The 121,007-nt window shown below is 34.1% G+C and overlaps 9 protein-coding genes, 1 non-coding gene and 3 pseudogenes across 17 annotated transcripts; 6 read left to right on the top strand and 7 right to left on the bottom strand.

Moving 5' to 3' along the window:
• Nucleotides 1-3,085: 3,085 nt before the first annotated feature.
• Nucleotides 3,086-6,131, top strand: LOC146937986 (uncharacterized). Its single transcript, XM_085752044.1, has one exon. It carries the CDS (start codon nucleotides 3,199-3,201, stop codon nucleotides 5,980-5,982), a length of 2,784 nt encoding a protein of 927 aa, XP_085608170.1. The 5' UTR covers nucleotides 3,086-3,198; the 3' UTR covers nucleotides 5,983-6,131.
• A 3,676-nt stretch (nucleotides 6,132-9,807) lies between these two features.
• On the top strand, nucleotides 9,808-12,944 carry LOC146937987 (receptor-like protein EIX2). Of its 2 annotated transcripts, XM_085752046.1 has the most exons (3): nucleotides 9,808-10,392; nucleotides 11,575-12,588; nucleotides 12,698-12,944. In XM_085752046.1, the coding sequence occupies exons 1-2, from the start codon at nucleotides 10,140-10,142 to the stop codon at nucleotides 12,570-12,572; spliced, it is 1,251 nt and encodes a 416-aa protein (XP_085608172.1). In that variant the 5' UTR covers nucleotides 9,808-10,139; the 3' UTR covers nucleotides 12,573-12,588; nucleotides 12,698-12,944. The 2 variants fall into 2 exon arrangements, with proteins under 2 accessions (XP_085608172.1, XP_085608171.1); XM_085752045.1 differs by having other exon boundaries at nucleotides 10,110-12,588.
• Nucleotides 12,945-19,627: 6,683 nt separating this feature from the next.
• LOC146937988 (uncharacterized) lies at nucleotides 19,628-23,672 on the top strand. Its single transcript, XM_085752049.1, has one exon. It carries the CDS (start codon nucleotides 21,957-21,959, stop codon nucleotides 23,370-23,372), a length of 1,416 nt encoding a protein of 471 aa, XP_085608175.1. The 5' UTR covers nucleotides 19,628-21,956; the 3' UTR covers nucleotides 23,373-23,672.
• A 56-nt stretch (nucleotides 23,673-23,728) lies between these two features.
• On the top strand, nucleotides 23,729-31,081 carry LOC146937989 (uncharacterized). Its single transcript, XM_085749561.1, has 4 exons — nucleotides 23,729-27,321; nucleotides 27,616-28,432; nucleotides 28,508-30,233; nucleotides 30,636-31,081. Exons 1-4 carry the CDS (start codon nucleotides 23,873-23,875, stop codon nucleotides 31,079-31,081), a joined length of 6,438 nt encoding a protein of 2,145 aa, XP_085605687.1. The 5' UTR covers nucleotides 23,729-23,872.
• Nucleotides 31,082-40,059: 8,978 nt separating this feature from the next.
• LOC146937990 (citrate synthase, glyoxysomal-like) lies at nucleotides 40,060-46,568 on the top strand. Of its 2 annotated transcripts, none has more exons than XM_085752047.1 (14): nucleotides 40,060-40,402; nucleotides 41,296-41,476; nucleotides 42,109-42,194; nucleotides 42,803-42,907; nucleotides 43,535-43,597; nucleotides 43,747-43,856; nucleotides 44,247-44,366; nucleotides 44,523-44,598; nucleotides 44,706-44,779; nucleotides 44,917-45,037; nucleotides 45,289-45,386; nucleotides 45,490-45,613; nucleotides 45,864-46,060; nucleotides 46,141-46,568. In XM_085752047.1, the coding sequence occupies exons 1-13, from the start codon at nucleotides 40,145-40,147 to the stop codon at nucleotides 45,999-46,001; spliced, it is 1,554 nt and encodes a 517-aa protein (XP_085608173.1). In that variant the 5' UTR covers nucleotides 40,060-40,144; the 3' UTR covers nucleotides 46,002-46,060; nucleotides 46,141-46,568. The 2 variants fall into 2 exon arrangements, with proteins under 2 accessions (XP_085608173.1, XP_085608174.1); XM_085752048.1 differs by having other exon boundaries at nucleotides 45,864-46,053.
• Nucleotides 46,569-48,561: 1,993 nt separating this feature from the next.
• Nucleotides 48,562-48,633, bottom strand: TRNAM-CAU (transfer RNA methionine (anticodon CAU)). The gene has a single exon. It is a non-coding gene; the product is annotated as a tRNA-Met (tRNA).
• A 1,236-nt stretch (nucleotides 48,634-49,869) lies between these two features.
• On the bottom strand, nucleotides 49,870-52,792 carry LOC146937992 (uncharacterized). 3 transcript variants are annotated; one of them, XM_085752052.1, is made up of 9 exons: nucleotides 52,589-52,792; nucleotides 51,982-52,122; nucleotides 51,473-51,662; nucleotides 51,252-51,389; nucleotides 50,995-51,073; nucleotides 50,729-50,797; nucleotides 50,546-50,621; nucleotides 50,316-50,372; nucleotides 49,870-50,208 (listed from the first exon to the last, which is right to left on the bottom strand). In XM_085752052.1, exons 3-9 carry the CDS (start codon nucleotides 51,653-51,655, stop codon nucleotides 50,112-50,114), a joined length of 699 nt encoding a protein of 232 aa, XP_085608178.1. In that variant the 5' UTR covers nucleotides 51,656-51,662; nucleotides 51,982-52,122; nucleotides 52,589-52,792; the 3' UTR covers nucleotides 49,870-50,111. The 3 variants fall into 3 exon arrangements, with proteins under 3 accessions (XP_085608178.1, XP_085608177.1, XP_085608179.1); XM_085752051.1 differs by lacking the exon at nucleotides 51,982-52,122; XM_085752053.1 differs by lacking the exons at nucleotides 51,982-52,122; nucleotides 52,589-52,792 and adding an exon at nucleotides 51,802-51,900.
• Nucleotides 52,793-54,258: 1,466 nt separating this feature from the next.
• On the bottom strand, nucleotides 54,259-68,111 carry LOC146937993 (glutamyl-tRNA(Gln) amidotransferase subunit A, chloroplastic/mitochondrial-like). Of its 2 annotated transcripts, XM_085752056.1 has the most exons (11): nucleotides 67,560-68,111; nucleotides 59,751-60,062; nucleotides 59,350-59,529; nucleotides 59,131-59,225; nucleotides 58,916-58,991; nucleotides 58,691-58,768; nucleotides 58,296-58,389; nucleotides 58,162-58,211; nucleotides 57,254-57,367; nucleotides 54,714-54,808; nucleotides 54,259-54,639 (listed from the first exon to the last, which is right to left on the bottom strand). In XM_085752056.1, exons 1-10 carry the CDS (start codon nucleotides 68,082-68,084, stop codon nucleotides 54,719-54,721), a joined length of 1,614 nt encoding a protein of 537 aa, XP_085608182.1. In that variant the 5' UTR covers nucleotides 68,085-68,111; the 3' UTR covers nucleotides 54,259-54,639; nucleotides 54,714-54,718. The 2 variants fall into 2 exon arrangements, with proteins under 2 accessions (XP_085608182.1, XP_085608180.1); XM_085752054.1 differs by having other exon boundaries at nucleotides 54,259-54,808.
• A 6,489-nt stretch (nucleotides 68,112-74,600) lies between these two features.
• On the bottom strand, nucleotides 74,601-84,804 carry LOC146937994 (actin-related protein 2/3 complex subunit 1B-like). The gene is made up of 15 exons (XM_085752057.1): nucleotides 84,590-84,804; nucleotides 81,724-81,809; nucleotides 80,634-80,710; nucleotides 80,413-80,507; nucleotides 79,795-79,864; nucleotides 78,910-78,979; nucleotides 77,922-77,995; nucleotides 77,790-77,829; nucleotides 77,410-77,491; nucleotides 76,950-77,038; nucleotides 76,755-76,840; nucleotides 76,532-76,595; nucleotides 75,262-75,368; nucleotides 75,056-75,111; nucleotides 74,601-74,946 (listed from the first exon to the last, which is right to left on the bottom strand). The coding sequence occupies exons 1-15, from the start codon at nucleotides 84,657-84,659 to the stop codon at nucleotides 74,885-74,887; spliced, it is 1,128 nt and encodes a 375-aa protein (XP_085608183.1). The 5' UTR covers nucleotides 84,660-84,804; the 3' UTR covers nucleotides 74,601-74,884.
• Nucleotides 84,805-88,634: 3,830 nt separating this feature from the next.
• On the bottom strand, nucleotides 88,635-88,753 carry LOC146937995 (5S ribosomal RNA; annotated as a pseudogene).
• A 159-nt stretch (nucleotides 88,754-88,912) lies between these two features.
• Nucleotides 88,913-90,631, top strand: LOC146937996 (hydroxycinnamoyl-CoA:piscidic acid hydroxycinnamoyltransferase pseudogene; annotated as a pseudogene).
• A 673-nt stretch (nucleotides 90,632-91,304) lies between these two features.
• LOC146937997 (hydroxycinnamoyl-CoA:piscidic acid hydroxycinnamoyltransferase pseudogene) lies at nucleotides 91,305-92,917 on the bottom strand (annotated as a pseudogene). The gene has a single exon (XR_015031092.1). The product of XR_015031092.1 is annotated as a hydroxycinnamoyl-CoA:piscidic acid hydroxycinnamoyltransferase pseudogene (transcript).
• Nucleotides 92,918-95,910: 2,993 nt separating this feature from the next.
• Nucleotides 95,911-114,569, bottom strand: LOC146937998 (uncharacterized). 2 transcript variants are annotated; one of them, XM_085752059.1, is made up of 8 exons: nucleotides 114,434-114,569; nucleotides 113,996-114,254; nucleotides 113,672-113,919; nucleotides 113,027-113,267; nucleotides 112,706-112,956; nucleotides 96,526-96,766; nucleotides 96,203-96,450; nucleotides 95,911-96,125 (listed from the first exon to the last, which is right to left on the bottom strand). In XM_085752059.1, exons 2-8 carry the CDS (start codon nucleotides 114,249-114,251, stop codon nucleotides 96,075-96,077), a joined length of 1,536 nt encoding a protein of 511 aa, XP_085608185.1. In that variant the 5' UTR covers nucleotides 114,252-114,254; nucleotides 114,434-114,569; the 3' UTR covers nucleotides 95,911-96,074. The 2 variants fall into 2 exon arrangements, with proteins under 2 accessions (XP_085608185.1, XP_085608186.1); XM_085752060.1 differs by having other exon boundaries at nucleotides 113,996-114,270; nucleotides 114,434-114,508.
• Between the last annotated feature and the right edge of the window lie 6,438 nt (nucleotides 114,570-121,007).

Genomic DNA, 121,007 nt, shown 5'->3' on the forward strand with positions numbered 1-121,007 from the left:
TGATAAGAATTCCATCCATTCAACACAACATCACACATTCATCTATCCTTTTCCACCTTGACTTATCCAACAACTACGGTCCTAATCTGCACACGGGTAATCTTAGTTGGCTTTCTTCACTTTCTTCCATGAAATATATCAACCTTAGTGAAATTGATCTTCACTTTCTTCCTTGAAATATCCAACCTTACTAAAAATGGTACAAGAATCTTAAGTTAGCAGTGTTAATAGGATACCTGACAGAGCAATAAAATTAAGCAAAACAACGATCCCAAAACTCTATGAGAAATTGCCGTCTGAAGTAACCGTGATCTTGCTCTTGTCACAAGTAACATCAACGGAATCACCAAGAGCACCAGCTTTACCACCAACCTAATCCTTTCCTGAAGGAACTTCTCAAGAGAAGCAATGTCTTGGGAATGTTACTCATTTGCTGTTCTTTCTTACAAATGTAGACACAACGAATAGTAAAAGTATGTGAAATGCGATAAAAAGTTATCTTAATTCATGAGAACAAGATTGAATAGTTTCTTTTTGCTATATTTTGTGAATTAGTGGCGCCACTTGTGTCCTGCTTATTCAGTCTCAAAAGATTTTGGAGAGCAATTTTCAAATGTGGATTCCAGAGAAATACTACAATATTTGAATGTTTTTTTTTATTTGTTTACCTGGTGTTGTTGATAGTTTTTAGCATTGTGATTCAAGATGATTGTTTATATTTATATTTCATATTTTTCATTTCAAACTTTCATTGTTTCATTTGCATCATAAGTTCTTCACTAGGTAAAGATATGTATGTCTGCTTCAAGTTTGTAATACGACTTTCGTCAACTTCTTATGCAGTTCGACAATAGTATCACATTGATAGATTATGTAACCATGTTTGTGAAGTACAGTTCATGTTTTCCTACTAAGCAGAGGTCTGTTGCTTCTTCTCGCAATTCAGACATCTTATGGAGGAAAAAAATACCTCTCTCAGAAATCGACCAGCTCAAGTCCAAGTATCATAATCTTGCACAAAATATAAACTTTTAGTTTATTAATAATAGATTGAATTTTGATTGCCATGCTTTGATGTTATAGGTTTCCTATAGCTGAACATACAGAGAAACCAACACAATTAAGTCAATCTCTTCCTCAATGGACTGGCAGTTCATAGTATGTATCTCAAGACTTGGTTTTTGGAAAGCTATTATGAGAAGTTGGACCTTTTCATTTTATTTACTGTCTATTTTGTTGAAATTCATTTTAACTCAACCTTACTCTTCAAACATATCTGCAACCAATTTTTCCTTATCCAACACAACATCAAAAAGTCTACTAAATGGATGACGAAAACTGTTTCAGGGCCTCTGCTTCCTTCATGTTCAAGCTACATGTTAAAATGTTTCTTTTTTTTGAAAATCAAAGTAATTTTGTTTCAAATGTATTTTCTAAAACTGGCCGTCAAAGTTTACATTTCAAATACTAAGTTTTAAACAAGACATGTCATAGGATGGGATCCCAATTCTCAATCAAATACAACATAAGCTAAACACTGCAGAGTGGTACAATTTCTCTGTTTAGGGTAAACATATATTCACGAAAATAATAACAAGTAATGACTCTCATTAATGATTTTGTTTTTTGTTTTCATGAAGACAGTTTATAAAATCAAATTTTTGTTTGATGAGATGATTAGACTTGATGTGTACACTTAAAAAAAACCACATATGAAATTTGATTTTCTCTGGTGAAAAATAACTTTGATATGCATCACTCTTCTCATTTGAGTCAGTACTCTTCTTTTAATGCGAGAGGTTTCAACATTTATTTCCTCACAACCGATGATTTGAACATAATATTAAAGGGGATTTCCCGTCTTTTCTCCAAAGATATTCCCTCTTTTAAATCTCCTATTGAATGATTTATTTTGGCTTATTCTTAGGCATGTTGCTTCACACGCAATGTACTATTTTATTAGCACTATGGACAAAATAAACGATACATTATCTTGACAGTACCTTGCCATGAACTTCATATTTGATAGTTCTGTACTAGAATAGAAAATGACGATTAAAGAGCACGGTTTATATTGGCATCAATTTTCGATCAGCCTGTCAAGCAAACTTACCATATACCAAAGAATTCTAAAAGCATAGCTTATGCAATTCACAATTTTTAAATGAGAAATCAAAACTTACGCATAATCTCAATTGCTAAATATTAAGAATTTCAGTAACAAGGATTTCAAACTGCAACAGCAAGACAAGAGATAACGACACTACACAGCAACATTAAGCAGACTAAAGTTGCATATAATTATCTCAAGGGGAGTATTTAGGTAACCGTCACTACCAAACGGTGGTTAACAGTCGTTGGGATATTTAGGGAATTTTCACCTCGATTGTTAATCCCTCCATGGCCCACACCAAAATTAAGATTTTAAAAAAAATATGCATCTCTCTCACCATTGGTTTTACCATCCCAAAATACACTACGACTTCAACCTTCTCACTAGTGCCATGGTGGAAAATAAATAGCAATATTGTATAAAAAAATGATATTTATACAACCATTCTATGATTTAATGGTCGAACGACCATTGGATCATACCGAAGGCTTATATATGCTCTGAACATGGTATTCGATGCGTCACATCTTTTCATCAATGCATGAAGTCTGCAGCTGCATATGATACACTCCAGTAGTCAATTAATCAAGGATACATTATCTCCAGTCATCAATAATAATTGTAACACTCTTTAAAAATAAATAAATAAATATATAAATGTAATAATTTTTTTTATCTTTATTTACATGTAGGTTAGGTTAGATAGTAAGTCTTACATAGGCACAACCCCAAATAAAATTTATTTGGACACACATACATGATTGATAAAATTTAAAAGATAAATGATATCAAGTGATTGTGACTAATTTTTTTTTAAAATAATTTATGATTCATGTGTGTACCTAAATACTTTTGATTTGAAGTTGTGCCCAACTAAATATTTCTCGTAGGTTACATGCATAAAAAGAAATTAATTAATTTATTTTGGCAAAAAGAAATAAAATTATTCCCCACGAAACCTAAAAATAAATAAAACCTCATATAATGTTTGTTAGGTTAGGTTTGTTATTCCCGTTGATCAAGGTCTCTTCAAAAACGGAACTTACCACACCGCAGCTTCCATCAAACCTCTCCTTGCCTCCGCCATGAATAGTTTCTTCTCAAGGTCCTCTGTTCCACGCCTTCTCTACTCCACAGTACGCTCTTCCTCCATTCTCTCCACCCCTCCCCCCATCCGTCACTTCTCCAACAAATCACAGGAGCATCTGCGCAACGTCTGGCTTTCTGGACTCAGAGACCCTTACCTTACAATGGTTGGAGACTGGAAACCAGTAAGACTAAGCCACCATGACTACGATCCATACTACGTCGACCCACGTGTTGTATACGTGTGTAACAACAGTGATCCCGACGTCCCTTCCTATAAAAACATAACCGTATTTGAACATACCCTGGTCACTTCCTATAAAAACATAACCATATTTGATGTTGATTCCATTGTTGATGCTGAAATAACTTTGCATATTTTCGACAGTGCACTTCTTGTTCTTTCTTGTCTTTATGGTGTTAACATTGAATCCATTGCCATTTTTCAACAAACGACGAGATTTCAATTTCCATTGTTTATATTTATCGACGATATTGAGCTGGAAGGAGCAGATCCATGGAACTTTTTTGATCAAGTCAAATCTAAGCTTAATCATCGCTGTGCTGCAATTCAAGTTCCAATCCGAAGCATTGACGATTGTTATATCGGATTTGTTGATCTTGTCAAGTTAAAGGCCTCCTATTTTCGCTCTAAAAAGTCTTCCAGATCTGGATATTTTGATCGTGTTGCCAACAAGTTAAAAGGCTGCTTCTTTCGCTCTCAAACACCTGATTACGACGATGTAAAAGTAGAAGAAGTGCCCAAATATATGCAAGCCTTTGTGTTGAAAAAAAGACACGAACTCATTGAAATTGTATCAGAGGTTGATGATAAACTTTCTGAAGATTTTCATGGTGGCAGCCAAATTTCAGAGTCTGTTCTCGATGATGCAATTCGTAGGGCAACCATAGCACGGAAATTTGTACCAATTTTCATGGGTACTTTCAGTGACAAGAGATACGAGGGGTTAGAACTACTTAGGGAGGGTGTAATTAGGTATTTGCCAAGTCCAATCGATGTTAGTAATTATGCTCTTGATCAAAATAAGAATGGTGAGAAAATTGAATTGTCTGGAAGTATTGATGCACCATTTGTTGCAAAGGCTTTCACAAATGTGCATTACAATAGACAAAAAAACTTATTAACTTATCTAAGAATCTATCAGGGTGTTATTAAGAAGGGTGATTTTATTACAAATGTTAACACTGGTGAGAAGATTCAGATTCCTAGATTGTATAAGAGACATGATGATGGGATTGAGGAAGTTGATGAAGCTCATGCTGGAGAAATTGTTATGTTGTTCGATGTTCTTCTTAAATCTGGAGATACTTTGACTGATGGGTCTGTTAGATATACAATGACTTCTGCAGATGTTCCTACTGATGGGTCCTCTATACCACGCCTTCCCTACTCCACCGTACGCTCCTCAGCCTCCTCTCCTTCTCCGCCTTCCTTCAATCTCCCTCTCCACCTCCGTCACTTCTCCAACAAGTCAGTGGAGCATCTGCGCCACGTCTGGATTTCTGGATACAACTACGAGACGATGCAGACAGACGGAAATAGTATTACAAATTTAATGCTATCCGGACGAAAACGACACACGTTTGTGCTGGGTTTAGGACGAGATATTAACAGACATACCCAAACATATGTCACTTCCTATAAAAACATAACCCTATTTGACATATCTTGTGGTGATACTTTTTTTGAGAAGATATCTTCTGATCATGTTGATTTCAATGTTGATGTTCAATTAGCTTCACGTATTTTTGACAGTGCAATTCTTGTTCTTTCTTGTCAAGATGGTGTTAAAACCGAATCCATTACTATTGATCAACAAATGACAAGATTTCAACTTCCAAGGCTTATATTTATCGACGGTCTTCATCAGGAAGGAGCAGATCCATGGAACGTTGTAGATCAAGTAAAATCTAAGCTTAATCATCGTTGTGCTGCAATTCAAGTTCCAATACGAAGCATTGATGATTGTTATATTGGATTTGTTGATCTTGTCAAGTTAGAGGCATACTTTTTTAGCTCTCAACCGTTTGATGGACTTTTTGATCTTGTCAGCAAGTTAAAGGGCTACTTTTTTGGCTCTGAAACGTCTGATTATGACGATCTACATGAAGATATGAAAGCCTTCGTATTGAAAAAAAGACGCGAACTCATTGAAATTGTATCAGAGGTTGATGATAAACTTTCTGAAGCTCTTCATGGTGGCAGCCAAATTCCAGAGTCTTATCTCGATGATGCAATTCGTAGGGCAACTATAGCAAGGAAATTTGTGCCAATTATCATCAGTGGTGAGAGATATGAAGGGTTAGAACTATTTAAGGAGGGTGTAATTAGGTATTTGCCATGTCCAACCGATGTTAGTAATTATGCTCTTGATCAAAATAGGAAGGGCGAGAAAGTTGAATTGTCTGGAAGTATTGATGCACCATTTGTTGCAAAGGCTTTTGCAAATTGGCATAGGACGTATTTAAAATTAACTTATCTAAGAATCTATCAGGGTGTTATTAAGAAGGGTGATATAATTACAAATGTTAACACTGGTGAGAAGATTCTGATTCCTCGTTTGGGTAAGAGACATGACGATCTGATTGAGGATCTTGATGAAGCTCATGCTGGAGAAATTGTTTTTGTGTTTGATGCTCATCTTGAATCTGGAGATACTTTTACCGATGGGTCTGTTAGATATACAATGACTTCTGCCGATGTTCCTGCTTATTCGGTCTCAAAAGATTCTGGAGAGAAATTTTCAAATGGTGTGAATTGATTCATTCTAGAGAAATAATATAATCCTACTTACCCAGTTTGTTTGGCTTGTTAGCTTTGCTATGTTTTGTTGCTTATTTATAACTTATTTTTTATGGTGAATTAATTTGTTGCTTAATTATTGATCTCTGATTAGTTAGTAGTTACTCATTTTTTTTTAGTGTTCTGCATTTAACACTTGATCCTATCTCTGCTGTCAAGATTTTAACATTTAGTGCAAATGTCATATTAAGACTTGAACCTCCACACTGATAAAAAAAAGCAAAACAGAATTTTAAGATAACTCACAAAGGCAAAATAACATAATTTGTTGTTAATAGTTCTGATTATTGCTTATATTTTTCTCAACTTGATTTGTAACCATTCATTGTTTTCAGAATTGGGTCATTTTTGTTTTAATCTGAAATAGAACCATGAGCTGCACTTTTATCATAATATCTGCAATGACTTAATTAGGCAGTGTCCGCATCATGCTTTGGATTGTTCGAGTTTATTATGTTTTGTATTGTTCTCTTAACGGCTTAACGTTGAAGATTTTGCTGGGTTTTGGAATTTGTCATTGGTTGGATCCTTAGTAAACCCTGGCTCGTGTCCATACTCCCTTAAAGTTTGTAATATTTGGATCATTCTCTGAGGCATCTATTGAACTTCTAGTTGGAATCATAACATAAACCTAACTTTGCACTTCAAATAACTTTATTAGCTTTATATAGGTTATTTTACTCATGCTTTGAGTATTTTTGGAAAACCATCAGCTTTGTTTCATGTGATATCAATGCTTAATGGTGGGAAGGTTGCTTTTGACGAAAACTGATGAACACTGTCTATGTGAAAAAGGATGTCGGTTATAGTCTTAACCATTTTTCTCTTGAATTGTTTAATATAACAAATTCGAAGAACAACCATCAATTAGATCAATTACTAGTCTCACTTCCTTCTCTTTGCTTGTCATGTTGCGTAAAGTATAACAATACTTGTGATACAATATAATATTATTTTGCATCCCACTTGATTAGATTAGATTTTAGATGTGAAGAAGAGATTGGTCATGGATGAAAGTGAAAATATTGAAAAAGATCAACATGCAAGAATGCTGCTGATTCATATTGTTATAATTTTGTGAATTGATTATAGAAAAGAGAGGCACCAACTTGTGAGAAGCCAGAACCTGTTAGGATCCATCTTCGTAACATGATTTCATGTCCCAAAAAATGGTTTTTAGACATACCATTAACCAATTACCAACGACTCTGAGATAAAATGGGCCACTTCTTAAGGATTATACTATTTCAATGTGTGTCACAATTGCAGAATTAATTCCCAATTTTGGGAGGCAAGTAAATCACAGAATACCAATCCATGAATAGGGAGACAATTTACTGAAGCTATATACAGAAGCTGTTCTAGATAAAAAAAAAGGTCTAAAACCAATGTTAGATGCAACACTGACCATATTAAAATGAAGGATTTAATTAAAATAACATCCATTATAAACTTGCAAAAATCATATGTTCTTCCTGGAAAGTCTCTGACTAAATGTTCTGAGCATACTAAATTCTCCACATGAGGCTTTGATGATCAATTTCTCTCACTTTATGGATACTTCAAACCTTCTTCACTCTGGTTGAATGGACTTAGAAAATGATAAGCAATAATTCAGAAACTGAAGTAAATACTTAATGGTCAACAATCTTTAACAGGACTGTGATGAGCAAAGCCTTTTAAATTATTAATTAAGCAGTATTATGAGAAGTTTATGTAGTTTAAAACATGTTATGACAAATAATGATAGCCTGCAACTAACATAATATGGTTATTTTAAAAGAATAGTTTTCAGTAACAGAATCGTCAACCAATTAGCATAGAGTTTCTACCATTTTATCCTTCCAACAACAATACCAATCATTTGAAAAGAAAACTCATTTATTCACCTACTGAGAAAAACATATATCAAATCAAAAGACTACTAAACTCAAGCTATACTCAACAAAATTGGTACCTTTGAGTACTAAGACAAATCCATAGTACACACGACAACAAAATAAAGCTTTAAAGTCACATTCTTTCATCAAAATTATATAGCTCTAGAAGATAAAAGAAAGAGAGCTTAAGTTGGTTGAAAGAGTTCTTTTCTCGATGTGCTGATGTTGCTCCAATAGAGTTACATACTCGAGCTCGAGCTTCTCTTCTTTATCATGTAGGTAGCACCATATTTTCCACCAATAAGGGAATAAGGACCATGTTAGATGCAGACAATATGCCTTCTAATAATTCAAAGAAATGAGACATAATAATTTCAAATGTAATAGATTGGTCCCTTAGGTTATAAAACCTATACACAGTTGTCTTTTTATTACTTTTCTGACCATCTCATTAAAAATACTTAGCCGTTTTGATGCTGATTTGACAAGTCCATGTAGGATTATAGCAAAAGATGCGATGAAAATATGCAAATAATCAGCTTTGCTAGAGCACTCTACTAAAGCTATATTTTCATCTTTCAGAACTACAACAAATGGATAATAATCATTTAAACATGTTCAAACACAATAAGCCTATTGTGGATTCCACATTTGGAGCATCCATAATTGATATAGAGATCTAAATTTGATTTTAACAATTTTGGTTCCTCTCAAATAGAATTGATTTTGATTCCAGAAAGTAACATGCTCTAGAGTCCCATACCACCAACCAACGCAACTGAGTAATACATTATTATCCATCTTATATGCCAAACATACTCTGGTTGAATGGACTTAGAAAATGATAAGCAATAATTCTGAAATTGAAGTAAATACTTAAATGATCAATTAAGCAATATGATGAACAGTTTATGTAGTTTAAAACATGCTACGACAATCGATGATCGCCTGCAACTAACAATTACAACTGCCATTTTAGGAACAGAATAGTTTTCAGGAACAGAATGGTAGACCAATTAGCATAGAGTTTCTACCATTTTATCCTTCCATCAACAATACCAATTATTTGAGAAGGAAACTCATTTATTCATCTACTGAGAAAAACATATATCAAATCAAAAGAGTACTAAACTCAAGCTATACTCGACAAAATTGGTACCTTTGAGTACAAAGACAAATCCATAGTATACACGACAACAAAATCAAGCTTTAAAGTCATGTTCTTTCATCAAAATTATATAGTAGCAAAAATAATTATGTTTTCACAACTACTTAAACGCTAAGAGCCATAATTTTGTAAAAAATAGATTAATTAGTTCAAAACAAATCACTCTTCCCCTAAACATCTGCAAAACTATCTTGACAGAAGAGAGACGGGAAAGCCTTGCCTTTTCAAATTTCTACGTTGTTCATCATAACCTTACCATACAATTGGACAAATTGTAATATAATGATGTGATGCAGCTTTTACATTTGTTCAAAAAAAATAATGATGTGATGCGAAACAGCATCTTGAAGACCTTATTCTTATCAAATGTTATCAGTACATTGTGTGCATCATGGCTATGAAAAATTGTAACATATCTAATGAATATTTGGTCGCACTAAAGAGGAACTTAAGATAGTTCAGATGCCACAAATGCATAGCCTTTACTTTTGACTAAGTCAAGTGAATTAATTGCTTTACATACAACTTGACGACAACATTCAAAGTCTTCCCCTGCTTTATCCAAGTCATCTTGTTTTCAACTATTTTCTTTTCTAAATTACTAATTTGGTCACCTATCTTATTCTATTGTTTTACTTTGGCCCCACTAGTCTCACCATAGTTAATTGTAAGAAAATGTGATTCACTTTTCAAAATAAGAAAAAGAGATAAATCGCAATGTTAGACAGTACTATTCATCATCTTTCTTATCACAGACTTCACCTTTATTTTTACTCCCAGTAAATAAATTTTTTTTTTAGAAATGTTGCTACTGATTATCTTATATGATACCAAAGAATAGCAATGTGCATCTCTGTGAATTACCAATTTCGTTTCTTTTACAATGATGCAAATGTTTTTGAATATGAATAGAAAAATAATAGTATCAATTTCACAACCAAAAAAATATTCAATTTGTATTACGTTGTTAATTTTAAATGCCAAAGTTGAAATTTATTTTGCCAAATCTGTGTGGTATCCATTGCAATTTCCTTTGTCATATAAATGATGACAAGGTGATCCACACAAATGTCACTTCTTTTGCTTATACTTTTATCAATAACCACATTCCACAAAAGCATGTGCAGCAATCACACAGTTGTTCAATGCAATGAGAAAGATCGAGAAACACTGTTAACCTTCAAACAGGGCATCAATGATAGACATGGTCGGATATCAACGTGGTCAACTGAAAAAGATTGTTGTGCTTGGAGAGGTGTCCACTGCGACAACATTACCGGAAGAGTTACAAAACTTGATCTCAGCTACAATGAATTGGACGGTGAGATGAATCTTTGTATTCTTGAACTTGAGTTTCTTAATTACTTGGATTTGAGTTATAATTATTTTGATATGATAAGAATTCCATCCATTCAACACAACATCACACATTCCTCTAAACTTGTCTACCTTGACTTATCCTTTGACTTGGATGATCTTGATTATATTCGTCACATGGATAATCTTGATTGGCTTTCTCCACTTTCTTCCTTAAAATATCTCAACCTTAGTGTAATTGATCTTCATAAGGAAACCAACTGGCTTCAAATAGTGAATACACTTCCTTCACTATTAGAATTACAGTTGAGTTCTTGTAACCTGACCAACTTCCCATCTGTTGAGTATTTGAATTTGTCTTCACTTGTAACTCTTGATCTTTATCGAAATAACTTCACCTCTCATATACCTGATGGGTTTTTTAATCTCACCAAAGATCTCACCTATCTTGACCTTTCTCTGAACAAAATATATGGTGAGATACCTTCAAGCATGCTAAACCTTCAAAATTTGAGACGCCTTTATCTCTCTCATAACCAAATACAGGGATCATTTCCAGTAGAAATAGGCCAGCTTGCCCATATTCAACACCTTGATCTCTCTAGAAACCAACTACAAGGATCAATTCCAGAAGAAATAGGCCAACTTGCCCTTATTCAACACCTTGATCTCTCTAGAAACCAACTACAAGGATCTATTCCTTCAACTCTAGGAAACCTCTCTTCCTTAAATTACTTATCTATTCACTCTAATAATTTCTCTGGTGAAATTTCAAATTTACATTTTTCCAAACTCTCTAGTTTAGATCATCTAGACTTGAGTAATTCAAACTTTGTATTCCAATTTGATTTGGATTGGGTTCCTCCTTTTCAACTCTCTTACCTCTTTTTGAGTAATACAAATCAAGGCCCAAAATTTCCATCTTGGATATATACACAGATAAAACTACAATCTCTCCGCTTAAGGAGCTCGGGAATTGCATTGGTAGATAGAAATAAGTTCTTGAACCTTATAAAAAGAATACCCCATGGACTTACTTTGTCAAACAATTCGATTGTTGAAGACATATCTAACCTAACACTAAACTGCTCCTGGTTAAGGTTGGATCACAATAATTTTACAGGAGGACTCCCAAACATATCACCAATGGCTTATTATGTTGATTTGTCTTACAACTCCTTCGCAGGATCAATTCCACAAAGTTGGAAGAACATGAAAGAAGTGTCACTCCTAAACTTGTGGAGTAATAGGCTGTCTGGTGAAGTTCCATTGTACTTCTCTGATTGGAAACAATTGATAGTCATGAATTTGGGAGAAAATGAATTTTCTGGAACCATACCAATCAGCTTACCACAAGAATTAGAAGTTGTCGTATTGAGAGCTAACCAATTTGAAGGGACTATCCCAACACAATTATTCAGTCTTCCTTATTTGTTTCATTTGGACCTTGCTCAAAACAAACTTTCAGGATCTATGCCAAAGTGTGTCTATAACTTGACTCAAATGGTTACATTTAATGGGGAGGTAATGATAGATGGTACCATGATTGAGTGGTTTACAAAAGGTCATGATTATGTTATTGAAGTCGGATGGGAAAGGCGAACTATCGACCTTTCAGCCAATAGCTTGTCTGGAGAAGTGCCATTGGAATTGTTTCGGCTTGTTCAAGTTCAAACGTTAAACTTATCTCACAATAGTTTCATTGGAACAATTCCGAAGATGATTGGAGGCATGATAAATATGGAATCTCTCGATCTCTCTAATAACAAGTTTTGTGGTGAAATTCCTCAAAGCATGTCTCTGTTACACTTTTTGGGTTTTTTGAATTTATCTTACAACAGTTTTGATGGAAAAATCCCAATAGGAACTCAACTTCAAAGTTTTAATGCATCAAGTTACATTGGGAATCCTAAACTATGCGGAGCTCCTCTTAATAATTGTACCATAACAGAAGAAAATCCTAAAACTGCACTGCCATCTACAGAGAATGAGGATGATGAATCTGTAAAAGAATCATTGTGTCTTGGCATGGGAGTTGGATTTGCAGCAGGTTTCTGGGGGATTTGTGGTTCTTTGTTTCTTATTAGGAAATGGAGACACGCATACTTTCGGTTTATATATGGAGTAGGTGACAAGCTCTATGTTGCTTTGATGGTAAAGTTAAATAGCTTTCGCAGAAATTGAGCTCTTGCCAATTAAGGTTAGTGAAACCTACTTCAAGTTTTATTAGTCAAACTATAGTGTATTTGTTTCATTATGTAATTCTAATCAAAACTTACATCCATTTCATTTGTTTCATATTTTATCAGGTGATTATGCATGTCACAGTTTGTGCATTGTTATCCAAATCGTGGATAGAGTTTTCCAAATTGAGCCAATATTTGATATCAACAATTAATAATTGTATGAGATGAGATCATATGTGATTGTAACACTGTTGCTTCTGAATTCATGTTTCACTTGTTGTAAGTTGTTCTTTGGGATTATCCACACCTCATGTATCTCTCTACATATTAGTTTATGCAGATGGTTTAAGAATAAGAATTTGTGTTGAAACTTTTCTGCTTCCAATATGCTTTGGACATTTTCTCTAATCATATGTAGCGTTTGTATAAAAACTTTACTCCTTTTCTTCAGCTCTAAAAACTCAAACATTCAGAAGAACCATACAGGAAATCGCTATCACGATAGTTTTACAAGTTTAGGCATCTGTTGATCTTTCTGCTAATAACTTGTATGTTGAAGTTCCACTTGAATTATTTTATCTTATTCAAGTTCAAATTTTGAGCATATCTCATATTAAGTTGACTGGAACAATACAGAACACAATTGAAGGCCTAATAAATCAGAATCTATATCTTGAAACAAAAGCTTTTCTTTTGCCTACTGTCCTCAATAAGTCTCACGATTACTTTATAATATAAAAAAGGGTTAATTATGTTTCTAGTCCCTATAAAATAGCGACCTTGTAAGTTTAGTCCCTACTTAATTTTAATAGCATTTTTAGTCCCTATAAAAAAAATTTACTTATAATTTTAGTCCCTGCTAAAATAAAGTTTGATTAATTATCCTTAAACTCTTAAATTTTTGAACGATTTTTTTGAGACAAGATTAGAACACTATGAAAGGTTCGTTTACTAAAATTTAGAATTTTCTGACATGAAATGAATTAAATATGAATTTTTTAAAACGACAAAAGTTAAAGATAAAAAGTAATAAAATCTGGATGTAGAAATCAAATTCTGCTATAATTTTTTGCGGACGAACTTTTAGTAATGTTCTAAACTTGTCTGCAAAAAATTGTTCAAAAATTTAAGAGTTTAAGTATAAATTAAACAAATTTGAATTGAGTAGGGACTAATACTCAGTGCAGAAAAACAAAATTAGGGACTAAAAATGCTATTAAAATTAAGTAGGGACTAAACTTACAAGGTCGCTATTTTATAGGGACTAGAAACATAATTAACCCTATAAAAAAATGTGATTCACTTTTCAAAAAAGAAAATGAGACTGGAACAAATTGGTAGATTTAAGACAGCATTGAAATGTAAAAAATATGGCATGGCATAAGTAGCAAAGCATCACTTACATGTAATTTTAATCTTGAGACAAACCATGAAGATATATTTACATAGATGACTTCGAATTGATAGTTTGAGTTGAGTTATGGTTTAAACTATAAAGTGAAATCTTACATCGAAGTTTATATTTGTGACGTTATGAAACATAATATTGCTATGTAGAACTGAAACTTAAGAGATTGAAGATGTGCCAATGTCTAATATCGACATTAATCACTTCTATTTTCTAAAATTATTGACATGTGTCTGTGTCATGTCTAGTGTCTATGTATGTGTCAGTGATTGATAGTTATTTCGCTTCCAGTGAAGTGAAGCACTACTCCGATGAAATTTATGTGTCTGGATAAATTAAAGAATAATAATTGGTTCAAGTCATTCTGCTTGCTGCATTTTATATATCTTATAATTACAAAATAAGCATATATGTTCCATCAAAAGTACAAATATAATGAACTCAAGCAGGAGAACTGTTGAGTATCAGTTCCATCAATATTTTCCCAATCGGATTAAACCAATAAATAAGAACAAGATTACGTCTCCTTGCGCTGAAACAAAATTTTCGAATACATCAGCAATATATCTGGTTATTGAGTACAAACTTGTTTAGGTCCCTATATAAACATTTCACATATTTGACACACACATCTTTCTCACTCGAATTTACATGCAATTTTCATAGAACTACAAATTTCATGTTAGCAAAAATGTTACCATGATAAAGTTAACAGTTAACATTTGCTGCAACTTTGTTTTCTTTCTTGAGAACGTGCGCGAGGATTGGACATTAGGAATGAAATTACAAAAGCAAGATCAAATGAAACTCACTTGAAAGTCAGATTTATTAGACGACTAACGAATGATATATACTTCTTAATTATAGTACAAAATGACATATTCTGCAATCCACTAAAATTTTAAAGTTGTAGTATAACTATGAGTTTTTTTTCACCATAGCAACTGTAGTCTTTTGAGTGTCATTTTTCTCGTCCAATATAAAATAAAATTCATTCAAACCTTTCACATTGCATAAACAGGCATAGCAGAGTGCTCTAACTAGGAGAATCATGTTACACAGTTTGTTCACTGTTAAATGACATATGCTTCAAGTCTCAATGTGTGTGCATATATTATCAAAGCTGGAAACAAGTGAACAAAACCTGTTGAAGTATTTCAAGCCCCCTGTCTTTTTACTCTTGTGTGGTTAAAGACATGGTACACATGACAGCACAATGCATAATAATTGGTTTTGAGATGAATCACCTAATAGCAAATGTCTTTTGTTCATATCAAGGCCAACACAACTCAGAGACCAAAAGTTATTTTACACTAGATTAGATCTGAAAATGGTATATAATATGTGAATGAATATAGCAATTGTTTGATATATTTAGTATAGAAGAAAAATAAATATGATGGTAACCCTATATGAAATTACAAATTAGGAGGAATAGCTGTTTCTATTTGATAAGCTGAGATGTGGTTCTAACTTGGCAGGCATACATAAATTTTTAGAAAGTATGGCTAAATTGAATAATATTGTAAACATAAACTAGTCGAGATACCCGTGCTACAGCACGGGTAGCGCGCGCGTGTCGCGTCTCGGCTGCGCTTAGCATAATGATTTTTTTTTTGGTCCATGGTGAAAATATGTAAAGTATTTAAAGCATAATAATGTATATATTGATCAGTAGTAATGAAAAATTGTAAAATAATTAAATTTTAATATGAACAAATATATATTAAATTTTAGTATTGACGATATTAAAAAAGCTAATAAATAAAAATAATCATAGTTTTTATTTACTAATATGTTTTAGTGTGAAAAATACTAATAAGCATCTCGTGAAAAATCATAATTAATGTATTATATAATATTTTTATCGTAAAATATATTTCATAAATAAGCATATGCTAACGTATTCCCGTAAAAAAAAATGCAGTGAGATATATTTTTGTTAATATATAGTCCATACACTCATATATATTTTATCAATATATATAGTTCTCATTAGATTTCATAAATAAGAATATACTAATATATTCCCGTAAAACAAACATATACTCATATATATTTTTATTAATATATAGTTCATATACTCACATATACTTTATTAATATATTAATAAAACTTAGGCAGACGCGGTGTTTAAATAGAGATATTAAAAAAATACTATTTTTTTTTTTGAAAGATTAAAAATACTAATTAAAACGGATAACTCGTTATAGTTACTAAAATGGGTTCCGTGTTACAATTGTACAATCCAGCGGGTTTTTTATTGATACATTTAAAAACAACGGAAAAAATTGAAGTATGATAATCATAGTATATTATAATTTTTTTTTGTTTTAGTATTGACGATATTAAAAAAAATGAAAATACATTTCACAAATAAACATATACTAACATATTCCCGTATAAAAACATATAGTGAGATATATTTTTATTAATATATAGTCCATACACTCATATATATTTATCAATATATAATTCCCATTAGATTTCAGAAATAAGAATATACTAATATATTCCCGTAAAACAAACATATACTCACATATATAATTTTATTAATATATAGTTCGTACACCCACATATATTTTTTGAATATATTAATAAAACTTAGGTAGTCGCGGTGTTTAAATAGAGATATTAAAAAAAATACTAATTAAAACTGATCACTGGTTGTAGTTACTAAAATGGGTCCCGTGTTACAATTGTACACTTCAATGATTTTTTTAGTGATACATTTTCAAAAAAAAAAAACTTTAGTGATACATTTTCAAAAAAAAAAAAACAACGGAAAAAATTGAAGTATGATTAATCATAGTATATTATAATATTGTACTTGTTTTAGTATTGACGATATTAAAAAAGCTAATAAATGAAAATACATTTCATAAATAAATATATACTATCATATTCCCGTAGAAAAATATAGTGAGATATATTTTTGTTAATATATACTCATTTGTATTAAATAAATATATACTAACATATTTCCGTAAAAAAAAAACATATAGTGAGATATATTTTTGTTAATATATACTCATTTGTATTTTATCAATATATAGTTCCCATTAAATTTCAGAAATAAGAATATATTAATATATTCCCATAAAACAAACATATACTCATATATATTTTTATTAATATATGGTCCATACACCCACATATATTTTATTAATATATTAATAAAACTTAGACAATCGCGGTGTTTAATTAGAGATGTTAAAAAAAATACTAATTAAAACTGATCACTCGTTGTAGTCACTAAAATGGGTCTCGTGTTACAATTGTACACTCCAACGGGTTTTTTAGTGATAGATTTTTAAAAAAAAAACAACAGAAAAAATTGAAGTATGATTAATCATAGTATATTATAATATTTTTCTTGGTTTAGTATTGATGATAAGAAAAAAGCTAATAAATAAAAATAATCATAGATTTTATTTACTAATATGTTTGAGTGTGAAAAATATCAATATGCATCCCGTAAAAAAACATAATTAACGTATTATATAATAGTATTATCGTAAAATAAATAAATCATATTCTGCTATAACAACAACACTTGTTAGTTTCCTCTAAAAAAAACTTGTTAGTAGAACCGAATTGAAAATTAGTAGAGAAAATAAAGTTGTAAATAAAGAGAGAAAATGAAAAAATGAAGAAAGTTGGTAAGAAAAAGATAAGATAGGAGAGTGAGATTGAGAGAGAAAAGTTTATTATTAAAAAATAAAGGTGAGAGAAAAGTTTGTTATTAAATAAATAAAGATGGGAGAGAAAAAATTATTATTAAATAAAGAAAGGTGAGAAAGTGGAATGAGAGAGAAAAATTTATTATTAAATAAAGAAATGTGAGAAAGTGAGTTTTAGTAAAGTGACAAAAATAACCCTAAAGGAAAAGTTTGAGGTATGGGTAGTTAAGTCATTTTGGTGGTATTTGTCAAAAATAACCCTAAGAAAACAAAATTAGGTATAGGTAGTTAAGTAATTTTGGTAGTATTGTGTTTTTATATAATGAGAGTGGACAATGAATTTTTCTAATCACACCTCATGTATTTTTGGTTGCACCAAAATTTACTTAAAATTTTACATTAATATCAAAATAACCCTTTGTCATACCCCAATTTTGGACCAGTCATTTCTTTTTAGTCGTATTTTTAAAACGTCAAACTCTTTTCTCGTTCTAACTATTTAAAGTCATTTAGTCGTCTTTTAAACTTGTTTTTGAAGCTTTATTTTACAGTTCCAAGTGAATTTCTCTTTGTCCAAGTTTCGTGTAATTATTTCTTTTGCGCGTCAGCTTTTTTTAAAATATTTTACGCGCTCTTTTTAAGTGTTTAGCGTCCTATTTTTATTTTAATTTCCTTCAAGAAGCTTTTAATTCAAAATTTCCGCCTCGCTCATTCTTAAACCGCTTTAAAAGAATTTTGTTCGCGCGTTAAAACGCCGCGTTATTTCAGACATTTCAGTCAAAATTTCGGCAGAGAGGTATTTTAAAATACCTCATTTAAGATAAAGTTTTTGGTCGTAATTTTTTTTTTATTATATTTTATTATTTATCTTTATTATTATTTATTATTATTTAATTTTTTTTTTTTTCTTTAGAAGGTCACGTGAGCAAAAAAGCTCACACTTGCTTCATTTTCTTTTTTTATTATTATTATTATTTTTTATCTTCTTTTTTAGTTTTTGTTTAAATCTTTGAGTCCTTTTTTGTCCAGTGTCAGTCTGTCATTGGTCAATGTGAAACTTGGGCACCAATCCTTTAGTGTTGTGCTGTCCATTTTCTTGCATCAGAGACATAAGGGTATTTTGGTCTTTTTTCGCTCAGGCTCTGAAACCCTAAAATGACAGTCTATAAATAGACTGTCATTTATGGCAGCAGAGGTCCAATCATTAGTCTTCACTGTAGCCGCAGCTTTTCAGCAACAAACCCTAATTTCTCATTTCTTTTTACAAATTCGAATCAAACACTCAAAAAAATCAAAAAAAAAAACACATGAACATGAAGAACAATATGAAGAACAGTTGAACATGAATCAAATTCCAGCAACTTAAACCACTCAAAATCCACTCAAACACATCACAAACTCGAAATCAGCACTGATTCCTATTCAAACTGCGAATCTCATACATAAAACAGCAATTATCTTCTCGGATTCTCTTAACAACAGCAAGATCTCTGGTTTCTTTCAAGCAAGCGGTTTCAAGTTCATAATTATAAAGCAAATCGGATCTGTTAGAGGGAAGGAAGCAGCAGCTTGTTTTCTTAATTTCAAGTCAGAATCGGCCTACCAGAGGTAACCGACTCACTTTCTCTCCTTTAGCCAACCGTCGGTTCATGTATGTATGTGAAATAATTGTTACAAAACGTTTTGAAAGCTCTTTGTGAGTTTGAATCCGAGTTTTAAAGTTTAGATCTAGGAAAATCTACTTTGATTTTGGAAAAAGTAACCTCGGATTCGAACTCAGGAGCAAAAAAGATGTCTGGATCCACTTTCGAAATTTTAAAAACGTAAAAAAAAAAAAAAAAGGGAAGAGTCCGACGCGGCGGCGCCGCCCGTTTGGGTTGAGCACCACCGCGTCGGAGGAGAGGAGCTCGCTGGAGAAGAAGACTCTCATTTGAGAGCTTCTCTCACTAAAAAATGTTTTAGAGAGAGGAAGGAGATGGAAGAATGAAGAAAACCGGTTCTCCAACCCTTTTATAACACTAGCGAACCGGTTTGGTTCACTTGAACCAGACCGGTTCACTTTGATTCCTTCTCCTTCTTCCTCAACCATCGGATTGGCTTTCCTGTTAAATCTAGCGGTTCCTGTTCTTTTGGTTACCATATGCTTTTCCCTTTATCATGTGTGTTACTGTTTAGGAGCCGTTGGATCTATAACTTTGATGGATCTAATGGTTATTAAAGCATTCTGTTTAATTCAGTGATGTCTTCATTTCCTCATTGCTGTGTGCATATCAATCTCAGCCTTATGATCAAATAATCCAACGGCCAGGATCAGATCCTAAGCCAATGGATCAAGTGAAGGCCCAATTTCATTTTTCTCTACTTTTTTACTACTGAAACCCCTCTGTTGTGTTACTTACACCCCTGTTTCATTCAAAACTTCTCCAAAAAAACTCCCAAAAATATATGTGTTTATTTTATCGTTTTATTTACTGTTTTTTACTGTTGATATTTTCACTACATTTCATAATTTCATATTCTAAATTTCTTTCATGCATTTTATTTAATATTGTCTCATCTATTTTAAAACTTTGGTTTCCATATTTTATTCTTTTGTGTTCTTGGCTTTAAAACTTTAGGTCATGCATTCTTTTTAATGTCCTATGCATTTTCTCACATATGCATCTTGCTTTATTTTATGCCTTATCATTGCTTTACATTTTAATATTTGATGCTTTAAATTTTCTCTATATTTCATTTAATTATGTTTGCTTTAATTTTTGGTATCTATTCATTTATTTCCTATTGCAAAGCCCCATGATTTTTTAGTGTGTATAATTAGGGGAATGATGTAATTTGTTGTGGGCTTTGCATTTAGGAATGGTATGTAATAGCTTAGTAATTGCACACACCGACACAAGCACCGACACTACACCATTTTATCCATGCTTGCTTTACTTTTCGCATCGTTACACCTATTTACCGTTAGTTTAGTAAAACCTTTTTCATTCCAAAAATTAAATAAGCAAAAGTCAAATTATTTTCATAATAAACCTTGGATCCAAATCCAAGTGATTTTTCCCTTTATTTTCTTAATCAAATTCCTAATTGAACTTTAATTAAACTTAGACTCAATTTCTTAAATAAAATGAAACAACCTCACTTCTATTTTTATTTCTAGTGCCTTGAGGCCCCGCAATCTCCTTCTTGAAAACCATTTTTTCAAAAATCAAAATCAACCTAACCCACAAAAATATTTTTATAAGAGTGAACTACGGTGGTTTTGATCCCTTTTAAAGGGTACGTAGGCAGAGGCTTTATTCCTTTCAAATCGATCAAATAAAAATAACCAAAACTCCAACTTCTTCTCCCTCCATTCTTTCACTTCAACTTTAAACAATAAATTTTCAAATAAAAATAAAGTTAGAAAGAGGTTCTCACGGAGTACCGTGAACGACGCGGGTGCCTAACACCTTCCCGAATCGTAACCGACCCCCGGATCCAAAAAGGGTTTTTCAATCTCTTTTTCCCTTCCCAAGAATAAAATCGAGCAAGTCCGGTAGATTGAAGGTTCAAGTCCAATTAATGGCTTGACACCCGAAAATCTTGGTCTACAAAAATGGCGACTTCACTGGGGATCCTTCGCGGGTTAAGCCCACCTTTCTTTCTTTATTTCTTATGCTTTATCATTTGTATATACTTTGTAAATATTTATACGAGAGTGGTGAGATAAGCTCTGTACCCGGGCTTGAGTGAACTTAAGATAGGATCGGGTATAATCATAGTATCCATGCCAAGAGTACTCTTCGGCATTGGTACATGTGATAACCCACTCAATGGAGGGACCTTGGAGGTATACCGTTGTTGTCGCGAGTACTCGCGTATGGCATGACACTTTCAAGGGACCATCGAAGTTGAGAACCTTTAGTCACCTTTAACCCATCTTGGCCTTTTAGGACGTAGTGCGGTGGCTAGTCGAGAGTACTCTCGTATTGGTCGTCACGCGATACTACACCCAAACGAGACTAACCGATGAATATTGTTGGAACGAGAGTACTCTCGTCGCCTAACAAATATTCGGACGTGGTTGAAAACTTTGGGAACCTTGGTAGAACCCTTGTTACAAGTGCAAATGGAAACCTTTAGTCCTTACCAAATGGCGTTGTTATCCCTAAGCTCCAACATTGTATATCCTAAACCTCATCATGTTTCCTTGCATAATCATACATCCATGCATTCATTCATAAAACTTTTTTCGCATTCATCAAAATATTGAAAGACTTATATTAGTTTTATTGTAAACATCGTAGATATGACTTTTAAAACAAGGAAGCTTAAGCAGTACACCTTCAGGAAGCTGGATCTTGTAAGGTTAAGGGATTTAACAAATAAGGTGAAATGCTCGGACCGCTTCCGTGGAGACCATGGGAATCTACTCGGTATGGTAAGGATGAAGGTTGATGAGGGACTCCTTGGTACTTTTGTTCAGTTCTACGACCCAGAGTATCATTCCTTTGGTTTCCCAGAGTTTCAATTGGTTCCCACTTTGGAGGAATATGCTTTTTGGATTGGTCGACCAGCGCTCAACCAAATACCTTTTAGTGGTCTCGAAGATCCTCCTAGATTCTCGACCATTGCCGAAGCTCTCCATTTACCGACTACCGAAGTGAAAAACCATATTACCACTAATAGCAAACTCTTAGGTCTCCCTACCAAGTTCCTTTTTGAGAAAGCCGATTATTTCTACAGAATGTCTAGTGTCGACGCCTTTGATGCCATCCTCGCCCTACTCATTTATGGTCTAGTGCTCTTCCCCAACCTTGACAACTTTGTCGACATCCATGCCATTAAAATTTTCCTCTCAAAAAACCCTACTCCTACTTTGTTAGCCGATACCTATCACTCCATCCATGAGCGTACCTTAGCGGGTCGTGGACTTATCAAATGTTGTGCACCGTTGTTCTATAGATGGATTACCTCTCATTTACCCCGAACTCCTCGTTTCACCACCAACCCAGATGGCCTCCGATGGTCAGACAGACTCATGGCCCTTACCCCAAATGAGGTAGTATGGTATGAACCAGCTTATGACAAAGGTACCATCATTGATAGTTGCGGGTTGTTCAACAATGTACCACTCATGGGTATGTATGGAGGAATCGGTTACAATCCGGTTCTCGCTAGACGTCAGTTCAAGCTCCCCATGGTAGGAAAGCCTCTCAGCATTCACCTGGATAACATATATTACAACAATGAGATTGACCCTACGGGAATGAGGCGCCAAATTGCACGAGCTTGGCACGCCATCCGGTGGAAAGATAGAGGCCAGTTAGGAAGGCGGACGGGGGCCATCCATGCTGACTATACGCAGTGGGTTATTGATCGAGCTATTGATTTCGGGATGCCTTACAAGCTCACAAGGTCCGTGTCCGCAGTAACTCCAGCACCACCTATGCCCATGACCTTGGAGACTGAAAGGGAGTATCAGGAAAAGATAGCCGAGTTGATGAAAGAAAATGCAAGGGTGACGGAAGAGTATAAAGAAGCAGTACGCGAGAATGCATGTGTGATGGGCCTACTGGAACAGAGGGCTTGGGATATTGGTGAGCTGAAGAAGGAAATTGTCAAATTGAATGAAGAGAAGGAGGCTATCATTGGCCAGATTCCGGGACATAAGAAGAAGCGGAGCGCTTTCTTTGCCAGCACATGTTCTTACCCGTCTCCCTAGGGTGCCTGAAGTTTCTTCCGAGAGTTGTTTACTGCTTTATGTTTTATTTTTGTATTGTTTTAGGTTTGCAAGTGTTTTGTATTTGGAGCCTACCCTTTGGCTCAGTCTGTTAGAAAGGGATTTACCTTCTAGTCTTTTTATATTTGGAGTCCACCCTTTGGCTCAGTCTATTAGAAAGGGATTTATCTTGTAGTATTTTATATTTGTAAGCTTATCCCTTGGCTTGGTTGTTAGAAAGGGAATTACCTTGTAGTACTCTTTTATCATTAATGTAATGTTTAAGTTGTTATGTTTACAAAATTACTTCTATAAGTCCTTCGATAAAAATTAAAAAATGCATACTTGCGCATCTTGCATATCATGCATCATTTGCATTCATCAAGTGTCAAAATCAAGTCTCACACTTCACTCCTTTTCTGCCGCAGTAATTGAAAGTGGCCCGACGAATTCAATACAAGCCTACTCGCATTCATCACACAAGGGCTTACATTAAGAAGAAGATGGCAAATGCGGAACAGGAAAACGTTCAGCTCAGAGCAGATGTTAGTAATCTCAAGGCAGAATTAGAGAAGATGGCACTTATGATGGAAGTCCTGATGACTGAGAGAGAACATGCAGCGGTTTCCGAGCCAGCTCCTACTGTGGTCGCTTCTGCTGCACTTAATGGTACTTCACAGCCGATACCTGCTGTTGTTACATCTGCTGGGCCTACACAGCCTCTCATGGTGGGTTTCTCATCTGATGATATGAACAACCAGAATTTCCGTCCTCCTGGTCCTCATGGTGTTGCTTCCCAATACTACATGCCGCCCGGTTATCCATGGGGCATGCCACAAATGATCAATGAAGGTGTTCGTCCTGGTGCTACGGAAATGCCATTTCCTTATGGTCAACAATCACCACCATTTGTTCAGCCTGGCCAGCCAATTCCTCAGGCTACTATGACTCAGGCAGGGCCTATTGTCCATGCGACCCAGCAAGAGGAAGAACAGGTTTATCACTCTGGTAGTGTAATGGGGGATGATCGAGTGGGTAACTTGGAAGAGAAGTTTGATGCAGTACAAAAAGAGTTGAGGAGTATCAAGGGTAAGGAGGTATTCGGTCAAAGTGTGCATGATCTCTGCTTGGTTCCAAATGTGGTAATACCGCCTAAGTTTAAGACGCCGGTGTTTGAGAAGTATACAGGAGAAACTTGCCCGCAAATGCATTTAACCACGTATGTGAGAAAAATGACAGCTCATAGAGATAATGAACCTTTGCTTATTTACTGTTTCGAGGACAGTTTGGCTGGCCCTGCGCATACGTGGTATATGAATTTGAAGAGTATTACCACTTTTGGGGAACTGGCCGACGCTTTCCTTCAGCAATATAAGTACAACTCCTATCTGGCACCTAATCGAAAAGAGCTGCAATCTATGACACAAGGAGAAAAGGAGTCATTCAAGGAATATGCTCAGCGGTTCATCCAGAAGTCTGCTCAGATCCGCCCAGCTCTGAATGAAAGAGAGTTATCTGACTTATTCTATGAAACTTTGAGCCCTTTTTACTCAGAGAAGATGGTGGCATGTGCTTCGCAAAAGTTCACTGACATGGTGGATACAGGGGTGCGTATCGAAGAGTGGGCCCGGAAAGGTCACGTGTCTAAGGATAATGGTTCATCGAATGGTTCTTCGGGTGGCTCATCAAGTGGATCGTCTAATGGTAAAAAGTTTGGAAATGGGTATCCAAGGAAGAACACTCAAGAGGTCGGCATGGTGGCCCATGGCGGATCTCAGCCTGTATACTCAAACTACCCATATGTCGCCAATATCGCACCACAAACGCCAGCCCCACAAAACCCACCTCAACAACAACAACGTCCTCAAGCTCCTCCACCATACTATCCACCATTATACCAACAACCTTACCAACCATACAATCCTCAACCATTCTACCCATACCCATATTATCCTCCACCACCCTCACCACCTCAACAACAACAACGTCCTCAAGCTCAACAGCAGCCTCGCCCTCCTAGAAATCAATTCCCTCCCATACCTATGCCATACAAGGATTTGTTGCCTTCTCTCCTTGCCAGAAATTTGGTGCAAACTAGGCCTCAGCCTCGCATGCAGAACCCTTTACCAGCCTGGTACCGTGCCGATCGCACCTGTGAATTCCATCAAGGGGCACCGGGGCATGATATTGAACATTGTCGCGCCCTTAAAGAAGAGGTCCAGAAGTTAATCAATGACAAGGAACTAACCTTCGCGAACCCTGACCCTGTTGTTCCAAACAACCCTCTGCCGCCACATGGGCCTGCTGTCAATATGATTCAAGGAGACAACTATGTTCTCTATGCAAGTGATATCAAGACTCCTCTGGTCCCTATCCATGTAAAAATGTGTGAGGCCACCCTCTTCAGTCATAATCATGAGGCTTGTGTTGTATGTTCAGTGGATTCTCGCGGGTGTAAGCAAGTCCAGGACGATGTGCAGGGGTTACTGGACAGGAAAGAACTTGTTGTCACTAGAAAGGAGAAAGATAAGAATGTTTGTGTTGTTACTCCAGTTTTCAAGACTCGGGAGCCACTTGTGATAATGGTCAATCGTGCCAAACCAGCCAGTACTTCCCTGGTGATCTGCCCGCCAGAACAGTTGCCTTATTCATCTCAAAAAGATGTGCCGTATAATTACGAATACTCCATTCTGGAAGATGAAAAAAAGGTACCCCTTGATTCGTCAGTCCATGTAGACAACATTGCGGAAAATAGCAAGATCTTGAGGAGTGGACGGGTGTTCCCGGTTGTTAATCAGAAGGAAGTCAGTGCTCCAGCCGAAGAACCAGTGAAAGGGCGAAATCTTGATAAGGGTAAAGCTATCAGACAGCCCAATGAGATTGTCTATGAAGATAGTGATGAGATCTTGAAACTAATCAAGAGGAGCGAGTATAAGGTAGTGGATCAGTTGCTACAAACTCCTGCCAAAATCTCTATAATGTCTCTCCTATCCAGCTCTGATGCCCACAGAGATGCCTTGATGAAGGTGCTAGATCAAGCCTATGTGGAATATGATGTGACTCTGGGACAATTTGAAAGTATTGTGGGGAATGTGACTGCCTGCAACAATTTGAGCTTCAGTGACGAAGACCTCCCAGCGGAAGGAAAGAATCACAATCTGGCATTGCTTATCTCCGTCCTCTGCAAATCAGATTCTCTCTCTAACGTCTTGATAGATACTGGGTCCGCTTTAAATGTGATGCCTAAGTCCACTTTGGACCAGCTTTCATATCCAAAAGCTCTCTTGCAGCCCAGCACGGTGACGGTGAGAGCATTTGACGGAACTAGAAGGTCAGTATTTGGGGAAATAAAGTTGCCTATCTCAGTGGGCCCGCATGAATTTGAAGTTAAATTCCAAGTTATGGAGATTCAGGCCTCTTTCAGTTGCCTCCTTGGCCGGCCTTGGATCCATGATGCTGGGGCAGTGACATCCACTCTCCACCAGAAGCTGAAGTTTATAAGTCATGGAAAGTTAATAACCGTAAGTGGTGAGACGGCCTTGTTGGTCAGTAATCTGTCGGCTTTCTCTTACATTGGGGGTAGTAGCTCAGAGGGGTCGTCATTCCAGGGTCTCTCCGTTGAAGGGAGTGCAAAGAAAGCTGAGACTAGTATGGCTTCTTTGAAGGACGCTCAGAGGGTTATTCAAGAAGGCAAGACTGAAGCGTGGGGTCAGTTGGTGGAGCTGCACGAGAACAAACGCAAAGAGGGAATTGGTTTCCCGAATAGCAAGTCTGGGGCATTCAACCCTACTAGTTGTACTTTTTACAGTGCTGGTTTTATCAATGATCCACCGGAGACTAATGCGATCGTTGAGGATCAATCTGAAGAGGTGGCACCTATCTTCGTAACACCTGGGGGAGTCTGCTGCAATTGGATCGCTGTGGATGTTCCTTCTGTGATACCTCGCTTTAAGTAATATGTTTGTCTTTGTTTTTGTTTTTTTTCTTTAAGAAAACTCCTTTCGTCCTGCCCCAGACGAAAGTGAAACTTTGTAGGGCCTTATGTTTTGTTTCAAGTACTTTTGGTTATTAATGAAATCGTCGTTTCTATCACGGCCTTTATTTTACTTCACTTTATTTTATTTTAGTGCTTTTTCTGGAAAAAATGGTAATACATAAAACCAAAGTTGTTTCTCTTTTGCTTTTAAAAATCAAACTCAAAGGTCTTGCATTTACTCATTTAAAATCAATCATAAATCATATGCAGGCTGAACATAAATGAGCCCGTTGAACACAGTAACCCTATGCTTCCTCCCAACTTTGAGGTTCCCGTATATGAGGCTATGGTAGAAGGTGATGAAGAGATTCCTGATGAGATTAGATGGATGTTGGAGCGAGAAGGAAAGGCTATTCAACCTCATCAGGAAGAGATAGAAATTGTTAATCTGGGTACAGAGGAAGACAAGAAAGAAATCAAGATAGGGGCATCGTTGGATGCCACGGTTAAGGAAAGAGTTATTGAGCTTCTCAGAGAGTATGCTGACATTTTCGCATGGTCATACAAGGATATGCCAGGGATAGATGCCGAAGTTATGGAACATCGTCTGCCTTTGAAGCCCGAGTGCCCGCCTGTTAAGCAGAAGTTGAGGAGATCTCACCCCGATATGGCCCTCAAAATCAAGGAAGAAGTGCGAAAGCAGATTGACGCCGGTTTCCTAATCACATCTGAATACCCTCAATGGTTAGCCAATATAGTACCTGTTCCAAAGAAAGATGGTAAAGTCAGAATGTGTGTGGACTACCGAGATTTGAACAAAGCTAGCCCAAAAGATGATTTCCCTTTACCTCACATCGATGTATTGGTTGATAATACTGCTAAATGCAAAGTGTTCTCCTTCATGGATGGTTTCTCCGGGTATAATCAGATCAAGATGGCTCCTGAAGATAGAGAGAAGACATCTTTCATCACGCCATGGGGCGCTTTCTGCTATAAGGTGATGCCGTTCGGATTGATAAATGCTGGTGCCACTTACCAAAGGGGCATGACTAAGATTTTCCATGATATGATGCACAAAGAGGTCGAGGTTTATGTGGATGATATGATTGTCAAGTCAAGTACTGAAGAAGAGCATGTTGAGTATTTATTGAAGATGTTTCAGCGGTTGAGAAAGTATAAGCTCCGTCTAAATCCCAATAAATGTACTTTCGGCGTCAGATCCGGGAAACTTCTTGGTTTTATCATTAGTCAGAAGGGTATTGAAGTAGATCCCGACAAAGTCAAAGCTATCAGAGAGATGCCTGTTCCAAAAACCGAGAAACAAGTCAGAGGTTTCCTTGGTAGGCTGAACTACATATCCCGATTCATTTCTCAGATGACCGCTACATGTGGGCCGATATTCAAGTTGCTTCGCAAGGATCAAGGGATTGTGTGGACAGATGAATGCCAAAAAGCCTTCGATAGTATCAAGGAGTATTTGTTAGAACCTCCAATCCTTGTCCCTCCAGTAGACGGAAGGCCTTTGATCATGTATTTGACTGTATTAGAAGATTCTATGGGTTGTGTACTTGGTCAGCAAGATGAAACTGGTAAGAAAGAGCATGCAATTTACTACTTAAGCAAGAAGTTCACTGATTGTGAGACTCGATACTCCGCGCTGGAGAAAACTTGTTGTGCTTTAGTCTGGGCTGCCCGGCGTCTCCGCCACTACATGATTAATCACACTACTTGGTTGATCTCCAGAATGGATCCCATCAAATACCTCTTCGAGAAGCCTGTTCTGAACGGAAGAATCTCTCGTTGGCAGATGTTATTGTCCGAGTATGATATTTTGTACCGCACTCAGAAAGCTATCAAAGGTAGTGCCATTGCTGATCATTTGGCCCATCAACCAATTGAAGATTACCAGCCTATCAAGTTTGACTTCCCAGATGAAGAGATCATGTATTTGAAGATGAAAGATTGTGATGAACCGTTGTTTGGTGAAGGTCCTGATCCTGAATCTGAATGGGGTTTGATATTTGATGGAGCTGTGAATGTCTATGGTAAAGGAATTGGGGCGATTCTCATCAAACCCAATGGCGAGCACATCCCTTTTACTGCAAGGTTACGTTTTGATTGTACAAATAACATTGCAGAGTATGAGGCTTGTATTATGGGTATTGAGGAAGCTATCGATTTGAGAATTAAGAAGATTAAGATATATGGTGATTCAGCTCTGGTGATTAACCAGATTAAGGGAAAGTGGGAAACTCATCATGACGGTTTGATACCTTACAGAGATTACGCCAGACGTCTGTTAACTTTCTTCAACAAAGTGGAATTGAACCACATTCCTAGGGAGGAGAATCAAATGGCAGATGCTTTAGCTACTTTATCCTCCATGATCAAGGTAAATTGCCCCAAAATGGTACCTTTGATCAGTGTCAAATTCCTTGACGGACCAGCTTATGTATTTGCTGCTGAAGTAGTCTTTGATGGCAAACCATGGTTTCACGATATCAAGGTTTTCCTTCAAACTCAAGAGTATCCGCCTGGGGCATCTCGCAAGGATAAAAGGACTCTAAGAAGATTGTCTGGTAACTTTTTCTTGAATGGGGATGTGTTGTACAAAAGGAACTTCGATGAGGTTTTGCTCCGATGTATAGATCGGCGTGAGGCAGATTTGTTAATGCATGAGATACATGAAGGCACGTTCGGGACTCACGCTAATGGCTATGCAATGGCTAAGAAGGCGTTGAGGGCAGGCTATTACTGGATAACGATGCATGCTGACTGTTATCACCATGCCAAGAAGTGTCACAAGTGTCAGATTTATGCGGATAAGATCCATGTCCCGCCAACTTTGCTCAATGTTATCTCCTCCCCGTGGCCTTTCTCTATGTGGGGCATTGATATGATTGGTCGAATTGAACCAAAAGCTTCCAATGGACATCGTTTCATACTAGTGGCTATTGATTACTTCACCAAGTGGGTTGAAGCGGCATCTTATGCTAATGTGACCAAGCAAGTGGTGGTCCGATTCATCAAGAACAATATCATCTGCAGATATGGTGTCCCTAACAAGATTATCACAGATAATTGTACCAATCTGAATAACAAGATGATGAAGGAATTATGCGAGGATTTCAAGATTGAACATCATAACTCCTCTCCTTATAGACCACAGATGAATGGTGCAGTTGAAGCTGCAAATAAGAACATCAAGAAGATTGTGCAAAAGATGGTGGTCACTTACAAGGACTGGCATGAAATGTTACCTTATGCTTTGTATGGTTATCGTACCTCAGTGCGTACTTCGACAGGGGCAACCCCTTTCTCTCTGGTATATGGTATGGAGGCTGTACTCCCGGTGGAGGTTGAAATCCCATCTTTAAGAGTTTTGAAGGAAGCTGAATTGTCTGAAGCTGAATGGTGTCAGGATAGGTATGATCAGTTGAATTTGATTGAAGAAAAGCGTATGACAGCTTTGTGTCGTGGACAGCTATATCAGTCAAGAATGAAACAGGCATTTGACAAGAGGGTGCATCCCCGCAAATTTAAAGAAGGAGACCTTGTGGTCAAGAGTATCAAGTCCTTTCAACCAGACCCAAGGGGCAAATGGACACCTAACTATGAAGGTCCCTATGTTGTCAAGAGAGCTTTCTCCGGTGGTGCTTTAATACTTACAAATATGGATGGAGAAGAGTTACCTCGTCCTGTGAATTCTGATGCAGTCAAGAAATACTATGTCTAGAAAATATATAAAAGAACAGCTCGGTAGGTTGAAAACCCGAAAGGGCGACCTAAACCAAAAATGAGCGTCTCGATGGATTGAAAACCCGAAAGGGCGGTCCATGCAAAAGTTAGAGACAAAAAAAAAAAAAAAAAAAAAGAAAAATGTTTACCCTGATAGATTGAAAACCCGAAAGGGCGATCTATGCAAAAGTTAAGGGTTTGTGACAAGTAACTGCATCAGACTAAGCATCACTCACTTGGGGCACCTTAGTTGTCAGAAGTTCTCCTATATCAGAGCATCATAGCAGTGGATTTCAAAGTTGTTAGGGAATATAGCGGTTATTGTGTTCAATGTACCTTCCATATATTAATTACCATTTTCCAAATTTTGTAATCCGTGGTGCCATGCCTTTGGCCGGTTACCATTTCTAATACTTTAATTTGAGCCAGTGCTTTTATTTGGAATTCTTGTTTATTCTATGTGCAAAATTTCTTCCGTTTTTAATATTAGTACTTGAAACAAAAACTTTGAAAAATCTTTTTTTTAAAAAAAAATTTCATTGTTTTCTTTGAAAAAATAAAAAATGACAAACATATTATCTTTACAATTATGTATCATGGAAGCATGTGTCAACATTCGATCTAAAAGCAGGTGGATACCACAATTGGACATAGTCATTGCTGAAAAAAGAGATAAAAGAAAAAGCTCGCTAAGTTGAAAACCTGAAAGGGTGACTTAGGCAAGAATGAGCGTCCTGGTGGATCGAAAACCCGAAAGGGCGGTCCAGGCAAAAATTAAGGACATAGAAAATGCAAAAAAAAAAAAAAGAGAATATATTCCCGATGGATTGAAAACCCGAAAGGGCGATCCAGGCAAAAGTTAGGGATTTCGAAAGATTTGAAAGAAAAATATTCAAAAGAAAGCAATGACCATGTAGAGCATGAATTTGAGAAGGTGCCGCGGTTGAGAAATGTCGACTTCTGCCATTGATTTGTTTGAAGGGTGGTACCCCGGCTTTCGTTTTGGTTCATCCCCAGCAATGTTATCCCCAATAAAGATTACTAAGTGTTGGCTATGTGATGTCGGGCCACTTTCTTTGGACCTGCCCATGCTCGTCTCTATAATCTTTCTGTTAAATCGTCATATAAGTCTCATATGCATTCATTCATCCATGCATAGATAGCATGCATACAAATATCATTCATGCATAACTACATTATTTTCCCATGCTTTACCCCAATACTTAAAAATGTCAATCCCAAGGTGTTAACCAATCAATTTATGCTCAAGTGGCAGGTCACATCAAATGATCATCTTACCAATGCTAATCAGTTTCCCAGTACCCTGCTTAAAGTACTCCGGTATTATTGATAGGCAAGCTTTATCTTCCGTTCTTTCGTCTTTACCACGGGCAGTTGGTAATAGACAAGCTTTAATCAGTATTTTCGTCTTTACCACGGCAGTTGGTAGTAGACAAGCTTTATCTTCCGCATTTTCATCATTTACCACGGGCTGTTGGTAATTGATAAGCTTTAATTTCCACCTCAAGCTTTATTTTTGTCTCAAGCTTTATGTTCAGTCTCAAGCTTTATCTCCCGCCTGAGCTTTATCTTTAATCCAAGCTTTATCTTCCGCATTGTCATCGTTTACCACGGGTTGTTGGTAATTGATAAGCTTTACTTTCCATCTCAAGCTTTACTCTCCGTCATAAGCTTTATTTTCCGTCTTAAGCTTTATTTTCCGTCTTAAGCTTTATTTTCCGTCTCAAGCTTTTCATCCTGTCTTAAGCTTTATTTGCTGTCTGAGCTTTATCTTCCAAGCTTTACCGTTTGTTCAAGCTTTATATTCCGACAAGCTTTATCATCTGTATTTTCGTCTTTACCGCGTCAGTTGGTAGTAGACAAGCTTTATCTTCTGTATCTCCGTCTTTACTACGGGCTGTTGGTGATAGACAAGCTTTACTTCCCGTCTCAAGCTTTATTTTCCGTCTTAAGCTTTATTGCCCGTTCCAAGCTTTATCTTCGGTACTTTCGTCTTTATCACGGCAGTTGATAAAAGACAAGCTTTATCCTCCGCATTTTCGCCTTTACCATGGCAGTCGGTATTAGACAGGCTTTATCTCCCCAGTGTTACTTGTCAGCTTTTGTCCCCCAGTCGGTATATATTTGTCGTCATTGCATTCATAATCACATTGCACGCATGCATACCATAATACTCATGAGCATTGTATTCTCAGCATCTCAACTGGTCCAAAAGTGGTGTACTTAAGTATTTAAGTCTCTTCGACCCATCGATTTAAAAGTCTTCTTTCAAATCTTCGTGACGAAGAAACTTAAATAGGGGCATCTGTCATACCCCAATTTTGGACCAGTCATTTCTTTTTAGTCGTATTTTTAAAACGTCAAACTCTTTTCTCGTTCTAACTATTTAAAGTCATTTAGTCGTCTTTTAAACTTGTTTTTGAAGCTTTATTTTACAGTTCCAAGTGAATTTCTCTTTGTCCAAGTTTCGTGTAATTATTTCTTTTGCGCGTCAGCTTTTTTTAAAATATTTTACGCGCTCTTTTTAAGTGTTTAGCGTCCTATTTTTATTTTAATTTCCTTCAAGAAGCTTTTAATTCAAAATTTCCGCCTCGCTCATTCTTAAACCGCTTTAAAAGAATTTTGTTCGCGCGTTAAAACGCCGCGTTATTTCAGACATTTCAGTCAAAATTTCGGCAGAGAGGTATTTTAAAATACCTCATTTAAGATAAAGTTTTTGGTCGTAATTTTTTTTTTATTATATTTTATTATTTATCTTTATTATTATTTATTATTATTTAATTTTTTTTTTTTTCTTTAGAAGGTCACGTGAGCAAAAAAGCTCACACTTGCTTCATTTTCTTTTTTTATTATTATTATTATTTTTTATCTTCTTTTTTAGTTTTTGTTTAAATCTTTGAGTCCTTTTTTGTCCAGTGTCAGTCTGTCATTGGTCAATGTGAAACTTGGGCACCAATCCTTTAGTGTTGTGCTGTCCATTTTCTTGCATCAGAGACATAAGGGTATTTTGGTCTTTTTTCGCTCAGGCTCTGAAACCCTAAAATGACAGTCTATAAATAGACTGTCATTTATGGCAGCAGAGGTCCAATCATTAGTCTTCACTGTAGCCGCAGCTTTTCAGCAACAAACCCTAATTTCTCATTTCTTTTTACAAATTCGAATCAAACACTCAAAAAAATCAAAAAAAAAACACATGAACATGAAGAACAATATGAAGAACAGTTGAACATGAATCAAGTTCCAGCAACTTAAACCACTCAAAATCCACTCAAACACATCACAAACTCGAAATCAGCACTGATTCCTATTCAAACTGCGAATCTCATACATAAAACAGCAATTATCTTCTCGGATTCTCTTAACAACAGCAAGATCTCTGGTTTCTTTCAAGCAAGCGGTTTCAAGTTCATAATTATAAAGCAAATCGGATCTGTTAGAGGGAAGGAAGCAGCAGCTTGTTTTCTTAATTTCAAGTCAGAATCGGCCTACCAGAGGTAACCGACTCACTTTCTCTCCTTTAGCCAACCGTCGGTTCATGTATGTATGTGAAATAATTGTTACAAAACGTTTTGAAAGCTCTTTGTGAGTTTGAATCCGAGTTTTAAAGTTTAGATCTAGGAAAATCTACTTTGATTTTGGAAAAAGTAACCTCGGATTCGAACTCAGGAGCAAAAAAGATGTCTGGATCCACTTTCGAAATTTTAAAAACGTAAAAAAAAAAAAAAAAGGGAAGAGTCCGACGCGGCGGCGCCGCCCGTTTGGGTTGAGCACCACCGCGTCGGAGGAGAGGAGCTCGCTGGAGAAGAAGACTCTCATTTGAGAGCTTCTCTCACTAAAAAATGTTTTAGAGAGAGGAAGGAGATGGAAGAATGAAGAAAACCGGTTCTCCAACCCTTTTATAACACTAGCGAACCGGTTTGGTTCACTTGAACCAGACCGGTTCACTTTGATTCCTTCTCCTTCTTCCTCAACCATCGGATTGGCTTTCCTGTTAAATCTAGCGGTTCCTGTTCTTTTGGTTACCATATGCTTTTCCCTTTATCATGTGTGTTACTGTTTAGGAGCCGTTGGATCTATAACTTTGATGGATCTAATGGTTATTAAAGCATTCTGTTTAATTCAGTGATGTCTTCATTTCCTCATTGCTGTGTGCATATCAATCTCAGCCTTATGATCAAATAATCCAACGGCCAGGATCAGATCCTAAGCCAATGGATCAAGTGAAGGCCCAATTTCATTTTTCTCTACTTTTTTACTACTGAAACCCCTCTGTTGTGTTACTTACACCCCTGTTTCATTCAAAACTTCTCCAAAAAAACTCCCAAAAATATATGTGTTTATTTTATCGTTTTATTTACTGTTTTTTACTGTTGATATTTTCACTACATTTCATAATTTCATATTCTAAATTTCTTTCATGCATTTTATTTAATATTGTCTCATCTATTTTAAAACTTTGGTTTCCATATTTTATTCTTTTGTGTTCTTGGCTTTAAAACTTTAGGTCATGCATTCTTTTTAATGTCCTATGCATTTTCTCACATATGCATCTTGCTTTATTTTATGCCTTATCATTGCTTTACATTTTAATATTTGATGCTTTAAATTTTCTCTATATTTCATTTAATTATGTTTGCTTTAATTTTTGGTATCTATTCATTTATTTCCTATTGCAAAGCCCCATGATTTTTTAGTGTGTATAATTAGGGGAATGATGTAATTTGTTGTGGGCTTTGCATTTAGGAATGGTATGTAATAGCTTAGTAATTGCACACACCGACACAAGCACCGACACTACACCATTTTATCCATGCTTGCTTTACTTTTCGCATCGTTACACCTATTTACCGTTAGTTTAGTAAAACCTTTTTCATTCCAAAAATTAAATAAGCAAAAGTCAAATTATTTTCATAATAAACCTTGGATCCAAATCCAAGTGATTTTTCCCTTTATTTTCTTAATCAAATTCCTAATTGAACTTTAATTAAACTTAGACTCAATTTCTTAAATAAAATGAAACAACCTCACTTCTATTTTTATTTCTAGTGCCTTGAGGCCCCGCAATCTCCTTCTTGAAAACCATTTTTTCAAAAATCAAAATCAACCTAACCCACAAAAATATTTTTATAAGAGTGAACTACGGTGGTTTTGATCCCTTTTAAAGGGTACGTAGGCAGAGGCTTTATTCCTTTCAAATCGATCAAATAAAAATAACCAAAACTCCAACTTCTTCTCCCTCCATTCTTTCACTTCAACTTTAAACAATAAATTTTCAAATAAAAATAAAGTTAGAAAGAGGTTCTCACGGAGTACCGTGAACGACGCGGGTGCCTAACACCTTCCCGAATCGTAACCGACCCCCGGATCCAAAAAGGGTTTTTCAATCTCTTTTTCCCTTCCCAAGAATAAAATCGAGCAAGTCCGGTAGATTGAAGGTTCAAGTCCAATTAATGGCTTGACACCCGAAAATCTTGGTCTACACCCTTTTATATAAAATTTCATAAACCTTTTTTTTTATAAGCAAAGAAGTTGGGAGGGCATCAAGAGGCTACATAAACTGTAATATGTACAGGGGACTAGGTCAAAACCCTCAGAGAAAATAAGTGGACAACCAAATACTAAGGAAACCTTAATTTGGAAGGGCTAGGAGGTGGACCCATAGAACGGGTTTGATATCGGTCCGCCTTAGTAATTTTCTTCCTCTGACATTTAGTAAGGTAAGGTGTGAAAGGAACATATGCATCTTTACCCGCAATCACTAAATGCTCAACAAGGTCAAGATCACGTCGTAGTTTAGGATCCATTGTGTCATGCGAAGTTTGTTGTGTAGTATGAATTGAAACCGCCTCAATATCCAAGGCATTATTCACAGGCTCCAAAACTGGTTGTTGGTTCGGGATCACTTCGCGAGGTGATGTCATAAGAACTTGCATCTATAACATTTTCAAGAGGCATACAAAAAGAAGTGTTACATTTACCCTGAATGGCGAACTGCTCGGAAGTATTGGCAATCTGCTGGGCTGCACCCAAATCAAAATCATTTCGAGGGTGAGAGTCGATTTTAGCATCCTCAAGAGCAGGGGCGGAGCCACAGCAAGCACTCTGTGGGCACGTGCCTGCACTAATTTTCATTTTAGTATATAGTGGTATTCTGTTGCGCAACTAGCTGCCCTCCTTTTTTGTTTTTTGAGTAACTGCCCTCATTATTTGAACGTTAAAGAAAAAAACTCAATGTATCAAATTAAAACTAGTCCAAATACTTTTTTATAGAGGAATCTATTCCAATTACTATTTTTTTTAAAGGCCATTCAATTACTTAATATCTTATTTATTGATAAATTGATCATAATATATATTTCGTGATTATTTATAATAATTTTTTTTCCAAATTTAATGATAATTTCAATTTGGCTAAATTATATCAAACGTCCTTTAAGTTATCTATTTGTAATAATTAGATCATTTACATTTTTTCGTTCCTCTTAGGTTCTTTAAGTTATTTAACTATAACAAGTTGGTTTGTTAAGTTTTTTTCATATTACTTAGGTCTTTTAAGTTATTTAATCGTAACAATTTGAGAGATTTCAGATCTTAGAAAGTTAAGTTTTTCAACGTTTAAAATTTACAATTAAATACTTAAAGGATAACTGACAAAAAAAAATAACTTAAAGGATCTAAGTTGTACGGAAAATACTTTAAAGATCAACTTGTTACAATTGAGTAACTTAAAGAGCGTGAGTGGTACGGAAAAAAACTTAAAACCAACTTATCATAATTAAATAACTTAAAGGATCTCTCGTGTAATCTAGTCTTTCCATTTTCAATGCAAACTTTATTACTTCCTCCGTCCTAAAATGACTTAGTTGCATGTTTCACATATGTCAATACACAATTTTTGATCTTTAATACTTGTAATCATCTATTAGCAAAAATTATAGAAAAAAGATAATATTTGATCTTTAATATTTTGATAATATTGCCCCCACAATCTAAATTTTCTGGCTCCGCTACTGCTCAAGAGTGGTGACAATATCCATGTATGTATATGTCGCTTCGGACACCGGAACACTAGATTGTGGTGTTGTCTTCTGTGTTACTCTAAATTTCACCCACTTTCACCCACAAACAACCATGGATGTTCAATCAATCTTTATAAAATATTAAAAGTGAATCAAAACAGCTTTCATCTATACTCTATTGCATATATTTCTTCTTTTTGTTCAATGATGCTAGAGTTTCTATTTTTTTATTGTTGTTAAACATTGATATGTTATGAACTCTACAACAATGGTTAGTTGATGGTGCAATACACACCATTAATTAACATTGTTGAGGTTAACTTAAATTCAGTTTAAGTACGTACTTATAAACTTAGTTTACATAACCTACTTAAACTGAGTTTACATGTACATACTTAAAATAAGATAGATTATGCATAATCATTAAACAAGGTTGAAGAGTTTAAAGAAAAATTTAACTTTTGGTATGTGCACTTAAACTTAGTTTACATGACCTACTTGAACTAAGTTTACATGACTTAAATTGAGTTTAAAATTGAATTACAAAAGAATCAAGTCTTCTCCATCGTTAAAGCAAATCCTTTTTTTTTCTTTAGGTTTCATTTCACTCAATTTCAATTACAGTATAATCAAGTCTTCTCCATCGAAGAGAGAAATCTTGTTTAGAGAAGTATGATTTTGGAAGAAGAAAGAAAGAATAAGCGTTTTCTAGGTTTTGGAAGAAGAAAGAAGGAAAAGACGTTAGTATTCTGGGTGAATTTAAAAATTAAATTTTATTTTAGGGTAATTTTGTCATTTTGAGGTGTAACCATGAATATATGGGATGTAATTAGACAAATTCAAAAACAATTAAAAGGATTCCCTCAAAAAAAAAACAACTAAAAGGAAAATGTGTTAAATGCCAAGATAGGAGAATGTATTTTCATGGGGCTCTGCCCTCTTTTTTGTACCAAAAAAAAAAGGAGAATGTATTTTCACTAAAATAATTTATCATTAAGAAATTAATTATACCATTAATATAATTAAATATATTAATGGTTAAAGTTGTATATTGATATATGTGCAGTAGTCGACTGCAACGTGTATTTTAGAAGGGAGGAGTATAAATTTTCACAAAAAGGTTCGTAAGTGTAGCTCAGTTGGTAGCTCTTATCATACCTCTTTGAAATCAAAACCGCTCGACTCACTTTCTTTCACTTGCCTTACAAGGACCTACTGGACTATTGGCTTTCTATAGTCATCTTCCTCTCACCGCTTCCTCCCTTCTTATACTTTTATTCGACTAGCTCTTCTCCTTCTTCGAACCCTGCTCCTTGTCCATACTGCTTTCGGGTGCCCGGGAGGTAACTTAAAATTCATCTGGTATGGCTTGACTGCTTTAATCCCAAAACTGAACTCTATACCATAGCCTAACTCTTTATTCCAGGGTTTTTAACTATATCAGGGATAATTTGTTCAGGGGACGATTTTTGAACCCTGGATTCTCCACTTCTCCACACATAATGTGTGTGAATCTAGTCACTAGACTAATTGACAAAAAAAATTCACAATTTTTTTTTTGAGCAAAAAATTTCACAAAAAGTTAAAGATAAAAGTAATAGTAAAAAGATGAGAAATGATACTTTGACAACCATTTTTTGACAACTTTTGGACAACTTTCTCTCTCATACTTACATTATATTGTTATTCTCTCTCTTCCTTTTTCTCTCTCTATTATTTTTGATCAATAAGAAGTAAGAAAAACAAGGTTGTCAATAAAGTTGTCATCAAATGGATGTCAAAATATCATTATAGATTAAATTTTGAATGATGTGGTGTACCGTACGTAACACCAATATACATACATAGAAGAAGTAAATCTCAGTTTTGACTCCAATTTCCAATTTCCTAATCCTAATCCTAACAATAATACGATCCTTATTTCTCGAATCCATTCAAAGAATAACGAAAAACAACGTAAACATTAAACACAAACACAAACACAAACACAAACAGAAAACACACACATACATCGTACAACAATGTCAACGACTACAACAACAGAATCGAAGATGCACGAGGCTGCACGGAACCGTTTATCCACCCTCACAGCTCACTTGCTTCCTTCCTCCACCTCCTCCTCCGCCGCACTCCACCCTCTCCACCTCTCCGCTTCCTCTGGGATCTCTCCTCCGTCCAATGTCAAGGGAACACTCACAGTTGTTGATGAACGTACTGGGAAGAAGTATAGTATTGATGTCTCTCCTGATGGCACCGTCAAAGCCAATGATTTCAAGAAGGTGATTTTCAAGTCTCTGCTTTATTTCCAATTTCGTTATCTGGGTCGTCTTCTATTTTGTTTTATCTTCTTCCAATCATATTGCTTATTGTTGAATTAGTTTTTTATTTTTTTTGTTCGTGATGGATTTTCAATTGTAGATTTTGCATTTGAAATCAATTTTTATTTGATCAATTGGGTCTTGTTCAGTTTTGATCCTTTCTGCTTTATTTAATAACTGTATGATTGTTTAGCTTACAAAATATATGATCTATGAAACATGGACACTCCTCAGATTAGGTGTGTCCCGGTGTCAGTGTTCCCGGTGTCAGTGTCTGACACCGACACAACATCTATGATTACACTGAATTATGTCATTTTCTCAAATTATTATTTATGTCATGTTCGGTGTCCATGAATGTGTCTGTAGTATATGATGAAACCACAAGTGGCTTGATTTGTAGTTGTTGAATGATGTTTATGTATTGATAAGATATTTGTGTATCTCTAAGACATATCAAATCATTGGGACCATGTAGATTTGAAATTCAAAATGATTTTTGATTTGATCAATTGGGTCTTGTTCAATTTTGCTTTTTTCTGCTTCTTTTAATAATTATATGATTGTTTAGCTTACAAGTAAGAAAATTTAGATTTTTATGATGAAATATTAGGTGGGTTGATTTGTTTTGAAGTTGTTGAATGATGATTATGTAGTAATCTTTATGCATCTTGTAGACATATCAAATTAAAATAAAAAGACTCATGCTAGTGGATGGTGGGATTGGCCCCTGATTAGTTGGTCATTGGGCCGGATATGCTGTGTCAATCTATTCAAATGTTACACCGGTGTGATTTGATTTCTTCTCTTATTGGACTAGAATATTGTCTGATGCTCTAATTTTTGGTTTGCAGATATCAACTGGGAAGAATGACAAGGGACTCAAACTTTATGACCCTGGATATTTAAACACTGCTCCTGTGCGATCAACAATTTCTTATATTGATGGTGATGAGGGGATCCTTAGATATAGAGGATACCCAATTGAGGAGTTGGCTGAGAAAAGCACCTTTCCGGAAGTGTCATATCTCATATGTGAGTATTTTGCAGAAAAATTCTTGCATGTGCATGAAACCTTTATACAGGGTCGTGTATAGAAGTTTTCTGAGTCTTGAGCAAAAAATTATTAGAGTCTTAATATAAAGTAAATTATCAATCCTCATATGTTACGTTTGTAACTTTTTTAATTGCAAAATCATTTATCAATGTTTGATAATCAAATCATTTTAGCTGGTATTTAGTAAAAAGAGACTAATCATGAAACAACGTTGAGGCTGTAAATTTCAGACATGCAGTTTGCTAATTTTACATCAACATATCGTAACTAATAAGCATGTAGTATTCAGAATGGAGTTGCTTGAAATATTTATTTACTCGAACTATTTTTCCGATTAGACGTCAGAGATATGTTGATAATTGATTGTTGCGTGAAAATTTTCAAACAACTTTTGAGTTTCTTGAAAATTTTAAGGCCTAATCTCTCAAGTGAAATTATCTTATTATAATTATGATTAAATATTTTTTGGGATCAAATTTTATGGCCTGACATGGCCCTGCTTTTATGGCCATTGTTTATGATATGTGGATCAAATGTTTTTTCACCATTGACTAACTGAGATGCAAATTTTTATGTCAGAGAAGACTAAAGTTTATGCATATCTTTTCAGTGTATGGAAATTTGCCTTCTGCAAGTCAGTTACAAGAATGGGAGTTTGCAATATCTCAACACTCAGCTTTACCACAGGGTGTTTTGGTGAGCTTTACTTTTATCAATTCCTTTTCTAACTTTGTTATTTCATTTTACTGGCAAGTGGATAAATGTTATGTTAAGGGTGGCTGTTGTTATCAGTATTAGTGTCGTTACCTTTTATGTTATGTATATGCCTCATCTCAAGATAGGTTTGCATCCCGAATGAAATTTAAGTAAAAAGAGTATTTGAAAAGTTAATGTATAAGGTCTAAACTTTAGTAAATTAACTTTTCAAATACCATTTTTACTTATATTTCATTTTGGAGGGCGTAATTTATAGGCTTCATAATTTCTCCTGCAATCACTATACAAAGTTCCTTTGTCATGATAATTTAAAGGAGGGTGGTTAGGCTGTTCATTTCTTTTTGAGAAGTATGTGTGTATTTTAGTGTTGTCAAATAGCGGCGCTATAGCGCTGTAACATAGTAGAATTTGAACAAATCGCTATTGTTTCCGAATACAATATTTACTACAAAATGTTTCCAAATAGTTGCTATAATATAGCTCCAATTGATAGTGGAATTTGAACAAACTGCTATTTTTCGCGATCTGCGATTCATAACACTGGTGTAATTATCTAACTTGGTGGTTGCATAACATTTGTTTTGTAGGATCTCATACAAGCAATGCCTCAAGATGCACATCCTATGGGTGTACTTGTTAATGCTCTGAGTGCTTTATCTGTTTTTCATCCTGATGCAAATCCTGCTCTCAGAGTAAGTAACACTTGTGTAATGAATGTGGAATTTTGTATACCTTACTTTTGTGATGGAAATTGATTCCTGACTTTATTTTGTGGAATTTCCTCCTCCTATTTTTCCATTTTCTACATTTTGACAATGTTTATGTCAGAGAAGACTAATGTTTATTTTGACTTATGTCTGGATTATTTGGTAAATGTTTAGTCAGTTGCTAAAGGAACTTGCCAAGATAAACATTTTTATGGCAGAGAAGACTAATGTTTATTTTGACATTTGTCTGGATTATTTACAGCAATCAGCTTTGATTCTGTTACTTAAAATTAAAGGGACTTAGTTAAGAAAGGATTTTGAATAAAATTCTCTTGTGCATAATGACATATCATATGTGATACGAAGTACTAAGCTTTATCCATTCAAATAGAAGACTCTGTATCAAATATCAAAACTTATAGAAATTATTTTTAAGAGATCATCTAAGACACTCTAAATTTTGGTAAGATATGAACATGATATTATGAGATATCCTCTAATACTATGAGCAGACCTTTATATTTTGTTAGGATTCAAAATTTTACCGTGTTATATCATTTGATTCACATTTTATCTTCTTTTTTTAAACTGTTCATATGTTTTTTAATTCAGGGCCTTGATATCTACAACTCAAAGCAAGTGAGAGACAAACAAATAGTGCGGATTATTGGAAAGGTTTGCTATTCAGTTCTATGAATTCCTTAATCTTCTGTATATGTTATATGTAATATCTCATTCAATTATTGTGAATACTTCTTGCACTGTTTAAGCACAATCTTCTGAATTTTTGTGCAATATTCAATTAATTCTATGCTTATTTGCAGATAACAACAATTGCTGCTGCGATTAATCTTAGATTGGGAGGAAGGCCACCTGTTCTTCCATCCAACAAACTTTCTTACACGGAGAACTTCCTTTACATGCTTGATTCTCTGTATGTCTTCTCAGAGCTAACATGACTTACTTACCTAAAGACAGTTTATGATTTAATATTTGATAATCAAATGATAACAGCATACTATTTGATTGTTGCTATTGTGATATTCTTGTTGAGATATTGTTATTCACTGTAATCAAATTTGTTGTTATCCTCTCCTTATTATTAGCCTTTATATTTATAGCGATATTTGATTTAATTCAACAATTATAGGATCATGATAGGATAACAGTCCTATTTAGATTATTCATCTCATGAGAGAGTGAGACATATATATATATATATATATATATAGAGAGAGAGAGAGAGAGAGAGAGAGATTCAAGTATTTTATCATCATATAGTATAATAACTCATTAAATCTCCACTATACATTGTTTTTTGCAGTGGCAACCGGTCATATAAACCTAATCCTCGTCTAACTCGTGCACTGGACATCATCTTCATTCTGCATGCAGAACATGAAATGAATTGCTCTACATCCGCTGTACGCCACCTTGCATCAAGGTAAATCTCTCACTACTTATCAAAAGAGTGTGCTGCTTATAAACTTCTCCGAGTCTTTTTGGCTGGTTTCCTGCAGACAGTTTGGTTTAAATAGCGATTTCAAAGAAAACTAAAGAATCCTGTTATACGTTGCTTTAACAATACCCTTATTTGCAGTGGTGTTGATGTATACACTGCTATTGCTGGAGGTGTTGGAGCTCTATATGGACCTCTTCATGGTGGAGCTAACGAGGTAATTAAATGGTTCAAGTCCCTCGTGAGCATTTTTTGTATTGCATATTTAAACACAGAGAGTAAAAGAAATGCGTGACAATGCTAATGCAACCTTCAATTATACAGGCTGTCCTCAAAATGCTGAGTGAAATTGGAAGTGTTGATAACATTCCAGAGTTCATTGAAGGTGTTAAAGCCAGGTTAATGTTGCCCTTTATTTCTTCTAGGTTCTTATCAATAAAGATTGCTGATTGGCGATGATTTGCTCTTTTTTCATCTGTCACTTTTTGACATTGTTGTCTTTCATATTATTAACTATGTGTTGTTTATTCTCTAGGAAACGAAAGCTTAGTGGTTTTGGACATCGTGTGTACAAAAACTATGACCCTAGAGCAAAGGTCTTAAAAAAATTGACGGAGGAAGTGTTTTCCATTGTTGGCCGGGATCCTTTGATTGAGGTGTTTATCCATCTTGTATTCCATGTCTGTTACATATTTTTTTGGTGAACTACTATGTCTATTACATATTCCTTAAGATATATTGTTCATGAAGCAATTGATCAATGACCAGGACTATAAATTCAATTGATCAATGACCATGAGGCAATTGAGACTTAATCAATAATTTGTCAGCTTCATTTAGTGTCGACCCTGTTCAATATATTTAGTTTGTACTTCAAAATTTTATATGCCATTATTTGATTATGTAGGTTGCTGTTGCCTTGGAGAAGATTGCTCTCTCTGATGAGTATTTTGTCAAGAGGAAGCTATATCCAAATGTTGACTTCTACTCTGGATTAATATATAGGTAATCTATTACTACATCTGATTTTTTAACTAGACAGTATAAGATATGTCACTCTTGCCAGAATATTTGACAATATTGATCTGATGGGTTTATGTGATTTCAGGGCTATGGGATTTCCACCTGAATTTTTCACTATTTTATTTGCTATCCCCCGTATGGCTGGATACTTGGCACATTGGCGGGAGTCCTTGGATGATCCGGATACAAAGATTATGAGACCTCAACAGGTTATTTCCTTTCTTTAAATTATATCTCGTGTTATGATATCTTCGATATTGAAAATACTAGCATAATCATTATTGGCCGACCTGTGGTGATACCTGTATTTAATTTGTAGCATCTCTTTTTACAAAATTTGTAGCATCTGGTATCTTGGAAAATGATTTACTGGCTGTATCATTTTAAGGCTAAATTTTATCATCCTTATTGTTAGTAATGGGAAAAATTTCTACATAACTGATATATTTTATGTTACAGGTATATGTTGGGGAATGGCTGCGCCATTATGCTCCAACCAAAGAAAGAACTGTACCGAGTGGAAGTAACACCGACAAGCTTGGTCAGTTATCTGTATCGAATGCCTCAAAGAGGCGGCTTGCTGGATCTGGGATATAATCCTATAGACTCAAGATATAATGAATAATTATGAACAAAGTTCAGAGTTAAAGTAAATGGTATTCTTTTCCTTGCATAAGAATCAAATCATATCTGATTATTGCTTTTGATTACCTAAAATGTCTTTCTCTTTAATTAGGAAGTGGCAAGGAGTGTTTATGAAGTAGCATGTCACTGCATAAATAATGTAAGCTGGTGTCATTACCTTCTAGTAGAATGATCATAGTGGAGGATTTGCAGTTCCAAGCTTCCAGCCTTCAACTATGCAAGTAGTACATGTGCCAGAAGTTCTATAGCAAATTTTAATCGTTTCGAACATAACGTCTATGAAAATAAAAAACTAGTATTTGTGAGTGTGTTTGTGCGATGAATTTGTTACTGCTTGTTTAATCACACTTGAAAGAATAAATTTTCTTAATTATAAAGTATATAAATTTGTTTGTAAATTTTCATCATAAATTGTAATGGCACGTTTTAATTCATATGGAAACATTAAGTGTCATCTGGACTTGAATGTAAAATTTATGTTGAATGAGCTACAATGAATGAAATATGATTCTTAAATCACCTCCAGTGCTTTGAATGAGCTCTCAAATTTTCGCAAGAGTTTTAAGCTTAAATGTTTCCTACTAATGAATAATTGAAATTTGTTTGCAAATTTCCATGCTACATCCTTACGGCACATTTTATTACATATGATAAATTTATGTTGGTTTTAGAGAGATGAGTTGTTGAAAGTATAAAACAGACAAATAATATAAACTACATGTTTGCTCAATTTTCATCTGAATTATACTAGAAAAAGGTTGAAATGCTGCTACTTGATAAACATAAAACAACATATAATTGCTTTATCACTAAAACTAAGTTATCAATTATATGCTGCTGAATGCCGATAATAACACTATCATTCATCTATTAAGCAACACTTTCAAAATTCTAACTAGCTTATTTAGTTTTTACATGAGCTTTTAAGTTTAGCTATCTAGTGCATATTCTATCAATCCTCCCTCAAACTCAAATGTATCATTGATGAAGCAGAATTGTAGATTGGAGAAAATTTTGGTTAGGATGTCAGCAGTGTGGTCGAGTTTCATGTGTTTTGTATCGGAATGCAGACCTAGGTTGTAGCTGAGTGCTACAATATTTTCGTTGTCGCTATAGATGTTAGGTGTTGAGAATGGAAGGTTGAGTTTCGTAAGTAGTAACTGAATTCAAAGAGATGGCATTTGAACAATTTTTTAGATAACTCTCTTGTTAGGGATATCAGCGCAATGAGGAAGCACAGGATCGATGCAATTGGAAATTAAAGAGAAGTAAGTAAAATAACAAGAGAAATAACACACAAGATTTACGTGGAAAACTCCTCAATATGAGAAGTAAAAAACCACGGGCGATCACGAACAAAGTTCCACTATGTAAAAGAAAAGAGTACAACAAGTCCTCTTATAGTGATGAGGACAAAGGACAATATTTTCTCTCAATATCTCCTTAAATACTATCTAAAATGGAACAAGAATTCTCACCAAAAATACACTCAAGTATATATTACAAAGTGTGTTCAAATTGTTTTGTTATAACTCACTATGTCAAGTCTTTCACGTTGCTTCCATATATATATATCATACTTAAGAGTGAAGGAATCAAAGTTGGAACATCCACCTAGAGTAGGAGCTTGGAAGAAAATCATGATTTCTCTTGGTCAAAGATTGTAAGCAAATATTGAAAGGAAATCATGATTTCTCTTGGTCAAAGATTGTAGGCACATTAAATCCAAGAGTAACCTACCTCATAAGTAAGTCAAACATAATGACTTGTAAAAGTGGAGAACTAGAGCCACATAATCTAACATCTCTCTTCTACTCTCATTGTACCTCTTATTCTCTCTCACCTCTTTCTCTCTCTATTGTTATTGATCAATTAAGGTCCTCAGAAAATTCTTGTCAAAATAAAAAGGTCATCATAAAATTCCATCAAGGTAAAGCTTATTAGATTGCAAGTTGACAAGTAAAATGGAATAGTATATGATTATATTGTAGTTGGTTGTGAATGTTATCCTTTTTATTGACAGATTTTGAATATTAACATGTTCCTCAAAGCTTTTCTATGTTTTTTTTTAAGGGAATTTTCTAAGTTTATTGAACCAACGATTATAATACCTCTCAACACAATTCCAAAGATTTTTCATTTATGAGCTTTATTTTAGTTGGTATAAGGCTAAGATCTTATTAAAACCAAAGCAAAAATCGCCATTATATTTAGGCACAAAACACTGTGAGACTCTCCTCATACTATTATAATTATGATTCAACTTCCTGTGAAGTTTTTAATTTAACTCCAGCAAACAAAGTAATAACTGTATTATGGCGTCATTATCAATCTAGATAAATTGTGGTTGTGTATCTTTTATATCAGCTTCAAATAAGTGAGTTATACAAGAAAAAATAACTGAAATCCATTGATATTCGAAGTGAAATGTAACCAAAAGGAACAACTAGACAAAGGATGGAAAGGTAAATTACAAAACAAAAAAGCAGAATGAAAAAAAAAAACATTCAATTATCAGAGCCTGGTTTCGATCCAGGGACCTGTGGGTTATGGGCCCACCACGCTTCCGCTGCGCCACTCTGATCTCTTATGAATATGTTGCAATCTAATTGTATTTGTAACATGCTTAATCTCGCCAATGCATTTTACATATCTTATACCCGTGACATATATTTTATTTGAGCTCCTATATATCTTTTTCATGAATAAATAATTCTTAAATATCGATCAAATTTTGCTGAAAAATAAATTAAAATGAATCTTTGGGAAGAACAATAAAGGGAAGCTTAGGAATAGGATGAAAATTGGAGAAAGGAAGCTTAGGAATAGAATGAAAATTGGTGGGTTGCAAAAGCTTGATGATTTCTGGTACTTGGGTTTGGCCTTTGGTAAGTGGGATCTAGCATGTGAATGTTTTAGATATTTATAAAATTAGTTTTGAAAAATTTTGATGTTAACAGAATTGATTTGAAAAAAGTAAGGTTACAAATTTTATTTATGTTTGATATTAATTAATATTTTAAAATAATGAATGTATGTTGTTTTATTAAAAAAGGTAGAATCACTTTTAGTAAAGAGAAAGATAAGAAAGCTAAAGATATTAGCTTTTTTTAGAAATGATAATGATTGTAGATGGACTCCAGATTGTTCCTTTATCTTTTTCTATTATTTCCTCATTTCATCAAAAATTTAAAAATGTATAATACGTTTGGAAAGAGAAAGGTAACAAAAGCCAAAAAAAATATTAGCTTTTCCTAAACAATTCATCTCAATTTTCTTTTTCCAATTCCCACTATAGTCTATTCCCCAATTAGTTGCTCCACTGATTCATTTTCAATCACTTTGTGTAACACTTGTGAGTTATTTCTCTTATGTAGCTAATTGCAATGATCCTAACCAATGGGCAAGAACTCAATGAGAAAGTCAATGTAGGGGTTGAATGTTTTTTCTTCTTTGTTATGTAACAGAACTCTTGCTGCTTAAATTCTGGATAAATCTCTACATTTTATTTAATCCTAATAGTTTCACAAGGGTTTTGGTCACAGTGAATGATGAAAGTATTTTACTTAGGTTAAACAGTTATATTGATTTGGATAATTGTGTCAAACATCATGAAGTTAAAATTAGTAAACATTTTTTTTTTTATGTTAAAACTAGCAAACATTTTGCTTCAAATGTTAGACAAGAAACTCACTTAAAACTAGTAGACATTTTCAAGTTAAAAAAATGTGATTATTTCTTTCTTGTTTAAATTGAAACTTGAACTAAACTGCTCAATGCCTGCAGGTTGCAGTTGCATCATAATCATGAACATTGGAAGTGAAAATGAACTGTAATTGCATTTATATATGGAAATCAACAGATTACAATACAAACAACTGCATAATTTGATTCTATCTACGCGGTACATATAACAACACATAAATGTCGAGTCAATTTTTGAAGCAAGCAATGAACATACATTTTTTTTTAAGGGAAGAAAATACATTTGTATTAGCATGAATATAAATGTTGCTATCATCACAATTTAAAAGCAAATAATGATACATAGCATTGCTATCCTCATTGTCTGCCCCTAAAACATCCTTTTTGAAGATTGGGACCTTTGGAACTTGAACCAACTCCAGACATGCTTCCAATCTTCATGTTACTTGATGAACTGCAGAACATGGAGCAACTTCATGAGAACTGTCGAGGAAAACAAAACGAGAGGAGAAAAACAAGAGGACGACGTTTGTACCAAATAATGATATTATATGTACCTACCTGCTACTCCTCGGAATAGAATTTTTCTTCATTGCTGCGATATTTTTTACCTCCCGACTGCAAGAGTTTTAGAAAAACAAACCAACAAAATATTAAGTGAATATGCGGTTGAGTTTGGCTATATAACTTCAAGATGCATGAACAGACAAAATTCTAGTATGTTTCACGGTAAAGTGATTTCCGAAATACTTGGAAGTATCAATCAGATAATCATAGGAAAGAAAGGTTACCTCTTAAGAAATTCTATCTTTGACTTCTTCATTATGTTGCTCTTCACATTTGACACGTTGTATCCAGGTCCATTATCTACAAAACATCATCAAAGATGAAAAAACAACTAAAATGTGAAAGCTACAACTTCAGTGAAGTAGAGGGAAACAAACATACAGAAATAAAATAAAACAAAAAATTACCTCCCCAAAATCTTCTTTTACTCGAAGGTGGAAGTTTGGTGCATGTTTTTACTTGCCTGCTCTGTTTCTCTGCATATCAACACTTATACTAAGCAGACAGCAGAAAATATAACTACGCATGAGTTGCTACATTGATTTATGGTTTAAAATGTTAGGCATCTCAAATCAAACAAGAAATTATCGTTAAGATGCATTTTTTGCATGACACGGGCAAATTTCTTAGAAGGAAAACGGAAGTAGCAGAAAGGTAGAGGAAAAGTCATTACTTGCATCTGCATTCTTGTAGCGTTCCCTGAGTCGATCAATTGCTTCATTCTCAGCCTGAGCCACTTCTTTTCCCTTAGCCTGTGTATAGAGTTAGGAAAAGGTTAGAGGAAAAACAGCGCAAAATCAATCCACGCTTATACTATTACATGGTACAGTATCTAGTGCAAAAGAAAGAACAATTACATTTAATACTTCTATTAGTTCTGAAATATAACCGAGTCAAAAAGGAAAAAACAAAACAAGTAAAAAAAAATACCTCATACAACTGCAACCATCTGAATGACACTCTTTTTTCTGCCATCCTCCTAATTATTTCATTTGTGCAATTTATACCGAACTGCTTTTCAAAGAACTTTTTCCACAATTTATCTGTTACCGGGCTCAAATCCATCCCCTGCCAAATCAAATAAAACAAATTATAGATTCATTTGTCTTGTTCTAACTTCATTCATAGTAGTTAACAAAAATCTGTCTTACTTCGCTGGCCTTCTCGATATGCGTCAACTGGTCAAGTGTGCAGTGTGGCAAGATTCGTTCAAGCAGATGATGATCAACAGGACCAACATTTCCAAGGTATCTTAGATTATCTATAGCTGTTTGAACACAAAGATCAACCAGAGATGGCGTCTTTCTCGCAGATATTTGATCCCTTCTCATCATAACAACACTGATCAAAACAATTCATACAATAAATAAATGACCAATAAAACAAACAAAACCAACACATGAATTAATCTTCAAATTTCTATTTCTCACTAAGCTAAGCCTGAAATAATCAAGATCATAATTGATATAAAGTTACTAACTTTTCTCTGTTTACTACCAACGAAGTTTTAAGTCATGGTTGATGTAGGCCATTTGATGATTCTTGACATTGCTTAAATATTGCTAATGCAAATTGCAATCTATGAGGCAAAGACACGGAAACGATACATATACTATCATCAATAATAATTTGAGAAAATGACATAATTCAATGTAATTACATGTCTCAGTGGTCGGACACCGACATGTGTTTGACCCTGGACACGCCTTCAATCAGAAACGGCAGTCAATCAATGCTGGTGCTAAAGAGGTTGCAATCACTGTTGCTGCTACAATCGCGGCAGCAGACCATTTTCTAAAACCTTTGTCAATTGGCAGTTAAAATCACCACTCATACACCAACACAATAGAACACCTAAGTTACTACTCATATGTAGCAAGCACAATCAATTTGATTCAAACTACTCAGTAAAGAACAATAAAAAAATCTAACTTTTTTATTTAGCACACAATGAAAATTGAATTGAATTTCCTACATTGAATAATTTAATAATTCATAACATTAATAATATAAGATCAATAAGGTTCTTCTCATTGCTGAAATTTAGGCTATTTATCAGGAAAATAACATAAACATAAAAAATTCTCATGAATCCTCAATTAAAGCTAAAATCTATCAAAAGGGCCATCATAAAAAACCAAAAAGTTTCAAAATTGAATCAAAAAAATTGAAATTAAAACAATTCAAGATCAAGGGTCATTGAAATTATGAAAACAGAAGCTAAATTAAATTGAACAAAGGTATATGGGAATTTTCAAAGTGCTTACAGATTCTGTTGAAGCGAAGGTGGATCAGCAACGGGGAACAGCAACGCTGGTGAATCGAAGAGGAGATGGATAAAGAGTGTGTTTTTCCCAAGGTTGCAAGAGAAGAACGATTATGGCGCGTGAGATCACGCGCTTTGTTCTTTTTTTGAAGGTGATTAACGGAATATGATAACATGCGCCGTTGTTTGTTACATGTGTTGGATTGGAAGGGCTAGAAACGGAGGTACTGATAAATAAACCGTTAAATAAAACGGAAATGCTAACTTGTGACAAATTAAAAAGTCAGAAATTTATGTTTATCTTAAAAATTTAAATATTTATATTTTCAACATAAAATTTATATTTTTTATTAATAAAAAACTTTAAAAAAAATTAGCGTGATTTACTATTTTATGGCAAACTTAGGTGCTTTTCATTCGATGTTTTTAGTGTGATTCTTCGTATAAAATTCACATTTTGTTTATAACAAACTTTGAAAAAATTGTGAATTTGAGAAACCATTAGTAGACTAGTTACAAGTATTTCAAGTGAAATTTAAGAAAATCTTTAAGTTTTGTTATTTTTTATACATATTAATATCCATCATTATCATGTTTGTCAAAAAAAAATATATCTATCATTATCATTTTAACAAACTTAAGGGATTTTATAAAAAAAAAAAAACATAAAAAATAATCTGTCATTATCATTATAACAAACTTAAGGTGTTTGCGGTTTCGTTTGGACTGATTTTGAGGCAAAAACTCACCGGATATAAAATAAAAATCAAATGCCATTCAATTTGGTTTAGATGATTCTAGTATTGTTACAAAAGCGAAAAGACGGGTCCTCTTGATTCTAGTATTGTTATAGAAGATAAAATAAACGTATGCTACTGAACATTGCTCTCATCACTAGGGGTGTTTGCGGTCCGGTTTGGATCGGTTTTGAGGTAAAAAATCAACCGATCCAAAATAAAAATCACGTGCGGTTCGGATCGGTTTGGATGATTAGGTTAAAAAAATCCGAACCGATCCGATCCAAATATATGCGGTTTAATTTGAATCGGTTTTTGGATATCCAAAGTATAACAATTAATTTTTTTTTAATATTAATATTACTCATACACAATAAAATAATAGGTTTGATACAAAATATGACACAAATTTATTAAAAAAGTTAACATTACACAATGAAAATGATTGATTATAATTGAAGTAGTAATAATATAGATTAAATTAATGCAATATATAAGATTAAATACCAATAAGCAATATATTAGTGCAATATATAATACTAATAAAATAATAATTAAGTATAAAAATTTACTTTTGCGGTTCGGTTTGGTTCGGTTTTGAAAAGGCAATCCGAAATCCGATCCGATCATAGCGATTTTTCCAAAACAACATCCAAACACATCCAAAAATATTCGGTTTTTTGCTGTTTTCGGTTTTTTTGGATCGGTTTGCGGTTTTATTTTGGATCGGTTTGGATTTGAACACCCCTACTCATCACATTCTAACATATCATACAATTTTATTTTATTTTTGAAGGAACATACCCTACAAATTCTGATCAAGTGAAACTCACAAATAACATAACCTTGCTGCTTATTGTAACCGGTAGAATTCAATGTAAGCTGAACAAGCCATTAAAATATGAACAATCCATAGCCGGTAGAATTTCAAATATTTTTTTCTTCAGTGTTAACCAAAAGTTTTTTACTTACTAAAAACATCCTCAACAGTAAATTACAAGGCCAACTTATTTGTTAAGTTCCGATGAGCAGTTGCTCCTTTACACTTGATCAATCTATAGCTGGTTTTACACTGAATAAAACAAATTAACTATTCGTACAAATGATAAACCAAATTGTGATCATTTCAAAAAAGGCAAAAACAAAAAGCAACTAGAAAATGCTGCTGACTTAACATTGTGATCATTTTCAATTTCAAAGAGTTGAAAACTCAAGCTCGCTCAATCCAGATTCAATCATGTGTGACCAAAATATTTGCCTGTAATGTCAACCAAATTTTCCTTCTATTTGGGAACACTGAACACCCTAAACATACCTGCTTCAGCCACCGCATTTTCATGAAACTGATAAATTGTGTATGGATCACCAAGATGTAGAACGATCGCTTACCCTCGTTATTCAACGCCATCAGCTATGATTGGTGGAACAAATCTGCAATTCTCAAGAGTTTGCTCAAAGATATGTCCCACTCTCAGCAGCTCTCCCTACAAATAAATTCCAAGCCAAAGGATGATTCTATTGTTCAATGTCAAAAACAGACTCTTGCACATTATCTCTTGTAGAACTCAGGCATATAGATGCCAAATTATTTTAGGTTACAACATATAGCACCAAACTTTTACCCAAGAAAGACGTATATTAGATATGAGATACCAAAAAGAGTAGTAAGACCAGGTTAGTTATCTTTGACCATTTGATAACTTTTAATCTTGGAAGTAAAGAAAATCCTACCGACAGTGTAATAGTACGTGAGTTCAAGAAACATCTGTAGTTTTTCTATGAACATGAAAGTTTAGCAAATAGGACAGAAAAGTACACTTGGTCCACATGTAGTTCAGTACGTTTTGAACTTGCAAAATGCAGCCAACCCAATCTAGGGCCAAATGCAGCGAGAAAAATAACTAGAGTTTTCTTTTTCACTTTCAATATTCTTTCCTTTATGAACTTAAGAGATTACCAGGGGGACAGCAATAAAAAATCATAAACCTCTCTTTTAGCCCAAAAAAAAATAAACCGAGCTACAGTTTGTAAGCAAAAATCATATATTGACGTTACTTTTTGAAGAAAACTTGAATTTCATTAATGCAGTTTCCTCTCTTTACTATTTTCCTTTTGAATGTGTCTAATCTTTCAGTTCAATATCTGTCATTATGCAGCAGCAGTTTTATGTGTGAGTTGTATCACAGATGAGGAATTTCAATCAAAATGTTAGGTGTTTGTTAGTAAGTGCCGGTAAGAGTAAGAGTTAGTTGGATTGAGATAATTGGAAGAAATTTGGCATTTTCGCCTACAAATAAGAGGAAGTAAGAGGGAGAAGTATATAGTCCTTTGGTTGGGAGGAACAAACCATCTGCAACATCTTTCTGTGATTGAGGGAGATTGTAACTCTTTCTTATAATACGAGATATCAGGTGGTTATCGACTGGTATAAGAGCTCCGATCTTGGACCAGTGACTCGATCACACACAAGGGTTCATAACAGGAACATCAGACAGTGGAATCCTGATGGGACTAACAATTACAAGATGTCCACCTTGAGGACAAGGAGAATAGTTGTGAGGGGTGTCTTGTGAGGTGCCTATTAGTAACTGTTAGTACAAGAGCAGGTTAGTTCAGCTGGGAAAAGAAGAAATAAGACATGCTTCTCAATTCTCATGTATAAAGATGAGGGGTGAGAGGGAGAGGTATCTTGTGATTGAGTGAAGGATTGGGGCCTTTCCAGAGCTAGGGAGGAGTGGACACTTTAAATTCTGCAACTCCTGTAATTTTGGGGAGGGGGGATTTTCATTGTTTCTTACAATAAGCCATAGAAAGATTCTATCACAAAAGTTGGAGAATAACATCCATGCTCAATGAAATGTAAAATTTAGGAACAAAAACCTTCGAACCATTCCCCAAGAAAGAAAGGAGATAGAACCAACATCGGAGCATAAGACCACCGAAATTTGTACTTCATCCCTCTCATATTGTTTGTTGTTTAATGTAATGCACGTGTCTTAAGGAATTCATTAATTACACTAATTTTCAAGGTAAAATAATCTTTTTTGACTAAAACATTTTTATTGAAGTAAGAGTTATGTCGAATGACTAATGATTATGGGGTAGTTGATATACAATAAATAAGGGTATTATTTAAAAATTATAAATAATATTATCTCAATATTCTAAAGTGACAAATATTCCAAACAAGACAGTTAATAGGAGACAAATGGGGTGCCTTTTATACAACTATCTCATTTGATGGAGGAAGAAAAGGATTAAATTCTTTAGAACGTAACATGGCATTATTTTTTTTAATGTGCCTTTGTTTAATCATCTTCAAATTAAAGAGCAAATAATCTTTAGGAGGTGTTTGTTTCACTGCTACAAATTAAGTTCCTGGGAATCTAACATGGGAATTATTTATTCCCATCTTTGGTAGACATATACAAAAAAATATTCTAGGGAATAAATTATTCCTGGTAACTTTTTTCAACTAAATTACCCCATTTTCATTCCCAGCACAAAAGGTGGGAATGATTTATTCCCAGCAGTTGACTTCCTTTGTTTCTTAAAAGGCCATTTATACCCTCCTAAGTAACTGCAAGGAACCCACGTTTATAAACCAATATGTGTACCTCGTCTAGTTTACATGATAAGGGTGTTTTGATAATTATATCATATCTTTAAGAAAATATTCTCAGGAAAACCAATCATCAACCAAACACAATTTTTAAACTCTCTTTGGAATAAAATTCATGTGTGATATTCCAGGGAATCAATTCTGGGAATAATTTTAATAACCCAATCAAACGCTCCCTTAGGTTTTAACCATCTCCCTCTTTAATGCTCTTTAAAAAGGTAGACTAGAAAACAAAACAAAACTAGAAGATGCATAGAGAAGCCCCGTCAACACGAAGTTTAGTGTAGTTCATAAGAAAACTCAATACCTCATTAAATGCTGCACCAATCATTTGCAGGCCAACAGGAAGGCCAGTCGATCCATTCTCAATAAATCCACATGGTAAAACCAAGGCAGGTAGTCCAGCTAGGTTGACATTTACCTATAAAAAGAAAAACCACCAATAAAGAAAAGCAAACATTATGCTCGGCATTTCATGTAAACTGAGTAGCTAGAAATAAAATTACAGATAATGCATAAAGATCAAACTCTCTAAACCACTGGGTGCATAACTAGTTATGCAACTTGTTGAAAAATTATTCACGTCTCTATATTTATTGTATAGGATTATTGTTTAGGCATATTGTATCATAGCACATAAAGTAAATAAGAAAAATATCTCCAATATTTATGTTGTATTTATTGTCTTTAGCCTATATAAAATTGACTCTGCTGTGTAGTTGAGACACGGTTTCAAAATCATGCCTCTATTTTCTCTAATTCAACACAGCTTATGCTAACTGATGACTTCATTCGCTGGGATACTCCTTTATGGAGTAACTAGAAGTCTAGAACTCACAATAATATATACTTGACACATGTTAAGGTACTACAATATGCAACGACCCGGCAGTTATTGATTAATTAAGATATTTCTTGGATTGTTTAGATTGAATATATACCATCTAAGGCATAAACCAGCAGTACTGTGGCCTGCTCAATGGCTCAGAGCTCTATAAACTTTAGTAACTCGTACTCGTGTATGAATCAAGTTTAATTTCAATGGAGTTGAAGTTCAATAGTACAACTCCAAACCTCAAACTAACACTATTTGTCTAGTTAACATTAACATATGATTAACATTATTTGTCTAGTTAACATTAACAACATATAATGAGATCGGAATTCAGAAGTATGACACAGAAATCTAGCCAATAAGAAGAATGAAATACTTACAGTCATGATGTCACCAGCATACATAGCCAAAGGATCATTTTTCTTTTCACCTGCAAATGTCAAAGAAAGAGAACGATTACAATTACAGGCACTAACATGCAATAATGCAAAAGGAAAGCTACACAGGTGCTAACCAATTTTATAAGCAGCTGAAGGAGCTGCAGGGGAAATCAAGATATCATATTGGTCCAGCGCTTCCTTGAAGCTATTCCTTATAATGGTTCTCACCTGTTACATAGAACACGCATAAAAGACCTTGTAGATCCCAAACTTCTAATATAAATGAAATTCAGAACGCTGATAAGACAACCTAGGAAATGAAGCAAGAGTTTAATCATATTCTAAAAGACACGTAAAGAACAGGAGTGGACGTATATCGTGTATGAATGAAATCGTGAAACATTATAAATTTCTTTAAGCAACATATATTAATCTGAGTCCTGTGACTGAATTCATTATCATTGGGTTAAGAAGAACCGAGAGGTATATCAGACCCACCAAGAAAAACATAAAATAAAGTTAGCAGTACCTGCTGCGCTCGTTTGTAATATGCATCATAGTAACCAGCTGAAAGGGCATATGTCCCCATCAAAATTCTCATTTTCACCTGAAATGTATTAAAAATAGAAAGCCAGCTCAAAATACCAATGCATATAAAATTGGATCAATTCTTTTATACAGGTATATTTACACATAATGCTATCAAAAATCTTGCAGCCAAATTTGAAATTAAGAAGGATTGAAAGGTGTGTACCTCAGAACCTAACCCTTTGGCTCGGGATTCACCATAGAGAGAGTCTAGCTCATCAGCATAAACTTGGTTTCCATATCTAGATATAGAGAAGGTGGACCCAAGCCAAACAAAATGATTATCAATGAAAATAAACAACACAAAATAAAACATTGTGTTCGGATGTGTGTATTTGGACGAAGAGAGCGAGAGGGGTACATGAGGAGTCAGCCACTGACCTAATACCATCATAGCGAGACAAGTTGGAAGATGATTCAGACAAAGCGAGGACATAGTATGCTGGCAACCCAAGTGAAAAGGATGGCAGTGACACCTGTAAGTTAATGGACAGATGAAAAGGGTTAACTAACAAATGAATTCTAATAACATAAGCTTGTAAAGCAACTTAAAAAATTATCATTCAGATCAGAGTTATAGAGAAAAATGAAGTGGAGGACCTCGTTCACAGAGCATCCTAATGCCTCAAAATGTGAAGCAGCATCACGAATTGCAGAAACTACTCCAGCATCAACACCATCTTCAATAGTTTCACGAATCAAACCAATTCTCAGTCCTTTCAAGGGCTTACTTTCCAAAGAACTTGCAGAGTCAAAATGAGATAGAAAGTTGGGCACCTCCTGATAAATTACACTGTTAGTTATTCATTTTAAAAAGTAATTAATTGGCTTAATAACAAGGTAACAAAATAAATGAACACAAGAACAACTTAAGCAATTACCCTTCATATTTAACGAAGAGCCTGAGACTATACCAAACATTATCGTCAATGACCATTGCTAATAATGAAAAAATTAGAAAGCTAACAACAATTTTACCAAACATGGTGAAAAACTCGTACCTGCTTACTTGATGTGGCATCAAATCTATCATGACCAGCAATTGCATGGAGGAGAATCCCAGCATCAGCAACCGATGAACCAAAGCAGCCAATGGCATCAAGCGATGACGCATACGCCATGAGTCCAAATCTTGAGACGCGCCCATATGTTGGCTTCAAACCTACAACACCGCAAAATGATGCCGGCTGCCTCACACTTCCACCAGTATCACTTCCCAACGATACAACACACTGCCTGGCAGAAACTGCAGCTGCCGATCCTCCGGATGATCCTCCTGGCACCCTAGAAACATCCCACGGGTTGGCAGTCACCTATTGAATGAACATATGCATCACCTGAGTAAACATATCTCAGTTATAAATGGGCGATACAAGTAATAAAGCTACAAACAGAACTCCATCAAAGCTTAGCCAACCCACCCACAGACGGAGAAAAAACAACACAACCCCACTTTTTGTATGTTTTGTAATGACAAAAATACAAATTTAGCAATGCATCACATTATGCGTCCATCAGGTCATTCATCAACCATTTTCAGCTGACTCATATCCTCTACAATCTCTCTCTAAGTCTTAAATATAATGATCTCTAAAGTTGCTGCCCCATAAAGCAACTGTAGGAGATCCGATTTGCAATATTCATTCTTCTCATTTTCTCTCCAAACAAATGCTGGAACCCATGCTCACAAACTTAATTCAATTGTTAAACACAAGATAACTGAATCAAGTAACCACATTGTTGAATATTATCACAGAATCAATCAGATTCTGTCTTGTTTGACTTATTGTAAATACTAATTAATTGTAATTAGCTGTATTAGAATTAGCATTTAAAGGGAGAATATGTAGCATTTATAGATAGAATAATTTCTCCTATTTTCTGGCAAGACTAGCACACTGCCTATTCTATAAATACCTCCTATGTACTGTTTTACAGATATATGAATATAGAGCATATTTCTATATGGTATCAGTGGCAGCAAGAAATCCATAGGGTTTATTTTGCTTCCGTTTGTTTGTTTTTTCCCTTTTCTTCCCATCCCACATAATGTCTGATTCCATGTCTGATAGTGAGTCCCAGCACTCACCCAAACATTCTTCACCCAAACCTGAATCATCCCAACCTGTCAGGACATACCACGAAAATCACCCTGTTCAGATCACAACAATTCGGCTGAACGGTGCTAATTACTTTCGTTGGTCACAGTCTGTTCGGTTGTATCTCAGGGGGAGAGGAAAGATTGGCTACATCACTGGAGACAAGAAACAACCGGACAAGGCAGGCGCAGATTATGATACATGGGATGCTGAAAATTCTATGGTCATGACATGGTTAGTCAATTCTATGACCGAAGAGATAGGTGCGAACTATCTCTGTTATGATACCGCAAAAGATCTTTGGGAGAGTGTCTCTCAAATGTACTCTGATTTGGGAAACCAGTCCCAAATTTACGAATTAACTCTCCAGCTTGGAGAAATTCGGCAAGCTGAAGATTCAGTCACCAAATACTTCAATTGTCTCAAACGTATTTGGCAAGATCTGGATCTCTTCAATTAATATGAGTGGAAGTCACCTGAGGACTGCAAGCACTACAAGAAGATGGTGGATGTTAGTCGTGTCTTCAAATTTCTTGCAGGTTTAAATGTTGAGTTTGATGAGGTTCGTGGCCGAATCCTTGGTAGGAATCCTATCCCTCCAATTGGTGACGTCTTTGCGGAAGTGCGTCGCGAAGAGAGTCGTAGGCAAGTGATGCTCGGAAAAAAGATAGCCGCTGTCCCGCCACCGGTTGAAGGATCTGCCTTGGCCGTACCTCAAGTCAATCGCAAATCTTTCCCTAATCCGCGAGGTGGTGACAAGACTGATTTAGTTTGTGACTACTGTGGCCGCAATCGTCACACTCGAGAAACTTGTTACAAGCTACATGGTAGGCCAAACAATAGCAAGGCTGGTAAGTTTGGTCACCGACCTATGCCTACAACCAACGATGCTGCTTCATCTCCATTCACTAAGGAGCAGATGGACCACCTTCTTAAGCTTCTAAAGTTCAATTCATCTCCTAATACTCCTGTTGGTACTGTGGCACAAACAGGTAAGGATTCTTGGGCACTATCTGTCCAAAACCATTCCAACCCCTGGATAATAGATTCAGGGGCATCTGAACACATGACTAATTGCTCTCATCTATTCAATTCATATTTTCCTAGTTCAGGTCCTGAAAAAGTTAGGATAGCTGATGGTAGTTATTCCAGTATTGCAGGTAAAGGCAACATAAAAATATCAGAGCAAATCACTTTGCAATCTGTTTTACATGTTCCCAAATTTGCTTGTAATCTTCTATCTGTTCATAAACTGTCTGAGGACTCTAACTGTTCTGTTCTTTTTCGTCCATCTACTTGTATTTTTCAGGACCAGAACTCGGGGAAGACGATTGGAACTGCTAGAGAGATTAATGGACTGTACTACTTTGATGAAACTCCTCTTGGTAATACAGCAATGTTCGGTTCAAGCCGTATAAGTCCACCTCTTGTTTCAAATAAAATCATGTTATGGCATAAAAGATTAGGCCATCCTAGTTTTTCTTATCTTCAGCATTTGTTTCCTGAATTTTCCAAAGAAATAAGTTCCTCGCAATTTCATTGTGATGCTTGTCATTTAGCTAAAGATCATCGTGTGTCTTTTAATTCAAGAGGTTATTCTGCTTCCAAACCTTTTTATCTAATTCATAGCGATGTTTGGGGTCCTTCAAAAATTAAAACTTTATCTAGAAAAAAATGGTTTGTGACATTTATTGATGATCATACACGGGTGTGTTGGGTTTACCTCATGGAAAAGAAATCAGAAGTTGAACAAAGGTTTCAAGATTTTTTTAACATGATTAAAAATCAATTTAATACCACGATTGGCATTCTAAGGTCTGACAATGGCACTGAATACTTCAATAAATATTTAAGTACATTCCTAGTAACTAATGGGATAATTCATCAATCCACTTGTCGTGATACTCCACAACAAAATGGTATTGCTGAAAGAAAAAATAGACATCTCCTAGAAGTTACTAGAGCTATTATGTTTTCTATGAATGTACCTAAGTATCTTTGGGGTAATGCTTTATTAACTGCTTGTTACCTCATCAATCGAATGCCATCCCGTGTGTTACAATATGAGACTCCTGTGCAGGTGTTACAAAATAATTTTCCCACTTCTCGCATTATTACAAATCTTCCCCTTAGAGTCTTTGGTTGTCTCTGTTATGTTTACATCCCAAATATTTTTCGTTCCAAGTTGGATCCTAAAGCCGAAAAATGTGTTTTTCTTGGCTATGCTTCCAATAAAAAGGGATACAAATGTTTTAACCCAATTACAAAGAAATTTTTTGAAAGCATGGATGTCCACTTTGTTGAAGATCAACCTTTTTTTGAAAAAAATTCTCTTCAGGGGGAGGGTCAAAGTAGTAATGAGGAAGATAATTTTTGGGAAATTTTACCGGTTCTAGATGATATTGTAACAAATGATCACCTAGATGCTAAGATAATAGAACCTAGAAAATCTAACCTTGAATTGCCAGAACATATAGTATTTGAAACAGAGGGTGAAGAGGGAGAAACACTGAATAAAAATCCTGAACTTAAAGTATATGTTCGGAAAAAATTTCACAAAGATGGTACAGACCCCATTGTCTTTCCAGTAGAAGTTCAATCGGATTCTCCAAGTGAAGGTCCTACTGATAATCCATCTTCTAGTTCCTCCGGTAATTCTTCTCACTCATCCAATGATTTACCTGATTTGTCTTTTCCTGATATTAATCTTCCAATTGCTTTGAGAAAAAATATTCCAGACCTCAATATCCCTATTGCTGAAAGAAAACGTGCCCGTACATGCACTAAACACCCCATGTCTAATTACTTGTCATATGACAAGTTATCACACACTCACAAAGCATATGTGTCTAGGATTTCTAATTTGTTTGTGCCCAGAACTATTCAGGAAGCATTAGGTGATCCGAATTGGAAATTAGCAGTGAAAGAAGAGATGAATGCTTTGAACAAAAATAACACTTGGTGTATCACTGATCTACCTTATGACAAAAAGGCAGTAGGATGTAAGTGGGTCTTTACAGTGAAGTGCAAGGCTGATGGAAGTGTGGAAAGATACAAAGCAAGATTAGTAGCAAAAGGATTCACTCAAACTCATGGTATAGATTATCAGGAGACTTTTGCCCCGGTTGCTAAGATCAATTCCATCAGAATTCTTCTCTCTCTTGCAGTAAATTTCAACTGGACCCTACATCAATATGATGTTAAAAACGCCTTCTTAAATGGAGAATTACATGAAGAAGTATATATGACCTTGCCTCCGGGATTTGAAGATAAGCTTGGAAGAGGTAAAGTTTGCAGATTGAAGAAATCCTTGTATGGATTAAAACAATCGCCAAGGGCCTGGTTTGAGAGATTTGGAAGTGTTGTCAAGAGACATGGCTTCACTCAAAGTCAAGCAGATCACACTATGTTCTTCAAACACTCACGTGAAGGTAAGATTGCCATCTTAATAGTGTATGTTGATGACATTATTATGACAGGAGATGATATTGGAGAGATTAGTGATCTAAAGAGAAGACTTGAGGCTGAGTTCGACATCAAGGATCTTGGAAAATTAAAATACTTTCTTGGTATGGAGTTTGCAAGATCGAAAGAAGGAATTTTCCTCAACCAGCGGAAGTATATACTTGATTTACTCACAGAAACAGGGATGACAGGGTGTAAGGCAGCAGAAACACCAATGGATCCTAATGTGAAACTAAAATCAGCTGCTGAAGATGAAATAATAGATAGAGAACGCTATCAACGGTTGGCTGGTAGGCTAATTTATCTGTCACATACAAGGCCTGATATAGCATTTGCTGTGAGCGTAATAAGCCAATTTATGCATGCACCAGGGCCAACCCACTTTGAAGCTGTTTTCAGAATATTGAGATATTTAAAGGGAACTCCAGGAAAAGGGTTAATGTTCAGAAACAGAGGGCATATACAGGTTGAAGCCTATACAGATGCTGACTGGGCAGGTAATATAAATGATCGGAAGTCTACATCTGGTTACTGTACCTTTGTAGGTGGAAACTTAGTTACATGGAGGAGCAAAAAACAAAATGTTGTAGCCAGGAGCAGTGCAGAGGCTGAATTTCGATCGGTGGCTCATGGTTTTTGTGAAGTACTATGGATCAAAAAATTCATGCAAGAATTGAAGATTGCAGGCCCAACTCCAATGAAAGTTTATTGCGATAATAAGGCAGCTATTTCTATTGCTCATAACCCTGTTCTACATGATAGAACGAAACATGTTGAAGTGGACAAGCACTTTATTAAAGAAAAAATTGACAGTGGTGAGATTTGTATGTCCTATATACCTACCAAAAGCCAAGTAGCAGATGTCCTCACAAAGAGCCTACCCAAGAGACAGTTCGATGACATGGTGTGCAAGCTTGCTATGAATGACATATTCATGCCAGCTTGAGGGGGAGTGTTGAATATTATCACAGAATCAATCAGATTCTGTCTTGTTTGACTTATTGTAAATACTAATTAATTGTAATTAGCTGTATTAGAATTAGCATTTAAAGGGAGAATAAGTAGCATTTATAGATAGAATAATTTCTCCTATTTTCTGGCAAGACTAGCACACTGCCTATTCTATAAATACCTCCTATGTACTGTTTTACAGATATATGAATATAGAGCATATTTCTATACACATAATGTCACCACTCAAACCTTCTCACATTTACTTCTAATATTACAAACTGGGCATTTGAAATTTGAGACGAGACATTCTTAGATGCACCTAGCAAACGACACTATTCTTTTATCGCACCGCTCAGCATGACTGGCATCAGCCAAGTGGATCATCAAACAACATGATTCCTCACCAACACTGACCCCACACTAATGTATCTAAGAATCTCTCATATTAAAATCATCAACAATTATAAAATATATATCTACAAGTTCAAAAAACAAGGGTAGCATACAAACTAAATTTTAATTCAGCTTAAATGCCCACCCAAACTGGAAAACAAAAACATGTTGATCTTCAAAATCAATAAAACAAACAAACAACTACCGGATAAAAAAAAATACAAACACAAATGCACTACAACACAAAGCAAAAAAAAAAGAATATGAAATGGATTTAATAAGCCACCAAACTATTCCCAGACTTTGTATGGCGCTCTCAAATAGGTCCCTGACATTATAAATATTTGAAAAAGTCACTGACTCTATTAAACTTTCAAATTGAGCCCTTTATCTAACCACTTACTATCAATTAGGTCCCTATATTTTAACAACTTACAGGAGTAAGTACGTTATATGTGCTTAAGCTTCTGTTAGTTCAAGTCTGTTGTACACATCCTTAGCTATTGTCCTAAATGCATCTAACAAGTGTAAGGTAGTGTTGACTGTAGGGTGACATTCTCAATATGTATTGTTTTAGGTTAGTACATGGCACATGAATGGAAGCTGTGAAATATGGAATCACTGGTGTATACCAAAAAATCTTGAAACCAAACTTTCAACCAATATTCGAAATACATTATTTCAAAATTGGCTTTAAAATCTATATAAGTATTTGGCTGCATGAGTTTCATTCATGAACTTGCCATCAAATTTCCATGGATAAAACAATTCACATTGCAGTTGTTCCAGGTGTTGGGTATGGACACTTAGTCCCTATTCTTCAATTCTCAAAGTTACTTATCCATCTTCATCCAGACATTCATGTCCCATGTATCATTCCCACACTTGGTTCTCCCCCAAGTTCCTCAGAAACCATCCTTCAAACTCTTCCATCAAATATCAAATACATGTTTCTTCCACCGGTTCAACCCGACGACCTACCTCAAGGACTGCCCTTGGAAATCCAAATTCAGCTCACAGTTACTAATTCTCTCCCATATTTACATGAGGCATTGTAGTCTCTTGCTTTAAGGACTCCCCTTGTGGCCTTGGTGGTTGATGCTTTTGCTGTCAAAACACTAAACTTTGCTAAAGAATTCAACAAGTTATCCTATATATACTTCTGTGCAGCAGCTAGTACACTGGCTTGGAGCTTTTATTTGCCTAAGTTGGATGAGGAAACAACATGTGAGTACAGAAATCTACCAGAGCCTAAGTTGGATGAGGAAACACCACTTACTATCAATTTGTTCCCTACATTTAACAACTTACTATCAATTTAGTGCCTAACATACTCAGAACATCTAATATGAGTAAAATTTGACAGAGTCACGAACCTTTTTTGAAACACTCATAATCTCAGATACCTATCTGTGAACACCCTACAAAGTCAGAGACCGGTTTGGTGGTTTACTTAAAATGAATTGAAATAAAATTAACTAGGAATGTATGAGACGATGTCACTATAGTCCCTAAATTTATTGAAATTGCAAACACATCCCTAGCACCTAATTTGACAGTAATTTTAAGGACTAAATTAACCAAGTAAAAACACATTCAAAGATTAAATTAACAACCTAAAAACAGATTTGAGGACTAAAATGACTAATAAAAAATACACTTGTGGATGTGTTTGCAATATCAATACATTCAGAGACCAATATGACAGCAAGTTATACTTTCAAGGACCAAAATTGCGGTTTGCCAAACAAAACAAAAAAAAAAAAAAACTAACTTCAGATTAACATTAACACACTCAGAGAATCTGAGATTAATATTCACTTTAAAATTAAAATTATGGTTCAAAGTTTCAAATAAGGTATATGAATAAACATAAAAAAACAAAGAGAGTGTTAGAACCTGAAATGCAGAAGCTTCAGTGGTACTCCCCATACCAAACTCATCCATATTCGTCTTCCCAACAACAATCCCACCCAATTCCTTAACTCTCCTCACCGCCGTCGCATCAAACGGCGGCCGATAACCCTCAAGTATCCTCGACCCACCAGTCGACGGCATGTCAGCCGTACAAATATTATCCTTAACAGCAACAAGAACACCAGCAAGAGGACCAACTTCCTCGCCCGCAGCGATTCTACGGTCGAGGTCATGTGCCTGAGCGAGGAGGGATTGTTCGGAGGGGAGGTGGAGGAAGGAACGGAGGTGGGGTTCGGTTAGACGGAGGCGGGTGAGGTGGGATTGGATGAGGTCGGTGGCGGAGAGGGTGTTGGTGAGAAGGGAGTGGCGGAGGGTGAGGATTTGAGAGGGGGGTGCGGTTGTAGGTTGGGGGTGTGTGAGAGTAGCTTGGGTGGTGATGGTGGATGATGGAAGGGAGAAGCGTGAGAGAGTGGAACGTGGAGTTTGGAGTGTGGATAGCATTTTCATTTTCACTTCCTAGACTCTAGAGTGAGTGTGAATGAATGTTAGTTGAAAGAAGATATACTAGGGAAATTTCACTTCTTACCTAATAACTAATTTTTTTTGTCAGGTAGCTTAATGGCTAGAATTCACCTTATAAGGTGAATAAGTGGGGTGTCCGAGGTTCGAACCCCGGCCTCTACATATAATAATGCAATGTTCCTGTCAACTGAGCTATGCTCACGGGGACACTTCTTACCTAATTTTTTTAAGTATTGATTTCTTATTTATGGTTTTTACCTTTTTAATATGTCTACCTACCGTTGGATTGATTTAATGGCTAAGGTTTGGAGAAGGAGAGAGAAGGAGTCAATTTTGAAGAATATGAACTGGTTCCAAATTTCTATATCGAAACACAAGTCATCGTCGTAGTCGACAAATTCTAGTTCAACTACTTAAAAAGTCAAAATGTTAAGTTAGATGTAATGATTGAGATTTCAATCTTGACTCTTTTACTTGTGTGTGAGAGTTTTTGAACACTATTGATATGTTGTTTATCTACCAAAACACAAGCTAGAACAAAGGTTTACCCACTTTTAATTAAGGCTTAAGTAGGTCTTCCGTCCTTGTAAATATAGGTCATTTGAATTTTCGTCCCTGAAGTTACTAATCCTTCCAATCTGCCACTGCAAATATTAATCATTTGACTTTTGGTCCTAATTAGGTTTTTTTTGCTGAGGTGGGATGTCATTAGCGATGTGGTGCCCATGTGGCAAGTGATGATTGGACGAGGTGGTTGGCTTAAATAGGTATTTCGTCCCTGCAAATATAGGTCATTTGAATTTTGGTCCCTGAAGTTACTAATCAGATGTAATTAGAACCATTTTTCAAATGATTAATATTTGCAATGGCAGATTGGAAGGATTAGTAACTTCAGAGACGAAAATTCAAATGGTCTAAATTTGTAGGGACATGAGACCTATTTAAGCCTTTAATTAAACAAAATTTTGAAAATATATTTCATAGGTTGTAAATTTATACGATCAAGATAGACTTGTTTGATAACCATTTTATTTTAGGAGTTTATAGTTTTTTCTATCGGTCTGCAGCGTTTTTTTATAAGCTACATTAAGTTGTTTATAGTTTATCAATTTTTTTTTCAATGTTACACATGTTATTGAAAAAATATATATCTTTTTATAAAACATATCATTTATATGTTATTAGTGTAGTGATCCGTGCTAAGAACGGATTGTTTATAATGACTTTCATATTTTGATATATACAACACTAACATGTAGTTTAGTGAATCATAGTTAATATGAATTGTGATATTTTTCTGTCAAATAAATGAATTGTGAGATTTGTAACAATTTTTTAAACTGATTTTCTAAAGTATAAAACCAACTATAAAAAAAATAAAAATACAATGTAGCAAGATATATGTAAAGTTTTTTGTATAAAAACTTAAACATCAAACATATGTTTTAGCCAAAATTATTAGGTTATTGTCCAATTAATACTTATATTTAAATGTTTATTATTCGTACATTGATTCATCACAAATTATTATCAAAGCATATAACGAAATTATTTATCAACTTGGCATATTTTGGTTTGTCTGTGTATAAAATAAAAATAACATAACGATCATATTCTAATTGATTCTATTTATAGTGACATATATTTAATCTAGTTTGTTACACTTTTTTTAGGATAAAGGAAAAAATATATTGGACATATACTCATATCTTGTTTGTTACACCATATATTTTGTGTGGTAATAAAAAAATATTGTGTTTGTTACTTTTTTTAAAAAAAATTTGAATTCACTCCCATCCATTATCTTTTTTAAATCTTTCAAAAAAAAATTATCTTTTTTAAATGATAAGGAAAAAACCAGGCATATAAAATTTGTTACATTTTGTTTTAATATTTGGATTTACTCTATTGATGCAGGAGAGTTTACTTAATAATTTTATAGTATTTTATTTAGCCAAATCTTAGTAACTTTCTAGAACTTTCTATTATTATTTAGTTTTGTTTTATTTCGGCCCACAGGTTTGCTATTTCTTTCACTATATAAGCAGAACTTATGCAGCCCAAAAGACACACTTTTTGATTCAATAATATTTTAGAGAGTTTTTCTCAATTTCTGGTGGATTCCGGAACCCTATTTTCACAAGTTTGTCTCTTGCAAACTTATTTTTCTATCTAGGTTTAGCGCTTGCTAACCCTTGCTTCCGCACTGCGTCACTTATCAATTTGATATATGTGTTATTTGCATGGAAAGTTAAGGGTAATTTTGAAAGGAGAAAAAGTCAGCCCAAAAGAGGCAAAATGAGCTATTTTCTTTATATATGGTATAAAATAGAATAGATTACTAGCGTTTATACGGGCATCCCGTGCTAGTTTTTCCGCTCTTCTTATTGTACTAATGCGTATAAATTATGAATGATAGTTTTTATGAAATTTTGATTAAAGTTAATTTGATTTTGGTTAAAATTATTGGTATAAAAAATAGATATTTTGTATTTTCATATTATAACAAACTATACATATTTTTCTTAATGATACCAACAATATAAAAAATATAATATCTTTCATGAAAATCTAACAAATATAATATAATTCTTATCTTTTTGTTTAAAGGTATAATTGGAAGGAGAAAAAGTTAGTCCAAAATGATCTACTTTCTTTATATACAGTATAAATTATTATTAGTTTGAAAGATCCATTTTATTTTTGCGTGAAGGAGATATCTTCTACGTGCAACTACAAAATCTAATCTCTCAAACTGGATATGACCACAATAGTTGACAAAGCTGTCCTCACGAGATTTAACTGTCAACATCCATCCCCAATGGTTAGCTATTAACCATTTAAGACCTGATATCTAATAGGTACCCCCATCGGGGAGAAATTTTTTGGGGGTCTTATAGGACTCAGCGTCTAACTTAAGCATCTCATTATTAAGTGAACCCCACGATACTTTTCATTAAATTAATCATTTTGCATCGTTTGTTTGCCATGCTTTGTTTATTGGTGGGGCCCATTTCGAACTTTTGTCAGAGGTGCGACATTGGAGTGATTGTGCTTATCAGGTACCGTTATTAAAAAATTATAAATGAGTGATGTGTACACATGAGACTCATTTAAGTATTCAAAATTGATGGTCTCCATTGTGGATGCACTTAGGCTTGGAATCAATCCTAATAACTCATGACCTCTAGTTAAGCCGAAAGAGATCCCTTACCGGCTCATCTAAGTGCTCTTGAATGACAAGTCTATTATCATTATTGTTATTGTTGTTGTTGTTGTTGTTGTTGTAGTTGTTGTTATTAAATTTTTATATATATACAATTTTTTTGTTCCTTTTAAATATAATCTTATATTTTATTTCTAATTATTTATTTGTTTCTCTGTTTTATCCTCTGTTTTATCCTTCATTAAACTTTAATTAAAATTATATTTAAAATCAACATAACTTTTATCAAATTTAATAGATAATTATCAATGAAAGGTGACAGCTGGTAAAGAGTGGGCTTACGCGCTAGGTTCAATTGCAATATATATATATATATATATATATATATATATATATATATATATATATATATATATATATATATATATATATATATATATATATATATATATATATATATATATATATATATATATATATATATATATATATATATATGGGAAATGTTATCTTGTGCCCTCAAGGCACAAGTTATGAAACCAAAGATAGAAATATTTTATTGGAAATTGTGCATTCAATATTCTTGAAATTTGAAATCTTATCTTTTCAAGACAAAATTGATTATTTAATTCCATTTTTAGATTCTTAACATGTGCCCTGAGGGCACAAGTTAACACTACTCTATATATATATATATATATATATATATATATATATATATATATATATATATATATATATATATATATTTCTTTATCATTTAAAAAGTGTAACAAACTAGATGAGTATATTTATACTTACTTTTCTATTTCCCAATTATACTCTTAAATAGAGTAACTTTTCTATAATAAAGATTGTTGTTGATGTCATTAAACAAAAATGATATTTTTTTTGTTATATTGTTGATGTCATTGAAATAGATAATGTTAGTTTGATTTGTTATAACTTGGAAGCAACAAAGATTTATATTTTTAATTTTAATCAAAATCGAAATTTCATACAAAGAACACTGTTCATTATTTTCAAACCTTAGTGCAATAAAAAGAGTAGAAAGCGGAACACCGTTTTTCGCTAGTTATTATAATTTTTATTGTTAGTTTATTTTCCTTTGAGAGAATTATTGGGTTATCTACCATCATCGTTAATTCAGTGCAACGCTGCTACTTCAAAGATGATTTTTTGTTTTGTTTTATGGCTTTGGACTCGTTCGTAGTTAGCCATGTTTATACTCGTTCAACGTGATGTATACTCGTTCAACGTGATGTCAAATCTATGTTTATTTGGCTTTATATTTCTTTTTGTTCAATTTTTATTTGTCTTTAATTTATATTATTATGTACTAGCGGGACCGTCTTTTTGTTTTTTTATTGCATTAACGTCTATAGATTATCAACGATATTTTATAAAAAAAAATTGCGTTTAAATTATGAACAATAATTTATATAATTTTTTTTATATATAGATTAAAATCACAAGTATATATATTTGTGACTTTTAAATGTAACAAACTCAACCAACAACATTTATCTTTTACAATGTAACAAACTAAACCAAACATATTTATCTTTTACAATAACAAGTATAACAAAAATTCTTATGTAACAAAATCCTTTAGTATAAATAGAGTGTTTTACATGTAAGTGAGACTCATATAATTTGTCCTCTTTCTTTTCTCTCGCATTCTCCACTTCTTTTATTGAAGAATCGAAGTGCTTCTTGGTGAAAGTTTCGTAGTAGTTTTCAAATATGGTACAAGTAAAGGTAAGTACAAAGTGTATAATTTATTGAAGGTTAAATACCAAAAGCTTAACACTTCTATCCCATCGCTAGTGATATCATTATAAGGTTTTTTTACAAAGGTTTGTTAGGGTTTAAATTGGGAATGAGTGAAGCAGTGAAGGGTGGTTCAGGAACAACCTAAAAAACAGTGCCGCTAAACTGGTTTAGATTGAGGATGAGTGAAGTAGAGAAAGATTGTTCAGGAACAAACAAAATCTCGAAAGATTGTTCAGGAACAAACAAAATCTCTAAACAGAACCAGCTATAAAATACACTTCAATGTTTGCGAGTTTGGAGGGAGAGGGTAGAGGAATGGAGGGCTTTGGGGATGAGAAATATAGAGGATAATAGAAAAATCTTTCACATTTTTTGAAAGTATATTTTAGAGAATGATAAACTAATGTTTATGATTCATATATTTTTAATATTAAGAATATTATAACAACATATATTAAAATTTAAAGAATTTATATAAATCTTCCAATACCCCGAACCCTCATCCAATACAGCTTTTTAGTTCTCCAGATAAGAAGGGTTTTGTAGAATTATGCCCCAAAACCCTCCCCTCCCAATGTCTTCTATTTCTTCCATTTGTTCATTTCCTTTTTCCAAAACTCTCCCCTTCTTTCCCCTCCAAACTCGCAAACAAGGCCAAAGAGAACTCTAGGCTTAAATAAGGCCGGTCTTAGATTTGTTAAATATATTTTTAATAGAATTAACCCAAACTAGTTAATATATGTGTGTGTAATACTAACTATTAAGTAAAAATAATAATTTTGATGTCCCTAGGTGGTCGTCCCTCCTGTTCATGCCAAGGCCGCCCCATATGCTTAAAAGTACACTAATCCAAATACATATATGTTGGTTTAAATTTTGAAATTTGTAACTTTTTTGTGTTATGATTGCCTTTTACGTAGCATCTGTTACCTATTTGTCTTTATTTATGCTGTATTTATTCTAAACTTTGATTTTTTTTTTTATGTGGTGTAGAAGGTCGGCTGGCATCATCCTTCAGAAAATGAAATAGCACTAGATGTCGACGGAAGTTCTTTTCGAAATCTGGGTAGCGCAGGGTATGGAGGTGTACTTAGGGATTACAAAGGCATATGGCTTAAAGGATTTAGTGGGCCTATAGAGTTTGCTAATAAGTTTGCTAATAGCTTGGAAGCGGAGCTCGAAGCCATAAAGCATGGATTATTATTTGCTTGGGAACATGGTTATAAGCAAATTAGTTGCAGATCTGATTGCACGCAAGCTTTAACATTGATTCAAGAATATCAGCCAGACAATGATACACAACCTTTATTAATGATTCAACAAAATATTCAAGTCATCAAGGAGATTGAAGAGCTTGTCTCTCGCGATTGGGTGGTTGTATTATCCCACACTTTACGAGAAGGTAATAAGTGTGCGGATTACATGGCTAAATTGGGAGCAAAGGGTGTAAAAGATGTTTGTACAAGGCCACCAGATGGCTTGTTATCTTTGTACCACAACGATCTTAAGGGAATTGAATATGAGAGGCTGTAAATGTATCCATAGATGGGAATTGAATATGAGAGGCTGTAAATGTATCCATGGATATTAGGCTGTAAATGTACCAAACTGATATTCAATATACCATTGGTTATATATTTTCCAGTGATTCATTGCATGAAATTACACAACAGCCAAAACATATAGAATATGAGACTGTCATCATACAGGTAAAATTTTCTTCTACACATTCTAGTTCTAGATGCTGATATCAGACACTTTCAAGCCTTGACCACTTCCAATTCCTCACAACCAAATTAAATCTACAATGCGACAATATCGTTTAGAGATTTTACTAATAAGCTTATAATTCAAGAAGGTCCTGCTCATTTTCCAAATCCCATACAGCAATTCTTCCATCCAATCCTGTAGTTTCAAAGTATCATTAGCCAAAGCAACTAGCCGAAACTGGCAAGGAATAAAATCAGGCACAAGAAATAAGATAATTTCAGATAACCATTTTCCCACCACTAACCTGATGTGCTAAAACGCCTTGTCAATGTTCCATGCTCACCAAGAGGTATGATAGAACTACAAGCCGGAAAAAAACACATCAGTCACTAACAGTATATATGCAAGTGTGTATCCTGAAATCTACTTTCAATCAAATTCATTCACTGTGATATATAATATAACCAACTATGGTTGGAAAAAGTACAAGATCATTAGGGAGATATATACTTTATACAGTTATCATGAACTGATCCACGTGTTTTTGAAGTTTCAACAGCATCGTTTCCCACACCATACTTGGATTGGCCATAAAACTTCCCAAATGCTTCAGAGAACTGATAAAAGACAGAATTTGGTAAAACGGATAAAGAGAGTTAACCTTAATTTAACAGAAAGAAAAATATGATATGTATAGCAGAAATAGTTACAACTGATAACTCGTATAAACTAAGCTTTGGATCTAGTTGACATACATCAAATCATATTTCAGAGTCGAAATTTTTGTAGCTACTTTAGGAAATAACAAGAAGACATGATATACTAACATAAAATATGATTGGACGCCTGTTTAAAACTTTTTAACATTGTCAGTTCATATAGTTATTAAACTCTATGAACTTTGGTTTATAAGAAAACAAAACATCAGACAGAGCAAAATAAAGACACAAATTAAAGAAAGTCTATTCAAATAATCAAACAGGCAACATGTGCTCACCAATGTGCTTAGCCATAAAAGAAAGGCACGAGGAACAAAAATGAATCAACATCATTCAATTGAACCGCAGAACCAAATATTATAACCATTGATGATCTATAAAGGTTTTTTCAGGTTTTAAGGCCAGACAATGCTAAACCTCAACTGAGTCATGTCATGTGCTCCTGAAGTTAAGAAATAGTGGATAAATGGTCTTCATTACATTATGAGGAAGCTAGCATATGTAGGTATACAGTGAAACATCTCTTTGCAGTCACTGTTTTTACTTTTACAGTGTAAAAAGAGGAATCATTTTATGTGCCGATTTCACTAGTTTGACCTAATACAACTACAATCAATGCTATTATTTCAGTTGGAACATGAATTATGTGTTTTAGAGGATATATCGTATCTTGTATTTCCCCCATTTTCTCTAAATAATTTCATTTTCCTTAAAAATGACAACTTCTGATTTTTATCCATGCATCTCTGTTTGCAAAAGTAACAGGTTATTTAAAAGTAATAATTGTAGTGTTCAGCTAAATGTTATAACTAGAGCCATTAGATATCCAAATGAAACTAATGGCCCCCTCGAGCTGACTGTTTTTTTCCCGATATTCTTATTCTCAAGCTTAAATTAGTCTCATGCTAGGAAGATCAGGAACTCTATCAAGCTAGTTTCATGCCACAACCTCTTCAATTTTCTCACATTAGACATTCATAAGATTAATGAAATTGATTTCTAACTGGAGATTCAATTGTTTCATCGCTGTATATCGAAGAGTCCTAAGAAATGTAGTTTACCTGTGAGCCATATCTTGATCCAGATGATACTGTCTTCCGCTCTCCAAGATACCTGACAAAACCCCTAGAGGAAAAAACACAACAAAAGAAGGAAAATTAATACAGAACCAAAATACTAACTTCTCTTCCACCTGGAAAGAGAATTCAAAACAAGTTGGCCCAGCCGCATTGATCGGGCATGGGCCAAACCTTAGAAAGACAAATATCTGAATTTTTAACATACCAAACTCCTCTTTCATCTGCAGCAAAAACCATTGGGTTACAATCATATCCCACACCTATTACCGTTCTCTCAGAAACAAATAATACCTGAAAACAAGTCATACAGTGATCCACCAGTTCCAGAAAATATCAGTAAATTATTCGGAAAGAAGACCATGAGAAACTAAATGGATAGAAAGAGTGGATGCTGACCCACATCACGGAGAGGCAAATCACGGAACACGACATTCTGGGCCAAAGGAGAAGGACCCACATCATCAACAAAATATATCATTGAATTATGACCTGTGTAATAGCAACAAATACAGTTGGCTACAAGTAAAACCACAAACAGACCAAACAAGATACAACGTTTCCACAAGTAATCATGGTTTTTTAAGAATCCGACTCCATATATTTTTAAAAAAGAATACAAATGGGTGAATATAAATGAATCAAATTTTAAGCACCATGAAAACCTAATAGCATCAATACATTTTTACCTTTAATAGTACTCTTTTAACAAACATATAGATGACAACTAAACCTCAATGGAAACTCACATCAAGCAATATTGAACTCTTGACTTTAGAAGTAGAAACATGAAAAAGAAACATATAGGTGGAACCCATAACTTCAGCTAGTATAAAACCAGTAAGAGGAGAGAATTTTCTTACCTACATAAGCTAGAGTATTGCCACTTGGTGACCACTTGACTCCGAATGTCCAAGATGATGAGAGATCAAGCTGAACAATCAACTGTATAACAGAAAGAAAATGACTATGGTACTCAGATCCAAAGGATGTCTAATGTACTTTACAGGCAATGTATTTACTATCATATGTATAAAAATGTATTATGCATGTAGAATAGTAATATTTATATTTACATATTAGTAATATTGTTTGCTTCCTATTAAAAGTTCAAAACAATAAAATTTCTTTGCATCAGTCTTCAAACAGTGGGGTTATGTTATGTTGTACAACTTATAAAGTATGTACTCAGGCATAGAAACAAAATAAACAAATCATATGAGGATATGAGTTAAAATTGAACCTCTCCAAATTTCATATCAGATGTACTCTTTTTTGAATCCCTGTGCCAATTTGACATGCAAACATCAATAACTTGACAATCTTGAAAATAAAGAGAAAAGGTCAACCACATTCAGAGTTGTTATTATCATACTTTGCATCTACACCTTTTATAAAGGTGGAAAATACTCTGCACTTCCCATCCGTGGATGTTGTAGCAAGAAGAATCTGCAGTCAAAAAAAAACAACGTGGCAAAAAGTATTTTATATATCCGACATCAAATATATTTTAAAGAGCTATGACGTGACATTTCATAACAAAATGCAGATATTTCAAAAATAGCAAAGTATCGGTGTTCGACACATATTAGATGCCTATATGTGTCTGATATTTTTTATAAGTATCAGAAAGTATCCAACAAATTTTTTAATTCATTTTAAAAATATTTAAAATACTTCGCAGATATATCTTCAACAATTCTTACCAACTATAAGCACAATTGTCATCCGGATACAATACATATTCCTTACATCATTTTAACTACAAACACACAATTGTATGTTTTTTGAGACACATTCATATAAGAATATATTCTGATATAGGTAGGAGAAAGATATGTAACTATCCGTGTCTTTGGAACTGTAATCAATTCGACTTTGAACGCACGGTCATTGCGAAACTACGACTAGAAGCTTGATGTTGTGAACATATGGTGAAAAGTGGCAAACTTGAAAAAACACACAAACCATCCTACTTGTTATGATCACAAGTGTCGAGTACATTTTTTTAAATTGTGAACATCAAATATTTACTGTTGATATGTTTATGTATTAATAAGCAATTTAAAATAAAGATTTCATTCTAAAATACTGAGGATATATAAAAAGAATTGTAAAATATTAATGGTAAACAACAATCATAGTAATAAGGAAACTTTAATTCTTTACAAGCAATAATTTTTTTTATCAATCATTACAGAGAATTTGTAACATGCCAAGCAAGTGCATCCTAGTAGCTGACAACATATAAAACAGCACTAAACACAAGAAAGAAAGAAAGAAAGAAAGAAAGAAAGAAAGAAAGAAAGAAAGACTCTGAATCGATACAAAAAGTGTACAAAATTGAGAGCAAGAATACCAACATTATCGGGATGCCATGAAACACTTGTCACTGAAGAATCATGTCTTTTTCTGATAAGTTTGCTAACCCACCTGCAGAGGTAATATAAATTATAAATATATAAAACCCAATGATTTTTTTTTTTTGAAATTTTAAACTTGTATTCTATTTATATCAACTAGAGGTGTCTGTGGGTTAGGTTGAGTTAACGATATTTTGGACCCAAACTGCTCATTAAAGCAGTGGATGGGACTGGTTCAAAATATGTTTTCTTCAACTTAGCCCAATCCAACCCACTCATCAACAGGTTGGGTACAGTTTTTTTTTTTAAAGAAACAGGTTGGGTACAGTTGAGCCCATGGGCCTGTCATAAATCATATATAAACAGAATTTTCACAAGCTAAATAATGTGAACATATGAAATGGAAAATTAATTACACATAACAAGTCTTAACTAAAAATCAACATAACTCTCAAATGAATGAAAAATGTAGCATAGCAAATCTTGAACTAACATAATTCTCAAACGAACAAATGACTGAAGTAAAACAGCAAGTCTTAAATGAACACGAACATGAAATGAACAAAGGTAACATTACAAGTTTAAAAAGCAACAAACAATTAATGACAAAAGTAAGCCACTTGAAACCAGTGTCAACACAGACAGCGTATAGATTGCTATAATGCCTTGCAAACCAATAAAAAATCACCCTACGTATATTAGTTTATTTGACAAGATATACACATATTTCTGTCTAAACACACTTCAATACAGTCAAGACTCAAAACTATGGTCAACAAAGATAATGGTGGATTCAGAGTGCAAACACAAAAACTATGCACAACCATCATATTTTCAGGGTGCAAATAAACTTGGTGAATGAAGTGTTAGGAAAAGCTGATATACCAGTTGTTTTCCTGCTCATAATAGCATATACAGACAGTTTTGGCACCACTTCCCACTGCAAACTTGTTTTCTGCCAAAACAAAATTCAGCAATGCATTAAAACCATATAACTTCTAAAGGCAAAGATATAGTAGTAGTAGTAGTAGTAGTAGTAGTAGTAGTAGTAATAATAATAATATGTTGGGATAATCAACAAGAAATATTAAAACAATTATTTGGAAAAAAAAAACTGTAAAAATAAATAAATTATATAGGTGGTGAAAGCACCAGGGTAGTAAAGGGAAAAATTGGCCTGGTAGAGGATCAAACCCCAGTATTTACATTTACATTACAGTTTAACCCAATACATAAAAGACTTTGGCTAGGAAGAAAATAATCAAATGTAAAATTGCAGCAGACAAGCTTGACAACGGCTTAACTAGAGTTAGGTTATAGACACCTTCAATCACATCCCCTCACATCCCCTAAGTTTAATCCAACAGGGACAAGAGTGGGGAAAGTAGAGATTTCACTCTTAAACATTTACTTTCAACTCTTAGATAACTTAGACACCATAAAAATGTTAATTTAATTCTAGAAGGTAGGAACAAAACTGGGACATGGGAATGTGTTTCATACCTTTTGGACTCCATTGAACACAAAGAGCAGCACGGTTTAGCCTAAGGATAACAAGAGTTGGTACCCATTCTGATCCTTCAAGGTTCCAGACATATCTAGCAAGAACACATTCATATTTGAATATTTTAATTCCAAATCAATAATGTATAAAGGAGAAATTGGCAACAGTCACCCAGACCAAGGGTGAAAAGTCCAATGTTCAAAACCACACAGGCACTCACGAATTCCGGTCGTGGGATGAAGTAACTATTCTATTTGATCTTGCACTCCAGTCTATCCCAGATATTACCTGATCATGCTGGTAAAAGAAAGTAAAGAAATTGCTCAGAAACTATCATAAAATGTCCAACCTAAATAGAAGCTTTATTATAAACAGAAGAATAAAAAAAAGAAATACATCAAGAAAAAAAAAATGATAATATGGGTATGAAGACTGTCAAAATGGCAATCGGACAATCCAATGAATTCCATACTTGCTTGGAAACTATTATAAAATTTCCAACCAAATTAGTTGTTTCATCATTATAAACAAAAATGCATCAGGGAAAAATTCAATCATGATAGTATTGGCATCAAGGTTGTCAAAATCGTAACTGGAATTCAATGACTTTCAGACTGCCTTCCAATCCTATTCACTCAGATTACAGTATATACGGATTGAAGAGGGATCACCAAGGAAGTGTGTAAAAAGCTTTTAGGATTAATATTTCATGAGCCAGGCCCCAGCAGCACCGACAGGTCGAGCTGGGAAACCGGCGATTTAAGTGAATGATTAACTAATAACCTAGTCCGAGTATCTTTCCCTCTCACTCAACTATAGTCTCTCAATCTCAGATCTCAATCCGCTCTCAGTTCATTGTATTGAAGTACATCAGGTTGTGTTCTCTGTCATCTCTCACACCATAAAGGCTGAGACGCAAGCATTAGTTCTTTGCTATTCTTTACTGCAATCTCACATTTTCAGCACCCAGTTTTGCTCAGTACTTTGACTTCTCTGTTTCACACTTTTCTTTTTGTGTCGCACAAACTTATGTCTTTAATATTTGGGGTTAACTTGCATAACCTGTGAATGTTACTTTAATGTTACTGAGTTGTATGAGACCTTCTGAACTTTTAATTTAATTAAACATGTTAGTAGTGATTTAAAGGTTATTTGCTTTTGTAACTGTGCTCCAGCTCCTAACATGTCCACACTGTTATTTTATCTTCATATATGTTCATATGAGCCTCTAACTGTGCTCACATCTAGAAGATATAAAAGAGCATATAATTAATTATTATTTTGGGAAAAATAGAAAACCAGCAGTGTACCTTTTGAAGAACATGCACCTTTTCCCATTTGTCTTCGACCAATCTATAGATGTGAACTTCATTATTGTTTGGACAAAACGCGACCACTGCAAAAGGAGGTAACTATAATTATAATATTTGAATAATTCACAAGAGATGTGTGGTAAATTGGTAATATACATTGAAGATGATAAAAGCTGGTTTTGCCATAGTATGACTCAAACTGTAAGTACTTCCAATGATATATAAAAGTCTAAATATTAGAACATTATAGTCGTCAAACAGAAAAAAGGATAAAGATAGTGATAGATAAAAAAATAAAATGTTTCAATTATTTCCACATTAAGATGCGCTTTTCCTTTACAAAGACTACGTGTGGCGGCCAAGTCTTCAATTTGGTCCTAAAGCAACAACTTACAATAAATATTAACACACGATCATTATGCAACTGAATATCAGAAAATATTCAACCTATTATTTTGCTAATTGGGACAAAAATTCTAACAAGATATATTGATTACATATTACATGTATCGTATTTGATTTAGTCTAAAAACAAAAGTTGTTATCGAGAAACAACATAATAATGAAAGCATCACTAAGGGTCGCTATTTGGACAGTTTTCCAATAATTGTTTGCCATTTTTAAAAGGGGGAAAACATGTGGTGTTAAAAAAATATTTGACATTAATAATAACAGCAAATAAAACCACATAATTGAGCTAGGCTTTTACTATTCGCAACTAATTATGTTAGCTGGATATGTTTGGATGGAGGAAATTACAGTAGAAAGGCAGAGTAAGCTCCCTCTTATTTGAGAGTTTTAGAAGGAAAGAAAAAAAAGGGACAAAAAGAGGAATCCAAAACTACGCCTTTACGAACATTTTTAAGTTCATCCAAACAAAGGGAAAGAAACCTACTACTTGACTTTTCAATTTCTTCCTCATAATTAGAAAATACGCAATACTCTTCGGTACAAGAATAGGTACATGGCAGGAAACATTACTTGTGAAATATTTGGTATACGGAAGTTATACTTACACTGAAATATACATATATATTTTAAAAAATTTAATGTAGTAATGCATTTAAAGCATTAATAATTATGATTATTACTATTTAATCTCCTTTTCTATTTATAATATATGGAAAATGCTATGTCTCCCGACAAAAACTATCCCGAGAGTTTCAAGAATGACGTGTGATGATGTGTAAATGACATAATCTCGTGGGCCCCGCTTTTAATTCAATTTCTCTCTTCTCTCACATCTGCTTTCCTCTTCCTCCTCAAAGAAAAACACCCATGAACAAAGACAACTCTGCATCTTGTTATCAGTGGAGGAAATAATCAAATCTTTCCCAAAAAGCACATTCAACAGTTTTGAAACTTATTCTGTTTGGGAAGAGCTTTCATCCTCCTCCTGTTCTCCGTCTCCACCAGTTTAGATTACTACCGGCACCAGCATCGTTCAGTAGTCGAAAAATCTAAGTTTCAAAGCTCCACGATCTGATTCAGTCCCTTTATAACATGTCTCGAAAACTCTAAGAACGCAAAATTAAAACTACAAACAGAGTGAGTGGTGAATCTGTGGAGGTTGGAGCTAGCATAGTAAATTGGTAGAGGTTTGATCACAAAGAAAAGTTTCTTATTTTTTTCACAGAGAAGCAGTTTATTACTTTTGTATAGGGAAGCGGTTGAGTTTTTTAAGAAGAGTATTAAAAAAAAATTGTCTCGTGAAATTTTCGCTATAATCTCCGTCGGGAGATATAGCATCACTCATAATATATATGCGTCATTTATTACTAATTTGTTTTTCCTTCCCAATGATAAGGTGAACTTCAAAGGCACTCCTCATTACCACTGTTACAAATTATTTTATAGAGTCAGAAACCAAGGCCTTTTCTCCTCCCCTGTCTACAATAGGAGGGAAAGCATCAAGATTAGAAGTGCAGTTGTAAAAATTCGGTAACTATGTTCTTCCCTCCCCTTTTCATCCAAACATTTCCCAATGCAAATTACATGTTTGCATTCTTAACCTACACATTGCTTCACTCCAGAACCACAACTTCTAGCTCCTTTCTGTCAGTCAGGTTCTTCAACACATCTTAGATTCCCGTGAATTTGGAAGAGCTTATATGGACTTACATAACATAAACACCTCCACAAAATATTTACAAAAGCTTACAAACATACCTTATGATACGTCCATAAGTAGTTTTTGTCTAATTTTCATTATGCAACCTAGATAGTTTATAGAAACAATTAACACAACTTATGTAGAGTTTACCCTATGAGTGTAGAGTTTACCCTATGAGCTCTTTGATTGTAGAAACACTTAATCCAGTAGTTTATCCAAACACTCTCTTAATCACTTCTACTCTCTGTAGCACCGACACCTCTGATCAAAGGTGCATCCGATGTCCAACACGACACCAACACATGTGATTACATTCAATTAATTCATTTTCTCAAATTATTTTCAGTGTTGACATGTCAGTTTCAGTATCGTGTCCGGTGTCTATGTGAGTACTACATAGCTTCTAATTTCCCACTCAAACAATAACATTCTCATAAAATTAAAATACCGCAATAAACCGATTCAAATCACACACACATGAAAATTAAGTGATTTTCAAAATGATCAAACAAGTTACAAATCTTTCACTTTCATCTAACATCTACAAATCAAAACATTTCATAAACCAACACTAAAAACATATTCATAATTAACAAACAGAGATCATAACTGAATTTGATTCAAAACAAGAAATCAGATCCAAATCATAACTACATCTAGAAAAGTACATAAAATCTCAAGAATTCATCAAAAACAACGAAATCAAACAAGGTTTGAATCAAAAAGGAAAAAGAAGAGAAGAGTGGTTACTAGATTGATCGGGACTCCAAGCGTGACAAGTGATGCATTGAGCGAATTGATGAACAGACATCACCGCCATTTTTGTCTTCTGTGTTGAAACCAACGGAGTGAGATCTGGTGAACAGGGTTGGTTGGTTGGTTGGGTATGCAAGACAACAAGCAAAGGTACTGCTACTGTGTTTCGCGTGATAGAGAGACCAAAAGTGAATTTGGATATGTTATTGAGGTGTCACTTTGGTGTTTGGTGTGCAACGGGTCGGTTTTGTTCATTTTAGACATCATTATTGAACAGAAAGAAAAAAGAATATTAAACGAGTCTAATTGGGTTAGATGGGATCTTAGAGTTTATCGCGCGACATTCAATTTGGTGCTAGCACCCGTAAATTGAGTTAGAAATGAGTTAATCAAATTCATTTTTAGCTGAATTTGATTCGATAAAAATTGGTTCAGCTCAAAACTCGGTTTTAGTTTGATACAAACTATTTTTTTTTTTGTTGAACTTGATTCATTTTAGGTACACAAAAAATTTAGGACGTTTGAGGATGAGATCATCTTCTTTCATTTCTATGGAAGTGTCAATTTTGACTGGGATCATGGTATATTGGTATCTTAGCGTAATTGTTCCGTCTGGTTCGACTTCAATCCACTTTGTAAAGTAGTTAACCCCCACAATTTGGAACCTTAACTTTTTCAAGTTCTTGTGGAAAGGGAACGAGGATATCAGTTCCACAATGAAGGAAGGCCACAGTGAACCCACTTAGTTAAGCGCTACAGTCGAGGCATGGTGTATGCTTGCATGTCTATGATGTTTATCACCCTTTTGGATGAAACTCATATTGTCTTGGATCAACGTATGCTAATAAAAACCCGCTCAGACAACCTTGTTTACCGGTGATTGGCCGTCTATGTCTGAAAGTGAGAAAAACACAGGGGGGGTTGAATTGTGCTGAATTTTTCAAACTTTTTTAAGTGTTCAAGCACGGGTTAGAGTTTGATGAGTTCAGAGTCTGAGCAACGGATAAAACAATATATATATATATATATATATATATATATATATATATATATATAGAGAGAGAGAGAGAGAGAGAGAGAGAGAGAGAGAGAGAGAGAGAGAGAGAGAGAGAAAGAAAGCATACATAAAGTAATTATACTGGTTCCTCATACAATCAAGGAGTAGTCCAGTCCCCTTGCACTTCCAAAGGATTTTTACTATAATCACAACTGATTACAAATGCTCAAGGACACAATTAAGAGACTTCCAATGCTCAGGTACACAAGCAAGAGACTTTCAATGCTCAATCACAACTGAAAGAGACTTCTAAAAGATTACAAATAATACAGAGGTGTAAACAATTAGTACAAAGCAAACTTTATGAACTTAGTATTTCTAAGATGTGAACTTTGTAATAAATTCTTAATTGTTCTATGTGCTTTTTAATTTGACATAGTAAGAGGACAATTAAAATAGCATAGTCTTGTTATCGTTCTTCAAGTCTTCAACTCCTTATATAAGCAAAGATTTGAGAGACGTTTGAAGAGGTGCTAACGTATTAAGAGTCGTTGAGAAGCTTCGAATCAAGGACGTTGGACCATTGCCTCATATGTATAACGTCGTTGATTAGACATTTGTAATTCCTTTGTCGCACCTGGAATTATCTGTTCATTCTCTTTGTCTTTGAAGTTCTTTGTTTGCTTCTATACGTGGTCAGAAGAAAACAATTTGTACTATCAGAGTCTTGATAGAGACAACTACAGAAAAGGACAAATCCAACGTGTCTTCTAGGTCCCTCAGGGTCTTCTGTTCTTCAGAGTCTGATGCATATCTTCAGCTTCTGAGTGACTTTCTTTCTTGTGATCCAAGGTGTTGACTTCTGGCTGACCTTTCTTCAAATCTTCGATTCTACCATAGTATTTTAGTTTCTCTTGTGCTTATGATGCTCTTATACATTCAAACCTTGTTAAATTTAATTCTATGGTCCTGCACACTTGAACATATATTAGCATGTCCAATTGTTCTTCAATACTCTGTTATCATAAAAACTTCAGAGGAATTGTATGAAAACCAATTTTGTTCCATTAATGTGGCTACTGATGACACCTTATCAAATGATGCTTTGTAGTGTTTTATCGAGTATTTTTAGGTTCAATTGAGGACTTTCTAGAGGTTTTATAGTGAGTTAATCATGGCTTAGGATATCTTTTGTAATGTTTTATTTTGAGTCATTGTATTTCTCTTTCTCACCCCCCGTCAAGGCGAAAGCTGCATGTTCGAGCCCCGTCAGTCCCGACCTAGGATCCGATAAATCGATCAATTCATCTATGTAGGGGGATTTAGGATCTAATTCCCAGTGGGAGGATCCTTCTTTCGTTTCGCATATCTCATCGGACAAATCAAGGAATAAAGGGGACAATAGAGTGGAGTTCGTATCATGGTGAAGGTAAGGTAACACTGTGATTCTTGCTCAAAAAATAGACCAAACGCGTTCGAGTTATTGGCTCGTCGAACCCGACAACATTCATGAGTCGCTCGTTTAACTATCCCTCGGTGACACGGTCGAGAACATGCTTGGTTGCTTCCCTAACCAGAAAGCTCTATAGGTGTTTTAAGTCTTTTTTGGTATAGATCATGGAATTAAATCAACCAAGACATCTCATTGAAGTTGTGAAAGCTAGAAGATCAAGTACAATGAAGCTTATGAAAATCAACTAACTTGGGGGTAATTTGTACCAAGTCCCAAGCTCATGTCAAGGAGAAAAAACACTTGAACAAAGAAAACAATAAAAAATGCCTATGGTCCATGCGTCTCGCCCACAATGCTTATGCACCCTAGATTTTGTTCTTTTTATGTCATGCCCCCCATGCAGTGCACACGAATTTGTCTATTTTCACCCATAATTATTCATTAAGAATCCTAACTGCTTTCTCTCTCTCTCAAAAAAAAAAAAAAAAGAATCCTGACATCTTAGAAAGAGGTTTTTCCAGCCACCATTCCTTTGTTATTGTGAATGACTTTTCTTTTCTCTTTGATATGTATTCAATTGCAATGTTAACCACTTTAAATTAGGATTTCATAGATCAATCTTTATTGATTCAGAGGATAAGTGCTCGTAGCAATTTTCTCGTATTGATTCTATTTGAATTATGCTTATTTACTATATTTTGTTCTTTCCTTTGAATCGAGGTTAAAATTTCTTTTGGGTTAGCCTTTCAAACCAAAACCAAGATATATTAGTTATTACTAGTGAAGTTCTCCGAGAGATCAGGAGTTCACCATGAATGACTTTTCTTAATGTACCTTAAACGCTCGTGAGAATATAAGTATGCTACTAACCCTAGGGAGCATTATTGCACAAGGACGTCTTGAACCGTAACTAGAATATTTCTTACTTTGTTAGGCGTCATGAGCATAAAATTCAAATAGTAATTTGGTCTAGGAACACGTTTTACACAAGGAGACAGAGAAGATTCGAAAAATGCTAATTGTCGTAGTCACTCTTGATTCACTGTTACTTTTATTTTCTTTGTAACACAATAACTCTTACAAATCTACCAATTTACAGTTTTTCATTAAGTTTGGTTTAATTACCGAGTCGAAAACAACAATCCGTGTGAAGATGATAGCTTACTACTTTATTACTTGAGACAATTTGGTGCACTCGTCAAATTTGTCGTCAAAAAGAATGAAGAAGCAACAAGAGTAGCTATAATTGGACTCCCAAATGATAGTAATTTCTCATCCGATGAAGAAGACATGTAAAATTTTCCACGCATAACTCTTGTTGACTATGGAAGGCTTGACATATTAGAGGAGGTGTCTATTGGGTTCTAACCTATTGATTTCTGACGCGCCTTATACAATTTAGATTATATAATTCGAACAACATAATCACCCCATAAAACCTCCAAAACACGTTATAACATTTCAAATTTTAAAATCCGAATAGGACGCACGTGAGAAACTCATAAGGTGGAAAAAATAAGGACGGTACTTTAATTCTTTAATTTATCAAAATTCTAAGCAGATGATTTTTTTGAGGAAAAAGGGTGGGAGAGGTGCAACACAAGGACTTCTTAGGAGGTCACCCATCTTATTACTACTCTTGCCCAAGCACGCTTAACTGCAAAGTTCTGATGGGATCCGGTGCATTAGTGCTGATATGATCGTACCGGATGATAAATAGTCGGTTATCACATGTTAGAAAAGTTTGAAATAATGTCATCTAGTAAAATGACGTTTTTAATAGTCACATGTTATGTCATAATTATTGAACTTGAATGATTACAAAACACATCAATGCAATTGTCAGTAGCTAAATTATTGAGCTTGGAGAAAATACATAAATCACAAAGCATATAGAAATTCAACAGCTTCTAAGAACAAAAAGGTAGACAAAAAGAAATTCTAAGAAACCAAAGAAATGGTAACCATTCAAGCTTCTTACATTGTGACTCCACATGAATCAACCCCAAATGGTCATTTATGGCTCTCAGATTTAGATCAAATGGTGCGTTTTAGCCACCACACACCACTTATCTATATCTACAAACAAAAACAATACCAAAAGAACAGAATCATAGAAACCTTAAAGAACTCACTCAGCAAAATCCTAGTTCACTACTATCCCGTAGCTGGTCGATATTGTTACACAAAAGGCGGTAGAATATAATTGAATCTCAATGCTATAGGAGCTGTTTTGATAGAAGCTGAAACCACAAAAAGTATTCATGATTATGGTGACTTTTCACCTTCTGACTCCACCAAAGAGCTTATCCCAAAAATTGATTATAGTCAACCCATTGAAGAAATTCCATTGCTTGTAGTTCAAGTTACATGGTTCTCAAGCAAAGATGAAAGCTTTGGATTTGCAATTGGAATTGCTTATTCTCATCTTTTATCAAATGGTGTTGGTTGTATTAACTTTATCAACTCATGGGCCAAAATTGCAAGAGGTGAAACACTAGAGTCTAATGAATTACCCTTTTTAGATAGAACACTACTTAAATTCTCACACACACCAGTTAAACCGTGGTTCGAACACATAGAGTTGAAGCCACTACCATTCATTCTAGGAAGATCGGACACCGATGTTGAAAGAAAGAAGAAAACCACAGCTGAATTGTTGAAACTCACAGCAGAAGAAGTTGAAAGGTTGAAGAAAAAGGCTAATGAATGTGATATTCCAAAAGGGTCAAGACCTTACAGTAGATTTGAAGCTATTGGTGCACATATATGGAAATGTGCTTCTAAGGCACGTAAGCTTGAAGAGAATCAACAAAGTGTTGTTAGGTTCAATGTTGAAATCAGAAATAGAATAATTCCAAATCTTCCTAAGAATTTCTATGGGAATGCTTTGATTCAAACAGCAGTAGGAGGGTATATTGGAGAAATCTTATCGAAGCCGTTGAGTTATGTTGCAATGAAGATAAGGGAAGCACATGAGTTGATAATAAATGAGTATATAAGGTCACAGATTGATGTTATTAGGGGTTTTGAGAATTTAGATGATGCAAGGAAATTATTTATAAATGGAGATAGGGATATTGCATATTTTGGGAATCCTAATCTTCTTATAACAAGTTGGATGACTTTTCCTTCAGATAAAGCTGATTTTGGGTGGGGAAAGCCTATGCATTTTGGTATAGGAACTTTGTCTCGATTTGATAGGGGATTGATTCTTTTGAGTCCTGATGAGGATGGTTCTGTTATTGTTTGTATGCATTTTCAGGTTGAACTTATGCAGCTTTTCAAGAAGTTCTTCTATGGGGATTTATATGAGTTGTTCACATCAGCAAGATTGTGATGAAGAAGATTTGGTTGCAAGCTATGAGTGTTATATGCAATGCAATTTACTTTGTTGTTCAATGAATGTGTTTTCTTAGCAAACTTGATCAATGAAATAAGGAAAGTCTTGTTAGAGTGAATCTTGTATGTTAATTTTACTTCGTGTTGATAATGTTTTATTTTTGAGTTGAAATATGGAAAGTCATCCTATTTGTACTTTATTCCCAAGTCTTTCAAGTAGAAGAAAGACCACTGTCTTCCTGTATTTCTGTTTGGTTCCTCACCCTTCTGTTGCTTCATAGTCATCATTTTGTTCCACTTTTACCTTTCATGTTTTCTGCATCCAAGGCATCGTCTACTCAAGAGTTTAACTTATTTATTCATTGACTTGCATTGTTATCAGCTCACCGAAATTGAAACCAAGGAGAATCGAACCTAAGACCTTGAGAGGAGCACACTCCAATATCTCAAGCCAATACCACCAGATCGACCCCAAGTGTGTATGAATATGATTTCTTATTATTAATTTCAAATTTCATTTTTCTTTTAGTTTTTTATTTGTAGGAATGGTACATATTATTTGAGTTATATTGCGGTTTGTAGGAGTGGTGCATACACTCATGGGGTTGGACCATCGCAAACAGCCCAAAACACAGAGTTGTATGTCTAGGAAGGATGACATATTTTCCTTAGTACAAGGATCTGAAAAGAAGGGACGCGTAACCATTTGAAGATTAGTAGAATATGATAGCTTATTCCTGGTTAATACTACTCTTTTTTATGTGATATCTTCTATTTTTTGTGATAGCGTCTTGTTGGTTCCGGTGCACGTAACCATTTGAATTCTCCTACTCCAAACAGTAATGAAGATAATGAAAAAGGTATCTAGTTATTTTGATTGCATGATATGCTTGTACTGAACTAAATTGGCTCGTATATAGTGTTGAATATGGTATTTGGATTGCAAGCACCCTGTTATATTTTCGATGAAAAATCTATTTATTTTCTACGCTATCATATAGTACATTTTATTGAATAGAGTAAATTACATTACAGGTCACATATAAAGCTAGCACACAAATCTTCTTCATCACAATCTTGCTGAAGTGAAGAATTCATATAAATCCCCATAGAAGAACTTCTTGAAAAGCTGCATAAGTTCAACCTGAAAATGCATACAAACAATAACAGAACCATCCCCATCAGGACTCAAATAAATTAATCCCCTATCATGTGGAGACACATATCCTAAACCAAAGTAAAAAGGCTTTCCCCATCCAAAATCAGCTTTATGTGAAGGCAAAACCATCCAACTTGTTATATGAAGATTAGGATTCCCAAAAAATGTAGCATTTTTACCTTCTCCACCTATAAATAATTTCCTTGCATCATCCAAATTCTCAAAACCCCTAATAACATCAATTTGTGACCTTATGTACTCATTTGTTATCAACTCATGTGCTTCCCTTATCTTCATTGCAACATAACTCAACGGCTTCGATAAGATTTCTCCAATATACCCTCCTACTGCTGTTTGAACCAAAGCATTCCCATAATAATTCTTAGGAAGATTTGGAATCATTCTATTCCGGATTTCAACATTGAACCTAACAACACTTTGTTGATTCTCGTCAAGCTTACGTGCCTTAGAAGCACATTTCCATATATGTGCACTAATTGCTTCAAATCTACTATAAGGTCTTGACCCTTTTGGAATATCACATTCATTAGCCTTTTTCTTCAACTTTTCAACTTCTTCTGCTGTTAGTTTCAACAATTCAGCTGTTGTTTTCTTCTTTCTTTCGATGTCCGTGTCAGATCTTCCTAGAATGAATGGTAGTGGCTTCAACTCTACATGTTCGAAACGCGGTTCAATTGGGGTGTGTGAGAATTTCAGTATTGTTCTATCTAAATAAGGTAATTCATTAGCCTCTAGTCTTTCACCTCTTGCTATTTTAGCCCATGAGTTGATAAAATTACAACAACCAACACCATCTGATAAAGGGTGTGAGTAAGCAATTCCAATAGCAAATCCAAAGCTTGAGAACCATGTAACTTGAGCTACAAACAATGGAATCTCTTCAATAGGTTGATTATAATCAACTTTTGGAATAAGTTCTTTAGTGGAGTCAGAAGGTGAAAAGTCACCATAATCATGAATACTTTTTGTGGTTTCAGCTTCTATCAAAACAGCTCCTTTAGCATTGAGATTCAATTCTATTCTACCACCTTTTGTGTAACAATATCTTCCAGCTACAGGATAGTAGTGAACTAGGATTTTGCTGAGTGAGTTCTTTAAGGTTTCTATGATTCTGTTTTGTTGATTCTGTTTTGGTTTGTATATGTATATGAGTGGTGTGTGGCTTAGACGCACAACTTGATCTAAATCTGAGAGCCAAAAACTACCCTTTGGAGTTGATTCATTTGGTGTGACTGTGTAAGAAGCTTTTATGGTTACCATTTTTGGATTCTCTTCCTTTATGTTTTCTCTTTGTATACTTTGTAGTCTATGTTGCTCATAGATTTTCATATGTATAATGTATCTATCAAGTTGTAACTAGGGAATTTTTTATATTATTGTATTGAATATTTGTTAATAAAAAATATAAATATCTAAGGTAAGAGACAATTTATTTGACAATTTCATAGTTGTGATTTGTAATTTTTTTATTTATTTTTTAAATGGGTGACTGGCACGCAATTCAAGATAATGCCTAACTAACCTTAAATACACTGAATAGAGTGGATCCGTTTCATTTATATCAATTTTGTTTGCAAAAATATTCAAGTTCAATAGTTACGTAGTCCTCTCAAAAAAGTTCAAGTTATGTTTCTCGTGTCACAATAGAGTGGATCGGTTCGGAATGAAAACTGAATCGTATTAAATTAAATTGTTGACTAAATTTAAAATAAGTGAATTGAATTAAATAGTTTGCATTTCGAATTAAACTGAATTGTTCTAGATCGAACTAAACTGTTATTATTGATACCGTTGAAAAAAATATAAAAAAAACCAAACGAAATCGAATTTTAGTAGTTCTTAAAACCGAAATGTTCTGAACCAAACCAAACTATTATGAATCGAATTGTTTTGAACCAAACCGAACTGTTTCAGTCCAGTTCAAATTTGTTAGTAATGGTTCAGCTTTTTTTGGTTTGATTCGGTTCGGTTTTTTGGTTTTTTTTGCCAACCACTATGCCACATGTCATAGGACTCTGATAATTTTAAGTTTGACCGTAAGGTAAATATAGTTTGATCTATAATTATTTCATACAGTAATCGAATTTGAGTTTTCTAAAAGATCCGTTATTTAATGTAGTTCATTAATCATTTTTTTTGTTGAAATCACTTGATCCATGTTCATGTCACAATTTTCTTTAAAATTGGTGTATGGTTACTGAACGATATTTCAAACTTATTAATCATAATCACACACACACACACACACACACACACACATATATATATATATATATATATATATATATATATATATATATATATATATATATATATATATATATATATATATATATATTCTAGAAGAATCAAAGGTTGCAGGTAACAAGCAGTTTGTTTTGGCTTATTAAACAAACTTTAAAATATCAAAGATATATTCAAAGATAATTGTAGTCTTTGGACGGGTGACCTTCTGTAAAGTTTTTCGAATAGCGTGCGAGTGAGGATAAAAAACGCTGAAAAGACTCGTGTTGGTTTGTAGGGTCAGTCGCAATCCTGAAGGTCGTATATGATGTTTCAAGTGGTATCATAGCAGACCTCTCCCAATACGATGTGGTTCGGGGACGAACCAAGCGGAAGCTGGTGAGCATATAACCCTTAAGGATGACGAGGACGGGGAGTAGTCGTCGATGCACAAGACATGACAATGAGCGGCTCTTGGAAGCTTCTAGGCAAACCAACTCACATCGGAATAAGAGAGATATTGAGACCGTGCAGGTATGAGACTGAATGGTTGAAGCAAGGCTTAAAAGAATTGTTTGGTACTACATATATCAATAAGATTAATCTTCTTTTCTCTGGCTCATATCCATAATAACTCCACAGTTAAGCGTGTTTGACTTAGAGTAATCTTTGGATGGGCGACATTCTGAAAAGTTTCTCGCAAAGCGTGCGAGTGAGGACAAAACACGCTGAAAAGACTCGTGTTGGCTTGTGGGGACAGTCGGCAATCTAGAAGGTCGTCTGGGATGTTACAAGTCTACCACAAGAGAGATAATGAAATAGAGTAAAATGAATGTATAGATCTGTGATGTGATAGAAAGCGATAGATATGACAGAAATAAGGTGTTGAACGAGTGTACGAAATGTAGAGATGTACAAATAAAATTGCTCTTTTGTAGTTTTATTACATTAGCTATGATTACATCATCTCACATATTCAAGACAAATTACATTGTTACTAAAGGTATGTGCAAATTTTTGTCTAGGAGTCCACCTTCATGAAAATATTAAAGCAAAAAGGTGTAATTTCTTTATATGCACGTATAGAAGGTTAATTTTGTTTTAGTTTGTAAACAAAATAACGAGCACATTAAAACTCATATACAATTGTGAGATTCTGAGTTCAAACTCAAGTAAGAACGTTCAACCTAATAATATAGATATTATCGGTTGATGCATGTCTTAGACACAACTTTTTTGTCTTTCATTACATGTGAGCAGGTGGTTGAGGGTAACTGACATTTTTATTGAGGGATTGGTCAAAGTTTAGATTAGTTGATTTAATCTATAAAAAAATGGCAGAGTTTATCTAAATACTAACCACAATTAGAAAATGAGTGATGTAACACACCCTATAAAAATATACCATATATAATTGTTGAAGCGATTGAAAGAGAGAAAAAATAACAATAAAAAACATCGTGAGTGGTAAAGTTCTTTCACTGTTCTTTTTTTTTTTTTTGTTACAGTTCTTTCACTGTGTTGTTGGAATTGGACTTCTATTTAATTCAAATAAAATTCTAATTATATACTATTTAATTCAATAAAATTCTTAAAAAACATCGAACAAATCACTCGGCTTTTTACCCTGAACTACGTGATTTTGATCACTCGCGGGTATGTAGGCATCGGGGAGAATCGAATCTGAGAACTTGAAGAAGAGCAATACCACCAAACCAACCTAAGTAGGTTTGCAAAGGAGCTAAATCATAGGAGACTAAATTTGTCATTTTTTTTTAATAGGGGTCAAAATCACAACATTGTGAAAGTTAAGAGGGCTAAAAATACACTTTAAGCTGGGAAATTTATTGTTGAGGCAGTGTTTTACAACTTTGAGGACAAAGTTGATCTTGAAGGGGTCGTTAGTGATAGGATACTTAAAATAAGGAGCGATGAAGGATTATAATTAGGGATTGTTGTTTTTCTTAGAGTAACACGTTATATTTAGTTTTCCTTTGTAAAATCTCTCTAATTTCTGAAGTGTGATCCCTACTAGAATCGGGTCGTATCATTCTTTCTTGTGTTGTTCTACGTTGAAATAACATATTAATTTATGCACACTTGAGGTTTGTTCTGCCCCCTTAAAAGAATGATCTTGTAACATACCAACATGTCATTTTGAAAATTTGAAAGCTAAAAAATGCTTTTGAGAAGAGAAAAAAAAAAACCAATCAACTAACTCCCCAGCAGACTTAACTAACAACATTCCTAATGTCAATTTCCAGTTTTCTATGATCAAGCATCACTAGATGTCGCTTTCCCCGTCCTGGACTTGGTCTAGCAATGATGTAGACAACTGCACACCAGAAAGCGACCACAGTTAGAACAAGCAAAATTAAAACTAGCTGATAGGGTTTTGATCTTGAAGGTTACCTGTTGAGCAGTTTTTAGAGGACTCCCACCAGAAATGAGTGTTGACCAGAGCCAAATGACATTGGCAGTGGAGGTGAGTGATGCACAAACTTTTGAAGGTGCAGAAAGAAGAATGTTATACCTTCTTACAGAAAGATCATAAATAAGATGTGAGAACCTAACATCACTAGAAAGCAACATAATACTTGCAGGGGGAGGATTTTCCCAACCCCACTTTAACATATCAAACATGATGCCTTTGCACACATCTGAAATAAAAAACACCATTATAAATATACATGGAGAAGTTCTTAAAATGTGATTATGAATGAATAAGTAAATACCTCGAGTGCGGACATGACATAGGGAGATGCCTGTGGTGGAAAGTGCATGTTGAACCTCACTAGTGATGAGATTTGTGTTTCCATAAGCAAAAATGGATAGTTTGCCATGAAAGTTGGCGTTTGAGAGAGCTAAGCGAATATTTTTAACAATGCAGTCAATACTGTCAAAGTTTGTTGGAATTTGACAATTTCCAACGTCCCACCAAACTGAAATATTTGTATTTGCATTTTCCATAGTCATCTACAAGTCAATTTATAAAATGGTGAGAAGGGATGGTTGTGATGATTTTTACAACTCCATTCAACTTGAAATTTGTTGAAAAGAGGATTCAAAAGGGTTTCAAGGGTTACACACCAAAGGGAACAAGGAAAAGTCAAGATTACAGGCCATATTTGTGATTTACAATAAGGACTAACGGTTTTTTTTACATCAAATATAAGGAATAAAGATTTTATATGATATTTATAAAAAATGCTTTGTATGAAGAATGTTATGATGATTTCCTGGTTCTTGTATTTATTTATATTTTTGGGCAGTATGATATTTATACTTTTGTTTAAGAGGAAGGAGACATTTAAGAAATCAACTCAATTAAATAGCGCTAGGGTTAGGGTTAGAGTTACCTGTTCAATAGCGTTAAGGGGTTTCCCAGAAGAAATGTGTGTGGGCCAATGCCAAAATATATTGGCAGCGGTGGCGAGGGATGCATCAACCGGTGAAGGTGCAGAAAGAATGATGTTGAACCTTTGCATAGAAAGTTGATGAAGATAACTTGAGAAACTATCATCACTGGAAATCAAAAGAATATTGGCAGGGGGGGGATTCTGTAACACCCATACTAACAAATCATGCATGATCCCTTTGTAGACAGCTGAAATAAAAACTCGGTTATGATCGATTATGGAGAAGTTTATAAAATAATGTGATATTATTATGAATAAAAAAGTAAATACCTCCTTTGGTGGGGACGAGACAGAGGGAGATTCCCACGATAGAAAGTGCGTGTCGAACCTTACTAGGGATGAGATCGGAGTTTCCATAAGCAGAAATGGATAGTCTGCCATGAAAGTTGGCATTGGAGAGAGCTAAGCGAATATTCTTAGCAATGTAGTAAATGTCATCAAAATTATTGGTTGGAAATTGACAGGTTTCAAGGTCCCACCAAACTGAAATAATTGCCTTTGAATTTGCATTGTCCATAGTCATCAACTACAAATCAAACAAACTATAATAAAATTGGTGTGGTTGTGCACAAACACAATATAAATATCTGTTTACATAGTTCAGAAAAACCGAACCATTGATGAATAGAGATAAATCGACCCCAAACCATTGAGAAATATAAAAAATCCAAGCAAGTCGAACTTTTTTTTAAAAAACAAAAAAAACCGAGCCGTTAAACTGGGTTTCGAAAATAACATACCGATTGAGTAGTTCCGGGAAAAGCACACAATAATCCTTTGAATCTGATTGCTACAAACAGACAACAAGATTAATGCATTTGAGAAAAAAAAAATATTTTTGTGTCAACTAGGGAATGATTCAGCAACACGAGGGTCTATCCCGATTCAGCAGCACGAGGGTCTTTTATTCTGAATATTTTTAATATTTTTCTATTTTTTAAAACAAATATTTGATTTGACATAAATATTTCAACAAACTTTTCAATTTATTCATTAAATATTTTATTTAATTTGTTTTATTGAATTCCTAATATTTTATATATCAAAAATATATCAACAAACTAAATATGATACTTTTAATCGTCCTTTCAATTTTTATTTTTTTATTAAAAAGTATAATACTTTTAATCCTATTCATTAATTATTTCACTTCTATACTCTAATTATTTCACTTCTATACTTGTAATCTCTTTATATGCACATATGGAAGGTTACTTTAGTTTTAGTTCGTAAACAAAATAACGAACACATTAAAACTCATATGCAATTGTGAGATTCTCTGTTCAAACTCAAGTAAGAATATTCAACCTAATAATATAGATATTATCGCTTGATGTATGTCTTAGGCACAACTTTTCTGTCTTTCATTATATGTGAACCGCAATTAGAAAATTAGTGATGTAACACACCCTACAAAAATACACCATTTATAATTGTTCAAACAAGGAAAAAATAACAATAAAAAACATCGTGAGTAGGAAAGTTCTTTCACTGTTTTTTTGTTACAGTTCTTTCACTGTGTTGTTGGAATTGGACTTCTATTTCAATTCAATAAAATTCTAATTATATACTTTTTATAGGAAAAATGAAATTATATATAAAAAACAATAAAAATCATCATATGGAATTCGTCTACAAACGGTGTTAGACATGTATCATTTTTTCTTTATATCTAGGTAAAATTTCACTTTGGATTTTTTTTTTTGAGTTTGGAGAGGAAGAGAAAGGAAGACTTGAGAAAAAAGGAATAACAAGTGAGAAATAAATGAAAATAGGAGGGGATGGCTTTGGGGGTTAGCTTTTCTTCATAATACGAAACTCTCCTCAGTTGGAGGAACTAAAATTATATTGAAGAAGGGTTTTGGGAGGTTGTATAAATTCTTCAAATTTAATCTATGTTGTTAAAATATTTTTAAAATTAAAAATATAGTAATCATAACGAGAAAAATCATAACGAGAAAAATCGTAACGAGAAAAATAAAACTTTTGTTGAAAATATTGAAAATCTGAATTTTCTAAGTCGGTCGTTTTCGCTCTCTCGACGCGTAAACGATATCTCTATGTCTCTACTTTCGTAGTAGACTTTTTTATTTAAAGTGCAAAACAGAATTTTCAAAACAAATATTTAAATCCTCGTTACAATAAAAAGATACGCATTTTACCTGAGTTCCGTCGGTACGACAGTCCCCTCGTTTTTGGACTCAAATAAAAGTACTCAATCATAGTTAAATTAGACACTAAATTTACTTCTACTAAATTCATATTAAAGAGAAAACAAATAAATAACGAAAGGAACCGAACCTGTGTTAAGATGGATACTTTAAATAAAAGGAACAATAAGCCACGGCAAGCACGAACAGGGTAGTAGAAACAAGCACCACACCAGCAAGCAATTGGAATTGAATAAATAATAATACTGTATGCATCAACAGTACCGAAGTGAAATAGCTACAGCAAGAGGCATAGATTGAATATGAAAGAAGGGTTTGGAAGTAGTTACGTAGAGCAATTTGATTGGAATCAAATCACTCCAACAGTAGCGATGGATAATATAACTATGGAACTAGAATTTGGAAATATATAATAAAGCAAGCAAAGGAATTAACTTGAAACAGTAAAATTGAAATTTGATGATTGATAGTAATAAGGCACCGGCGGATGAAATAAAATAGAGTATCGATGGAATTAAAATTGACAAGGAAACAAACTACTGAAAGTCTTTGATTTCAATTCGGTGTCTAGGGTTCTAAAAAATAACAAAAGAAAACTGAAACTGAAACTGAAAAACCAGGTCCTTTGCAACCGAGTGTCTCATGTGCTTTTATAGTCTAATTCTTGAGCACAGAAATTGCCAAAGGTCTTTGGGCTTGTAACACATTATTTCTTTCTTTTTCTCCTTTTTCTTCACTTTTCCTTTTTACACCTTATGTTACTGAAATACATCAAAGTAGCAGCAATAATCGTGCAAAACATAATAATTGACTCTAAAATAACAAACTATTTTGAGAGTGTATTTTGCATGTTATCATGTATCCATTGTCTTATACATAAGCTTGTTTTTTTTTTCTTTTCCATATATTCCCTCCACCGAAGGTAATAATTTTATTTGAGGTATACTAGTACACTTTTTTTTGATAACTAATAAAGTGTTTGATAATTAATTTCATTTTCCAGAAATATTTTTAAATATATTTAATTTATAATTTAAAACAAAAAAAAAAATAAAAGAGTTAAAACAATGTAAGAGTGGGAAGTTATGGGTGGTTACCTTTTATTCCCACGGGAATAAAAGATTCCCATACTTTAACATGGAAATAACAAGTGGGAAATCATGTGTAAATTTTATTCCTAGGAATAAAATATACCAAGACAGCTCTTTTTGGGTTTTGGCCCTCTTTTGTACCCAAAAAAAAATAAAAAATATACCTGGGTATAATTTATGAAAACTTGAAACAAACATGGAAACCAAGGATTCCCAATGTTACATTCCTGATAATAAATTTGCAATCCATGAAACAAACACCTCTAAGTTTTATTTTATTAGAATCTATTCTAGCATCAAAATGAGAAAATTTTACCCACCTTATATGAAGGGTTGCAGATGACTCACCCTTGTATTTGCTCGAAAAATGGACTGACAAAACGAAACTAGTTCAAAATATATAAAACAAACAACTAGGATATGAATATTGATTCGTCACGTTGTAGAAGTTTAGTTCCTTCGTTAGATATATTCTTTGTTTATTAACGGCCAAGCAAAAATGGATATATATATATATATATATATATATATATATATATATATATATATATATATATATATATATATAGGAAATTTGATATTTATGAATTGACTGTTATGTTACAAATGTTCATCGTACTCTAATGGAGACAAATAGACTATAGAATCAATCATCAATCAATTGTAATTTAAATTCAATCCAAACTCGTCATATATAGAAATATAAAAAATTTCTTCAAATACTAAAATGGCTTCCTCTCACAAAGTATTTGTTCTTGTTGCTCTTGCTCTTTTGTTCATTGCATTGAACTCATCAATATCTGTATTGGAATCTAGGCAACTCTCTAATCCAAATTCCAATTTGATGAGCCTTGAAGCAAGATTGAAGGTGAGTGGTGATGAGCCTTCTAATTGTTGGGAGTCACTATTTAAGCTTCAAGCATGTAGTGGTGAAATTATTACATTTTTTCTAAATGGTGAGACTTACTTGGGCAATGGTTGTTGCAAAGCAATTAGGGTTATTGGACATGATTGTTGGCCTAACATTGTTTCATCACTTGGATTCACTAATGAAGAAACTGATGTATTGGAAGGTTATTGTGATGAGGTTGAGAATGTTCATTCACCACCACCACCTCCCACACCATTAGCATCATTGGTTAAGACTAAGGAGATTGTTCCATAATGGAATAATATTATGTAACTTTAGTCTTTTTCAATGAACACGTAATAAAAAGTTAAAATATTGTTTTTTTTTTTTACTTTTTATATGCAGCCTTGATTTACACTCTCTAAGAAACACAATTCAGCTTTTAATTAAGCTTTTTATTTGTACTAAACTCTGAAACAATGATATGCTATGCATTTGGGTGCATTTATCCTCAATTTTGTGTTTATGTAGTAGCCCAAGATTGTTGCATTTCCCTTATCTTTTTTGTTTGATCGTGTTTTGTGCTGCTGAATATGAAACGTTGGTAATTGATATGACTATTGATGTTTGATTACAATGTGTGCTGCAGTTCAAAACTATTTTCGATCACCAATCATTGCTTGCCCGTAACGGGCTATTTCTTTTGGTTTGTTAAACAATTACAAATATTGTTTTTTGAGGGAATTACAAATATTTTTGAATGTTCTTTAAAAAAATATATTTTGAATGTGTCTTCTAATATGATAGGGTATTTAGAATAAGGAGTATAAATGTGGTGATTCACCTAGTTCCAGAGTGTAGCATGACTCATCTTAATTTAGAAGAGGTCTTTAGTCATATTCTATTAGTTAGTTGCTAAATTGTGTTATTGTGTAGCTATCTTATTAGGAGTATGTATGTACAAGTCTATGTAAACGTTGTATGTCTCATGGATTAGAATCAATGAAAAAACCAATTTCATTTTATTTTTTTTATCTCTAGTTCTTCTCTCTAAATTCTAGAGTGTGATTCCTACTCAAATTGGGTTCTATCATAATATTAAGGAGCAAACTGGATTAAATCACTTTCCATCATCAAATTAACTGACTTTCCTTTAAAAAAAAAATCATCAAATTAACTGACGAAAAATGTACTCATTGAAACTGCTTTCAAATTTTTTTATTTGTAATTTTGATAATATCTACAATAATGGCATCATCTCACAATTATTGAAAATGCATTCAGATATTTTTATTTACAATTTTGATACACTTAATATCTACAACAATGGCATCATCTCTAGGGGTATTTAGAGCCGAACCCATAAAAAAAAAAAAACATCATCCGATCCAAAAAAAGCCGAAAACTGTGAAAAACTAATTTTTTTTTAATGTGTTTAGGCAGTATAGATTAAAAACTAACCGGTTTGGTTTGGTTTATCACTTAAGAACCGAACCGAACCACACTTATTATAATGTTACTAGACTCTTCTACTACTCTAGACCGGTCCATTACCCCTTGTTAACTTAAACTCTTCAGATCACTCACTAATTAACAACACAACTAACCAACTACCAAGCGCGTGTTTAATTCCTTCTTTTTGTTTTACTCACCAATGACTTTTGCTATTAAATTGAAGGAATCAAATAGTTCATTTCTTAATCTACCAGCACTCCAAACACTAATTACCTCTCATCTCTCCCTTGCAATGTGTCGCCCACCTCCAATACCACCGCCGCCGATTCCTTCATCCTCTTCAGCAAGCATCACCAACAATCCTCTCATCGGCTCCGATTCTCTCTCTATGGGTCATCCCGTAACTTTTTCGTGTATACTCACTACTACTCTGATACTCTTTTCCTTCTCCTCAATTGTAGAATCAAATAGATTAGAAAGAATGGGTTTGTTGGTCTAGTTTGATGAGGGGGAGGGATTTCGCTATTTCATGAGTGTTGTGCAACCTAGATTCCCGATTCCTTCTAGGATTCCAATTTCTAGAGATTGTTGGGATATTTTCACTGATTAGAAACATAAGTTAAAAAGTATGTTTAGGAGGGGATTACAAAATGTTAGTCTAACCACTGATTGTTGGACTTCTATCCAAAATTGGGTTATCTTTGTCTAACTGCACATTTCATTGATCAAGATTGGAAGTTGAACAAAAGAATTCGTAATTTTTGTCCAATTATAGATCATACGGGAGAAACAATTGGTAGGAAAATTGAAAACTGTTTAGAGGGGTGGCTGATTGATAAAGTTTTTACCATTCTAGTCAATAATGCTAGTTCCAATGATATTGCTATTATTTACTTGAATAGAAAAATGGAGGACTGGAATTCACACCTACTAAAGGGGTAATACTTACATGTTAGGTGTTGTGCTCACATTTTAAATCTTGTTGTCAACGACAGATTAACAAAAATCCAGTCTTCAATTAGCAAAATTAGGAATGCAGTTAGAAATGTTCGTCAATCTCCACTAGGGGCAACTCTACTTACTTGATGCTTGATAGTGCAATTAAGTTTTAGAAGGTTTTTAAGAGATTGAATGAAAAGTGTGCTAAATTTTCGCAAATGGAAGGTGGGGTTTCAAAAATTGAGGATTGGGAGAATGCAAAATCCTTTGTTAAATTCCTGAAAATATTTTATGATATCACTAATAATGTTTTGGTTGTTGGAGATTGATATTTTTCTGGTTTAATAATTACTTATGTTGTTGTAATTTTATGTCATTAGAACGTTTCTTGTTTAAGTTAGTGTTATAATTAGATTGTTGCTTATTTAGTATGAAAAGCAGTCCCTAAGTAATGATGCCTAGTGTTCTTAGGTAATAATGGCTAGTAGTAGATTTAGTGTAGATTTTATGTTGAGTCTTACAAGCAAGCTTATTGCTTGACTCTATATATTTGTAGTGTACGCTTCAGTTTAATGTATCAAAGTATAACTTTTTACTTTGTTCTCCAAAATTTATTGTCTTCTCTAATTTTTATGGTTTTTCTTCTTTCTTCTCCACCATTTCCACCTTTAGGTCTTTTTTTCTACATGGTATCAAGAGCCCCATTGATCTTAATGGGTCAGTGAGGTTAGAAAACCAGTGTAAAATTTTGAGGGTGAGAGAAAACCAGCAAGAAAACCTTCACAAAAACCTTTTCAAAACAACTTAACACAAAAAATGGCTTCCAATAGTGGTTCTTTACTTCCACCTCCTTTGTTTTCAGGAGAAAACTATGATATGTGGGCTATAAAAATGAAGACTTATTTGAGAGCTCAAAGTTTATGGGATGTGGTTGAAATGGGCAGCAAGTCAGCAACCCACCACCTATCCCAAACAACCTAACATTAGCTCAAATAAGAAATCATAGTGATGAAGTGACAAAAGAATGTAGAGCTCTTGCCATAATACATGCAGTTCTACATGATGATATTTTTATCAAGATTTTGAATCTTGAAATTGAAAAAGAAGCTTGGAACAAGATGAAGAAGGAGAAGTACCAAAGAAGTGAAAGAACAAAGAAAATGAAAGTCCTGAACTTGAGAAGAGAGTGTGATGTACTAAAAATGAAAGAAACTCATGAAATTGTTAGAGAGTTTTCTTAATTATGAAACTTAATGTCTACCAAAAATACAATCTTACCCCTTCTTAATTTTTTAAGATGTCATCAAAATTATATCCTTTTGTGTCTTTTAACTTACCCCTATTTTTCTCTTAAAATCAAATAAAACTAAACTCTCGATAAAACACACTAACTTAATCTTTTTTTAAAGAACAAACAAACTTAATCTTAATCCCAATCAAAACAAATTTTCCTACAATTCAACTTTTAAATATCTAAACAGTTAAAAAAGAGGTTATTGATGCTGTTCTTCAATTCTTTTCAACTGGTTGGATCATGCCCGGCTACAATTCTAACATCATAGCCTTGCTCCCTAAAATTCCAAATGCTCTATCAATTGATCAATACAGGCCAATAGCCATGGCTAACTTTAAATTTAAAGTCATCACTAAGATTTTAGCAGATAGACTGGCTCAAATTATGCCCTCAATCATTTCTAAGGAGCAAATGGGTTTTATTCACGGCAGGAACATTCAAGATTGCATTTGTATTGCTTCCGAAGCTACTAATTTACTTCACAACAAAGCTTATGGTGGTAATCTAGCTTTAAAAATTGACATCACCAAAGCTTTTGATACTTTGGAATGGCCTTACTTGCTGCAAGTGCTGAGAAAGTTTGGTTTCAATGATGTTTTCTGTAATTGGATTGATGTGATTCTAAAGTCAGCCTTTCTCTCTATTTCTATCAATGGTCAATCTCATGGTTATTTCAACTGCACCAGAGGAGTCAGGCAAGGGGACCCTTTATCCCCTCTTTTATTTTGTATTGCAGAAGATGTTCTTAGCAGAAGTATTTCCAAGTTAGTGGAAGATGGTAAACTGAATCTCATTAAAGGCACAAGAAACTTCAGTGTCCCTTCTCACTCTTTTTATGCTGATGATTTAATGATATATTGCAAGGGAAACATCTCAGGTTTGCAAGCTCTTAAAGATCTTTTTAACAGATATGCCCTTTCATCTGGCCAAGTTATAAACACTGCTAAGTCAACAATTTTCTCTGCTTCCATCACTCAAGAAAGACTTAATCATATTGTGAATCTCTTAGATTTCAACATAGGCACTCTTCCTTTCAATTATTTGGGAGTGCCTGTATTTAAAGGTAAACCTAAAGCATCCTATTTACAACCAATTGCTGATAGAATCAAACTTAAACTTTCAAATTGGAAGGCAAGTTTGTTATCCATGGCAGGTAGAGTCCAGTTGGTGCAATCTGTTATTCATAGTATGCTAACCTATAGCATCTCTATTTATGCCTGGCCTGTTTCTCTTCTCAAAGATCTTGAAAAAGAGATTAGGAATTTTATCTGGAGTGGAGACAAAGACAAAAGGAAATTAATTTCAGTCTGTTGGAAGAAGGTGTGTAGACATTGGAAGCAGGGGGGTTTAAACTTAAGATCTCTCATAAGTTTGAATCACGCAACCAACTTGAAGCTTTGCTGGAATTTGATCAACTCTCAGAAACCTTGGGCAACTCTTTTGAAGGATAGAGTCTTGAGAAACAACAAACCTATAAAGCATCACATCTTCTCTTCTTTATGGAGCAGTATAAAAGAAGAGTACTCTTGCATTCAATCTAATTCGATTTGGTTGTTAGGTGATGGTAAGGATATTAGCTTCTGGAATGACCCTTGGTTTGGCCAGTCTCTCGCGGATCTTCTCAACATTCCTGAAACTACTAGACCTTTCCTCAAATCTACTGTTAATGAATACATTCACAACAATCAATGGAGGCTCCCTCCTAATTTTGATCGTATGTTTCCTGCAGCTACTCACCTCATTCAAAATGTCTCTATTCCAAAATTTGTTCAAAAAGACCAGCTTCTCTGGAGACATTCACCATCTGGTAACTTGTTGTTGAAAGATGCATATGATTTCAAAAATCATCAATATCAAAACGTGCATTGGGCTGAATGCATTTGGAACAAAGATATTCCTCCAGCTAGATCCCTCTTTGTGTGGAGATTCATGCACAATAAGGTTCCTACAGATGAGAATTTAATGATTAGGGGATGCAATCTTCCTTCAATGTGTAGCATCTGTCTCAATTGTTCTGAAAACTCTTTTCATCTTTTCTTTGAATGTCATCTTGCTACTAAGCTTTGGACTTGGTTAGCTAATGTTATCAGGCTGCCTCTTCTTTTCACTTCAAAGGAAGATATTTGGAATCTTTGTGATAAAGCTTGGTCCCCTCAATGCAAGGTTGTGCTCCAGTCGGTTTTAGTTAATCTTATCAATACAATATGGTATGTCAGGAACCAAGCTAGATTTAACAACAAATCTATTAGCTGGAGGTCAGCAATTTCCATGATTATTGCATCCACATCTCTTTCTGGTAATCATACAATCAAAGTTTCAAACAACTCAATCAGGGACTTTACCATCCTAAAATTTTTCAATTGTTTTATTCACCATCCGAGGCCTCCTGTTTCAATAGAAGTTTTATGGCAACCTCCCCAGGTGAATTGGATTAAATGCAACATCGATGGTGCTTCAAATGGTAATCCTGGGAACTCTGCTTGTGGTGGTATTTTTAGAGATCATGATTCAAATGTCATTCTTTGTTTTTCTGAACCTTTAGGTATTTGCACTGCGTATCATGCTGAATTATGTGCTTTCATGAGAGCAGTTGAAACTATTCACCTCAACCAGTGGAACAACATTTGGATAGAAACTGATTCATCTTTAGTTATTATGGCTTACAAAAACTCTAGCCAGATTCCTTGGTGTTTAAGGAACCGTTGGAACAATGCTATGATTATCCTTCAAGGCTTGAATTGTATGATTTCTCACATTTTCAGAGAAGGGAACGTTGTTGCTGATTCCTTAGCCAACCATGGTTTATCTTTAAGTTCTATTGTTTTTTGGAATGTTGTACCTGATTTTGCTAAACCTAGTTTTATTCTCAATAAGACTGGTTGGCCGAATTTTAGGGTTTCTTCTTAAGTTGTGGGAGTCTTGGCCTAGTCCCCTCCCTTTGTATTTATCTCTCTCTTTTATATACATTTTGGGTTGGTTAGCTCCTTTGCTACCAACTTTTGGTTTAAAAAAAAAAAAAAATCTAAACAGTTAAAAAATTACAAAATATTTATTACAAGACATATACCTTCTTTTCAAAAAATTACACATTTTCAAGATTGATTCTTTTCTAAATATATTTTTTAAGTCAAAAGAAAAATTATATTAAATAAAAAGAAATGGGGACGTTAGACCTGACTCAGGTTCAACCAAAAACGGGGATACAACATAATAAATCAGACCAAGTGGATCGACCTAAATCTATCCTAACAAAAATTCACTAATCAGCAAGCGAACTCGTATACGGGCACGAAACCAGGTTTAAAAAATTTGAAAAGTGAACCTCTGCGAAAAACAATTAATGGATCGACAGACATCATCATATCAAAATTCAAGTGCAACAACTACCTAAACAAATCAACATGCATAAAAACTCTATCGAGCTTGAAGAACCATAGTGTAGACAATCAAGACACATTGAACTTGCAGATCTCAACATATTTAGAAACAACAGGGAATCAAATAAGTCAGGCCACCATGTGATATTATAAAATATTATTTTTTATTGTTGTAAATTATTAATTATTATTATTAGAAAGATGACTATAAAACACTCAAAACATGATAAGTTAGTCACTAAATAATATTGTTGTACAATTCATACACAAGACTCATATCAACATCTTTATCAATAATGAAATTTTTACTATTGTAAATATTTCTACTTTACCATTTCATAATATTTAATAACAACTATTTCAATGATTTTATCAAGAGAAAATTACACTAACCTCTCTAAAGGTCTTCTTAAATAACAAAAACACCGCTCTATTTTTTTAACTAAACACTAATCTCCCTTTTTTTATTTTATCAAATTGACAAGCAATTCTTTTATAATATAACATGGTTTAAACTTTGTTAATTCCATTTATTTTGAGCAATTAACTTCTTCATACGAGTATGAACTCATTTAATTTTCAACCATTTTTTCTTTTCATTTTTCACTTAGGTGATTTTTCTCAACTCATTGTTACTCAGTCAAGGTGGTTTAATTTTTAAACTTTAATGTAATAAAACGGATATGTAGAAGATTATTTCCTTTTCATTGATCAACCATAATGTTCATCCACAAAAAAATTCTCATTTCTATATTCTCTTTTGATCTCTTCTGTAATTGCCGATGTTTGATCCTATTTGGTGGTAAAAACAAATGTTGTTATTGTTTCTCCGTTGTGAGAAAAAAAAACTTCATTTAACTTAATTGTGAAAAGAGAAAACAGATACAAACAAACCAAAAAAAAAAACCTCATTTATCTTAATTGTGACAAGAGAAATCAGATACAAACAAACAAAAATGATTGAAATTAAATCGTATATTTACAAAGTCTTAGAAGGGGTGCTTGTGTTATTTAAGAAAATCTTAAGGAAGTCAAAGTAATTTGCCCTTTTATCATTAACGTCGGCTTTATGATTAGTTTTTTTTCTTCTTATTTTCTCAATTCATATAGCATTGCAATGCGCTTTGATGCATAGCCCCCACTTCGAATTAGCCCGTGCGGAGTACGGGCCCGTGCTTAGCACAGGTCTGTTGCTAGTTCAAATAATAATTAAAACAAGTTTCAAATAAAAGAAGACTTACTTTCTAAAAAAAAACCTTGATCTTTATCAAGTTGATTTTTATCTTTATTTTCTTAACAAAACTACAATCAATTTTAATCATATTTGAATTTTTCTTTAAAAATTAAAAAACAACTAAACAAATATAATTTTTGTCATTTGGCTTTTATCTTCTAAAACCTTTTCAAAAAAAACTAAAAAAAAAACATTGAACAAATCACTCGGCTTTTTACCCCGAACTACGTGATTTTGATCCCTAGCGGGTACGTAGGCAAAAGACTTTGTCTTACCAAATCATTAAAATATATATAAAAAAATATTTTCCTTTTCCTTTATTTATATTAATATTTTCACAAGCAAATAATAAATAATTTAAGCACAAAATAAATAAACGCAAGAGGTTCCCATAGAGTACTATAGACGTTTATTCGATTTTTCCCCTTCTCCTTGGAAAAAATAAAAGCTCGGTGGTGAATTAAAAAATTGCGAGTCAACGCTAACCAATAGCTTGATCTTCAAAAATCACCGCGACAGTGACCTTCTGAAAAGTTTCTCGCAAAGCGTGCGAGTGAGAACAAAACACCCTGAAAACGCTCGTGTTGGTTTGTGGGGATGGTCGGCAATCCAGAAGGTCGTCTGTGATGTTACAAGTATACCATTGTTACTAAAGGTATCTGCAAATTTTTGTCTAGTAGTCCACCTTCATTTAAATATTAAAGCAAAAGAGCCCACTCAAATTGGCACCGGGGAGAATCGAAACTGAGACCTTGAAGAGGAGCACACTCCCAGGTCCCAAGCCAATACCACCAAGCCAACCTAAGTAGGTTTGCAAAGGAGCTAAATCATAGAGGACTAAATTTGTCATTTTTTTTAGTAGGGTTCAAAATCACAACATTGTGAAAGTTAAGAGGGCTAAATATACACTTAAGCTGGGAAATTTATTGTTGAAGCAGTGTTTTACAACTTTGAGGACAAGGTTGATCTTGAAGGGGTCGGTAATGATAGGATACTTAAAATAAGGAGCGATGAAGGATTATAATTAGGGATTATTGTTTTAATTAGAGTAACACGTTATATTTAGTTTTCCTTTCTAAAATATCTCTAATTTCTGGTGTGTGATCCCTACTAGAATCGGGTCGTATCATTCTTTCTTGTGCTGTTCTATGATGAAAAAACATATTAATTTATGCACACTTGAGGTTTGTTCTGCCCCCTTAAAAGAATGATCTTGTAACATACCAACATGTCATCTTCAAAATTTAAAAGCTAAAAAATGCTTCTAACAGAAAAAGAAGAGAAGGAAAAAAAGAAACGAATCAACTAACTCCCCAACAGACTTAACTAGCAACATTCCTAATGTCAATTTCCAGTTTTCCTACATGAAGTAGCTTGGAAAAAGGTACCTCTTGTTTACCAATGTTTTCTTTGATCATGCATCACTAGATGTTGCATTCCTTTGTTCTCAAATTTGCAAAGAATAGCAATCTTCTGTAATTTGAACATTTCTCCTTTAGAGTGTAATTTGAACATTTCTCCTTTAGAGTAAATTTTTTAAAAAATACTTAATTTAACCCGTGCTTTGTAACCCCTTCATCTTTATCAAGTCGATTTTTATCTTTATTTTCTTAACAAAACTACAATCAATTTTAATCATATTTGGATTTTTCGTTTAAAATTAAAAAACAACTAAACAAATCTTACTTTTGCCATTTGGCTTTTATCTTCTAAAACCTTTCAAAAAAACATCGAACAAATCACTCAGCTCTTTACCCCGAACTACGTGATTTTGATCCATGGCGGGTACGTAGGCAAAAAACTTTGTCTTTCCAAATCATCAAAAAATATAAAAAAAATATTTTCCTTTTCCTTTATTTATATTAATATTTTCACAAGCAAATAATAAATAATTTTAGTACAAAACAAATAAACGCAAGAGGTTCCCATAGAGTACTATAGACGTTTATTCGATTTTTCCCCTTTTCCTTGGAAAAAATAAATGCTCGGTGGTGAATTAAAAAATTGCGAGTCAACGCTTACCAATAGCTTGATCTTCGAAAATCACCACGACAGTGACCTTCTGAAAAGTTTCTCGCAAAGCGTGCGAGTGAGAACAAAACACCCTGAAAACACTCGTGTTGGTTTGTGGGGATGGTCGGCAATCTAGAAGGTCATCTGTGATGTTACAAGTATACCATTGTTACTAAAGGTATGTGCAAATTTTTGTCTAGTAGTCCACCTTCATGAAAATATTAAAGCAAAAGAGCCCACTCAAATTGGCACCGGGGAGAATCGAACCTGAGACCTTGAAGAGGAACACACTCCCAGGTCCCAAGCCAATACCACCAAGCCAACCTAAGTAGGTTTGCAAAGGAGCTAAATCATAGAGGACTAAATTTGTCATTTTTTTTAGTACGGGTCAAAATCACAACATTGTGAAAGTTAAGAGGGCTAAAAATACACTTAAGCTGGGAAATTTATTGTTGAAGCAGTGTTTTACAACTTTGAGGACAAGGTTGATCTCGAAGGGGTCGGTAGTGATAGGATACTTAAAATAAGGAGCGATGAAGGATTATAATTAGGGATTATTGTTTTTCTTAGAGTAACACGTTATATTTAGTTTTCCTTTCTAAAATCTCTCTAATTTCTGGAGTGTGATTCCTACTAGAATCGGGTCGTATCATTCTTTCTTGTGCTGTTCTATGATGAAAAAACATTAATTTATGCACACTTGAGGTTTGTTCTGTCCCCTTAAAAGAATGATCTTGTAACATACCAACATGTCATCTTCAAAATTTGAAAGCTAAAAAATGCTTCTAACGGAAAAAGAAGATAAGAAAAAAAAAACGAATCAACTAACTCCCCAATAGACTTAACTAACAACATTCCTAATGTCAATTTCCAGTTTTCCTACATGAAGTAGCTTGGAAAAAGGTCCCTCTTTAGTTTACCAATGTTTTCTTTGATCAAGCATCACTAGATGTTGCTTTCCCGTCCTGGACTTGGTCTAGCAATGAGGTAGACAACTGCACACCAGAAAGCGACCACGGTTAGAACAAGCAAAATTAAAACTAGCTGATAGGGTTTTGATCTTGAAGGTTACCTGTTGAGCAGTTTTTAGAGGACTCCCACCAGAAATGAGTGTTGACCAGAGCCAAATGACATTGGCAGTGGAGGTGAGTGATGCACAAACTTTTGAAGGTGCAGAAAGAAGAATGTTATACCTCCTTCTTACAGAAAGATCATAAAGAATTCTTGAGAAACTATCATCACTAGAAATCAACATAATACTTGCAGGGGCAGGATTTTCAGAAACCCACTCGAACATATCAAACATGATGTCTCTGTACACATCTGAAATAAAAACACCATTATAAATATGGAGAAGTTCTTAAAATGTGATTATGAATGAATAAGTAAATACCTCCAGTGGGGACGTGACATAGGGAGATGCCTGTGGTGGAAAGTGCATGTTGAACCTCAGTAGGGATTTGATTTGTGTTTCCATAAGCAAAAATGGATAGTTTGCCATGAAAGTTGGCGTTTGAGAGAGCTAAGCGAATATTCTTAGCAATGCAGTCAATACTGTCAAAGTTTGTTGGAATTTGACAATTTCCAACGTCCCACCAAACTGAGATATTTGTATTTGCATTTTCCATAGTCATCTACAAGTCAAATTATAAAAAAAATGCTTTGTATGATATTTATTTTACATCAAATATAAGGAATAAAGATTTTATATGATATTTATAAAAAAATGCTTTGTATGAAGAATGTTATGATGATTTCCTTGTTCTTGTATTTATTTATATTTTTGGGAAGTGAGAAGAATAAATCATGTCAGTTTTGTTTAAGAGGAAGGAGACATTTTGGTAATCAACTCATTTAAATAGTTAAATGAGCCGTCTCTATATAAGTTAAAAGTTGTTTTTGTAGGGTTCAATTGTACTAATTTGGCAAGTGCACGCCAAAAAACAACAATTGTTAGAGCAAGCATAATCAAAACCAGTTGTTGAGTTGTGTTTGGGTTGATAAGTGAATTCCATAGGGTTTAGATTTTGAAGGTTACCTGTTCAATAGCGTTAAGGGATCTGCCATGAGAAATGAGTGTGGGCCAATGCCAAAATGTATTGGCAGCGGCGGTGAAGGATGCATCAACCGTTGAAGGTGCAGAAAGAATGGTGTTGAACCCTTGCATAGAAAGGTCATGAAGAAATCTTGAGAAACTATCATCACTGGAAATCAAGAGAATATTGGCAGGGGGGCGATTCTCAAACACCCATAATAACAAATCCTGCGTGATCCCATTGAAGACACCTGAAATAAAAACTGGGTTATGATTGTTCATAAAATAATGTGATACTGATATTATTATGAATAAAAAAGTAAATACCTTTGGTGGGGACGTGACAGAGGGAGATTCCCATGATATTAAGTGCGTGTAGAACCTTACTAGGGATGAGATTGGAGTTTGCATAAACAAAAAAGGATAGTTTGCCATGAAGGTTGGCATTGGAGAGAGCTAAGGTAATATTCTTAGCAAAGTAGTAAATGTGATCAAAATTATTGGTTGGAAATGGACAGGTTTCAATGTCCCACCAAACTGAAATTTTTGCCTTTGAATTTGCATTTGCAGTTTCCATAGTCATCAACTACAAATCAAACAAACTATAATAAAATTGGTGTGGTTACAATATATACGGTGCACGAACACAATATAAATCTGTTTACATAGCTCAGAAAAACCGAACCATTGATGAATAGAGATAAACCGACCCCAAACTATTGAGAAATATAAAAAAAAATCCAAGCAAGTCGAAAATTAACATACCGATTGAGTAGTTCCGGGAAAGGAAAAGCACGCAATAATCCTTTGAATCTGATTGCTAAAAACCAACAAACAGACAAAAAGATTAATGCATTTGAGAAAAAACAAATAAAGAAGAAATTATGCGTTGCATAGCGAGGAGGAAATCAAACGAAGGAGAAGTGGGGATTCCCAAGAGATAAGGGCTGGTTCCAATTTGAGATTTTATTTGAAGCAGAAGCAAGGGTTAGCTAGCGCTAAATCTATATTGAAAAGGAACAAGTTTGAAAGGACAAACTTGTGAAGATGGGTTGCAAGTGACAAACCTATCAAAATAAGGGTTTCCGAAATCCACTAGAATTGAGAGAACATAAACAACATAAAAAAAAAAAAACCGAGAGTTTCGTAGTTGCCGACGTTGCACCTGAATTTCTTCTCAATTGATGTTGTTGTTGTGCGTACCGTAGCTGCTCTCTTCAATCGCACATACTGTTGTGCGTGATGCCTTTGTGCGTGTTCCTGTTCTCAAAACGTCATTCTGGCTTCCTTTTTATAGGTGATGTAACCTAGTTGTTTTCTTTCACCACAACACAGCATGTTACGTTTTTCTTTTCTTTTGCTCAAGCCCACTTCTCTTTTTTAGTCCAAATCACCAATGTTTCTTACTAGCAAGTCTCTAAATAATGTTGTGCTTCACATGACTATCAATGAAAATAATAATAATAATACTCTTTTTGACTCAATAAATTAAAATCTACCATTTATTTAAAATAACTCTAAATTAAATACTAAACTAATAAAAATAAATAAAAACTTAATTAAAAGTGACTCTAAAAATGTGATATGACGGACCGTCATCATAACACACCCTACAAAAATACACCATTTATAATTGTTCAAGCGATTGAAAAAGAGAAGAAACAATAAAAAACATCGTGAGTAGTAAAGTTCTTTCATTGTTTTTTTTTTGTTGTTACAGTTCTTTCACTGTGTTCTTGGTATTGGACTTCTATTTCAATTCAATAAAATTCTAATTATATACTTTTTATGGGAAAATTGAAATTATATATAAAAAAAACAATAAAAAGCATCATATGGAATTTGTGTACATACTGTGTTAGACATGTATCATTTTTTTATTTTTTTTTATATCTTGGGAAAATTTCACTTTGGATTTTTTTACGAGTTTGGAGAAGAAGAGAAAGGAAGGCTTGAGAAAAAAGGAATAACAAGTGAGAAATAGATGAAAATGGGAGGGGAGGGCTTTTGGGGGTTTAACTTTTCTTCATAATACGAAACTCTTCTCAATTGGAGGAACTAAAAAATTATATTGAAGGAGAGTTTTGGAGGGCTTGTATAAATTCGTCAAATTTAATTTATGTTGTTAAAATATTTTTAAAATTAAAAATATAGTAATCATAATCATATGCATTAATTTAATCTTTGGTTTACCTTGAAAAATGGGACATCCAAGATACTGAAAAGGAACCGTTCCCAAAGAGAAACCCAACATATTAGCAATCATAGTTGTCCGAGTTCCAGTCATAGCTCCTATGAAAAAACAACTTTTTGCATTGTTTATTATTTGCCCAGAGACCTCAGAGTATCTATGAAAAATACTAAGAAGCTCTCGGATATTACTCTTCAGCCCTGTACAAAAAATCATAATATCATTAGCATACAACACATGAGTCGGGACTACAGCCCCACGACAAAAAGACATTGGAACTAGTCACCCCCTTGTTGCAGAAGCAGAGATTGCTCGACTTAGGACCTCCTCTGCGAGACAGAATAAAAGAGGAGATAGAGGATCTCCTTAACGCACCCCACGGGAGCAAGAAAAAAACCCAACCGCCTTTCCATTAACCAAAATAGATAAGCGCGCAGATTGCAAAATAGCAATCCAATTAATGAAAGTAGCAGAGAAACCGAAATTATGTAGCACCATGATTAAAAAATTCCAATCCAATGTGTCAAAAGCCTTGGAAATGTCGACCTTTAGAGCAATATTCCCACCGTATTGTCGTTTGTCAAGAGAATTGATCGCCTCAGATGCAAGTATAACGCAATCAGAAATGTTGCGGTCACGGACGAAGCTCCGTTGCTCAATAGAAATAATCCGAGAAGTAATAAAAGCGAGCCTATCCGCCACAATTTTAGTAACAATTTTAAACTGAAAGTTCGCCAGTGTTATAGGTTTGTAGTCACCCATAGTCCGTGTAACGCCTTATTTCTATTAAAGCGATAAAACACGCGAATATAGCAAATATTCAAGAAATAGACGCTACGTCTCAACCAAAAAAAACCAACAGACATGCATATATAATTCTCAACAGTCGCAGCGGAATATAATTCATACATCACCAGAATTACATGCCATAAAACAACATCAAATCATAAATGTAATCTCTGTGATCCGACAATGGATAAAACTCCTCAACATAAAATAATACATAAAAGCAAGGACATCTGACACCTAATCAGAGCCTAAACCTAAGACTCGACAGCCGACAACGGAGATTAGCTCCCACTATCCAAGCAAAGCATGAAGCAACTCACCACAAGCCGACTAATCCTGCATAGCGTCTACCCATCCATACAGACAGGTAGGCGTCAAACCACCGGGGGGGGGGGGGGGGTGGGGGGTAAGCTTTACATTAATCATAATCAACAAATAATAAATTGACATAAAGAAATCAATTCAATTCTCAAATAGTTTGCATGAATACTTAACTTCCATATATACATTCATACAACCAATTCAAGTATCACAACAACACTCATCAAACACACTTATCACCAACAAACATCGTTCACATACCACAACAAGATACCATTTCAATATGCAATGCGCCTATACTCGACACATATATGCATGTGGTACCAAATCTCCTCAAGGTCGTCACCCATGATGCAACAAAAACATCATATGTAAGAGTACACACCTCCTCTTACAATTCACTTATGTAAAAGTACACCTCCTTTTACATTTCAACATATGACTCAATATGATCATGATACATGGACATACAACAACGACCCGATAATGCACAACTCCAACATAACAACTACCAACGACAATATAAAAGTACACCCCAATTACATTGACTATCTCAACAACATTTGCATTATCAAGTATTCATGTCCACACATTCAACAAAACACAAGTCAAATAAGAGGCATCATAATGGATCAACATACATCAACATCAACTCACAATATATCTCCACATTCCATATACTTCATAAATCAAGTAAAGTGGAACAATACAACACTTTATAACAAACACCACATTCAACCATCAACAATCATCCACATATCCTCAATTAATCATATAAAACCATTCACGAAGGATTTATAAAGTAATTGGCTCAAAGGAACCATTTTCAACCAAGTTCGTCTATCGTTATCCCATTTTCAAAATAATTGAGCTATTGAACCAAAACCAAGTAAACAAGTTCCAATGCCTCAAATAAGTATACCTCCAAGCCACATATAAGTGCAGTAGAGTATACAATTACGTTTCACCGGCTAAACAGGACGAATTCATGAAATCACAAAGTTCGTCTCTCTTTATCACTTTCCAAGAAAAATCTCAATTTCAAAGTAAAACAAGTTAAGATTTGATGAAACCAATCACAACCATTTTTAGAAATCATATAAACATTATACAACCTTAACTCTACTTCATTTTCCGGAGAAAAACGAGTTTTCGGAAAAATCGGTGTTCTTGGACCATTTTTCAAAAGTTAAATGAAATTCACAAAATCAAGTCCAATTCGATTCAAACGATGCTCCAGTAGGTTTAAGTGTATAAACAGAGGTTAAACAAGCCAAAAGAAACATTTTAGAAAGCCCGGATTGGTCCCCAAGTGCCCGAAACAAAAATCAAAAGTTGCTGAAACTGGGCAGGTTCGCTTAACTGAAGGCCTAGTTCGCTTAAGCGAACAAGTGACAGAACCTGCTATGCTGTTCCCTTACGCGTTCGCTTAAGCGAACAGTCATAATTCTGCAGAAAAATTATTACGGGTTTCAACCCTTTTTCACCCAAAATCCCAATTTTGATCATTCTAAACCCCAAAACTCAATCCAAAAGATGTTTACAGGTCATATACATTTCAAAACACTCAAACATGCATCAAATTTGAGATTAAAACATCAACTCAACAAAATTCACCAATTCACCAAAACTTCCACAACTTTCAACAACAACAACAACAAACTCATCATCAATTCACCATTTCAATGATACTCATTGCATCATTTCAACAACAACATATGTCAAGATAACAACAACAACATTTGAACATGAATTCATCAACAATTCAACAACCACAACTTCATTCATCATCAATTTCACACAAAAACACATCATGTTCATATATACCCATTTTGACATACAAATTCAACAAAAACACAATTATCATTCAATTCATGCGTATCATCTTATTATCAAAATTAAGCACAAATTTCTATAACAAAAATCAAATTAATCACTTAACCCAAATAAGCAATTATGCAAAGAATCACTACACCATTTATTGTCTCTGGCAACACTTTTTTAGGGGACGTGTATAAATTGTCCCCTAAAAGTCTCTAAGGCAACGATTTATGACTGTTGCCAAATATATTTTCGCAACCCCTGATAAACGTCCCCTAAAATACTTTTGAGGACGATTTTGGAGCGTTACACTGTTATTTCTTTGGTGACAACCGTTAATTGTCCCCTTAGATACTTTTGGGGACGATTTTGGAGTGTCACACTATCATTTCTTTGGTGACAACCATTAATTGTCCCCTTAGATACTTTTGGAGACAATTTTAGATTGTTGCATAAAAATTTCACAAACATCAAATTTCTAGAGAGAGGGGTTAAATTAACCACTTGAATCATATAAGGTTAAATTAACTCTTATATAAAAAAAAGTTAATTTAACTCTTATTTTAAAATTATAACATATTGTTAATGTTTCTTATTTTAAATTATAACATATTGTTAATGTTTCTTTCTAAACCTATTTATTAAAACTAGAATAAATTTCTAATATTTATTTATATACAGAAAGAATTTGTGTAGGTATGAAATTCACATATAATGGTAAATTTCGATATAAGTTTTGACAATTGGTAAGTTTTATTAGTTATTATTTTTATATTTTCTGTGATTGAGTGATCCAGATTAATCTAATCCAACCCAGTTTAATACAAGTGCACGTTTTTTTATAGAGATCGAGTCATAAATCTGATTTATTCGGTTTAGTCATGCAGTTCGCCAATGACCCATTGGTTGACCCATCGACTCTGTGACCTAGTGACCTTACCGAGTCGACAACCGATCCTGTTTTAAAACTATGTATCTAACACATTATAATCTATACTATATATAAAGAAAACTACCCCTTTCAACACTTTTGGGATGAATTTTTCTTTCCAAAAATACCCTTAATTTTCAATACAAATAACACATGTAACAAATAGATAATAATAAATTTAAATATTAAAATAAAAGTGTAACAAACACAAATGTCCACTTTTTTCCCTTATCGTTTAAAAAGTGTAACATACTAGATGAATGTATTTATACTTACTTTTTCTTTATCACAATTATACCCTTAAGCAACAATTTTTTCTATAATAAAGGTTGTTGTTGGTGTCATTAAAAAATAAGAATTTATATTATATTTTTTTTATATTATTGGTTTCATTGAATTTTTTCTATAATAAAGATTGTTGTTGGTGTCATTAAAAAAATAAGAATTTATATTATATTTTTTTTTATATTATTGGTTTCATTGAAGTAGATAATCATGGTTAGTTTGATTTGTTATAATTAAAATTTCTAAAAAAACACCGTTCATAATTTTCAAATGTTAACGAATTAAAAAAGAGCGAAAAAACGGGCACGTGAGTGTCCGTATTTTCGCTAGTAATAATAATACAATATAGGAGTATATTTTATGGGTAGCATTTATAAAATTTGGTAAAAAAATTAATGAAATAAAAATAAAAATAAAATATATCTAACACATAATAATAATATAATATAGGAGTATATTTTATGGTTACCAGCGAAAAGACGGACGTGCCTGTCTTTCCGCTCTTTTTATTGTGCCAACGTTTGAAAATTATGAACAATATTTTGTTTTATAAAATTTTAATTTTGATTAAAATTAAAAATATAAATATTTTTTGCTTTCAAGTTATAAAAAACCAAACTAACGGTGATTATCTACTTCAATGACATCAATATAACAAAAAAAAATTAAACTAGAATATTTTTTGAATGACACAATTCAAGGGTATAATTGGGATAATAAAAAAGTAAGAATAAATATACTCATCTAGTTTGTTACACTTTTTAAATGATAAAGGAAAAAAACCAAACATAAATATATTCATATCGTGTTTGTTACATTTTTTTAATATTTAAATTTATTCTTATATATTTGTTACATGTGTTGAAATTTGAGCCAATGAATTGAACCTAACGAGCCGAAACGAGTTGTTCGTGAACTATGAATTGAACCTAACGAGCCGAAACGAGTTGTTCGTGAACTTTAAACGAGTTGAACTCCAGTTAAAAAAGGTTCGTTTCGAA

Source organism: Medicago sativa, chromosome 3 (assembly GCF_051527215.1).
Source record: "Medicago sativa cultivar Bolivia chromosome 3, Bolivia_mono, whole genome shotgun sequence".
Taxonomy (NCBI): domain Eukaryota; kingdom Viridiplantae; phylum Streptophyta; class Magnoliopsida; order Fabales; family Fabaceae; genus Medicago; species Medicago sativa.

Excerpts from the sequence above, each read along its gene's own strand:
- LOC146937986 (XM_085752044.1), top strand. The coding sequence starts at position 3,199 with ATGAATAGTTTCTTCTCAAGGTCCTCTGTTCCACGCCTTCTCTACTCC.
- LOC146937987 (XM_085752045.1), top strand. The coding sequence starts at position 10,140 with ATGTCACTTCTTTTGCTTATACTTTTATCAATAACCACATTCCACAAA.
- LOC146937988 (XM_085752049.1), top strand. The coding sequence starts at position 21,957 with ATGACTTTTAAAACAAGGAAGCTTAAGCAGTACACCTTCAGGAAGCTG.
- LOC146937989 (XM_085749561.1), top strand. The coding sequence starts at position 23,873 with ATGGCAAATGCGGAACAGGAAAACGTTCAGCTCAGAGCAGATGTTAGT. Across the intron at positions 27,322-27,615 it reads TCTGTGATACCTCGCTTTAA|GCTGAACATAAATGAGCCCG; the intron begins GTAATATGTTTG and ends AATCATATGCAG. Across the intron at positions 28,433-28,507 it reads TGATGCACAAAGAGGTCGAG|CGGTTGAGAAAGTATAAGCT; the intron begins GTTTATGTGGAT and ends AAGATGTTTCAG.
- LOC146937990 (XM_085752047.1), top strand. The coding sequence starts at position 40,145 with ATGTCAACGACTACAACAACAGAATCGAAGATGCACGAGGCTGCACGG. Across the intron at positions 43,857-44,246 it reads CTTTACATGCTTGATTCTCT|TGGCAACCGGTCATATAAAC; the intron begins GTATGTCTTCTC and ends TGTTTTTTGCAG. Across the intron at positions 45,387-45,489 it reads TACTCTGGATTAATATATAG|GGCTATGGGATTTCCACCTG; the intron begins GTAATCTATTAC and ends ATGTGATTTCAG.
- LOC146937992 (XM_085752051.1), bottom strand. The coding sequence starts at position 51,655 with ATGATGAGAAGGGATCAAATATCTGCGAGAAAGACGCCATCTCTGGTT. Across the intron at positions 50,798-50,994 it reads CTACAAGAATGCAGATGCAA|AGAAACAGAGCAGGCAAGTA; the intron begins GTAATGACTTTT and ends GTTGATATGCAG. Across the intron at positions 50,622-50,728 it reads TAAAAGAAGATTTTGGGGAG|ATAATGGACCTGGATACAAC; the intron begins GTAATTTTTTGT and ends GATGTTTTGTAG.
- LOC146937993 (XM_085752056.1), bottom strand. The coding sequence starts at position 68,084 with ATGAAAATGCTATCCACACTCCAAACTCCACGTTCCACTCTCTCACGC. Across the intron at positions 59,530-59,750 it reads ATGCCACATCAAGTAAGCAG|GAGGTGCCCAACTTTCTATC; the intron begins GTACGAGTTTTT and ends GTAATTTATCAG. Across the intron at positions 54,809-57,253 it reads TTGGTGCAGCATTTAATGAG|GGAGAGCTGCTGAGAGTGGG; the intron begins GTATTGAGTTTT and ends ATTTATTTGTAG.
- LOC146937994 (XM_085752057.1), bottom strand. The coding sequence starts at position 84,659 with ATGGCGGTGATGTCTGTTCATCAATTCGCTCAATGCATCACTTGTCAC. Across the intron at positions 78,980-79,794 it reads TATGAGCAGGAAAACAACTG|GTGGGTTAGCAAACTTATCA; the intron begins GTATATCAGCTT and ends TTACCTCTGCAG. Across the intron at positions 77,996-78,909 it reads TTTCATGGCATCCCGATAAT|ATTCTTCTTGCTACAACATC; the intron begins GTTGGTATTCTT and ends TTTTGACTGCAG.
- LOC146937998 (XM_085752059.1), bottom strand. The coding sequence starts at position 114,251 with ATGACTATGGAAACTGCAAATGCAAATTCAAAGGCAAAAATTTCAGTT. Across the intron at positions 112,957-113,026 it reads ATGTCACGTCCCCACTGGAG|ATGTGTACAGAGACATCATG; the intron begins GTATTTACTTAT and ends TTTTTATTTCAG. Across the intron at positions 96,767-112,705 it reads CTCTAAAAACTGCTCAACAG|ATGACTATGGAAAATGCAAA; the intron begins GTAACCTTCAAG and ends ATTGACTTGTAG.